The 101,970-nt window shown below is 41.2% G+C and overlaps 2 protein-coding genes and 2 long non-coding RNA genes across 8 annotated transcripts; 1 reads left to right on the forward strand and 3 right to left on the reverse strand.

The window, feature by feature from the left end:
- Positions 1-974: 974 nt before the first annotated feature.
- LOC122996581 lies at positions 975-54,828 on the reverse strand. Its single transcript, XR_006407033.1, has 3 exons — positions 54,746-54,828; positions 43,209-43,693; positions 975-1,991 (listed from the first exon to the last, which is right to left on the reverse strand). It is a non-coding gene; the product is annotated as an uncharacterized LOC122996581 (long non-coding RNA).
- Positions 54,829-55,096: 268 nt separating this feature from the next.
- LOC122996584 lies at positions 55,097-85,135 on the forward strand. The gene is made up of 3 exons (XR_006407034.1): positions 55,097-55,182; positions 58,067-58,142; positions 84,889-85,135. It is a non-coding gene; the product is annotated as an uncharacterized LOC122996584 (long non-coding RNA).
- On the reverse strand, positions 58,148-87,442 carry ebf2 (EBF transcription factor 2). 2 transcript variants are annotated; one of them, XM_044372060.1, is made up of 16 exons: positions 86,848-87,442; positions 84,839-84,995; positions 83,163-83,220; positions 81,488-81,543; positions 81,289-81,362; positions 79,865-79,933; positions 64,685-64,766; positions 63,041-63,182; positions 61,791-61,921; positions 61,445-61,571; positions 61,234-61,322; positions 61,056-61,121; positions 60,457-60,631; positions 60,184-60,366; positions 59,904-60,074; positions 58,148-59,719 (listed from the first exon to the last, which is right to left on the reverse strand). In XM_044372060.1, exons 1-16 carry the CDS (start codon positions 86,979-86,981, stop codon positions 59,688-59,690), a joined length of 1,746 nt encoding a protein of 581 aa, XP_044227995.1. In that variant the 5' UTR covers positions 86,982-87,442; the 3' UTR covers positions 58,148-59,687. The 2 variants fall into 2 exon arrangements, with proteins under 2 accessions (XP_044227995.1, XP_044227987.1); XM_044372052.1 differs by having other exon boundaries at positions 58,148-60,074.
- Positions 87,443-91,931: 4,489 nt separating this feature from the next.
- On the reverse strand, positions 91,932-97,723 carry LOC122996586 (eosinophil peroxidase-like). Of its 4 annotated transcripts, none has more exons than XM_044372138.1 (15): positions 97,642-97,723; positions 97,340-97,408; positions 96,928-97,015; positions 96,584-96,759; positions 96,358-96,490; positions 95,812-95,941; positions 95,459-95,665; positions 95,007-95,361; positions 94,753-94,913; positions 94,388-94,646; positions 94,127-94,297; positions 93,777-94,014; positions 93,475-93,674; positions 93,336-93,365; positions 91,932-93,203 (listed from the first exon to the last, which is right to left on the reverse strand). In XM_044372138.1, exons 2-15 carry the CDS (start codon positions 97,404-97,406, stop codon positions 92,773-92,775), a joined length of 2,646 nt encoding a protein of 881 aa, XP_044228073.1. In that variant the 5' UTR covers positions 97,407-97,408; positions 97,642-97,723; the 3' UTR covers positions 91,932-92,772. The 4 variants fall into 4 exon arrangements, with proteins under 4 accessions (XP_044228073.1, XP_044228053.1, XP_044228063.1 ...); XM_044372118.1 differs by having other exon boundaries at positions 91,932-93,212; XM_044372128.1 differs by having other exon boundaries at positions 93,336-93,368.
- Positions 97,724-101,970: the final 4,247 nt, after the last annotated feature.

The raw sequence follows: 101,970 nt of genomic DNA on the forward strand, positions 1-101,970 counted from the left end.
CCTATTTCCTCTCCAAAATGACAAGAGGGTCAGCTAATTCTCTATATTCTACTGTTATTTTATTGTATATATATACACACAGACACACACATATATATGTATGTATGTTTATATGTATATATGTATTTTTAAACCTTGGAACCTGTAGAATATTAGACTGGGTATTTAGTCCCAGCTGAATAAGGACTAAATGAACAGGATGATGTATATAGTCCTAACTGGCAGATAGACAAACAAATAAAAATATCCTCTTTCACTCACTCACGCAAAAGGCAAAAGAAAATGTAAAAAAAAAAAAAGGAAAAATACAATTGCCCATTACACACGCATTCATGAGCACCACCGAGGGAAAGACAACACTCCATATTGTTGTGTGTTGGGCCAAGAGCCAGGAAACTGTCACTGATGATGGTTTATATACATATCCACTTGGCATCTATGTGCTTATTTCATACTGAGATAAAGTGTGTTCACCTTATCTTTCTTTTTAGCGGGATGTTTTTATGTCTCTGCACTTCCAAATGGTTTGCTTTTCCAGCTGAAGATGGTTTTAGTAAAGGCAACCTCAATGATGCTCCAAAGTCTATGGGAGCAATATGGAGATAGGAAGAGTAGGTTTAGGAATTTGACATGAGAGCAAGGGGGAGCTAGGATTTGAGGGGAAATCATCCGGGGAAAAGAGTCGTCTGGAGCAAGTTTGCCAGCAGCCTTATTGCACTTAGATGATCTCTCCTCCACAGAGTGGAAATGGAATCAAGATCATCTATTAGATAGGTGCAATAAAACCTTTGGCAAACGTATCCCAGACTATTTAAAAAGATAAAACCAGACAAAACACAGGCACAGCACATGACAAACAGTGACATAGGAAATACACAACAGCCACAATACACAAGCACAAAACTGACACTTCAAAGGCACGGGCAAAGGACAGACAAAACCACAACATCTACAGCACTCCGCAGAAACACCACTATAGAAAATACACAAACACAGACTGAGGCACAGACAGTGACACGGACGGACATTCAAATCAAATTCAATGCACAGACTGGAGACATGCAAGGAAATGGAAACAAAACATGCACACAACATGCTGATAAGAATAAAGAGGTCGACCCCCAAAACACACACACACACACACACTCACACACATTCTTCACACACTTTGTGTTTCTTTCTGTCTTTCTCCCTCACAGCCACATACACACATCTTGATTTAACCCTAAACACGAACACAGTGGTACAAATGACAAGCATATTTTATAAACCAGAAGAACCCACAGGAAAAATACTTGGACTGTTGTCTATTATCACTACTTAGAAGCTCTGTTGCGTGAAGTACTTTGTGTAGAAGGATACGCAGACGTACTGAAACTTGTATCAAGTCTATGGAAAATATATCAAAGTTATATTTTGCCCGTGGACTCTTGCCATGTAATATGCTGCTTGAGAACATTAACTTCAAAGATATCACAAACACCGATATAGATGTTAATATAGATACAGATACACACTCATGTCATATATAAATACAGAATATATATAAAAACAAAAAAAAAACAAAAAAAATCAGCAAGTTAGTACAATACGTCAAGCAAGGACAGGAACAAAGAAAAAGCTCCAGCCTGATCCCACGACACCTGACTGAATCAGCTCACAGCACAACAGCAACACTAGAAAGTCAAAGGAACCAGAACTACAATACCATAAGCAACACACAACAAAAAATTAGATAAAGAGAGATAAAGATAAAAAACAACAACAACAGCAGAGCAACAACAGTGACACAAACTTTAAGTGACAGATACAGGATGGTCATAAATACAGAATATATATACATATATATAGATATATAAAAATAGGAAAAGCCAGATATACGTGTTGCAGATATTTACTTCATCATCATAGTGCCATACTCCTTGGCCATCCGGCATCTCAGAGCTCACACTACTGTCCTGATCGATTAGCCAGCGATGCACGGCGTGGGCCTAAAAGGACATACGACATAAAGACAGAGCCCAGTTAATCGCAACAGTGAGAAGCAGAGAGATGGAGAGACAAGAAAAGAAGGGGGGGAGGCTGAGGGGGCACAAGAGGAGAGCAGCAGAGCGGACAGAAAACAATGGCAAGGAAATGAGAAAGATTCAAAGAGGAACAGGTAAACATCATATTGAAACACAGGTAGAAAACAAGGTGGAGGAGGGAGGGAGAGGAGGAGGAGAGCAGGAAGAGCAACCACCCCACCCCACCCTATCCCACCCTGCTTGTCCAAACCTCTGCCACCCCCCCCCCCCCCCCCAAAAATACTCTCCCTGCGGGAAACAGGTCAGGTTAGGATGAGAAGTATGGGTGTGAGAAGTACGATGTGGCACGACACGAGGACATCACACATACAGTGGTGAGCGCTGGGCAGCGGGCCACTGATGGTGGTGGATGAGGATCTGGTGTTGATGGTTTGTGGCTCACGGATGGATGTCGAAAAGTTGCGAAAACCTACGTTCAAGTGAGTCGGGATTCCTTCATACCTCGCTTGTGCAAGTGGCATAAAGACACAAGTGTACTTACCCAGAATTCACATATAGAAATGTACAACCATGTATGTGCAGAAGGAAAATGCTACACAAAAAAAAACATTTATGACATAAAAATATCTTTAACATAGAAAAAAACATACAGTGAGGCCGCACAGCTGGCCTGTGACTGAGAAACAGAGAGAAACAGTGCACATATACTATATATATTTCAACATTATTTAATAGCAAAGAAACACACCAGTTTTCTTTATAATGTATGCATAATGTCAGCAGATGATCAGCAATAAATATATTTTCTAATAGGATGGCAGGAAGAGTCATACCAACAGTTATTCATGAAAAACTACTCAACTCCAGAGAGAAGTACCAAGACTCCACAAAACTGCACTGCTCTCAGGGAATCAGACAGACAAAAAGACAAACTCCCTAACCTCTTCCTCCAGACAGACAGAGGGACAGACAGGGGGACAGATCAGGTCTCAGATAGACAGACAGAGGGACAGATCAGGTCTGCTCCCTCTGTTAAGATTCAGATCAAACACCAGCAGTAGCCAGCTCTAGTCCCGGTCACCCTGAAACACGCACGCGCACACACACACACACACATGTATACAACAAACCCCATCTGTTACTCTTGAGTGTTGTCGTGTCAGCACCAAAAACAACTGAACGCAGCTCCTTTTGTGATACCCGGTGCTCCTTTGCAGCAGAAATACTTGTCAAGATTTGTACTGGGGTGAAATTGCAGAATCGAGGGATTAATTACCCTGTCATGGCTGCTATGGCACATTTACTATTTACTTTACACCAGCAATTTTATGGTTCTTGTGTTTTTAAGATGCAGTGATGCGGTCTGTCATACCTCGACAATGCAAAATAACATTTATTTTGCACTTAAAGACTGTTGATTTCAGGAGAAAACTGTAGATTGGCTGCTTAAACAGAACATGATATGAGAGAGTGAGGCTATTATGTGTGCACGTGTACAGGCACACACACACTTTTATGTATTGCTGTACTTGTAAGAACCACTGACTATTAACCTTAAACTTTATCCTAATGTGAACTAACCCAAACTTAAATTTCAACTCCAAACCAAAGTCCTAATGTTTAACTAACATTTACTGAAACCTGAAGTTGACCATGACCTGAAAATATCCTTTTAAAAGGGAAAGGAACAGACAAAATGTCCTTTTCTCTGAGGATTTTTCTCATCTTTCTAGGCTTGTGAGGACATTTGATCTCCTAATGACAGAGATACACCAACACACACACACACAAAGAAGGAGCAGGACCTTCTGTGTCAGGTGGAGTGTCTGTGAAGATAGATGCATTAGCTGGTAAACACATAGCAGGGAAGCGGAGGACAACACAGAGACAGACGGAGCCACCTCAAGAGTTCAGTGAATCAAAGGGAGACAGCAAAGGCCAAAACCTCTGTTAGGACACCGTAAAACAGACAAAACAAGCAGAAAGCACTATAGTGCACGTGCTACATTCAATCCTTTTTAAAAAATTCTCTAAGCATGAATTTGCACTTTGCATGACCTTCATTTGTGAGAAATATTTGCAGTAACATTGCTTATTATGCTGTCTGTGCATGTGGCTGTGCCGTGTTGTTGTTATACGCATTTGTATGTGTGCGAGGATGTGTGTACGTGATGCACAGCGGCATCATCCGTAGAGTTTGTGGTGAGTTACAGAGCGTGTCAGCTTAAAAGAATAATTGGATTAAGTAGCAGACGGCTAGTGATGACAGGGAGAGAGGGGCGAAGGGGCGGAGGATGAAGAGGAGAAGGAGGAGGGGGGAGACAGAGTGAGGCAGAGGGGGAGAGAGGTGCTGATAAGAGTAACAGGCCATTTGCTGTGGAGCTTCTGGGAGCCTCAGGGCAGCGAACAGACACACAGAGGGAACTTAAACCGTTACGCTGTAGATGAGAGGGATAAAGGGATAACACTCATAGTCTCTGGACAACTAACTAGCAGTTCCTTGGCATTTAGGTATACTTTACACCATCTCCAAGACAAGCATAAGACAACCAATGAGTCATGTACAGCAGAAAAGAAAAAAGACACAACATTTTGTCTCTGTCTGCTTTATGGGCTTTAAAATACTTGGCCTCATGATGGCCTTTGGAGTAGGGCCACTCTGGAGGCTGATACCTCTCCACATTTGCAGCTTATCCTTCACAGTGTCAGCTGCAGAGGCAGCACGTCAAAAGAGAGAAGAGTGCGAGTCCAAGGGAGGCACATATTAAAAGAAAGAGGAGTGTGGGATTGAGAAGTGGAAGAATGATTAGAGAGTAATCCACTGAGAGTGGGGCACTGATGAAATAGGACATAACAAGGCCTCCTTGGTGTTTCATTTGTCACACATGAGTTCAATTTGTTGGTATGTTCACACAGACGACCTCAGGTAGAAGAGAGAATTGGACCAGAGTCTGAGAAACACTTTAAATCATGAAAGTACAGAGAAGAAAATGTTTCATAACTGGACAAAACCGCAGAAAATGTCAAGATGCAAAATGTTTTATTTACCCAGCTGTGCCACCTCATTTTTTGTAAGTGACAGTCAAATTTATGTTTTGTTCGGTGTGGGGCTTGAATCCAACATACAATATGTTACTGCTATTTAACAACAGAATGTCTGTGGCCAATTCACAGCTGCCAATCTGAAATCCACACATAATAACTATGCACAGATACAATACAAAATCAATCCATAACAATAGATAAAAACACATCACACATGTCCAGACCTATTAGCCATCCTTCAGTCAGTTTAATTTACAATGTGTTTGTTACAGTGCCTCCATCTGGCAGATTGAGAAAGATTTGACAAAAATAAATCTAAAAGTGTGCATATTAAATGTAAAGTAAATATCTGATGTTGGTTAAAATTAGACATCTGCAAGGGTGCAGGGAGAATGAGAGCTAATCTACAATGTCGCCTGAAACGTTTTAAATCATTGCAACTACTGTAATGAGCCGCAATAAAAAACTGCACGTATCCAAAGGGTGAAATTTGCATAATATAGAGAGAGGATACTTTTAGTGTCTTAGCAGAGTTGAAGGAAAAATTGTAAGTCAGCGAATCCAGAAGTAGCCGTAAACTCCTGAATTTCTGCAATATCAGAAAAAAAATCTACTGGTATAACATATTTTACTTTTGTTTGTTTTTACTTTGAAAAAAGGACTTCAGAAAATACAGCTAACATATATATACAGATAAATTGCCTGAAATTAACACTTAGAGAATTTGTTGTTTCTGAACATTAAATTGACCTATAGGTTGCCTTGACTGTTGGCAGATAAAATCTGTTTTTATAATAAATAAAAGTGTTTTTTTCATGACAAATTTAGAAAAAACCCATTAACAAAACCAGTATGAAGATATCATTAAAAACCGAGGCAGGATTGATTATTAGTATATATATAACTGTTTGAGCTGCTGTGTTTCAGTAGACTGAGAAGCAGTGTGCATGAAGCTTTCATTAGAATAAGGACTCCGCAGGGACAGAGAAGCTCTCTGCTGCTCAATGGACCTGCACTGCCTCAATAACTCACACTCCCTTTGTGAGAACAGTGATAACAATAAGGTCCAGAGGAGCTGCAATATTCAAATGACTGTAGTATTAAGAACCAAGCACCTTACTCAAAACACCTAAAGCTCATCAGTCCTGTTTGTTTCAGTCGTGCTGTGCATCAGCTTCTCTCTTGATCGTCCACCTTCCCGTCCATTATACTCAAGTGCAGGATGAACATCAAGTGCTAATGCTCTGGGTCAGACTTGGCCAATCCACGCCAGTTCTTCATGAAAGGCTGACACAGTATCTAAACTAAATGGACCCTTACTAAATTATTCAACTCTAGAAAAAAAAGTTATAACAAGACAGCATCATTACTAAGCAGTTGGACTGTAAAGAGCCCTTCTCAGAATCCCATAAGGCACCTGATTTATCAGATCTCCAGTTCTTATTTCAACAGGACGTGAACACATCACAGGGGACATGCCCTGAATGAGATAAACTACAAGGGTGATTAAAGAAGAGAAACCTCCTCAGAGAGTAAATTTATGCTCCATGAAGGCGCCACTAAACTAGCTAAACTGGAATTTAGAAAAGTGCATTAATTAATAAAGATTAAGCAGGTATACAATCTGCACTATCTACATATATTAAATTTTAAGCACTAGTGTTAATGCAATTCCTGATTTTCAGTATCCATACCAGACCAATACTTTTTTTAATAACTTGAGTTGAGAAATAAATTTTAACAAGACCTCTTTTTTCATTGCAAATGTTAATTGTTATTCAATGACAAGCAGCCTCACAAGAACGTTAACTAAGTAAAACAGTCCAACAATGATTGTACTTAAATCAAGTACAAGCTGATAGAAGTGCCAGCTTTGGATACTTAACAACTTTCAATACTAAGTCCTTCAGACACAATTTGCTCAGTTCCAAAAGAATAGCAGTTTGATACCTAGTATAGCACTTTACAGTACTTCACTTACAAATGTATGTAAATAATTCTCAAACCTAAGGCAGAGCAATAAGAAGAATCAAATAATGATGATGTGATCATATTATTATATACTTTTGCAAAATTCTATTGTCCAAATGAAAGATTTATAGCAAGTTGCGATTGAAAACAAACAAACTAGAACGTAAATGAGGATTTTGCTTCACATGAGTGAAAAGTAGATGTATGCATAACAGTAGAACAAGGTTCATTGCATTGAACATCAATTTGACTGTTTTATATGTGACTTTGTATTCATTTGCCATAGCACGATAATCATATTATACAGTACAATGTATTAATACTGGAAAAATATTCCTATCAGTATTGTGAGACTGATTTTAGTCCTCCTCAAGACTCAATTTTTGTATAAAGTACAAAAATGTTGGCACCTTTCTTTAAGTATCAAAACAGCAATCCCCCTGATATAAGGAATTATGTAATTAGTGATACGGCAGTTGTAAATTTGGCAGGATTGTTCCATTTGGAATGAAAAGACGATGGTAGTCATCCAGAGAAAATATTGATTTCAAACTCACTGAGGCTCCGAGGACATAAAATAGCTCACCAATGATTTGACTTCTCTCAGCACTGTAGATGCATCTAGTGTCAGTATCAGGATTAGCTTTCTATGCTCTTACCAGGAAAGGCACGTGATAATGCGTCATGTAGAATAAGAGACAACAAATATGGACTTGAGCTACAAAAATTCCTGGCATGTTATGATATTGCTACGAAACAACTTAATTTCCATGCCCGTTGCATGGAAATGTATTCAGCTAAATTAATAAAAAAAACACTTTGCTGCATTATAAGAAAAAAAAACATGTAAATCCCCCCGAAAAACAAATTAATAAAACATCACTGCTTCAAACGTTTGAAATGGGTGAGAGGTTTTACATGTAAGCAGGTGTAAATGAGTGCAGATATAGAAGAAGAGACTTCTAAAGTGAGAGAGAGAGTTAAGGGGCTGCAGAGTAAGAATGGGCATGAGAGCTCTGCAGATCCCAGCCTGATAAATAATGCATAGCAGAGAGCTGCCAGCTCTGTGCCCAGCAGCAACCCGCCTGAGCTCCATGAGCAGAGGAGAGGTGGTTTCTGAAGGGGCACAGGTGGAAGCACCAGGTGGGATGAAAGAGAAAGATGGTGCAGTCACCTCTACCATGTTTTTTTTCTTCTACTCCCTGTCTAACTCTCCATCTGGGCTCACATTCACTCTCTACCAGTTTCTCTCTGGTACACACTTCTGTTCAGAGTCACCCTCTTTGCACCTTCTTTATCCTTTACTGTCCACAGGTGTGCACTAGCAGTAAGGATGCCTAGGAGGCACATACAGGGAGTGCAAAAAATAACAAACAGCTTGCCTTTAAATTACCTTTAAATTCCTTTAAAACCTCCGAACACTTGTGAAGATGATGACTGTCTGGTCTCTTTTAAAAGTGACACATACAGCTCCCTAGTTTTTTGTAAGAAAGAACACACATTAGTCAAATAAATGTCTCTAATGTCACAAAAAGCATGATGCCATTGACAAAGTAAAACTGCATTAGAAAAGAGGAACAGTAGTCACACGAAGAACCTAAATAATGCTGACTGAAATACACTTAAAGGATATTTTTCAAATCTGTCTTAAAACAATACTTGGCCCATATGTATGTGGAAAGTGTTATTGGTCACAGGAATTGTCTGTACTGGCCTTGAGGAGATTCCCTCCTACCAAAATTTCAATTTTAGAGATGGGTGACAAAATCCAGAGTCCTCATTATATGTAAAAATTAACTTCACATCAGCTAAAGCTATTATGAGGCTTCAGCAGTCTGAGTTGGTCAAATTAACTGGGATTTTTTTTGGTGCAAAATTCACTCTTGCGTTTCCACTGACATTGTTTCGTTGCTGAGTGGTGCTGGAGGGACTATAACTTTGGAGGACAGCCACTTGATTTGTCCAACTCAGTCTGCTGAAGCCTCAAATTACCTACAGCTGAACTTTGAGATGTTTTTTTTACACAGAGCAAGGAATGTGGATTTTCCCCCCCCATCTCTTGCATTAGTGTCGCATTAGGAAGGGATCTCTTAGTGGCCAGTATGCACAGGAGGAATGATTACAGCAAACAATAACTCTTTTGATGTACATATGGGCATGTCAGTATTGTTTTAAAGTGGACTTGAAAAAGTGTGAAATTTTCCTTAAACAGGATATTTGATTAAAGGTGGAGTGCGGGATTTTTGTCGCCCCCCTCTGATAGTGAGAGTAATTACAGAAACACTGTCAACACGTGCTTACGTCATAGGCTCCACCATAGCCTACACCATCGCTACTGTTGTGGCTGTAAAACGGTGGATAAATTGTTTTCAGCATCACACAACCCCTGTGAAATGACTCGTTTCACTATCAGAATTTGATCCATTCGGTCCAATAACATTTGGAAAGTCTAGCAGATCCGGCTAGCGAGGGAATGTCAAACCTGACACCAGAGTTAAAAACTCTGTATAATGTGAAATACAGAGATTTATCTGGCGGTGATAGGTTTATTGTGTGAACTCTTTTGGTAAGGGCTTGAACGTAACGGGCATTATTTATATGTGAAAGTTCCGCACTGCAGGTTTAACAAAACTACGAACTACAGCCTGAAAATCACAATAACAGACTTCACAACAGATTATGTCAGGAGTGGACTCCATTATGCAAAAGTGTATAAAAAGGGGTCCCTTTTATTTTGTCCACCCCTTCTTGATGTCTCCTGGCCCCACCCTTTGTTCTGAGCCTGTGGAGGTCAGAGGTCATTAAAGCAGGATGGTTAACTTCACAGCACACACAGGACAGACCACTTTGATGTTCTCCGCAGCAGAGACAAAGTACAACCTCTTCTGATCTTCAGCTCTGTTTGTACATTTTTTTTAGTCTTCCTCAGAGAATACTTACCGGAGGATTGTCGAGGCAGTGAGTGGAGGAGTGTTTTAACAGGAGAGCCTACTGACACCAGTGCATGTACTGTAAGGTAAACACGTACAGGGCTGCGGCAAAGCTTGTTAATGTGAGTAATCTGGAGTAATCTTTTGTTACTATTATTTAGTAGTGGAAGATTCTGATCTGATCTACATCTTTGTAAAAAGGACAACCAGATAAAAGAGAACAAGCTCAGACAAACCAACAAAGGAATATTTGATTCCATTGAGCTTCAAAGAAATTGCAGTGATGTGCCATGTTTACTGTAGTTGGTGCACTCTGATGTTGAACTATGACATGACACTTTAGAGGAACACTATTTTCATGTTCTCCAGCGTGAACCCCCGGGACTTGTGATGTTTGGACTGAAGCTTTGTTAAAAGAAAGAAGAGATAAAAAGAAAGAGAAGACACAGAAATGGAGTGTATAAAGGAGAGGGAAGCCAGTTTGAATTTCTTTATATTTTATCAATGACATTTAGCTGTACCCCCTGCCCCTCCCTCCTGTTTTTCTCCTCTTTCCATTGAAAACCGTTGCTCTTCCATCCCAGACTATTTTTATCCACCATTGCATTACCATAATAAAACACATGCATGAAAAAAAAGATAAACTCAAAGAGACAGCGCAGCCAAAAACCTGGATTTGAGAGGCTTATTTTCATCTTTCTTTCTTGTCTTATATTCTTTTATGTTGCTCTTTTCTTTTCGCTCAGAGAAATGGAAAGAGACATGCCTTTTCTTTCAGCCTGTGCCTCATTATGGTGCTTTTCAGGTCTGGTCTTTTGTATGGGGCCAGCCCGGAGCCTTGCACAAGCATAGTGGAGCAGCCGGTGGATTACCCAGACTCACGTCAACACTTCTACGGTACCACCAACCACTCCAGCAAACGCCCCTGCCAAACTGTAGCATGAACGTTACATGCTTTAATAAGTGTAGCCAAAGAGCCATGCCAAGACTAAACCAACAGCAACAGCTGCCGTACCACAGACATCAGTGTGGACAATACATCTAGGTCTTTAAACCAGGGCATGGTTATCATAATCCTGGACAAAATGTATTACTGTCCACTGATAATCAGCATGCAGCGTGTAGTCTAGCCACACAGAGCATCATGTCTCAAACTAAACGCCAATAAGATTAGAGGTTCAGAAGTGACACGAGTAATTTTTTTGGCACTGAAAAGCTTGAGGTCATCACCTCCTTTTCAAACAGAAACACAACATACAGCTTCTCTTTGCTTGACATTAGGCTTTTGTTGACACAAAAAGCCCCAATGCATTATCAAGTATTAGATATGAACCTAATAAATACCGAATGAATATATCTGGAAAGGTTAAAAAACTGCTCATTACAGGAAGAAACAAATAATTGTTAATTATTCCATCACTTTGATAATTAGAAATGTATGTCTATGGTATTTATTGAATTACAATAATTTAATAAAAAGATTACAATACAAATGATTTTGATACCCATAATGTGGATTTGTTTAAGACAAAGACTGCTTTTCATACATGAACAACTCCGCTATGTGCTACTCTAATTGATACTTTTGTAGTTACAATGGGTACAATGACTTTGTGTAAGGTAAAAGGTGCTGACTTTATAGTGTCCCTCAGCTCCACGGAGCCTTTTAGCCTCTGTTAGCTGCTTGTTTTGGTTTCTACCACCAACAACTTTTAGGTTTTGATTCAGTCTCTCTTGTCAACAGCTGTTTCGGTGAAACAGCTCTGACAAACCCACTGCCTCGCACCATAGCAGACAAGGTTGGCAACTAGCTGTTGAACACAGTGGAGCATTTAGTAGCTGATATTTCCCCAAGAAATGAGGGAGACCAGAGCACAGCTAAAAGAAGAATGAATACTGGACCCTCATTTGCCAGATGGACACAAATACGACTCCAAATGAATGCTAATGTTGCTCTGAATCTGCTGGATGTGACATATCTGCTTTAACAACTCTGAAAGGTCATAATATGTCACTGTTGGATTTAGCTTGTTTCCACTGCCCCCAAGTGGCCAAAAAAACACAAAAAACAGTTAATGCAGGTTTAATATACATAATAGCACATACATTTACAGGGCTCGACATTAAGGCTTGTCCGGAGAAAGGAGAAAGTAAAGAACTGATTCAAGATTTATAGAGAAAGTTTAAGGAGGAAAGAGAAACGCATAGAGGCAGCCCAGGCATCAAGTGATGGAGAGACATGAACAAATTCAAAGCAGGAGGCAGAAAAAACTGGTAAGGTCTGACTTACACCTGTATCTAGATGAATCACTGTTCTGGTAAATATTTTTAAAAGCAGGATCTGTTATCCGAAAATCTGCTATAACAGGACTTCCAGATCTTTTAATACAGGCACAAACACTACACAAAAACTCTATCAACATGATGTTTCTTTAAGGTTGTTGACCTTAGTAACTGTTGTAAACGCAGCATTAAAATTGACAGATAGTTTCAGTTATTAGGACACACAAAATGCCGATTCATCATTCATCTGACTGATTCATCTATAAGTCAAACTGTTGAACTTGATTTAGCTTTAAGTTTGAGCAAATGAATCCCCAGTTCAGTTTTGTTAATTTGTTATATTCAGTGTAGCTCACTGTAGAGAAATATACCGATACTGACGACTGCTTTACTGCATATGTCTATGACAACAGTGTCGACACCATGTATCTGTATCTGTGACATGCCCGCCCTACGACAAAACTAGCAGTTTCAGGGGGTCTACCACCCCCCTGAAAAAAATCCTTAGGGAAACACTGTCAATCATAATTATTAAACGTCAGAAGGATGATCAGTGATTAATCTATAGAGCTTTATTGAAACAGACTTTACAAAGTGATTCACAATTCAGGAAAGGAAAAGATAATCAACAGGGAAGTAATGGCTTTAATAAAATTCACAAATTGAATCATTTATATATTGACACTGTTTGGATGCTTTTGACTGTTTGTTTGTCTGAATTCTGCAATCACAAACAAAATGAAAAAAGTAAATTATTGTCATTTTTACCTGGACAAGTGACTTTTATGCCTGAAAGAGAAAGGTAAATTTACTTGTCTGAAGGACAAGTCCCTCAAAAAGTTAATCCAGCTCTGCATTTGGTCTCACTTACACATGCTAGAAGATGCCCTTCAGAAGGATGCATATTTATCTGCATGTGTTTGCAGTTGCCTGTTCATGTGTGAAAATATATGTGTGTATGTCTGTGCTCAGCAGTTGGCAAAACAGAGCTGGAGGTTCTGGTGGTCATCGATCAGAGCTGTTCTCTCACCTTCTCCTGTTCCCTCCGGGGACTAAAAGACAGATGCCCCCTCTATCACTGCTACATGTAGCTCTCATTAAGCCCCTTTGCTGTTGTAAGTCACTATATCTCCCACTTGCATCTATATGCAATACATGTACTATGCAGGCACACACACATATGTGAACATGAGAACCCATATAAATGCATCATACAGTCAAATAAAACTGTCAGAAAATAAGTTTTCAACACTCACCCACAGGGCCAGGATACAGCCAACGCCTCAGGAATTTTCAAGAAGCAATCCTGAGACTGTTCACACTGCAGTGCCATTATGTGGATAGGCAATAAAATCCCATAGATGACAGCTGCATAGCTCTGGAGATGAAACTTTATTGCAAGCACCCTTGATTAATATATCAACAGATCAATATATCTCAGATCTTTTATCCCTGTGTGACCCTGCTCGCATTTTGAGATCCTTGTGCAGGGGCCTTCTCTCTGTTTCAGATCCTCGGCTGAAGACTAAGGGGGACAGAGCTTTTGAAATAAGTCAGAGTCTCTGATACACCCTGACTGAGGAAATAAGACAGGTTGAGTCAGTGGCTTCTTTTAAATCTATGCTCAAAACATGCTCTTATTGCACCACCTTCCCTTTTTATTCTGTTCTATGAGTTTTACCATTTTAATTTTTAGTACTTTATGTACTATTAGCACTATATCTACGTGCTCTTTTAGTACTTTTATTCTGTTAATGCTTTGTTTTTGGTTGTCTTTGTTTATTGCTATGTATTTATGTTTTTTTATGTGAAGCACTTTGTTTTGATAAGTTCTATATAATTAAAGATATTATATTATTAGATTCACAGTGGGGAAATTGAATCTGAAGGGCAATATTGTCAAGAGAGAAAGGGAGAAAACAGCAGCCAGCGAGCTGTGAGAGTGAGAGACAAAGCCTTAAGCCTGTCGAATCCCAGAGAAAAATGGATGTCTTCCTAACCTTTAAAAAGAGAAAGCCCCCCAAAAAGCCTACAGAGTGGGCTCTTGTGAAAACTGTGATGAGGAGGGGAAATTACATTTGAAGAGCTTGAATGTAACACCTACAAACTTGGTGTGAAGGTTTGCACCATTTACACTGTTGCTTTCTTCTGTTTGATTCATTCACAAGGTAATTAAATCTATTTATCTGGTGATACTGCACCCTCACAAATACACCCGCTAGCAGCATTAGCTCATCAACACTTCCACTCATACAAAATACATTGGATTCAAAGAAAGTTGATGGCTGTTAGCAGCATGTTTTTAAAAAAGCAGGAAAAACATGGTACCAAGCTGTCTTTAGCCACCATTTTAAAAAATGTAATAAAAGACACACATAGGGTCAAGGTAAGTAGTATTACTGGCTGATATGTGTTATTTTGCTGGATCTGAAAGAAGGAAAACCTGGTTTAGTTTATGTTACATTAGGAGCTTGAGATAAAATCCCTCTCTCTCTTTCTTTCTCTTCCTCCTTGTGTTGCTGACTCAGCCCTCAAGGAGAGTCCTCCATGAGGCCCTGGCTTGGTTTCAGTGGGGCCATGTGTACCACTGCTGATGGTAAAGCTTTGTGTGTGTGTGTGCGCGTGTGTGTGTGTGTGCGTGTGTAAATGTACTGCAGCACGGCAAAATTACTCAATAAAATTTACACACATATTTACAAAGGATGCTTTATCGTGCTGGAAAACGCTGAAGCCTGAGAGGAGTGACAGAGGGAGAACATCAATATGGGCGCTGCAGATTGCATCAACGTCTTAACTGAGCAATGAGAAATGCCTTTCCAGACACTCAAACACATACCATCTATTTCTACTGCGCAGTGACGCAGGACGGTGCAACTGAGACTGGCTTTGCAGCGAGTTAGAGCATCAAAAGCCCAAAAAAAACTACCACCGCATTTAGAATTGCTATATGCTGTTTTACCTAGATTCTTCTGTAGCTGTAGTTAGCCAGTATTCATGTCTCTGTTTTAAACATGTGGCTTTAGTGTTTGCACTGATTACAAGACAGTATGCTGTTACAATGCCTACACATAACTGATGGAGGATAATAAAACATCACAACATGTTAATGGAGCTATAGGTAACAGATGGAAAGACAGAGGAATAACATGTACAGCACATTACTGCTGCAATTAATGAGTATTTTATTATTTTTCTGTTATAATATAAGGATATTTTCCTGATTAATTGATTAACTGTTTAGTCTAAAAAATGCCCATCACACTTTCCCAAACCCTAAGGTGACATGTTACTTATTGCATATCATTCTGCTCAGAACAAAAAAAAGATGTTAAATTTACACTGAAATTTGACTGATATAAAATGATTAACTACAAATACATTTAAAAAGCTGAAACTATGCTGTTTGTTTTTGCAATTCTGGTTTATTAACTACTTAAACAATCAATCGAGTATTGAAATGATACATTTTCAGCTGATTGGTTGATAGTCATAGTCACTGTTTAAGCACCACATACATCAAGTTACTTTTATTTTTCACTCTCACTTCACGTACGTCAGTATCACTGTATAGTCATATTGTCACGTGTGCAATTTTCCATTTGTCTTAAAACATGAGACATTTTCTCTGCATCTCTCTGCTTTCTTTCGCACGCACACGGTCCTGCAGTCCATTTATCTGCAGTATCGATACACACAGCAGCGCCTTGTCACTGACATACACACACACGCACACACAGCTGTTGAAAAGCCATTTTCTGTGTGTTCATGAAGAGGGCACGTTGAGTTCCTCACTGCAGCTCTCCTCTGATTCTGTAGTCAGCACTAACGGCACGTGGCTTAAACCTACACCCATGTGCACACTAGCACAGGAGCTAAGATACACACACACACACACACACACACACACACACACACACACACACACACACACACACTCTCACACCCTCGGTCATACCTTTACATATACCCTTGGATTAATACAGCTCTGCACATGCCTGCACATATGACCTGCACATACATAAAAGAGGTCCATGTAAAAAGACATTCACTCGCTCATATTCACATACACATTATCATACACAGCAGGCAAGCTGAATGCATCTAAAAATAGCACCCCATTGGCACCCCCATTGTCATCATTATTCCTTTCATCGTCCTTATCAGCAGTGTGGGACTCATTCAGTTGGTGGACAGTCAAGCCGCTTTCATGGAGCTTTCCTTGCTTCCCCATCGACACTGACATCACCATACCCTCCTCATACCCTCTTTTCAACTCTCGTCCTCGTCTCTCTTCTCTGATATTTCCATCTTGTGTCCCTAGGTCCCTTTCCCTCTCTTCTTCCTCCTCTTTTTCTCTTTCTCTGCCTGCTTAGCGGGAATCACTGACGAGTGACACCCACCGCAGTGTGGAGAAAAGAGATGGAGGAGGACAGGAGGGCACATCACAGATTAGAACCTTCATCTTGGCAGAGTAGGCCCACTGATACAGGAGATATAATGTCATGAATAAAAACTAAAAACACATAGAACAAAGCAAGAAATGAAAAACACGGAGATGAGAAAATGAAATAAAAAGCAGACAGGAACAAAAGAGGTGAATAAGTAAAAGGTGAAACAGAGGAGAATCTCCTCTTTTACACTTTGATTTCAAAGCCTCTGCAATAGATATTAAACATAGTTTTAATTCCTTCACCTCCTCCAAGGAAAAAATCTGCTTAATCAGATAATGTCTGCATCATTACTTCATCTATGCATCTCAGTATTAACAACAGCCTAGGAATAAAGCACTAAGCGGTAACAACAAACAAACTGGCATGCTCATGCAGCCGTGCTTTCAGCTTAATGTCAGCATGTCAACATGCTCATAATGACAATGCTAACATGCTGATTTTTAGCAGGTATAATATTTAAGTTGAGTAATTTCCAAAGTCAATATGATTCATCCTCTGGACACCATGCATGTCTGTACCAAATCTCATGGCAATCCATTCATTGGTTGTAAAGACATGTCACTAAAAATTAAAAATATCAACCCTTGTGGTGGCGCATGAGAATAAGTCAGGGGATCACCAAAGTCAGTAGGAGTTATCCTCAGGGAGCCATGAATGTTTACACAAAATTTCATGGGACTCCATATGATAGTTGTTGAGATATTTCAGTCTGGATAACAGTGGTGGACTGATCAACCGCTGCCAGTGTGGCTAAAAAACAAACTGAATATGAAAGCAGCACAGTGGATTAAAACTCCACCACTCCACTATGAAATCGACTATGGGACGACTTTACATTGTGATACATTGCTTGCCATCAAAATTATTATAAATAAGATTTATTTAAGTGTTACTTATTAAATAGGATCTATAGTTTGTTAAATATTGGTTATAACAATGATGTATACACCAAACCAAGTAGTAATGTAAAAAAGAAAAGAAAAAAGAAGCTTTAGTCACTTTGCGATATTCAGAAATGATGCATGGTGTTGGCTCTAGATGTGAATGGGCTCTAAAAGTAGGTTAATAAACCCATTATTGAAAAATGATGTGACAAAAAACTAATTGGCTGACAGTGCCCTTTTGGAGAAGTTTACTTCCACAAAAATGAAGAGCATCCATTTTATGTTGTCAAAGCAACAGTCTGGAAGGTTTGAGGATAGTCGGGGTGGATGAAGCATTCTGGCAAACTGTGTGTTGCACAATTTATAAACACTTTACTGCTCTGACCTCTTGATTCTTCAATGTAGTTCTTCTAGTGTTTGTTCTTCTATTTTTGAACATGTTGTCTACACGCCTGCAGTAACATATCCTTAGGATGGAAGAATGGGGAAAAAACATGCCAGTACAAACATTTTCATACAACCAGAAAGGGAATGCGAGAGAAATATCCAGGTTCAGGCGAACTGAGCTTAAAATAAATCTGTAACACCTTCAACAAACCCTTGAGATCCCCATTTTCTGGTGCTCACACAGTTAATCTGTACAAAGATCGCATTTTCTGCCCTACATTATTCAAGCAAGAGGAGACCCATACAATAAGAACTCCCCACTGCAGCACACCTGTGGCCTGTGAAAAACACACTTCTGTGATTACACATACCAACTGCAGAGGAGTCCCCAACCCTCTGAAACAGGAAGAGAGCACTTGAGTCGGGATTTCATGGGTGAGAGAGGCTCAAGAGGGTTGTCAAAGCTGAGAACATATAAAGAAGCACACAAGAAGAGGCTAGGGTCAGTTCAAGGACTAAAAAGAAAGAAAAGCAGAAGAGAGTAAAAAAATGTGAGCGTCTTGAAAACTAGAGAGCTGGATGGAAATAGAGAAAAGAGGAACAAAAGAGAACGGAGAGAAGAGAGCGGAAAGGTTTGGATGTGATGAGAGCGAACATTGTGACTGAAGCTGTACACGATGAGAGGGGTCAAGAGGGGGAAAAAAGAGGAAAGTGAAAAGGTGATACACTGTTGGCCCTTCTGAAGGAACATGTTTGTACTGGGAGAAACAGTACAATGTGTGGGAAAAAAAATTGAGAATAAATTATCATCACAGAGAGGTGGGGGGTGTAAATATTTTGTATCAAAGTAAGAAGGACAGACAAATCAACAATCTGTTCTGTGATTTGAAGCAAGAGAGATACACACACTCTGAATAAAGCACAAGCTAGACAAAACAAACATCACCTCTGTGTGATAATCAAAGCAGGAGTGTCCCATTCAATGAAAAAACTGAATGAGAATGAAGTTAGAGTACTCCAGCGGCGGCACCTCAGTCTCAATGTATTAAAATGTACTGAAAATGAGGAATATGAAATATTAAAATGAAACTCTAACAGTTTTCCACTAGCGTAGTGGCATGAAGGACTCCCTATTGTGTGGTATGCTGCCCTTTTCTCACCAGAAAGGACATGTGGACACACACTGCTTGAAGAGTGCTGAATGTATACAACAGCCCCCCCGAAAATGGCCTTATCAGCATGAAAAAAAAGACTATAAACAGAAGCAATTCCTCAAAATAGTTCCAACCTTAGACAGCACTTTGACACACACACAAACCTTTCCCCCTCCCTCTCTCGTTGTGTTTATTTTTTTCTCATATTCAAATGCCGACTCTGTCATGCTCACTGCTATTAATCTCTGTCAAACTCGTCCTTCTGCCAGTAATACTGGACACATGTTCTCACACAGGTACTCTTCAGCACTGACAAGAGTGTGTCCTTCATGTTTCAATAGCCCTGTTGCCTGTGTGCCGTATCAGAGGGCACTTACACAAAAAAAGATCTACATATGTTACTGAGTGCCATCCAAGCTCCATCATCTGTAACATTATATACAAATATACACATTAAATGCATATATTTTTTAGATTTTCCTTGTTGCCAACAAATCCCTTGAAAAGACCAAAAGCAACAATGTATTGATCCCAACTGTGTATCCAAAGTCTGATATAGCTTATTCCTCTGCACTACAGACCTCTACTATTGCCACATCATTGCACTGGGTGACATGTTACATCCTACATCACCATGAACATGGCTACTGTGGTTTGAGTCAATCCCACATACACCATCCTTAAATATTCATCTATTCCTATTTGAATAACATTTGCTATGGGGCCCAGCTGTTTATGTAATTATTTAGCCCTTTTTGACAAATGAAACTATATTTGTAACCGTTTTTTCTTAGATTTACAAATGGACTTGGGGCGGAGAGCCAAAAACAGGCTGGGGAAGTCAGAGTATTTATATGAGAGAGAATAATTCATTGTTGGTTATGGTCTTTTCATGAGATTTGTTGAAAATAACGAAAATAGTGAATATCACCAGCCTTATCCTCTAACTTATTTTCAAATTCCACTGATATGCACTCGACTGAATGAAACTTTAAACAGAGACTGTTAAGAAGCATAAAAATCTGAAATTTGATTCACTCTCCATGTGGATATGAGAGCACAGTACATACAGTAAGTGCATCAAATATATATAAAATGTAATAATCACCAAACAGTGTCCAGAGACATGGCCTTGGTGATTCAGATTCCATCTACAATCATTCTAGTTGAACGGTAATGATGCGGTGAGAGGATGATTCTATTTGGAGTTTGTTGCCATTTGGATTTGCATTTAATTGTGCATGGATTTGCACATTTAACTGTTTCTATGACCTTTCAAACGCATATCACTGACAAGCTGTACTGTTAGGAGCGGGATGAGGAAAGAAAAAAAATGCCAGGCATGAAAAGCATTGGATGATGAAAATGAAGCAAATGAAGCGAATGAAGAGGAAAAAGAGGTGAAAGGGTATTTTAACCTCTGGATCTTCAGTAAGACGACAAACGAGAATTAACATAATCTTTCAGTAAGTGGAAGGAGATTGAATAGAATTGATCTCACACACGTGTGTGACCTTTCACATGAATAAAGTCGTGTTCATGAATGTATATGACCAGGCTCACTGGCTACAGTCCAACAGTAGCCTGAGTATAATGTGGCAGCACGATATAACCTTACCAGCTCTGAAATATGACACTATTCTCACATAACCATCATTTAGAAGCCATGCAGTATGTGTGGTTTTGTACTGTGAGGAAATATTGATATATAACGAGTATTTCTGTAACATACTACTCAAGAAAGTGGGCCCACAGATCCTTCTCCTCCTCTGTTTTTCAAACTTATGTAAGTCTACACTGAAAATGTGCAAGGATAGCATCGACACAGCAACGGGTCGAATCAATGTAGGAGTGAACTCTCTCTCTTTCTCTTTGATAAACTGCAGCAAAACGCAGCAGCAGTACCACTTGTGGTGCTACAACACACATCATCATAAATATAACCGAAAGAAATCCAATTTATTCAAAATATCGATACAACAGTTGGTACGGTCATGAAAATGAATCACTTCTTTTGGGTGTGCATCTTGAGAGCTGGAGGACGGAGTTCACCTCTCATGCCGTTAAATCATTCATGACCCTGCAGTGCTGTGGACCACACAGTGCCAGACCTGCCTCCACCAATATGTCTCCACTTTGACAGTAAGCACACGCCACCAGACTTACAGTTTAAAGCTCTGTGCTAAAATCAGCCTCTGCAGACAGCAATTACAAACGCTCATCTAAGCACGCACACACATTCACAAACACTCAGTATTTATTTGTCTCCATGTTCCTGCTACATACTCCTGTCCCCTCCTCTAACCTCAGCAACAGCATCCATAGCATCCATAATATATGTCTAAATCTCCCCCTGACTCTGGGAGTCTCTTTCTCTGCGTGGCACTCCCCGCACCATCGATCAGCCTCATTTTCATATTCATGAGCGCTGCAGAGGGTCAGGATACCAATCACTGGCCGAGAGGGATCCCTGAGACATCATCCTCCTGCTCCTGTCAGGTTGTTCTCCCCCGACAGAATTATTGAGGGCAAGTGAACCTCCAAATCCCTGCATGTCCTAAAATATCTGCTTGATGACTTTATTGAATTTTACCCTTATACAAGCAGCAGCCGGCTTCGGGAATCAGGGGACTTTTGCTGTAACTTTTACTTAATAAAACCCCCACTGCCAAGTTCTACATAATACACTGTGGTGATGTGGTTATTTATAGGAGCCACCCAAGTTAACTATGCAGAGAGGATAGAGCCATGTGTTGGGTTTATGAGGCAGGCACAGAAAGATGGTGATGCTTTATTGGCAGATGTTTCCCACATGACAAATTAATCAGCTGGTCTGGATCGTAATTTACACCATCATCTATCTAAACACAATAATCTAATGCTAGGAATAGGGCTGCAATGATTATCAATCAATTAATCAGCAGAAAATTAATCTGCACCTATTTTCATAAGCGAATAATGTTTTAGTTATTCTGTTAAGCAAAAAAAGGATTTGCAGTATTTGCTGGTTGCAGCTCCCTAAATGTGCGGATTTGAAGCTTTTCTGTGTCATATATGATAGTAAACTGAATTTCTTTGGATTTTTAGACTGCTGATCGGCCAAACAAGACATTTGAAGACATCACCATGGGATCTTTGAAACTATAACTGGTATTTCTCTCTATTTTCTGACATTTTATAAACAAAACGATTGCTCTATCAAAAAGGAAATAATCGGTAGATGAATCAATAATGAAAATAATCCTTAGTTGCAGCCCTAGTTAGGAATAATAGATTCTCTGGGATGATATTAGTACAATCAATAACATTGGGTTTAACTGTTTTTATAGAGTGCTTGACTAAATATACTGTTTCATTGAGGTTTTTTGAAAAATGATATCAATTTTTAACCTCTTCACCCTTGAATTCCATCTCTCTGTCTATCAAGCCCATGACTGAACAAGTGCAGATATCCTTAATGAATAATTGATGACTCTGCGTAACAGTATTGCAGAACAGCATTGAATTGCTGCACTGGATCAGAGGGAGAGGCGGGTGTGAACACAGCTTGTGTGTGTACTGCACGCTCGGTTGGTATCTGGGGCAATGTGTGATGGTGTGTGTTGGATAAAGACAGAGTCCTCAAGGCGACTCACGCAACAAAACACAACACAACACAACACAACACAAACGATTCCTCCATTTCAGTGCCAGCTCCTTCACACTTCCTGTCCTCTCTCCTCTGACTCTCTTCAGGACATGTCCGTATCTCGTGGATGATCTTTGAACCAACTGTCAGCCTACTGACTACATCATGCTGTGCTGTCAACCTGCTCAGTTGCTGACCAAGTAACAGACAAGCTGAATATAAATGAGATCTGACCCCACTACGACCAGCAGAGGGAGCCAAGACCAGCTCATCCTTCATCTGTCCTCAGTTATCAATCCATCTATGCGGAATAAAGAAAGTAGTAAACTGCATCTAAATACAGTTTTTGTTTTTCATGAGGAAATGTCTGGCTGGCTTGCCTTTCTCTCATAGGACACCTCTATTGTGACACCACATTCATTTCTATAGACTTCTTCCAACCTCTATTGTTCTCACATTCATCCCTGCTGTAATATCTGGCTATGCAGCTTTTTTGTATTTCTCATTCATCTTGCTATTGAGGTAAACAGATGTCTGGGTGACTGTGCTGCACCATACATTGGATATACTGTATGCATGCTTACTCATAGCCACACTGCATAAATTGAGCTTCAAATATATTTTTCACACCCAGTTTAATTTTGCAACCTCATTAGCTCCAGTTTGCATATTTTGGTGATCAGAGCAGAAAGGTCAAATCTGGGGGAGAAAAGAGGTCTTATAATGAGGATATAGTACCAGCTTCAGTTGAATCTTGTAACTAAAAAACATTGACAAAGTTTAGAGAAATGATGTGTAAAAAGCAGAGAGATAGAAGAGTGATGGATCCGTATCTATGATGTGTTAACAGACAAATAAAAAGTAGGACTAACCTAGTAGTTATTTTGGATTAAAACCTTTAAAGCCAAATCAAAAGGATTTGCATTAAGTAGAATGCTCCGCTGGGCACACGAACCAGATTTTCACACTCACACATACACCTCTGCGCAATATCAGGGTATTCTGAGAACATTACATAACAACTGAGGCTGAAGTTCAAGGATACTACAAGTGTGTAAAAACAGACATGTAGTAAAAAATAACCCTAATAAACAGATTAAAGTACTCTGTGTTGGAAAAACTGAACCTAACTAGAACAATAACTACATCTAAATGAAATAAAATACATTTTAGACTTACAGAAATAGACTAAATGTAGATAATAACTTTGAACAACATGAGAAAGAAAAAGATAGAATAAATTCTCCATGCCCTGTAACGCTGGCTTTATGTTTGTACTCCCCAAGTCAAGCTTACTTAGGTGATGTCATTGAATCATTTTCTTAGACTTGACAAAGTCTTTAAGAGCCACAGTGTCATGGTTCTGTCCCAGTCTGGCTCTATGTCCCTCCGCCAGTCCACCAGATGCCCTCGGATTTTTGCCCTGTTTGTTGAACTGGACTGAGTGGCAGTAGGCCCTTAAAGTTGAAACTGAAGTTTGCTTTCACACTAGTTGTGAAATGTGACTGAAGAGTTTGACACACATAATTAGACATCATAGATGCAGTAATTTATATATCAGGTGGTTCATTCTACATGTCTTCTGTGTTTACATTTAGGTAATTTAGCAGCTTATCCAGACACTGACAGGTGTTTGTTCAATGGCTAGACTCTTTTTTTTACTCATCCTCAACACATTATGAAACAACGAGTTTGTTAACATTTGTTTCTGTAGATTTGAATGATTTGCATTTACAGCCTCTGTGTGCCATTTGAGAAGAACTGCGTCATTATGAAACTGTAAATAAAAGTTTGCAGGTTATAGTGCACTTGTGTATTTAAGTTTATTCATGTATATTCTTAGACGGTTTACGTATTTCGGTTAATTATGAAGAGGACTGTGTTTTCTGATTTCTTGGTTTCTGGATTTTTCTTGCGTCTGTTCTGCTTTTCCCTTCACACCTGCCCTGCATTATCCTTGTTAGCCCTGCCCTGCTCCCTGTGTCTTCCCCAGCCAATCAGCTCCCGGCCTGCCCTTGTGTCTTACCACCTGTTCCTTGTTGTTTCATTAGTTCAGTTTGTATTTAAGTCCTGGTTTTCAGTTCAGTCTTATTGGATCCTTTGTTGTTCTGTACTGCTCTGCTCTGCTCTGCTCAGTCTGGTTTTATTTTGCTGTGCCTGCATGCCTGAATTTCTATTTAAGAGATGTTCTTCAGTTCATTCTGGCTGTTTTGTCCTGCATTTGGGTCCATCTCCTGCTACACACAGAAGACATTATACAACTGTTTTCACAGGCTGAGTAGTACTCCTTGTGACTAAAGGGGATATATTGTAGAAAGGGAGATTTCCATTTCTTTTTAATTATAAAGCTGGTCTAGGTGCTTTATAAATATTGTGAAAGTATCAAAACGCTCAGTCCACGGAGAGAGTCCACAGGCTGAGTGAGATAGAGGGGCAGCATCCATGGCTTGTGCAGCTGCAACTAGGTGCTTTTTGAGCACAAAAATATGCAAATGTTTGTAAATAGACCACAATGATGAAAATATTAAACTGTGAAAGGGGCATTTATTACATTTAACATCATATTTGAATCCAAATCATTCCTCAGATGAACAACATGTCAAAATATGAATCCTGCTAAATAGGATCAGATTATATAAGATGAAGATGACTTTAAGACTTCAAGATAGGCAAAGTGGGCGGGAATAAAAAAAAAAAAAAAGGTGATGAAGTGGATTCAGTTTCGTCGACTCAGCAGGAAGCAAGAATGCAAAAGTGACTAGAACGGAGTGACGGCAAGGGATGTGGGGGAAGAAAACTGATGAATGATGGGAAAGCGGCAAGTCTTTTAAGGGAGTTGCTCTCCGACGACCTTCAGCGCCCTGACTGAAGAGAGAGATGAGAGAAGATGGAGCGGACAAGAAGGGAACATGAGGGAAGGTGTGATTACATTTTAAGTTGTGTGTATGTTTATTTCCACTGGAGGAAAATAACATTGTTGAGCTGAGACACAGACCATTAAAAAGACAACAGCAGTTCTTTTTTGATACACACTGACAAATTATATGTGTGTGTTTATACAATATAGCATATGCACTGGATAGCTCACAGCTGAAACATCAAATACCAAAGTTTAAAAAGTTATGTTATGTCAAGTCATGTTCAAGAGATTCTGACTTGAGCTTCAAAATCTTTTAAACATTTAGCTGCAGGAATCACAGCATCACTGTAAATCTGTCAGAGATTTCTTTTAAATGAAGAGGGCAGGGATACAGGCTAAATATTGATCTAGGAGTTATTTTAGTCACACAGAACAACCCAGAGGCTGCAATATGGTCATACAAAGAGGAAGCCACACCGAACATGCATATCCCTCTCTGTCACACGTACACACGCACGCATTTGCGTCAGATGCAGAAGCATTCCACCAGTGTGTAGGCAATTAAAGGCCTGTGCCTAAGGGGGTGCGGAGGCCAAAGTCACAGTGCTCTATGCTCTGACAAACATTTTCCCCATTACCAGCAGACTAACTGTCCTGCACCGCCCTAAGGTCCGCTATATATTCTACTTCACTTAGACTCTGCAGGGAGGCAGCGGGTGAAATGGGTGGAAAGAAGAGTGAACAGGGAAGGGGTGGAGGAAGTGTTATTGTATGAGTCGGCTAGAAAAGGAGCAGAAAGACAGATGAGGCCATGATGAATATAGCCAAATGCAGAGTAGTCAGGATCTAACTGCAGCCATCAATAAAAATTAATAATTTACCAAATCATCTCTGTTGGATGTTTGCAGAAATAAGACAACTAGTGTAACTTCAAACCTGGTTTATTGACCATGACATGGAGGATGCAATGTAACAGACACAGCAGCCGTCACACACTAACCTGCACAGACGGGACAGTAACACCCATGTGCAGGATTACTTCTTCTAAGTACAGTGTCTGCAAGCTCAACATAGCTCAACAAAAACTAAAGTGAACACGGTGACTGATCTACATCCCCTTTCCTTAGCTCATGCTCCATATAATGACAAAATATCACAAAATGACCAATATTCAGCAGCTATATTCAGTAACTCATATGACAACCATATGAGGTGAGAAATATAAGAGAACACCCTGATTAATATGTAAACAATATGAATATCAGCTGCTATAGCCAAACAAATATACACACTGTGAAACACAAAATTGAGGTCCCAACATAGTAATCATACTTGAAATATTGACTTTAACACCTGATTGTCAGCTCTTACCACACTTGACCTAGACAATGTGTCTATGTAAATTTAACTGACAAGTGAATTCAGTCTATGTATTTGGGATTTGGCTTGCTAACTTGCTTTTCAGACTTTCAGTTGTGTTTGTGGATATGTTTGCTAGAGGCACCTCTACAGGAGCTGCTCACTGTCCATCATTTCCCGCTTTTCTCTTGTAAGAGTGTTACAGTCTTTTGACCCAAGTCCAGTAAGTATCCTGGTGGTCAGTATCACTTACATCGAGCTGTGCTGGGGCAGGCTCAATTGCGGGCAAAAGGTGTTGGCAATTCCTCCTGTACAGCTTTCCTTGTGAGTGAATTAGGTAAAATCTGGGCTCCTTGCAAGTCTCCTTTACCATGCTGGTTGTAATCTTGTGGTGTCTGCAACGTGACAACCTGTCCTTTCATCAAAGGGTGAAGTGGTCAGCTTGATGTGTCATAGCGCAACTTTTGTGAGTCTGGGCTGGGCTTTTACCCCCTGTGGCTTTCACATATGTGGTTCAAGTGGCTTTCTTCAGACCGGGAGAGTAGTGCGCTTGTTTGCCTTGACATTAGCCTCTGTGCAAGAGATCCTAGCTTTGTGTCATGTGGCACTTTTCTAAGATTTAAGAGGTTGAGGAAAAACATCAGTTCCGTCTATGTGAGATTTCTCCACAAATTGCAGCTCTTTCAGCTAACCCATTAGATTGGGGATACTCTGGGCAGCTTGTAACATGAGTGAAGTCCCACTGGCAAAGTGTGGCAAAGTCTTTAAAGCGCTGGCATGCAAACTGTCTGACATTGTCTGATATGAGGGTGTGTGGTGCACCATGAACTGAAAAGTCTCTCTTGAGTTTTGCGATGACTGTTGCTGAGGTAGCGTCACGAAGCAGGTCAGTCTCATACCAGCTTGAATATGAGCCCACTAGCACTAAATACTGCTGCGCCATTCAAAGATGTCTGTTGCCACAGTCAACCAAGGCATGTCTGGAACTGGATACAGCAGGAGTGGTTCTTTCTGCTGGTATGATTTTGTGCTGTTACACATAGAGCATGACCGTATCTCCTTGTTGATGTCATCTGTTATTGCAGGCCAGAAAACTATGCCTCTTTCTCTCAGTTTAGTAGCATCTGCACCAGGATGCCCTCTGTGCATGATGCTGATGTACTCCTTTTGCAGTGACCAAGGAATGGCTGCTTTGTGACCTTTCATGATGACCCCATCCTCAATAGTTAGTTCATCTCTGAAAAGACAAACAGCATGTGGAAGATTGAGCTGTTTGCTGGGCCATTAATGTCTGATGATTTGATGTGCTGAGTATCTGCTGGGTTGTGTCATCTGCTGTGTCTCTCTTTAACTACTCAAAACGAGCAGAGGATATGTTGTTGACTGTCATCACATCAAGTTGTCCTCCTCATCAGCTTACTGAACTGTGGAACTCCTGGGAGCTTGAGACAGAGTGTCAGCCAGGTGCATTTGTTTTCCGCTTTTGTACATGAGGGTGATGTTGTACTTTTGAAGTCTTAACATCATCCTTTGTAGTCTTTGTAGACTAGTGGGCAGGACAGACATGTGCTTCTGCTTCAAAAGCATTTTGCGAGTTGTTGCAGTGGAGCAATTAGCTGACTGTAGTTTGGAATGAATTTTCCAAGGTAGTTGACCATCCCTAGAAATCTTTGCAGAGCTGGGACATCTGCTGGCATTTCACTGTCTTTTGTTTTGGGGGTCAGCTTTGAGGCCTTCACTTGTGAAAACATGGCCGAAACATAGCGACCAAAAAAAGTGAGTGCTAAAAGTGGTTAGTATTGAAGATGTGTGGTCGAGTGAAATCTGTTTCTGTTCTTTATATCTAAGGATGAAAAGTGTGCAGCCACTTTTTCCACAGTATGCATATGGTAATGTGGTCTTTTCAAAGCAGTGTCCAGGTCTCTTGGATTGATGCATATTCTGATTTCTTTGCCCTTTTTGTTGGTGGCAACCATAGATGACACCCAATCAGTTGGCTCAGACACAGGAGTGATGACACCCAATTCCTGCATCCTGTCTATGTAGCTCAGCTTTCTGTCTTTTATAGCCATAGGAATGCAATGCACAGGACGAACAGTGGGTCTCACTTCCAGGTCAAGTGTCATGGAATAGGTTACAGGTAGCTTTCCAAGCTCATCAGTGAAGAGATCGCTGTATTCTGTTTGAATTTGATGGGACAGATCATCATCAATGGGGCTTAACTGTTGAACATCTTTACTGAATGTGACGACACCCATTTGCCTGCATACACATAGCCCTAGCAGTGGCAGAACATCCTCTTAAACAATGTAGAATGGCAATGTGTATGGCTGTCTCTCTAGGTGGCACCACAACTTAGTCATACCAACAGTTTTGATTTTGCTGCCCCTGTATGCAACAAGGTTTGTAGATTTAATGCATGCTTATATTTGTACTGCACTCTTAACTTGCTGAAATGCCTTTTTTGACAAAACATTACACTTGGCACCTGTGTTAACTTTCTTTCAACTGGAGTGCAATTAACATACACAAAAGCTTCATCATTTTTTTCTATCTGTGCATCAGTTTAATCAACACTCATTTGCAGTGTTATGCCATCAACACAGAATGTTTCATCTGTACTGCTATCAGCTTGGTCAGATTCTAGCTGGTGAGCAGTCCTCCTGCTGTAGGTGTCTGCCTTTTGTACATCTGTTGTTTGGACTTGCAGTATTTTGAAAATGATTCCATTTTTTGCAGGCATGGCACTGTTGACCAAAAGCTGGGCATTTGTCTCTCTTAGCTGCATGACTACCTCCACAGTTTTTGCAGTTGGCAATACACTGTATCTAATTTTTTCTGACTGGTTTTACATTTTTATCTCGTGCTTTTGTTTGCCCTTGAACTTAGCATGGACTACATCAACATTTGTGGCGGAGTGCTGTGGAGAATCCAGTGTTTTGTTGTGCTCTTCAGTCATCTCATGAATTTGACAGATGGAGATACCCTTAGTTAATGTCAAATCACTATCACGCAGTAGCACCTTTCTCATATTATCATTAATAATTCCACAGACCAGTCTATCTCCAATAAGCTCCTCATAGAGATCTCCAAAATTGCAGCTTTCGCTTTGATCCTTAAATCACTGGCATACGATTCAATTGTCTCACCAGCCTTCTGATTTTGTGTGTTAAACACAAATGCATGTAACTGGTTTCACAGTTATCTTAATGGCAGAACTCAAGCAATAGTTGCAGATGGTCATCAATCTGACTTCCTTGAAGTTACAAAAGGGGTGCCACAGGGCTCAATACTAGGTCCTATTCTGTTCACATTGAACATAGATGACATTTTTTAGTAACAGCGCTATTCATTATTATGCTGACCACACAGTAATTTACTCATTGGCGCCCTCTATTGACAAAGCATTGTCTAATTTAAAGGCCGATTTTTTGGCTATTCAAGGGGCCCTGATTAAACTTAAGCTTTTGCTAAATCTTCATAAGACTAATTACATGCTCTTCACCAAATCTCAAATGAAAAATCCACTATGTATTACTAATAGTACAATATCTGGGTCTCTAATTTAAAAAGTCCCATGTTATAAGTACCTGGGTATCTGGTTAGATGAAAAATTATCATTTAAAACTCATGTTGAGGAACTGACTAAAAAGCTCAAGTTTGAATTAGGTTTCTTTTATAGGAATAAGCAGTGCCTCTCTTTTAGCAGTAGGTTACAGATTGTACAGGCAACATTTTTATCAGTGCTTGACTAAGCAGATATAATTTACATGCATGCCACTGCCCACACCCTCAAACCCCTTGATGCTGTGTATCACAGTTATCTCAGATTTATTACATGTGATAGTAGAACCCATCATTGTATCTTCTATGAGAAGGTAGGGTGGACATCACCTACTACTCAAAGGGAACAACACTGTCCTGTTTTTATTTTTAAAGCCATCCTAAACAAACTACCATTATATTTATCATCACTTTTAAGACTTAGAAATATGGGACACCTATGGGATATTGGGAAAAACTGCATTCACCTATTATGCTCCTCATAGGTGGAACAAGCTTCAGGACTCCCTTAAATTAGACAAATTTTTTATCCCTAGAACATTTTAGGACTCTGTTGGATGTTCTATATAATAAATGCTCCTGTTTTTCCTTAATGTGTCTGTTTTATCCCTGTGTAATATATTTATATTACTGTCATTTTCTCTTCTGTTCTTTTGTATTTTATAAGTAATTTGCCTTGTGTTTGTGTTGTATTTATGTTTGGTATAAGATTGTTGGTTTTACACTTTTAACACCTTTTGTTATATGACTTGTTTGGTTGTGTATTTACAGGGCACCATTGTAAATAAGAGCATTGCTCTCAAATGGTTTCCCCTAAGTAAATAAAGGTGTCTATCTATCTATCTATCTATCTATCTTTTGACGATGATATTGAGGATGCAACACAACAGACACGGCAGCAGTCACACACAAACCAGTACCAACAGGACACCACAAAGTAACACCCATGTGCAGGATTACTTCCACTAAGTATTGTGTCTGCAATAGCTCAGCATAGATGTGAACACAGTAATCTACTCTCTGAAACGATCAGTCTCTCCATGTCTCTTTGACCAAATTGGACTGAAAAATACAAAATCAAAGAAGGCACAATGTTCGACTGGAGTGACCTGATCCATATGGTTAAGATGGATTTTCGGAGCAGTATGTGGTTGAACAGGAAATGAAATATGGATGTGTGTGTAAGAACATATACTGTTAGCATGTAGGCTATATTTAACGGACAATGTTGCTGAGGGAGATCATTAGAGTCGTCACTGGGCCAGCTGTTGGTGCTCAGCAGGGTCAGGTTAGAGCACACACACACACACACGCACACACACACACACACACACCACGCTGCCCCAGAGGGATCAAGGGCAGAAGGATCACAGTATTGCACTGCTTTCCTCTAACTCATTTACAGTGGAAGCTGAACTTTTCTGTCCTTAAGATAAAGATCTTTTACAAAATGGAGCACAACAAAGATTCCAAAGTGTTTGCATTTAAAAAAAATCAAGATATATTAAGACCATTACTACAGACGACATGGAGAGAGGGATTATGTACCGTAGGAGTCCAGAAAGTATTTGACTAGAGGAGAGGAATGAGGACACAGAAGCGAGTAAATGAGATGATGTCAGTGTTTACATCATGATTAGAAACAGTCCTCTGTGATAACACTAGGTGGCGACATCCAACTCTCTCACAGAGCAGCGAACACTGTGCTGACTAAGGGCTGGCTGACACTGGATGTGCTTGTGCCAAGTCTACATACATGTGTGCTTACATGTGATAGTGTGCGAGGTGTGGTTGACCTTGTAAAGCTGCTGCATTCACACAGATTCTCCTTCATCCTGAGCCGATACCGCTACAGTCCCTGAGGACCGACCCCCTCCTCTGTCTCCCCTTCTCCATCAGTTTGCGATCTGATTTAATACTGAGCAGGGAATTTGCAGCTAAAACATCATCTGAGCAAATGTCTGTTTAGTATATCAAAGGTTTTTATAAATGTGTGCGGTGGAAGTTGATTATTCCATATCTACCTACACAGCACTCCCATTTTCTTTTCTTTTTTTGCCTATGAAAACATTAGGCTGCTGTAACAGTAAAAATGACTGATGCTCCATCCCCCCCTCCTGCTTCCCTCTGTTGCTCACTTAATCTCTCTCGCTTCTCTCTCTAAATGTGGATCTATCGTGCAAACTCGGAGGCTGGGAGAAGAGAGGGAGGTGTTTAGAATCGAAAGCATGATCTTGCAGCGTTGCAATGTGCCGTAAGTAACTGCGGCAGAGAGAGGGAAGGAGGGAAGGAGTTGTGGTCCATATTGAAGCAGGAGAATTGATTATGGGAGGGATGGAGGAATGTACTCCAGTAGGGAAGGAGGAAAGGAAAGGGGGTGGGCACCTGGCTCTGCATCTGCTCGAGAAAAATCTCTGGGGTCAGCCAATTAGAGAGAGGGTGACACCACTATCCCCCCAGCTAGCTAGTAAATCCTGCGCCACAAGACAACCTACGTGCCTCTGTTCAATGAACGTGTGAGCTCATACACATACACACACACACACAGATAAAAATCTGCTTTACACAGACTTTAGACACAGACACACTTTAAGTACTATACATAGTCAGATTGGAGGTAGTTAAACACAGAAACAGTATTTGAGTCTCCAGGAAGGGTCACTTTTAGAGAAAAATGCTGATTGCATTCCAGAGAAAACCTGTAAGTTTTTGTGTGATAAATTCATGTAATTCAACCATCATTTGAATTACTGATATACATCATGAGCAGAGAGGCCTCAAATCCTCCCAAACCTGCCTGACCACCTTTGGATTAATTCTACAGAGTTCCATAGCATCCAAATCCTTTTGATTACCTCATCACAGAACAATTTAGGCTGGGTTTTAAACAATCTTAAGTAATAAATACCTATATAAATACCTAAGGGAGTTCAACCAAATTCTAAAAAAGTAGTCCTCACTTTACTCTAGTAGTATTTAGTCCTGTAGATGGATTTTGTTTTATTTGCCAAGATTTTGAGATATCGGTCTCAAATTTTCTGTCTCCACAGTACGATGGAAGTAAATTACATTTGGTTTGTGGTTTTGTGTTTCTTTCCATTAACACTCTCCATTAATATGGGTAATCCACAAATATTGCTATGAACAGGATCCCAATGAATGAAATACCACTAGGATTAAATTAAAAAATAATTGCTGGGTTTTTCTGTTTTGGGTGAACCAACACTTTAATATGTACAGTATATATCATTTATCTGGCAAAGTTTTGCCAGCAGACTACATGATATTTAGCTAAACGACTAGCTGAATGTTTTGTAAATTGCTCTTTCCTGATAAAGACAAATAGTGAGGTGATAAAAGACTTATTAAATTTGTTAGATTGAGGGCTCAGTAATTTTTGCCAACTTTACAACCATATCCAAAATTAAGCCAGCTATCAGAACACAAAGCTAACTTCATGTGTGTGGGTAATGCCGCATGGTTTCATTAAGGTTCATTTTTATAAAGGTGCTACTGTGCTTGGAGCATTTTAACATCAACAAATTTCCACAGTTTGAGACTTGAGTGTAATTAGTGAAAACAAATGTCCCTCTATAGTACATTTTGCTGCGTGGAAAAAAAGTCACCAGAGCATTTTTGTTAAGATTTGTTAGTAACAGACTGACATGACAGAGAAGCAACATATCATATAAGCCATGGTAATTACATATAGCCAAGTACATATATGAATGTTTAAACATGCTACTTTCACATAGGAATCGATAAATAAATGAAGGCCCTCTTTCCTTCTCTGTCATGCTTTATCCTCTAACTGATCTATGCTTTATTGGCCATCCTCCTGGAGAGCAGAGCATCACTGTACATGCAGGGTGGGATGAGAAGTGAAGAGGATCAAATCAAAGTGGCATCACCTCTCCCTCCGGGGATTCAGATGAAGGGGTTTACAAACGGCTAAGCTTTTAATAACAGGTCCATGATGCTACGAAACTGTGATGACACTTGCCACGAGGATTAGATAACTCAAGAAATCTGCACTCCACTAAGTAAGATTTGTCATCAGGGAGCACAGAGTGATACTCCAAAGCACCAGCCAAGGCCAAACCCCTGGCCTTGTAATGTCATCATATGTTACCCAAAAGGATTGTTGTGGACAACAACATCTGCATCCCATCCTAAAAAGCCCTCCTTAGCTGTTGTAACATATACACTGTGTTTCAGCATGCCACTTCGGACTATGCAGGTTTAATTCAGTCAGGAAAGTCAGACTCCAATCATAATCTCAATCTTCTCTTGCCCATTGCAGTAAATGAATCAGACGTTCTCTATTGTCCGCACTCAGAGAACTGGAACTGAGAATTACAGCTGGGAAACTGTGCTGCTGTAATGACCTACTGAACTGTACTGCTGGGTTTCGAATTGAATTATTCCTCTTCCCTCTGGTAGACAGAAGAAAGGAATCATCATATCAATCAGGTAAATAAGACACCCGTCATCCAATACAGAGGAAAAGGGTGCAGAGTCACCCCGGGGTCACCCACACTCCTCTGATATTTCACTCCTTTTTGCTTTCACTCTCCTTCCCTCTGCTATGGCCTTACCCCTGGGCTATATTCCTTCAGTCTGAGAGCTCATCTTCACACAATCACTAACACATAAGGTGCATCCCACACACATACAAATGTAGTCCCACGCTGGCATGCTCACCTTGCACACACAAACACACAAAAACCTATAAAAGACATGCTCTAAAAAGCAAATATCCCTGCAAACTCAAAGCCATCACTCACACTGATTTATTCTCATTTTATGCGCTCAAGCATGAATGAATAAGGGCGACAGTGGCAAAATCATAGGATCAGTAAAAAGTGGATGGAGATGCATGAAATTACAAAGTTATGAGCCCAGTCTTTTAAAGCAAGGCAAATACAACGCAGAGCAGATCAATACAGTGGATGGTAGGCTGCACATTGCAGAGGCTCCGAGCTATCGTACATATCAGTCCAAGAAATGCTGCAGAGTCTGAGGATATCAGGGCAGGACTCGGAATACCTGGACAACAAACCACACTAAGCTCCCTATCCCACCTCCTGTCCTTTCCTCTCTCATCAGCCAGAAGGAGCTTAAAGGGAAAGAGCTCAGTTTGGGTAACAGCTTGGGTAAAAGCTTTCCTTTCTGACAACAAGCTGTCCAGCAATGACCTATCAAATTCCTCTAAGAAGATATCACCTCATTCTTTCTCCTTTCTCTCTCTCTCTTTCCTCATTTATTTGGGCATGATGACGATCCATTTCAATAACCCTGATGTCTCAATTCTTGGTTCAGGGAGTTACGTAACAGCTGCACTATCAGAATAACAATTGGGAGGAGAGATTAGCGCAATCGGCCAAGTAGAGAGATAGAGAGGAAGATGAAGGGAGGGAGGTAGGGAGGCACTGGAAGGAAAATCTGAGGAAGCCCCTCTCAATATGACACATCATTTCACGTGCTGTCTCTCAAATGGATAGATTAAGCCATGCAGTGGGAGGACGAGCAAAGAGACGCTGCAGCTGTTAATATATTTTGGAGGTTTACACAACCCAGTGTTGGAGGCTGATGCTGTGCTGAAAGCACTGCAGTCCTATGTGTCAGTTCAGCATCATTTGCCATCGTCAGCCAGGAAATACACCAATAAATGGTTTGTGTCTCACAGGCTTACTAGGATTATCAAAATCATGCATTCTTTTATTGCACAGATAACAACACACAATAAGCAGATGCTGATACTTGTGGCTTCAGCCTTAAAAGAAACGAATGAATCACTGCAGTGAGGATGAAATTGAAAACACCGCGAGACATCTTCATCACTGATCAAAAATTTTTAAAAATCCTCAGGGTTTAGAGCTTTGGTGGAAGACAAACCCCTGCAGAGAGGGAGTGCCTGCTGGATGCTTGATGTTATTTCGCTCTTGTTTATTTCATTCTTTTTTCTATTTTAACAAATAAAGGAGAACATCTTTTGAGCAGGGGAATCTTCTTCTCCAATCAAATGAACCTGAATGGGTGTGGTGGGGTATCAGCTTTGAAATCACTCAATCTCCACAAGCTCATAAATACCCGCTATCGTCCCGGTGTGGGAGGAGGGAGGAGGGGGGAGGGGGTTGGTGAATTGGCCTCACGTGCTGTGCGCCTTCCATTCCAGCTTTAATTAAAGGAGAGTATGCTGCAGCTTCTGGCCAAACTGCCCCAGCAAGCACTTAGAGCCAGGAGCTGAACTCACTGAGACTCATTCTCAGGCTCCATCAACGTGAGTGAGTGCCTCGGCCGGCCCAGCTGAGTCATCTGTCTGAGGGGTTCCACAGGGCCACCTGGGCCGCAGCCACACACACAAACCCACATCGGATGTAGGTTTCATTAACACACACAGATACGTGTTGAGTTTGTGACAAGAGAGGTGAGATGGATAGACTGCTGGTTGATTGACCTGGTGATATCTCATGATGTTGTATGATGCAAAACGCTTTTTCTCTAAGAATAGAAAAGTAAATAAAATTTTCACACAAGTTTAAAAGAATACTCTGACATTATGGGTGACATGCTTATTCACTGTCTTGCATAAAATTAGATGGGGAGATCAATACCACTCTTTTGTCTGTATGGTAAATATGAAGCTACTACTAGCAGCTCGTTAGCTTAGATTAGCATAAAAGCCTAGCTTGGCCTTGTCCAAAGGTAACAAAATCTACTTACCAGAACCTTTAAAGCTAACTAATTACCAGTTAACATGTTTGTTCTATTTGTACAAAAGTCAAACTGTAAAAACAACACGTTGTGGTTTTACGGGGTGTTCTGTGCCGGACTATTTCTTGGCTTGGCACAGAAACTTCCTGGAGTCTACTCTGGTTGCCTGGCAACCTTTCGAAGAAGACAAGACTCCAGGAAGTTACTGCGCACTTCCAAGACATATAGCCCTGCGCATAATCCCTGAAAAACCATAATCTTTTTTAAACCTCAGTTTTTGTACGAACTAAACAAACAAGATTTTTTGAAGTTTGAGTGATATCGATCTTCTCATCTAACTCTCAACAAGAAAGCGAGTACACAAATTTCTTGAAATGTCAAATTTAAAGGTCTCAATGGCTCATTCTATTTCTCATGCACTACTTGGTGGTGAAGAAGGCTTAAAGAGAAGTATGTCTGGAGCGTTTGGGGCGCCTTGATTGACAGGTGTCGCAGGCTATCACACTCACATAGTCATGTTGTTTCGGTTAGAACAATCCAGTCTCCTCGCTGTTGTTCAAACTGGGATTTTCTGGGTTTAATCTGAGTCTGACAGTCTGAGAAGACAGCAATGAGTCGTCTACTTCAACATCTTCACTTCAGAAACCTGCACTGTAGCTGATATCACAAATGTTATGTTTGCTTAGTCTTCTTAGTCTCTACTCAGCTGCTTGAAGATGTAGTAGTGCTGAAAAGAGTAATAAATTCATGCTCAGCCAATCAAAAGACAATTTATTAACAACACTTTTATAATGTATTTATCATTTAAGTCACTTATAAAGCAAAAATACCACATATTTGTTGCTTCTAGCTTTAATAATATGAGGAGAATTTGCTGCTTTCCTCTGCTTTATATCATTGTAAATTGGGTTTGTAAACTGTTGTTTAGACAAAACAAGCTATTTCACCATTCACCCAAACAATTAATCAGAAAAAAAATCAACAGAATAATCTGTAATTAAAAGAATTGTTAGTTGCAGTCCTAATAGGAAGGACCAGTCAATATCCAACTAATGACACAGAAAGGTGAAGTAAGAGGCCAATCTTTATTTGTCCTGAGCCTGAGACAAATATTGACTGTAGCCAAGTTCAGGATGAGCACAAAGATCCACACTCATAAAAAGTATTTACATGTTGTAGCATCCAATTCATCATCATTTGGCAAATGAAGAATGATTAATAGGAAGTTATTCCCTTTGATCACAGGCGACTACGATGCAGGTAAGCAGGCAGGCACGGCTGATCAGCAGACAGGTGCTCGAGTTGGCTCTGATGGGCTTAGTCACTGCTGCAGCACCCCTAATCCACTGCACCAAATCAGCACACACACTCAAACACACACAGCCATACATGCACATAAACACGGCATCAACACCTAGACAGCACTACGGTACCAATCTGTCTCCGACATCGACACATTAACCTCTCTGCCTCCCGTTCAAGCGGGGAGGGTAAGAGATTTTGGAGGGCAGAGGGAGAAGCAGACAGAGACGAGACTGGAATGCTGATCCACTGCTGCTACCTCTGCTTTATATTAAGATGGAGATAGCATTTAGATAGTACTTTCACCATTGCAATGTTCACTGGCAGCCATATTAGCGGCGCAGTCCTTCATGACGGTTGTTGTTTAGGAACCTGAGAGTCTATGCAGAGGATTTGTACCTTTAAGATGCCTGATGGGCTGCGATATACATCGGCAGCCAACACCTCTGAGTGCTAGACAATGTACAGCAACAAAGTAGCCATAGTGCATCCTGACCAGACTTATTGTATTGATGAGTCTGAGTACCAGCACCACTAATGGGACTCTTTCTCTGCACTTCACTGCCTTACAAGTAACAGACAAGCTTTACTAGACAGAAACTGTATGTACACAATAATGATGGACTTTTAGCCATATCAAACACTGACTTTACATATCATTCTAATGATTTTCCATCAGTAGAGTATTACATAGTATAAGTCACTGAGGAGTATCAACTTTTTTTGTGTTGGCAGAAAAGAAACTGCATATTTTCTTTCAGATATTGAAAGACTAGAAGATCGCATTTTGTGTTGCTACCATCTAAGACATTTGAACGGTTTGTCCAAAATCACACCTAAAGCTGAAACAATAAGTCAATTCATTGATTGGTGGATTATCAAAACATTAATCTGCAACAATTTTGATAAACAATTAATTGTTTAGGTCATTTTGTAAGCAAAAATGCCTAAAAGTTTACTGGTTCCAGCTTCTCAAATGTAAATGTTTTCTGGTTTTCTTAGTATTCTGTTATATTAAAGTAAATAAACTGTTTTTAGAGAACATAGGCAATTTTTAAAAAAAATGTTAGTTTCATTTACATGTAAAGAGATTTATCTACACATTCTTATGTCATTCCCAGATTAATACTCACTGAAACATGAAACGCACACACTCTGCGGTTGAGCAAAAGGGAAATGACACCAGGGAGAAATCCATATTATTGCACACAAAAATACTGCGCTCAACATACATCCTGAATGGGACTATTGGATTTGTTAATCACCCTGGGGCTCACTAAATAATGATCACATACTGTAGCAACAAAACAATTAGTAATGACAAGAAGCACATCTCTAAATGGTTATGAAGATCCAACTAGAATTACTTTTTGGCTTTTACTACCAGCTCATGAGACAAATTTAGTTTATTGTTTTGTTAAGAATTTGTTATTAGATGTAAAAATGTAACTTTTTGCACTATTTTTCTCTTTTAATAAGAAATCTGGTGCACCACTGGTGAAAATGCTGTGATTTTTCATCATAATTAATAACAAGACCTTGATTCTACTGTTGAAGTCTTAATACTGTTTTGTGGTCACAATTCCTCTAGTCTTTCTACATTTGTGTTTAAAGCAGATCTTCATCATGGAGGGTGATAAAAATAGTTGCAATGACAGAAAATTCATTAATGCAGCCAATATGTCAAGAATGCAAGAGCCAAAACAACACTAAAAAGACAGAGCAAACAATGCTGTGGCCCTGGACTGTTAATATATCTTGAATAAGAAAATAGTCTGTTTGAAAATAAAACCCAGGTGTACATCCCCCATGATCTTGGAAAAGTCCTGAATCTTCAAAAAATAAACAGCCTATGAAAATTGCATTGGATACACCCAGTTTGAGACAAACAATACACACACAGTAAAGCGCTACTGTCGCCATTGTCGCCCTGGTAAACCACTTCTGCCTAAAGGTTTCAGATGTAGATGCAAACACACATACAGAATGAGGTAAAAATAGGTGCTGACTGGGACAATAGGGCTTTGTCCACATCCTGACAATGCTCATTTTTCAAGAGAAGCAAACTCATCAATAAAAGTAATTTGAGGACAACATAATCCACTGCTCAGCAACTGACCTGTGCTGTATAATACCACTACACCATGAAGCCAATTAAAATGGCACTTTCACCTTTTGATGATGAATTGTTAGCTTTATGACTCTGGACATTCATCAGTGGACACAGACTCATGTCCCCACAGGGATGGAAATAATGATATAAAACACCAATGTACATTAGCCAAAAACAGTAGATTAGAGGGATTAAAACAAAGAGGATAAAGAAATGGGTGTGCAAATCAAATAATGTCTATTAAAGATCCTAAATTAAAATGTACTACTAGAGAGTCAAGCAGCCTCTAGAGGCCATAATACTCATTAGACTCAACTGGACCAAAGAAGACTGAATCAAGTGACGGTCTAAATAACCAGCTGACCAACTGAAACTGCTTTCCTGTTACAATAAATCATCCACTATAAATTGGAACAATTCATTGCAGAAGGCATGAAGAGATCAATAAAAAAGAAAAGGCTATGAGTGATTCCTCATATAAAAACTCAAAACACATCAATTGTGCAGGATAAATGATTGAAATGCCTCCAGTGGAGGAGGAAACAGAAGCTTATATAACAAGACACTGCTTTGCTGAGAACAGAATGAAAACAAGTGAGGGTGCATGTGTGTTAATATGTGTGTGTGTGTGTGTGTGTGTGTGTGTGAGCAAATTTGGAAGGGTGGTTAAATAAAAGATGTGTCACAGAGAAAGTGTCGACCTTGCGTGCACCACGAGGATAGGGACACTCCCGAGGTACAGGTCGATACACAAGACAGCTGATGGAACAACTACAAAAAACAGGTGTCGAGTGGCAAACAAAGAAAACTGCCAAGTGCGACGGTGGTTTTCTTAACCGCCGTGCATGAACATACAAGGAAACGCAATCAGTCAACTTTTGAATCATAGACGGCAGAATTTGCTTCTGTTGCTGCAGGCTTCAAAGAGGAAACAAAGAGGGCACTGGAGAGAAAGAGAGATAAAGAGAGAGAATTCCCCCAGTGTTAACATCTGCTCCAGAAACCAGGAATGACTGTAAGCCGGTGTTAAAAAAAGGAAGAGAGGTTGGGAGGGAGAGCTGGTGGGGAGTCAGGAAGCTTATTTAAAAGACTTAAGCTGCATGGTTACGTAAGTGATATGGGATCCTCTGAAACAATACACTTTCAGTCAAAGTTGCGCTGCATTAGTACTGTCCCTTCTTGATCTCATCTTGCAAGACATGCACATATTGCATTTACACACAAGCTTAACACACACACACACACACACAGGCATCTCTGCACTGGCATTCACACTCCTGGCCCTTTTATCAAAAAGCAAATGTTAGAGTTGAAGAAAATCCAGCCCAGGAGTCACTGGCTCATGTCAGTCATTGCATACAGAGCGGTGGCATGTGTGTGTCTGCAATGAAAGGACTGTGTCTGACTCTCCAACAAAAAGAGCTGAGGAGCTATCCCCTACTGAGAGACATCTACCCCAGGTGTATCTGAGTCATACTGCCTTTCCCTCTCTTCTTTCTTCTTGCTCTCTCTCTTTTCTTGCCTTGATTTTTCTTAAATACACCTTCAAACCCCTTGCCACCCGACTTTGTACAAGCACAACAGAAAGAAAAATCTAATCCCAACCCCAGCCTTCCAGCCTCCCCTCTCTGGGAAAGTGGAAGAGCTATACTGTGTTCCTGTCCATAACACTGTCTCTACTGCATCAGCATCAGATTGGTTTACAGCCAGCCTGGCACAGTGCAGGCTCATAAGGCTGCTGGACTCACACTTGGTTGCTGAGGACCAATTTCCCACCAATACACAACAGCACAATCTGCGGATGACTCATTTTCATTAATGAGTTTGAGTGAAATGCAACGAGTGGCCAGAGGAATAAAATAGACTCGGCAGCTTTATGATATGTCCCTGCAGTCGGTGACTGGAGGATCAGAGATTTATTGTTTACAATGAGCCAGGCTTTGCCTGGACTTCTCAGCAAGACAGAAGCCTGCAGGTATTGCTCTGCGGTCATTACAATGCCACATAGAGGAAAAGCAGAGAGCAAAAGAGAACGGACTGTTGCGGACACAGGCAAGCTCACTGTCCTCGTGGATGATTAGTGCTGTAGTGAAATTTCACCTCACCGCAGTGTGAAAACAAAGAAAGAGAAGTGACAGAGAGAGGGGACAAGACAGAGATGTGAAGAGGGACAGAGACACAGTGAGAGAAGAGTACTACACTGCCTTATCAGACGGCTTAGACAGGACAGTCAATAAAGCAGGTATAAAGCAGTCGAGAGGAGTAGGAAAGCATGCAGTGTGTTGTACCGTTTCCCTGTGTCTGTATGCACACAACATACATGTGTACCAGGGAGACTGTGTGTACACACAGTAGAAACACAACATGACTGGGTTTCCATGTGTGCCCCGGCACCCCTGACCGCAGTTTAGCATGACATAGAAAGAAGGGGGGGCGTCTCAACCTTCCTGCCCCCCTCTCCAGCCACCCCTCCCTCCCAACCTTAACCCATCACCCCACCCCTGACTACCCCACCTGTGAATAGTCCCAGTACCTTGCGCTTTTTATCCCGCGAGCGGCTCCTCTTCTTGACCCTCTCCTCCTCCTTCTCTTTGCGCTCCTGCTCTGCCTGGGCTTCTAAATCCTTGTTCTTGCGGAGGTGTTTGGCCGCTTGTGCCATGGCGTTGGTGGGGGTCTGGGTGGTGTTGGCGTGTCCAGATCCTACGGCGGTGGCCTGCTGGGCGACGGTGCGGGGACTTCTACCTGATGCAGGCCAACGCTAGCGCTGCCGCTGCTGCTGTGTGTTCCTCTATGGCCCTACAGAGTCTGAGAGCGTGCTCACCCTCTGCCTCCTCCTCCTCTTCCTCTTCAGCAGTGCAGTCACACACACACACCGGCAGTCCTCAGCCGTCTGCTGTGGGATGCTACTGCAGCGCAGCTCTTTCTCTCTCTCTCTTTCTCTCTCTCTCGCTCAATCGTTCATGTTCACTTCCCTCATTCAATTTTTCTGCTGCCTTCCTCTCTGGTCTCCCTCATTCTCTATACAGCAGAAAAAGGGTAAATAATTGTGAATAAACAGATTTTCCTTCTTTTTTCACTTGTTTTCTTCTCTGCAGTCTTTACATCTCTCTTCCCTTTATTGCTTTGACATTCTGTGAAACTGCTTCAACCCCTCCACCCACCCCATCAACAAAGATTAAAAAGGGATGAACTGACAGTCAGTTGAGGAATAGACTGAGCAGCTTTAAATCAAAGTCAGCTCTCCCTCCTCACATTGCATTGATTTTGTTTCCTTTTCCTGTATTTAATTTCTCAGTATCTAATAGTCCTGCTGTGTGTCCATCTGTGGAGGATCGCTAGGCTGTGCAGGGAACCCACCATCACCACAGCCAATCACACCATCACTCACACACACCAGGAGACCAGAGGAAATAAAAAAATCTAAAACATGCATGAGGGAAAAAAAAATTGCCTCTTATTCGTTAACTCTCCCCCTCTTTCTGCTCCCTCCTCCCTCTCTACTGTTCAGGCGCTGCAGCAGACAGGATTGGTACCCGTGCAAGGATGTTGGTGCAGTGTGCCTGTGTATATAAGAGTGGGGCTGTGAGCAATGAAAACCTACTCCATATCACTCCCTGAACATCTATTGTAAAGTGTGATACAGTCTCTACAGTAAAAGCACCAGAGGATTTGCTTAATTGGCTTTTTTTCCTGGTTTCTTGCCTCCCTGTCCTCTCTCCACGATCCCTATTATTACTTTTACAATAAAAGACAAGGAGTAGTATAAATATAGTTTATTATAGTATAATGGTTTTCTGTCTTATGCTCATGCCCAATGTATGTGTGGATATGTGAATAGAGAGAAAGAGGTGCATAGGGAGAGAGGTGCTGATGGAGCCGGCACCTGTTTACTGGTATTGCTCTGCCTCTCTCTGTCTCTCCTCCCGTTCCCTTCTCTCCCTCTCCCTCTCCCTCTCCCCTCCTCTCCTCTCCTCTCCTCTCCCCTCCCCTCCCCTCCCCTCCTCTCCTCCCTGCGATGCTGCTGACGCAGGCAAAAAAGATCCTTTAACATCTCTCTTTGCCTGGCTCACTATACATCACACATACAGTCCACAATGATACTGTAGACACACAAACACACACATAGTCCACACACATGCCAATACACGTGCTTCAGTGCATACAAACACACACACACACACACACACACACACACACACACACACACACACACACACACACACACACACACACACACAAAAGTACAGCTGGGGAATGGCTGTTGTTATATTTTATAACAGTATAGTATAGTATTCTGCAGCCACATCTTGATGTTTGGCTCACTTTTATTCTCCTCCATTAGTTATTTTAAATGGCTGCATATGAAGATGTACGCAAACAGGAAGGGTATTATGACTCCCAATCCATTCGTCCCAATCTTTGATTTTTTTCCCCCTGTTCTTAATTATCAGGTCTTTTTTGACAGTCATCATCTACAGTCAAATCACTGGTGATATTGAGCCCAATTTGAATCAAATGTGCTCTTCAGGGAATTAAATTTGAGGATTTCTAGGCTCACTGTTCTATATCATTTAACAGAAAAATTATGTTACAAAATGAGGACTGTTACCATCTTTTTATGAGCTATTCCTTCTACATTACACTCATTATCTTGAATTGCTGTCTGTCCATATCCCTGCACTTATGTCTTGCTCTCTTTTTGTGTTTTTCCTCTGCTCTCTAGCCAAGGCTTCCCCTGATCTGATAGCAGCTCTCTATACTGCAGCATACTAATGAATTGGACTGGTGATATTGCCTTCTGTCTGCAATGCTACTACACAAATCACTCCCTCATATCCCAACACAAATACAGACGGGCTGACAGCTCTGTGGCCAGAGATCCATCACAATATCGAACTCCTGGGGAATGTGCCTAAATGAATTACCACTGGGACTGACTGCAAAATAAGGTGGTTTTTGCTTAGCCAACTAGATTGGTCTTGTTAAGCTATACTCTTGCTGAGCTAATAGAGGTACAGTTTTACAGTGGATTTTAACACAGCAAGTGGGACCACTTATAGTAGGTGGATCATGTGCGGATAAACCTGGAACAAACCTGTGAGGCAGAGGATGTCCCACACCCATCACATACTGACATACATACAGTCAAAAAGACGCTTTACTGGAAAACTCTGAGGCATCAGAGGTGTCAGAGTTTCCTTCAGCGCAGTGCACCAACAAGAAAGTGATCTATAACTAGTACCAATCCAACATTAGTTCTATCTCAAATATATAATCTGTATACCTCGCTGTGATCGTGATCATTTTATGTAAGGTTACATGAGGCTAGGGATTGGAGTGGCATTACAAAATTGAGTCAGCAGCCAGTTAGTCACTGAATGAATGTAACTGATAGCAGAAACAGTCAACTCAAATAGGTGCATCCCTAAATGTAACTTGAGTTATTTGTGATGCAAGTTGATTTTCTTTTTGCACTGAAATTAACGGAAACTAATGGCTGCCTGTAAGGAAGTGAATCAATCTAAATGTGAATGGCTTGTTTTGAGAAAAGGATGGCAGTAATGGGCTGGAAAATTCACCAAATTTATTGAATTATGAATCTCTAACCAACCTAAACATACTCTAACAAATTGTAAATAAATATCTGCAAAATGACAACAGCTGCAACAACCCGTGATATCTAACCTGAGAAGCAACTAACCAATCAGCCAACGGTCCATTATCTTTACCATGTCATACTGTAATTAAACAGGAAAAAAAAGAAATACATTAACTGCTCTGAGGCTCAGAGTTCATTCTTGACCTTGGAAACAGCAGTTGAGAAAACAATCCCTCATCCCCCAATCCCCATGAGATCAATCCCTCTCCTGTTATTTCTGACACGTTTCACCAATCGAAGCAAATGCCATACTTTCAAACCATCCATAAGGATGCAAGAACCCTGAAGGACTAACATATTTATCTACAATGTTTGAAATGTGACGTTTCTACTATTAGAGATCTGCAAGCACTTAAGAAATCACTTTTGTGAAACAGCCGTCTAAAGCTTTTGATCGTGTCACATGATCTTCATTAGCAGTTGTCATGGAACTGTAGATGTATGTAGATTCACATTTTAAGGACTTTTCATCCATGTAGGCTTTAAACTTGCATTTCCAATGTTAAGAACTTACAATAAATTCATTTTTGTTCATGATTTATCATTGGTACATCTAATGTGACCTGATTTTCAGGTCATATTGTCCTGCCTTAATATAAAGCATACAATTTGTTTTGTTAGAACATAGTAGGCTAAAACATACAAAACAACTGAAATGGACCTTAAAAACCAAACATAAGCCTGTTTTAGTGTTTCACTGTGCACCCAGTATATAGACTGTCCCTGGGGTGGTCCTCCCTGGGACACAAAGGGACAGGTTGTGTGGACCTGGGGGGAGAAAGAAACACACAGCTACTGCCCAAGCTCTCTTCAGTGTGACGGCCAGCACCCGCCAGCACATTAGCCGCTCCAGTGCTCCTCTAAAAACAGTGGACGGGACATGACAGAGCCACATACACACACACACACGCACACGCACACTCTCTCTCTCTGTCAAGCACCCACACATAAACTCAACACAGTGAAAAGAGACAGGAGTGACAGCTTTTTCAACACATGGAATCATACTGTATGAAACCTCAGGATAACAACCTATGATAACAACGCAGACAGTCATATAACTGTTCAAGTGTAACCAGATTCAGTAACATGTCTCAGCCTGAAAGTGAGACAGAAAAGGTTTCCTAGAAGCATGTGACTAGTTTCCCTCATCTTAAGATGCCACATTCTGCAGGTCAAGTGCGTGTTAACGTGCGAAACACACATTTGACCGGACTTTCTTGCCAGTCATTGCTGAAAGTAAATGTCAGTTTTGCACTCATTTACACCCACGCCACAGGTGTAGCTCTTGGGATAATATTCTCATTTCCTTGTCTAATTTAGTCATCCTCCTCATCAGGGACAGGTCACATGGGTGCACAGGTCTAGAGAATATTTCTCCAACAAACACTGCATTTAATCAGAGTTGGTCATAATGACAGGAAAGCTAATAATGAATCTTATTGCTTTGCATTAGTCAGATTCACACATCAGCAGCAGGCAGGTACAGATACAGCCAAGTGTTTACTATGCTGCTCATGCCGAATCCACCTCAACATTTGTAATAGCAAAAAGTCTCCAGTGTGTTAGCTGGCAGAAGTCCACAGCCTACAGTGAGATACAGTATTCTGTGGTACAGGCCTGTGCCATCCTCTGCACTATCAACTGTGGCTTACAGCAGAGTTATTTTAGCAGTGGTGTTAGTCACTAGTATCAGCCAAAATGAGATGATGGGATGAACAAAAACCCTTGCTATATTTGCGCTACAGTGGACCATTTTGTAATTTCAAGTGGATCAAAGGATAATAATACTGCCCTTTTAACCACGTGAAACAGATTATGGTTGGTCGTCACAGACTATCAATCGGAAAGGCAAGAAACGTCAAGCAGTGAAGAATAGAGGTTAGACAGCACCCTCTATTGATGAACAGGGGGTACTGCAAAGGGAATAGGAATACACAATACTTAGTTCCACCATCAAACATGAAGGGTTTTGGTAATTATCTGCTGTTTAAATTTGTTCATTTATGAGTCTTTTATCAAACAACAAACAGTACAATTACACCATTACAACAACCAATGCCACTAAAATTTTACAGGGCAAGAAAATGGTATGACATGATAACTCAGAGACAACAAGTGTGGTAGAATCAGGAGTAATCCATAATACTGATTACACCATGGATCATAGCGCCCCCCATAGGCAACTCTTATAGTATCACGTATCTCAACACTGCACTGCAGCACACAGCCAACTCAGAGCAACACCACAGGACCGCACAGCTCAGTGCTGCTCTGATAGGACAACACACTGCTCAGATATAATCAGGGATCCAAACAAACAGGATACATGCAAATTAATACTAAAAAATAGGTAATTTTGTTAAAGAAATTTGCATTGTCAAGTACAGTCTGTCTCAATATGTGGGTCCACATCTCTACAGGAGGTGGACATGATAACAAGGAACTTTTGAAATTGTCAGTCAATTGATTAGTAAATTGACAGAAATGTATCACTGGTTTCAGCTTTTCAAATGTAAGGATTTGATGCTATTATTTGTAGTCCTATATTTACTCAGCATATACACTAAGTAGGCGATTCTGTTTAAACTGTATCTAATCTGTCTCAATAAACAGGTCCACATCTTTACAAGAAGTGAGCATGACGATAAGGAACACATCACAATAACATAATGAAACTTTGATATTAACACTAAAAAACTACAGTCTTTGAAATTACTGTACAGTTGAATCAACACATCTCTGACAAAGACTCAACTTGTTTTTTAATATAATAAGTAGGAGTGCAACTAACATGTATTTTCATTATTGGTTAATCTGCAGATTATTTTCTTGGTCTAAAATGTCAAAAAAACAGTGAAAAATGTCGATCACAATTTCTCAGAGCCAAATTGCACATTCGATCGACAGACTAAAACCCAAATATATTGCTTTTACTATCACAGAAAACTAAGAAAACCAGTAAATCTTCACATTTGATCAGCTGAAACCAGAGAATGTATGGCAGTGCTTAAAATTATTTTAACAAATAATCAGTTATCAAAATTGTAGCAGATCATTTTCTGCTGATCGATTAATCAACTAATCATTTCAGCTCTAGTAATACAAAGATAATATTTGTTGCAGGTCTACTGTGTTCAATCAAACTATAGTTTCAAGTGTTCTTGTTATTTTGTACACCGCCAGTAAATGTAATTTCTGGTGGACATTTTGCTGTCATCCCTCCCCTCCTGACATTTGGCAAATAAAGCATGGAGGGAGGAAAGAGCAGGATCGCTCGGAGACCTGAAATGCTCCTTTAGAAAGATCTATTTCCTTCTCTCCCTCTCTCTCTGTCTTTCTTTCTCTGCCTCTCTCTCTCTCTCTCTCTCTCTCTCTCTCTCTCTCTCTCTCTCTCTCTCTCTCTCTCTCTCTCTCTCTCTCTCTCTCTCTCTCTCTCTCTCTCTCTCTCTCTCTCTCTCTCTGCTGGCACTGCACCAGCAGAGAGAGCACTGATTGAGAAAGCCATATGGCAGGTAACAAACCAAGGGCAGGCATCATGTGCACACTGTGCCGCGGCTCAGGCATGTTGCCACCTCATCTAAAGGGCTCATCTGATTCTAGGGAAGTATGTAGACCAGAGCTCAGTGTAAATATGCTATGAGTGTTACTGATGCTACACCATCACCAGCTCTGTGTTGTAAACAGCAGTTCAGAATATACTCATAGCTGCAGAGTCAGCAGTGAATATCGCCGTCACACCAACAGGGAATGACAATGGCCTTAGGCAGATTGACAATCACTTCTGTTGTGTACAGTGACTCTTTCAAAGCACAGCACAGCAGTGTGTAGGCAAAGCAATACTTTGTTCTCAATTGATTGTTTAAAGGGGGCTTGTCTAGTGATTAAAACAATTACATTACTGCCACTATCTTTTTTACTACACTGAAGAGATGTGATGAGCCCAATCAAATCTGCAGCATCTCTTGATCAGACTCACAAAAATACCTCATAATGAATACGCTCATCTTTGTAAACCGTTTAGGTGAGTCTCTAACCACGAATAATAACAGAAACTCCCATCTGTGAGGTGTAAAGTACAACAACTGCAGGATCTGAAATGCAGGCAAACTGTCATTAGAGAACACAGTCAAAGCTTTCTCAGTGCTGTCAGATGGGAGAACAGTGGCACTGATTTGTCTCTCATACTGGCTTATCAACAAACTACAATCAGCGATTAAAAACCTCTGGAGACCAGTTCTACAAAGACAAAAAAACTCTCTATGAAGACACAAAATAACTGATTTAATATCTGGTTTCTGAAGCATTTTTTCACATAGCACCTGACCAATGAATAAACACTGAGAAGATTAGGAGATGGTTTAGTAGATGAAAGGTAAACTGTGTGCATGATGGACAAATGGAGCTTCATCAGCTGAGGGACACTTCTGCCATCTAGTGGCCCCTCAGTGCACATGACTCAAAAAACAACATCTGTGTTTCATCGATCAGATTGAAGTGCTGAGTAACACTGTCTGAGCCTCTCTGATTGATAGTCAACTCATGGTTGTAATTATTACAAAATGTGATTAATTCCATGTAAAGCATTTTTCTTTATATCTTTTGTCTTTCCTTGTCAGTGGTTGTCTATCTACTGTATGTCAGAGTAAATCCCCCTGCTGCTCTTTGGCTGTACTCTAAACTCAGGAACTCCAGGGTTATGAAAGCGTTGACTGAAAAGATGTAAAAAAAATAAATAAATGCAGCAGTTAAACGTTCTCATTGTGAGAAACATACTATTTTTGGTGAGATGATATTTTTTGATGTTGTAACTTCTTTACTAATCAAGTAAAATAACCAGAGATGTTGAAATTTAAAATCAATAATGCAGAGTCCCTGGAAGGCATGTGCCATCTAAGTGCTTAGATGGCACATGCAAGAAAAGATGATGTAAACTTGAAATTTGTCTGATCAGGGAACAAAATCCCTGCAGGTACAAATGAACAGTTACATATGTGTTGGAGGGCCAGTGTTAAAGCTAAATCACTGACCTTAGAGGACTTGGTGAATGGTTTAATCCAAACTACTAAAAATTATATTTACTTTACATTATATTTGTGTGGCATTTCTCCAAAGCATACCAGTTTTAGACTGATTTATTGCCTTCCTGACAGCTTTTAGCTCATGCTCATATGGTGTGAAAATCAACTTGCAAACACTTAAAACCAATTTGTGACAGAAATCTTCTGTTTCTTGTGTTTAAAAGAACTTTCAAGTGCTGAATCTTGGACTTTTCCACAACCACTTAAATTGTCCAACAAGGGACATGTTTTTGAAACTGTCTCTGCCTATAACTGCAATTCTCTGTGACAATAATGTAACTGTGAAATAAAATGTGATTAAACTATTAGGTTTATGTCTCTGCAATTCTATTTTTATAAAACAATGGTTCCATAGAAGATGGGAAATACATATTAAAGCTTACTATGAGCTCCAGCAATGGTCAACTGAAATTAAAAGTGTTTGTAAGCTATAAATAAGATTTGTAGTTTGTGAGCTGAAACAGAAAAAACCACCAAGGATTATATATGATCATAATAATGAGTTTCTCTTTCTCAATTTGTTTTTTCTCGTAACATTTCAAATTAACAGAGGGGAAAGCAATGGGCCCTGGTGTGGACATGTAGGTGTGGGGTTGACCTTAAGCAGGAAAAAAGCTAAGATGTCAGGGAGAGTGAAAGACAAAAGAAGGAGAAATGAGAAGGAAATGGAACAGGAAGTGCAGGGGAGGAGGCCACAAACATTTGAGACTCATCCCCCAGAGTCCCATTCCCTTCCCCTCACTCCTCCCTCCTCTCATTCCTCTTCTCTTTTCCTCTGTATGTTTCTTTTCCATAGATTCCTTACACATGGTTTCCTCTGACCCCTTCATTTAAAGAATTATTCCATCCTCCTCTCAGCTCCATCCATCTTTTCCCCACAGGTGGCCAACCTACCCCACAAAACACTCCCTCCTTACATCCTCACTCCACAGTCAGGGCCACCATGCCTCACCTTGGCAGAAAAATAACTGCTTGAAACTTGTCAGTGCCGCTCTGTCACTGCAGCAAGTTTCAGAAATATCCCTTAAGCTTGATTCTGTTTAATTACATTAAAGCCAAATACAAGAACATCTGGCGATATTGTTTCAAATCCTGAAAAGCTCAGAATACTGAATACACTCTGTGGGCCGTTATAGTAATTACTGGTTATCTTTTACAAGGTGTAACCGGAGCCAAAACAGACAGTGACTCCCCTCGTGACACCCAGCGAGTCCTCACTTTGTCCCAATCTGTTCCTTTGGATGTACAGCCCGCCTCCTTCCACCTGTCTCCTATTCTTCCTTTCTAATCAGGCGTCCCTGCCAATCAATTTGATCGCCATGACAACATTTCTCAGGACGCCCACCTCCAAAACACCGCCACCACCCACCCACCCCTATAAACAAAAACAATACAAAACAAAAAAAAAAGCTGAATTCCGACAGCTCAGGATTGATGAGGGAGAGTCCTGTCAAAGGCCAGAGATTAGATTAGGACTGAAGCACACACACACGCACACAAACACACAAACCACAACACAGCTCCGAGGCAGCAGGTGCTTTTGGTTAAACCTTAATTACATGATCTCTGATTTCTCTAATTGATATGGTAATGACTATGTAATTAATGCAAAAGCAAAAATACCAGCAGCTCTCCTAATGAATGGATTTATTTGATTAGATATCCTCCTGCATATTTATGCATGCTGGTATACAGAGGACAGAAAGACATATAAAACAGTTGTTTGTGCTTGTTGTCACAGTGTTGCTACCACCAGCATGCCACAACTACACTGCTGGATAGGACAGAATTCAACATACAGATTCACATATGAATACAAATTAAGCTACTTGAGACGAATCTTGGTGAGAAAAATACTGTCTCTGGAAAAAAAACAGTACATTTGCTGCTTCTTTTAGTGCAGATGATTGTAGTGTGAACACTTCAGATTAAGGGGAAAGAAAAATGAAGCCTGTTCTCTTTCACAGGTAGGTGGCGCTATGGGGCTGCCTCACACACACACACAGTTTGCATGATTGAGGATGAACATTAACAGCACTGGTGCACCCTTTAAAATTAGCAAATCACTAAAAAAAAGTTGTCATTTTAAGTCTGAAGATATATTGTATATATTTTAGTTTGAAGACAACTCACATCTGTTAACCCCCCCCCCCCCCACACACACACACACACACACACAGCTATAACTTCATCACTGGCAAAGGGTCAACTGTGACAACTAGATGTGACCCAGGTGCAATTACTCTCCGTAACACTCGCAGGGGGGAAAAAAGGGCAGATATTTGGGGAGAGACTCCAGTATGACAAGTCACCTTCTGGGGATGAGAAATCATTTCTTCTGCTCGCTGACTCTAACATATGTCTCCATATATCTCCAGATATCTGGAGGAATGGTTCGAGGAGAAAGCGAGTGAAAGCACATGTGGGCCCTGACCAGGTGTGAAGAGCAGAGACCCGAGGCTAAACCGCACCACCCAGACTCTGTTCTGACAGCTGATCTGGACACTGCCTGTCTCTCCTATTCAATCTGGGTTCGCAAAAGAGAGGAAAGAAATCTAAAACAGACAAGACTGACAGTTAACACACAGGCTGATGTGCAGTAACGGTTTTAATGACAGGGTGAGAAGAAAATTTTTATGGTTACATCAATGAAGGAATAGAAATCCCTCTAAAAAAAAATTGCTAATTTCCACATTGGTAGGGTCAGCTTTTTTACTATAATTATGTTTTTGATGGGGCTTTGACTAAAAGATCAGTATAGCAAATCAGCTTCATCTCATGTTAAGAGTACTTGGGTTTCTCTCTTCAGAGAAAATCCATCAAAAGACAAACTCCTCCACTTTAAGGAGGAAAGAAGCATTTCCTTGCTTTCCAAACAATTGCATAAAAAGTTAATCAAATTAGTGCTGAAAATTTTATTTTCTCTGGAAGCAGTTGAAAATCTGTCAAAGACATGACTTTTTTAAGACTTTAATTAATTGTTTCTGTAATAAAAAAAACATACTAACGCACTGAGATCAAGACAGGCTGATGTCACACAAAAACTGGTTTGATGTTCCAAAAAACATGAGAAAAGACTTCAGATGGGCGTGTTTTCTGTTTACTCTGGGCCTGGCTGCCTTGGCTGTACCTCAAGGCCACGCGGGTTATAAATCATGGAAACATCAATCAAGACATAATACTTTCCACAAGCTTGATACTGGATGTGTTGCCTATTAATTCCATTTGGTGAACAGTACATTTCCACGAAAGGCTCGCTTGCAGAGACCGACAGAAGAGAAGCTAATACCATTAATGAATGGTGGAGCGCTAGTTGGTTAACTAACTTACCTCTGAATAATGTGTTTCTTACGGGGCCACTCGGGCCACGGTTGATGGATGGCCTTACAGAAGCCGGGTCAATTAGCCAGGCTGGATTTCCCTCCATGTCGGCTGCAGACAGCACTGGGAGAGCTCCTACCTCTGTCACGCGGCCTGGCTGTAATTAATCACCAGCGCGAAGCCTTCTCACCTCACACCGCCGCGCGCACAAACAGCCAATACGTGCGTTCGGCCCAAATTACATCTAATCTGGCTAATTGTCAATATTAGACCCAGAGTAGGAGAAAGATCGTGACATAAAAAGTCTTTTCTAACGACAAAAGATCTATCCTACTGTACATTCTGCATAGTGCGTATTTTATAATGAGAAACCTGATGTTTTGTAAATTAACAAGACAGAACCGAGAAATATGAAAGGAAAGTGATACCACAGAAGAAACTCACAGGTAAATACAATTAATGTTCATTATAACATAATGACTATAAGTAAAAATGTACTGAAACATCAAGAATACAGTTATTTAATCTTAAGGGTAGGTCTCCTGTTGGCATATTTGTTCAACAGGCCACAAAAAGGTAAAATATGTGATCCAAATGTAAACATAAGAGTCACCACCATCATAAAACTCAAAACACAAGTTTGGAAACTGCTACCACTCCCACATTCAAAGACAGGTCTTTAATAAGCCAAACTGTAGACTAACTTAAAGTGTATGTTTTTTTTTAAATGCTGTTAATGTCCCATCTGTTTCGTCACATTGTTAATTCAACTGAATTGTGTGCATTAGTATAAGTAAACAAAGAACTAAAAGGTGTGCTCTATTATCAGATGGGAAACACAAAAATGTAGAATTTCTAACATCCTCTTTTATGTATGTGAATATACATCAAATTACTGACTACTGGGGCCTTCAAATTTACCTAATTAAAATGAATTTAATGTATCTCATATTATAAAACTTAAGCATAGTTTTAAGTGGACATAATTAATGGCTTCTAGATTGTATTGGGTGCTCAGTTTACTTACACCTTACCCCATGATTACTGTGCATCTCTCTCTCTGCGTCTCTCTTTCTCTGTCTCACACACACACACACACACACACACACACACACACACAAACACACAGGTACACACAGCACAGATTGAGAGGCAGGGACAGAGACGTCACTCTGTGTTCACAGAACATACTCTGTGCTCTGGACAAAAGCAGCAGGCTGACAGATGAGGTTTGTGTCTGGGGGCAGGGGAGCTATGTGTTGCTGCTGCTGCTGCTATGTGTGTGTATGTGTGTGTGAGTGTGGATCAGGTATTCCTCACGTTGTGGGGACGTAAATCTCATTAATTTTAGGGTAAAGACTTGGTTTAAAGTTAAGGTAAGTTTAGGGTTATGTTTTGGTTAGGGTAAGGGTTAGGCATGTGGTAGTTATGGTTAAGTCTCCAGGAAAATAAATGTCAGTCAGTGTGTAAGGTCCTCTGAAGTGATGAAAACATGACTGTGTGTGTGTGTGTGTGTGTTGTGCTTATGCATATGTGCATGCATGCATGTCTGAGCGTGTGTGCACCTATATGTCTATGTGCCTGTGTGTGTTTACATGTGTGTGTAATTTTGTTGGGGGGTTGGTCTCATGGGGCAGCTCTGTGTCTGTCCCATCTGCCACCCCACTCTACTGACACCCAAGGGAATGGCAGAAGGGGTGGGGGATTCATTTTGTAAAAAGGAATCGGGGTCCAGTGGTCTAATGGGCAACAATGCAGGTTTACTGACGGGCCAAAGGCAAAGGACACTGGCTGGGTGTGTGGAAGCCAATCTACCAATCTATTTGACAAAACATTGGGCCACCCCTGTCAAGCTCTGCCTCAGACTGCCTAATAAGCGACGCACACCCCTGAAATTATGCCTCAAATGAGAAAGGGGTGCATTGTATTTTACATACACACACACAGACACTACATACACCCGGGGCTAATACATGGCCATGCTGTGGCCAGAGGGCTAATTGGGTATATAAACACAAACATATCCCTTGAGAGAGAAGAGGGGAAGGGTGTATTTTGTGCTATATGCTCCCTCTATTTAAGGAAGACAATACTGTAACTTAAATATGGAAGCTCATCAGTCCTTTAGCAGTATCAATAATGAAAGATGACATGGTTTTTGCTCTCGTACGCCCAGGAGTTCTTTTGAAGCTGTGCATATAGTGTGATGTGGAACGACTTGGTGGCAGGTGGCATCTCATGCTGTCTTTATCCAAACTGTGATCAGAAGACAGTAAATGGCACCAATGCCGCCACAAAAACAAAACAGTCATGTGGAAGAGGAGCATATGGCTCCTGCACCACTGGGCAGAAGGAGCACTCAACAAGATGAATGCTGAGGTGCTGGCAACAAAGCTGACTTTAACTTGTCAAATTAACAGCATATCAAAAGAGAGAGAGAGAGAGAGAGAGAGAGAGAGAGAGAGAGAGCGAGAAGGAGAGATGAGGAGGAAGCAGCAGCAGCCTGAGCTTTTTTTGACAAGTGCCACTTGATGGTGACAAAGACAGCACAGAGAGAAACAGTGACTTGCTGGTGGGGTCAGATCACAAACAGAGTTAGCAGCCGTTTGAAGTCCACATGTCTCTCACTGTCAGAGTTGTTGGTACACTGTTTGTCCATACATGAATCATAGAAACACACACACAGACACGCATCCACCGGGTGCTACCCTGCCCCCTCACTGCTTTGAGCGCTATGTTAATGAAACAGTTGCTGTTTCCTGGCATAACATTAATTACCCGATCAAAATAGAGTGGGTAATTAACTGCCCTTCTTTACCAGTGCTAATTACATTAGCAGAGAAGGGCCATTTCAGGGGAGCAAAAGAGAGGAGAGAAAGAAAGACGGGATGAAGCTGTACCAAACAAAGACTGAAAAAACAAGGGAACAGTGAGGCACATGCCAATGCGTGTATGGGTTTTAAGAGAGAGAAAGAGACAGAGAGGAGGAGGCCATGCTGGAGGGAGACTCATGTGGTTCTCACTCGGGCCCCCAGAGGCTTGGTCCTCAGAGAAAAGCAGGTTTATTGGAGAGGAGAGAGATGGGGGGAGTGTTGTTGTTTATCTTGACATGCTCTACTCAGTCTTTAATGCTCGCATCACAATTAAGATGCTGCGGCTCATCAGCTATGTATACAAAACAGTGTAGCAAGCTGCGCAAGCATACAGGTGATGGGCGCAGTCAAAAATAGATTCAGCACAACCTCGAGATGTGCAGCCTGGTAATGTCCAAGAAATTTGAAAGATAACAGTGTGCGTGAAAATACTAACAATGTAACTCTGTTTCTGCAGGTTAACAACATACATGTAAAAAAGAAACCACTGCAGATTTATGCTTGATGTAAGAACCAACACAAGTAAAACCAAGGTTAGTGACTTTTTGCTTATTTGTTTTATTTGGAGCACAAAATATAATTACACCTTGAGATATACAAATCACATTTGCACCATGTTTTGTACCGTTTCAAAGAAAGATGGCTTCAAAAACATAGTATTAAATTGCTAATAATTTTTAAATAAATAAAGTTAACCAAACTCTAAAAACAAATGTTCAAATGTCATCTACTCTTTGTGTTCTTTGTTTTCACATCCTGAGAATGAAGTTTGTTTTGTGGTGGCAAAAAAATCAATGAATAAGAACAGCATGATATGGGTTGATGAACATTTAGTACGCCCTGTTCTCTTCTATTGAGCAGTTTGTGCTTTCATTTACTGTACTGCATAGTGACTAGGAACCTGTACTCTGTTTAACCATTTAAAATGAAACTTAAAATCTTTATGTTATAATAATATCGTTTCAAATTTGCAATGTGGAATGAAATAACAGGGCATTGGTGTGACAAAGCATGCATTACACGTGAAATTAAAAAGGATAAGGCTAACTAACATTTTTCCTTTACACAAGGACAATAACCTTCTTTAACTGTGAGCATAACATTAAGATTTTGTTATGCAAGAAACTGCAAACTGGGGATGTTTTATTCCAAACAGCTGTAGTTTATCTTCTCCACAGCGAAATCCATCACTTTTAATCAATTATCAATTATAATGGCATTGTTGAGATAACTTAATTTCATCAACAGTTGGAAAAAGGACCACTTTATAAAAACACGTTTATATTATTCCCTAAACTAACTATAATAAGTTAAATTGCTTGTTCTTAAATAAATCAATATATGAATTCCTTTAGTAATAACCCTTGAGACAAAGAATTCTCCCTTGTAAAACCGTAGAGATCAGAACAAAAAATAAAGGGTCTATTTTTCTGGAATGTAAATCGTCTTCAAAAAGTCTACTACAAAAAAACCTCTCGCTAACTCACAGACAGTGTACACACATGCCGTTTAAGGTGTCCATACACAGACAAATAGCACCCTGCTTTTTAGAACTGCAACATAATATCAGAGTTGTCCATCATCCAACAACGTTCAGTGCTCTCACAACGCGTCCCGTACGTCTCTGGCCAAGGTTTGGGCAGGTGTTGGAAGAATCGAATACTGCATGTGACAGTAGGCCAGAGGTAAATACAGATGCTTTCGAAGGTTGAGGTGATTTTAGGAGCAGCTCTTCCTCTGTTTCCTTTAAAAAACGCTTCATGACACACACAGCGGTATAGGGTCCAGTCTGGTGCTGTTAGCTAAGTAGCATTGTCTGTCTGTGGGTGAAGTAATCTCCTCTGCCTCTGGAGTAGATGGCTGGTCTTTGGGACATTTTCATAGCCAATCCTGTTCATCCACCTGGATGAAAAGGAGACTAAGAAATGGCGGGGGGAAAGTGGGGGGGTGGGGGGTGCTCAGGGAGTGAAGTTACACATGGTCACTATTGATCAATTTTCCATTCTCCCTGCCCTCTGAGTGCCAAAAGAGGGGCTAAGTGAAGCAGTGGTCTGGGGCAGATTGGGGTGGGTGCTTTGCTACATCGGGGGAACAACCAGGCCCGTCATCGCTGGAGAGAAAAAAATATGCAAAATCTATGATTCTAATCAATCAGGTCTTGCATTAATGTACAGTACATCCAGCAACTTTTTTTTCTGTCTTGTTCAGTCAAAGCTTTCGTGTGGTTAGTACAAGGGGTTAGACTGCATTCGTAAGTTCAGAGAGGGGGGTCAGATAGTGAGTTGGATGGCTACCTCTGAAGCTGTTCCCCCCTGAGGCGGGGCAGGCAGGGGAGGGAGAACCCTGGGGCCTGAGGACGGGAGCAAAAGCACTCTTCTGTTTAGCAGCAGACGGGAAGGAGGAGAAAGGCAAGAGAGACGATGAAGAGCTGGAGCTTCCTGGTATGGTAGGGCTGGAGGGCATTACTGCGGAATAGAGAGCAACAATCAGTCTCACATCTGAATATCACAACAGACTCAGCCATGCTAAGTTAGCGCACAAATATGCACATTTAGAAAGCACATAAGTTCTTACTGTAGGGAGAGCCTGTGGGGGAGGTACTGCTGAAACCGGGAGAGCCAGGAACTCCTAGACTGGTCATGGGAACTGTCCCATAACCTCCAGTCATCCCCCCACTGCCCCCGTAGCTTGATTGCTGAGGAGTGGAGGCTGAGGGGTAACCCCTTGGAGACAAGCTGCTGGAGTTTCTAATGTAACCTGGAGGAGAAACGAGAATGTTCAGTCAGATCTGAGCTTAATTAGTAGCAAAACTGAAGTAGTGCACAATTTATGACTCATTCTGCTCACCTTGGCTGCTCTGCCCTGGCTCTCCGATGCTGACGCCTAACTGGGAAGGATAGGAGCCCAGACCCATGACACTGCCGTGAGCTGGTGAGCTGGGCAGCGCCTGCAGCTGACTGTGAGGACGGGGAACGCTGTAGAGTGCCTCAGCAATGTCAGCTGCACGTTTCAGCAACATGTCCTACAGGAGATAAAACAATGCAACAGTTAAGTTACAAATACAGAGAGAGGCCAGTTAATAATTCAGTTTTGTTAGGCTGTTAAGATGATATCTCCGTGATTATACCTGTGGCCTGACTGTTTACTGGTCAACATTTGTCAATCTCAAAAGCTGAATGTGTGACCTAATCTTGTATATTTTAGTCCATTGACTGCCAATAATTTCAACAACAAACTCCTCAATGCCGGTGCATTCTTCTAGGGTCTTCTAGGTCTTCTAAGAAACTCCAAAATGCAAAAACAATATTTTGACAAATAACAACTAAATATTGGTCAACTAAATATTCACAGCATTGGATGACCTATCTTTAGCAGGTTTCAAATCCCCGCAACTTAATTTTCATACCTTACTGAAGTGAAATGAACAGCTGCCTGCAGCTGCTTACCTGATTACTGTGTGGATTTCCGTACAGGGCCTCCACAAGATCTGCTGCTCTCTTCAAGAGGATTTCCTGCAAATGAAAATTTATTACATTAAAATTTTAGACTGTAGCTTGCACAGTTCCTGAAAAAATCAGAGTGCGGTCAGTACAAAGTGTGGTCTTTCATTTAGGAGTCTCTCACCTTGGCTAGTTTCTCTGGGTCACCAGGATGTCGGGGAATGACCTTCTGAAGACGCTGGAAACCATAGTCTATAGTTGGCTCATTCAGAGCTAAAATAAAATAAAAAACAAACATATAACACATCAATCCTCAGTCGCAGGTCATCAAAAGCTCATATTTAAAAAGCTTCATTGTTAAGTGTAAAAAACTATATGATGTATTTTCTACTCACCTGTGTAGATGAAGCGTCCGGGTGCTCCCTTGCAAAACTGTTTAGATTTATAAGACAGTGTGACCTCCACGACCCCAGGAATGTGGCGAGGGGGTGTCTGGACACGGATGGCGTGCGGCGTGATCAGCTGAAGGAACAGCACAGAAATCGTGTCATACAATAGCAATAAATGATTCCCCCCGCGCCTTGTAAATATTTAGGCTAACATATTACTGTGGAAAGATTAATTTGTGTAGACTCTCCATAAATCATCTAAATAATGAGACAAGCCATATGCTATATATATCATTTCAAAATATTCTAAGAAACGGTATCATTAGTGAGATGTCTTGAAGACAATGCCTACCTCACTCCACACCAGCATGCTGCCAAACACCACCTGCAGCCCATCAAAGAAGTTCTCCCCAATAACAATGACCATGGCCCCGCCAGTGGTCCAGCCCTCGCTGGGGCTGATGGCTTTGATACACGGGGTCGCTAGACAGGAGAGCAAAGCAAGAGTTACTCCGAGGGATTCAGTGCAGGATCTACAACTATTGAAAAAAAGAGAGGATAGAGTGTGCATCTGTCTCTGGAGGAATGCTTGGAAGGTTCATGAAAAACAACTTCCAAGGCACTGTTCAGGCCGTGATATATCCATGATTTGGCTTTTGTCCATGAATAACACCACAAAGAACAGGATGTTAGATAGGAAAAAATCCATATCAAATACAGGTCAAGAAGTCACATGACCTGAAAGCGATGAAATATGAATAAAAATTTCAGGTACAGATGTGGAAGAAATATTCAAATCTTTTACTTCAGCAAAAGCAGCAATACATCAGTGTTAAAATACTCCACTACAAGTAAAAGTCTTGTATTTAAATCTTAACACAGAAATATTACAGCAAAATGTGCTTAAAGGATCAAAAGTAAAAGTACTAACACGCAAAAAATAGCCCTGTGAGTGTTGTGTTATTATAAATATTACATTAATGTATTATTAGTAGTACATAAGCTATATTGTTATTATTTTGTAGAGCTGTTCTGATCTACTGATATACTACTGGGTAGTTAATTCTACAACAGTGTCTCATATTTTATAAGTCCAACATATGTTTTGTATTGAAAATATTCATCAGAAAAGTTTAAAAGCACATAACCTTAAAGCTGTACTTGAGACAAGAGTACTTGAGTAAATGTACTACGTTTAGTTACTTTCCACCACTGCACAGGGAAATGTAATGTGTGTTTCTTGGTTCAGAGATAAATGTGACTACTGATGGAAATGTTCTTGCCTATATTAAATTGTGCTCTTCATGCTTAAACATATGGATATAAGATAAGATATTATCTATGTTGTATGTGAAGACAAGTATTTAAATAATGCATTAATTTGCTCAGTTAATGACCTCAATAGCATCACCGGTTATGTTTGATATATCATGGTGATTATGAATGGACATTAGGCAACTCAAGTACCTGCTGCTGAAGAGTTCCTTGGATCAGTATGTTCTATGACTGTGACTATGAGTGTGAATGATGAAGCAGACATGTAGTGAAATAGAAAAGATAAATGAGGTGTGACATTGTAGTGTTGTAGTGTCAATGTCTCACCATATTCCATGGTATTCTCAGCTGACTCTCCTGGCTCCAGTCTGCGAGCTCTCCGACCGTGTTTTGAGTTGTTGTGGACGAACATGTTGTCAGACACTGCTAGGACGTGGCCGTCCACACTTACAGTGCTGGACAAGACCACCTGAAAGGAGAGGAAAAAAGCCAAGAGAAAGATACATGAGTGTATGTGCACGACTTGGACAGCACGCTGCGAGTCACAATCTCCGGTTACAACAGCAAAATCCCTGAGCAACAATTTGTTTCGGCATACAGGTGATAGTAATATTTCTCAATAGGTATGTGACATCAATGGGATCTTCATAATGTGTCTGCATTCTGGTGATGACACCGCTCATACACCCCTCCACTCCTCCATCAGGCCTCCATATGGCCTCTCCACTGCCTCTTGCCTAACTTTTTGATTCATACAGCATGGAGCAGGCTCATCGTTGTCTCCTCCTGATCCTTCAATGACACCAAACATATGGACCAAATCTCCCATTTTAGCCGGCCGTTAAAGTAGTGGATGATATATAGTGGCCCTAATTTGATTTTCTGGCCACAGCATGTGTGTGTTCCTTCCCACATCTGCCCCGCATGGATGACACATATATAATTAATGAGAGGACATGTAGTTTTTTTCTCTTTGGATATTAAGGAGTGTTGATGTGATACTATTTCTTAAAGTGATAATAATTGTGTGTTTATGAACATGTTTATGAGAGTTAGAGGGAATGGGTCAGTGAGAAAAAGGTATTTTATTTTTTTTACCATAAATATTTCAAAATTCATAGAAAATCAGACAGCAAAGATAAAACCATACGCTCACTTTGAAATAAACACATGGCAGTAATTTTGCAGGTGAAGGAACATAGGAGAGAAAAGGAGAAAAAAGCATATGTGCTATAGGTGCTGGAGAGGGAGGGGAACCTAAAGAAAAATAACTGTAAATTATCGATCAAGCAGCCGACTCCTGTCCAGCTCTGATCACCTTTTAACCCAGAGATGAGAGTCTTGGAGCGCCTGTGTGCTCATAACTTCTCAGCATGTGTCACATCGTAGGAGCTAAAGCAAACATGGTGGAAGACAGGGGGAGCTCAGAGAAGGGAAAGGGACAGGGTTAGCTAGGAGAAGGAGAATGCCAGACAGGGGCCGCTGGTGCTGAAAGACGGCAGAGGAAGTGAGGCGGGAGTGTCCCCTGTGACCACTTCCTGGGTCACGGAGCATGACCTCCCCCATCTGGAGCCAATCACTCAATTCTTGACAACTTCCTGAAACACCTCAACCTATTTCCTGCACCCCACCACCAAGTCTCCCACATATCTAACTCCTTTCGTTTGTCTTTCCGTCTCTCTGACTTATTGATTTTAAACTTTAACTACTTCTTCTATGTCTCTTGATATTGGGCAATTCATTGAAAATTGGTGTAAACTCCATGTATACAGATTGGATAAGAAAATAATTGTAAAATAATTAATTCAAATGGGAGGGCGTGAAGGTGGTGTGTTTTTACTTGACCGTGAAATCTTTGTTTTCTTATATTTTTTTTCACATTCAGTGCCACATGTTATCACGTTACCTCTTTCTACTCACACACAAGCACACATTCACAGGCACGCATTTTTTCTCTCCATCTATTCGTACCTGAAATCTCCTCATATCCCTCGGGTTTCCTGCTGTCTTCAGACAATTCTGGTTGCATTTCAGGAAAAACTTCAAGAAGAACCTGCAAAGGTAAATAAAGGGACATATGTTTGTACGTCAGCAACTAAGAAATCACATGAAAGAATCATGTATATGATTATTTGCTACCCAGAATGACACTAACAGTCAAAGGAGATGTTAATTATTTTTCAGAGACAGGTTTTGTGGATGATGTGTGCGGGTATGTGCGTGCACATCTATAGGATTACAACTCTGACATCAATCCCGGCTGTTTAGTTTAGTATTAAAGTCAATGCTATTGCACTTTAAATCAAGTGATGAGAATTTGAAGCACAGTCCAGTGAAAAGCACTACTGTGTTTCAAAGTAAACTGGAGACAGTGATGTATGCCAGCGGACTCAGGGGACTCGTGGTATCCCGCAATGCCGTATTTGAACCCCCACATGGGAACGGAGAGGGAAATGAAGTAGAGACGACTACAGAGAAAGTAAAATGAGGAGGTGGAAAGAGGAAGGTAGTGATAGAGGCGTAGGCACTGGTATGGACATGAAATTTGTTTTCAAGTATATGTGTCTCATTATGTATGTGAGTTTACTTTTGAGAGTGATAGACTGTGGAGACGAAGATAAAGACAGAGAGAGAGAGGGGTGCTGATAGCCTCTGTTACACCAAAGAAAACCTGAGAGAAAGGTGGAATAAATAGGAGAGAGGGAGACTACGGAGAGAGACTCCAAATCCCAGGTGTACACAGTTCGGCAACACAGCCCGCTGCCATGGCAACGCAGCTCTGCCGCAATCCCAAAGTCCCCATGCTGAGAGGCAAAGACAGCGATGGGAAAGAGAAAGCAACAACAAGAACACATTCCATCACTGAAATACAGAGAGGAGGGAGGAGAGAGACTTGGCAAGGTGAGATGCAGGAAAATATATGAAGGGGGCAGGTGCAGTGGAGGATGAGAAGATCCACACAAATCTCACGGAGAAGAGAAATTAGGCAGAAGAAGCATGTTAAAACAAAAGAGAAGAGAAATGAGCTTGGAAATGATGTGGGGTTATGATATAATTATGGCAATTGGCAAATATATAGCTATCAAACCAGATGCCCACTTCACAGAGAACACAGCTCTGTCTTTCCTATGAAAAACACATCCACTAATGTTCCAATTAAACAAACAACAACAGTGCAGAAGAAAAATGCTGCAGAGGGAGGCAGTGGTTTTTGGGCTACATGGGTAGCTCCAATCCCACCCACACTGCACTCTCTGCAAATATAAGTCATCTTAATGGAGAGATGTTGTTTGGAGAGGAACTTCATATTGGCCCCACAGCCCTGAACCCTCCCATCGAATACTAATCTCTCCCTCATTCTGTCAGCTTTTACTCACAATTCTTCCATCACTCTCTCCAGCTTCCTCCCTTGTGAACGGGACCTGGCTTGCAACTAGCTCTCAGTTCCAACAGTGTGTCCAATATTTCTTGATTTGAGCTATTTCGTCGGAGGACAATCAATATTGTTGTTGGCAGAGATCAGTGATAGTTCGGACCTCCAACTTTTAAGTTGAACTCGCCCTCATTTTACAGTGGAAACATGTAAAAGGGCACATCTGCGTTTCTCCCTGCTTCCTTCTTCCATTTCTTTCCTCATTGATGACTGACTTTGTCATCCTTTCTTATATTTGCCTTCTAGACATTATGACTTTGTTAGTTTAACGTGATTTAAAATCACTACGTATACAGTGTAAAAGGAAATATACAGTATACAGTTATAGTTTCCTGACCATGACGAGGGCTATAATCATGTTCTGTTTTATTTTACTGCCTCCTTTGAGGGTCATAGAGAATGTACATTTTATCCTGGGCAATGATTCTTACATTATGGCTTATTTTTAAAGGCTATAAGGGTATATATAAGGAGGTAATTCATAATAGCACATGGACCATAGTTTTGGTTTAAAGTCTAACCAGCAGTCATCACTCATTTGACTGACAGCCATGATAAAACTCTGCAATGATGCCTCAGATAGTGAAATCATTAATTGAGAGGTTGCTTACATCCATCTCAGGCTTTGTGCACTTTCTGAGGGTTCTTGACCTTGTTTGTTGACTTCTTCTCATCATTCCTTGTTTGTATGACACCAGATGCCTCACACACATACGCAGAAACACACATTCACATGCATGCATGCACACTCTAATACACTGACACCCCCACCTTTGCCCCCCTCCCAAAAACCCATTGAGTCAACTTTTCACCCCCCCTCAGTTCGGACGCACACAGCTGCAAATGCTGAAATTAAAGCGAGACATTGACGCATATATTAGCATGCATTAGCCGCTTCCCCCTGCCCACTTAACATGCAAATCTCCCAGCCCCGTCGCCTCGCACCTTCTGCCACACATTCATTTGCTGAATTATAATTAGACTAATCTTGCATAATTAATAAGAAGTCGAGGACCCTCTGTTTTTTATCCCCTCCTCTATTGTGGTTGCAAAAGTTTAATATTGCTGTTGTTTGTTTTTGTTTTGGTAATGTAATACACCCACACACCTCCCCATCCACAGGGAAGAGATGAGGAGAACATGCAAAGAATTGGAGGTGATCTTCGTGTCACAGGGAAATCGCAGAGAAAGGCTATTTTCAAAGAGCTCTGCTAGCTTTAGTGTGTTTATATTTAATGTGTGCTTTGTTCTGCACATTTACAGAATATTCTATTCCATAAGCATTGTGTACAGTAGAGGATCTGTTTGATTAACACAAGTGAGTAACATAGTACAAATAAAGATAACGCAGAGCCTGTTTCAAAGTTGAAACTGTCATACATGTCCTTAATAATGTATCTTTTTTTCTTCAAGTGAAAAAAGTAGCAAGTCAATTTGGAAAAGATTGACAGAAAGACTGTGACTGTGACTGTGTACTGACTGTGACCAAACCTTGATACAAAAAAAAAAAAAGCTTCCGTTGGCATAACATTACCAACAAATATGACACAAAAATTATTTTTGATGTCTGAGATTGATATCAAATTTAAAAAGTGATTGAATTTCACACAGTTTGCAATGGTCAGCAATTGAAAACAAGTTACATCTTCCACAACATCTAACCTCCACAGACACACTTAACCAGGAAACACAAACAAAACATAGACCCGAGTCCTAAACCTTGGGATCATTTTCCACACTGGAACCGCAGGGAGTCTGTTTTTTCTTTTCTGTCTTCACTTCTGCATCTCTGTCAAGGCCTCCGATCCCTTTTGTCTGCATCTGCTTCAGTTCCCAAGACTAAACACAGGCCTCGCAGCATGCGGCGACTATCCCAATGGTGACAACTTGCTTAACTAAAACTAGTTCAACAATCAACCAGTATGTCGTGACACAAAAAACAATAGAAAAGATCTTGTTTTTTTGTAAATTTTTCACTCCTCAGTGTGGTCCCTCAGTTTCACGTTTCTGTCCATTGCGGCATCTGTTACACATGAGTGTTACACTCTACACTTTACATATGGCCTTAATCATGAAGGGAGCACCTAAGCAGCACAGGACCTCTAACAAAAATGTTCGTAGGCATTCATCAGCACTAATCATTGTTGACATAAACTGCCTTTTCACATAGACATAAAACACATCACCCTCTGTGCTCATTGTAAATGAAGGTTTACTAGCAGTGGCTCTTGAAGCATGTGATGCAAAAGGCTTTAACGCAGAGTTCAAGTTAGTTAGCAGCACAAATATAAAACTTTCTCCACTCCAGTCATCTCCTTTTTTTGGCTTTAGCCTTCCAATTGGGTTACTGCACCAAAGATGACAAATGTGTGCTGCAATACAAAAATATGGAAAGAAAAACTTACTGAAAAGAATGAAGAGGAGGAGATTGTCATAATTTTTTTTTAAGCAAACATCTAGATGCCCTGCTGCAAACACAAGCAACGATGCAGAGAGGAATAAGGACAGAGGGGCAGACTGAAAAAGCTACTCCTCTTCATCCTCTTCATATATGTAACTACTCATATAAATTGTAGGAAATAAGAAGAGATCGAACAACAGAAAGATGAAGAAGAGAAGAGGCAAAGACAGAGGAAGAGAGAGGGAGACTGTTGACGTCCTGTATTCAGGGCCATCACTCATCAGACATCCCCTCCACCACCACCACCCCCCCCACATCACCCAGAAAAAACAAAACAGTGTCCTGACATCGTGGTGGAGGGGAGCTGAGGGGAGGGCCGGGAGGGAGGGAGGAAAATTAGGAAACCAGATGTGAAGCATTAAAACATACTGACATGCTGAGGGCCTTCCTCTGCCACACTCACACACTGAGAGCACTAACTCATACAGCAGGCCCATATACGTGCACATATGCATGCATATGTCACGCGTGCGCACGGGCAGCGCAAACCACACACACATGCATGAGTTCACAGAAAAATACGTAAAGACAAATACTGACTTGCAAGCAAACCATGTGTGCACAATCAATCATTCAAAATGATACAAATTAGCAAAACTGATGCCTTAAAAACAAATGTCTAAAAGTCATATGCATGTATGTGCTTGCTGATTTTTAATAAAACATGTAGTAAAGGGCCAAAAACATGCTGCAGCTCACGCCCATGGGCTAGGATTTGGATAAACCAGTGTTGACCTAAGAATATTTCACGCCAAGGCACAAATCTACAGATGGGTCGTCATGCATCAGTGTATGGATATGCATCCAATTAGTACATGTACCCAGGCCGAGGAAAGGCTGAGGGGGAGGGATAGAGGTGTTTTGTTTTCCTCCGTGGGGAGAGCTATGTTTGGGGGAGGTGAGGAGGGGGGTAGTAATAAATACCCCTGGACCCAGGTCCCCTGGCAGACTGGAAGCTAGACTGGTCACCAGGGTTAACACCCGGGGCACATGACCTTTGACACTGCTAATGGGGCACAGAAAACCCTCCACGAACTGATACCCCCTCTGTCGCATACCACCACAGGACCTTTCACACCAGCCTCCTAGTCCACACAACCCCCCCACCTCCCTCCTAAAACATACAGGGATATCTCTGGCATCAGCTTCACTCGTCTTTCACCAGCAAATGTCATTCAGCCAAAGTGACTCCATGTTAGTCTTTTGTAATACAATGCAGATCCAGTCATGGATTAAACCATTAAAGACATGTCACTTTTCTTGATGTGACACCAATACCAGTGCAGTATCAAGGTTGAGTTGGGAAAGTTTAAACTTACACTTACTTACACCCACATACAGACACACACCTCAAAACAGCCCAGTGAAATATCTGTTTTTTTATCAGTATGGCTGGGTTTCAAACTACTTTCAAAATACTTTTTTGGTGCTGCCACAAATGTGTCCAGAGCACTGAGTGCTGAAAAAGCTGGCATTAAATGCCTGATCAGATTGGTGGTCTTATTTAATAAGTACTGATTTAAATCTTACTTTTGCCAATTTTGGCTTCTAGGGTTTGTAGAAAAATGTAAGCAAGGTATCAAAAAGAGCATTTTGGTGTTGGTGCTGAAAATATTAAATGATACCAAGCCCTACCAGCAAGCAGAATGACTCCAGGTAGACAACAAGCACATGGGGGAGCTCAGCTCTTTATAAATTTGCCTGGTGGATTGGCTGTGCCCCTCTGGCCTCTCCTCCGTTGCCTCCCAGGCTGGCTTCACCCCTGCAACCTCAGACCTGGCCCACCCCGCCTCTAAACTTGAGAACTGTGACAAAGCCAAACATTTAAACCACTAGCGCTGATTTATAGAGCTTGGTAGTGCTGTAAAACCTTCAGGCTTGCCACCGCAAAAGTGACTGAGGCACGGTGGAACTGAGAGGAAAAGAGGGATGAGAGGAGGAAGGTGGAATGATGGGAAGGGTACACAAGAGCTACTCGAGTGTTTCAACGAGGTTTCCCCTGGGTGCTAAAGTGTTATACTGCATAGCTTCTCGCTAGCTGCTAAATGTGCATTTTAACAATTTAAAATGAATTAATGTTTCAGTCTCCCAAGCTTGGCCAAAAGCATAGATTGCATACAAAGCTTGGCCACATGGGACTGCGGTCAGTCTGCCAAATAGAAGGATATGGATAGATATTCAGAGTCAGGAGAACATGAATTCACAACCAGGACAGGGAATAGAAGTCCCATCAGTGGCCTGACCTCTCCCAGCATGCTTGGTGTGTCCTGAGGGACAAGGATTCAAAATATACTCTCATAACTGTCAAATGGAGACACGGAGCACACTCTGCAGCTGAATAGATTTCAAACATACCAGAAGGTCATCTGCAATACACTAACACTAATCTTGCTTTTTCAATCAATCAGCCACTAATCAGATTTACCAATAACATGTGTATATCAAAGCTCGACCCGAACCTTTCTCAGAGAAGAACAATGAATCTGGGATGGATGCCACCGCGAGGGAGAGGAGAGGAAAGAGAAGCAACAACAGAAGGAGAAGAGATGTCTTCTTAATTAGCCAGTAATGATAAGATCTGACAAACAACATCTGTTTCCAGAAAGAGAGAGGGGGGGGGGAGCAAAGCGGGAGAGGGAAGGAGAGGGCGGGAGAGAGGGATAGGAAGGAGGACAAGAGAGAGAGAGAGAGAAGCGGCTGAGAAACCTGTGAAGCCTAGACAACAGGGACCTGCTTGTAAGAAAGTAAAGGGGGAGCGAAGGGGATGTGTAAGGGAGGGAACGCTGTGTAGCGTGACACAATAGAAGAACGGAGGATGAGAAGTATAACAGAAGTGAGAGAAAGACAGACAGGGGGAGAGAAATCTGACAGGGTTGAGGGAGTCTAAGAGCCAGGACGAATATGACAGACAGTGGAAAGAAAACAGATCAAAATGAGAGAAAGGAGGAAGATAGACAGACGCAGAGAAGGTGAGCTGGATAATGGTGCTGTAGGGAGGGAGAGAGAGGAGGAACGTGTGAAGAGATGGGAATGGAATTGCTCAGAGGTCCAGGGTGCTGTAATTTACTGTCCGTGGCTAATACACAGCAAATGTGTGGAGTCGAGGACTGGGAGAGGAAAAGGGGAGCCGGGTGGTAGGGGGACTGGAGGGAGGGCACGCAGACTGTTGGGGCTCTCAGCATGCCTGCTGGGAGCCTGTCAGCAGTCACAACACCCCCTGCCCTCAGCCCTGACAGATTCATCAGGACTATTACACACACACACATATAGACACATCAAAAAGATTAAAGTGGCATTACAAATGTTAAATAGCTGTTTCTGTTTTCCTTTAACTTATATTTTCCCTCCATGATGAGGAAAACACGTCGGTTGCATAAATGATTCAGCCACCATGAGAGCAGATGAGCCAGTCATGATTCCCGCTTTGCTTTAACTTTATATGCTGCAATTCAGTGGAGAAGTCTATCCCACGCTCTGTCTATACCATATCATCTTGCTTATATCAACATTGTGTAATTAAAATGCCTGTAGAAGTGTTTCAAAATGTAGATCTGTTGTACGAAAACTGAATCTGCACAATTCTTTTTTCCATGGACTACAGGAAGAATAGCTATTGCCTCAGGCATTAGCCGATAGGGATACTTAATCAAATGTTATTTAAGAAATCCTGCAGATGTATAAATATTAGTGTTAGGAAATGTTTTTGAAAAGTGAAAGGTGGGGGAATTTCAGCGAAATCGGACTCCTGAGAGGTATAGTCTGTCCTGGTTCCAGATAAACAGACAAACAAACAAACAAGGTGGCTTGCGGGGCCGGCCAGAGCACCAGGGGGCATTGTTAAGTCATTAGTGAAATTTAAGACCTTCACAGAGGAGGATGACCGGACATATACAAACACACACACACACACACACACACACACACACACACACACATCCTCACAGCTCCACCCACAGCAGCAGCATCAAGCTAAAGAAAACAGCCCTTGTTCCTAAATACCACTGCTAACTGGCCTCTGACTCCACACACACAAACACACACACACACATACACACGCACACACACACACACACACACACACACACACACACACACACACACACATATAATCACACAGTCATGTTTCCATCACTTCAGAGGACATTACACTGATATTCATTTCCTGGAGACTTATCCTATAACCACCACATACCTAACCCTAACCTTAACACAACCTTAAACTAACCTTAACTTTAAACCAAGTCTTCACCCTAAAATTGATGATTTACTTAAAGAGGACTTGCTTTTTGTCCCCATAAGGGAGACGAGCACCCACAAAATGACATAGACAGATTTACATCCCCACGTGTGTGTGTGTGTGTGTGTGTGTGTGTGTGTGTGTGTGTGTGTGTGTGACCAGGAATACCTGGTCCACACACATACACAAACACACACACACACACACAAACACATGAGATCCTGATTACACTGACCACAAGATCCCCTTGCAAAATAAATGGCAACTGCAGGAATTTCACATGAAAAATAAACCCACACACAGGCAAATCTAAAGTCATACACAGGCATAACCACACACTCGCTCACTTGCTTGCGATCTGAAGTACCCTTTAAATCATTCTAATCTGCCCCCTTCTGATCCTCTGAGTGCCCCTACTTAATCTCTACACTGCTCAACCAAAGGTGAACCCTATTAGTGGCCAGACAAATGGGAGGGTTTGCCCCAGCTACTCTGAGAGCGCGAGGCCTTTCAGAGTGCCACTGAGCTGCAACTCAAAACTTCTAATTTCCCCCCTCTGTCCCCTCTGCATCCCACCCACTCCAAGTTCCCCCACTGTTCCTCCACATTAGGCCATTGGTAGTCTCCCATTTCCTGTCAAAACATTTCTGTGCTGCTCTCTGTTTCCGACTGCCCCCTCTGTAGGCTCTCAAAGAAAACAAACCGGGCCTACTCCTCGTGTCAGGGTTCAAGCCACGACAGCCAACACTGGCCGAAGCAGAGCAAAGGTGACAAAACACAAACTCAGCTCATAACCTACGACTCATTATACACTTCCTGTGCACACTGGAGTCCAGGATCGTCCCAGTTCACGTGAGACCACATTGCAAAAAGCTTGAGCCTCACAAAAGGTCCCTGAACTAATTTTCACCCATCTAACTCTGAGTGAGGCTCTCACTGTTTCAGGCAGTACCTGTCAGTGAATTTGATATTCTAGACATTGTATCGTCTCTCCCTGTCTGTCTTTGTGTCATTCTCCCCCTTGTATTGCCCCAAGGGAGGAGCCATCCCCATGGTCCTGTGCCAGCTGCTCAGTGGTCCAGCCTGTGTGCCGCTCCACTGTGTGAGGCGGTGTGCACTGGAGCCTCAGGGCCCTGTCGCCACGCTGCCTGGCCCCCTGCCTGAGGGGCTCACTGACAGGGGGTCTGGAGGGACTGTCCAGTACTAGCCCACCAGGGAGAGACCTGTGACAGCGGACTGAAGGGACTGGTGTGTCCGACTTTGTCTCTGTGCATGTATGCGTGTGTGTGTATGTGTGTGTGTGTGTGTATGTGACAGACAGGTAATTTATGCATACATATTAATGTCTGAATCAATTTGATGTGTATGATCGTGAGCGCAGTCCAACAACTCTTGCTTTCCAGAGAGACTTCAAGTAACTGTAAATCTGAGTTTGCTTATACCAAGGCTAGTATGCTGTACTGTATGTAACATCAATATAAAATGGCAATACAAAATACTAGTTTCTGATTGGCTGAAAGGTATTCATTATGGACTTAAACATAGTGCGTAATGTATTTTAAACTCCAGGCTACCATAGCAACATATTTCACGCTACAGTAATGTTTAATTACAATTGGTGAAATGTATACTACACACCAGGAAGTAAACTAACAAATGTAAAAAAATAATAATAATAATAATAATGACGACTCAGTAAGGGGTCATGATATTATAAGTGTAACGATTCAGTCTGAGGGGTGCAGAAAAACACCATAACACCGAACTAAGTGAATTTCCCTGCCTCCACCTCATCCATTATTTTCTTCAGGGCAGCTCATCATTCATTATTGCTCACATGAGAGAAGTACACAGTATATCTCTGTATTGCCCTGGTTCATCTTTAAGTGTCCATTTGCAACAACTTTGCCAGCTGCCCTTTCTACGGCCAAAGGCTGGAATGGAGAGGGAAAAAAAATGCACATCCAAAAAAATGCAGTTGGATGATGGATGAGGGAAATGATCCTCAATGGTTATTGTCAGAGCCCACTTTGCAGTCGGCCTCTCTCAGCTACTTCTGAGGTCTCACATTAACATCCTGTTTCGATATATTTCATCCCGAAACAGGAAAATTATTAGCTCAAATATATTTCTCTGGATTGTCATTATTTCTTGGCAAGGCGATAAGTAGGATGCTTTATTATGGAAATGATTTCTGTAATTTAGGAATCGCCCCAATCATAGCAGTGATCCTTTGAATTTTCACCTCTTGGCCAACCTTCAGAAAAGCCATCTTTAAACAGTGTGATAGAAAAGGTAGTACAGTCACAGCATGCCAGTATCAGCAGAGAGAGAATCACTTTTACAGCTAAAGGAGAATCTTAAACTGGGAGTATGAGAAACAATCTACTAAAATGACATTGTTGTCTCACACATAAAACTCTCATGTGCATATATGATGACCTAACAGGGCGACTTGGCGGCAGTACTTAAGTATGCATCTGGGAAAGGGGAAGAATTCGACCCCTGACACAGTCCAAAAAATGTTGCTGCATTTATTCTTTGGCTGATAGTTTAATGTTCCTTTCCCAAAGACTTGCAGCTTGTATTTTCTTTTTGGCTACAGCTGAAGAATGACGAGGCCAGTGTTCTCCACCATTACAAGTACATGGAGAAACTATATGGCCTGCTGAGAAAACAGGTAGATGGCAAGAAAAAATGCCATTCAGAAGCACAAAGGGAAATGGCCTGCTTCATTGCATAGAGTTCCTTTTTAAAAAAAATTAGTTTAAGACAGGCAGGCACAAGCAGGTGGACAGACTAACATTGAAACAGATGGTCAGACTAGACTGCCTCTCTGAGACACCACAGTGGCTGAGACTAGACATTTACATACAGCAACAAATGATATCTGAATAGTTTATTGTCAAACTGTCCAGACAGTTTTAATCCGTAAAGAACTATAAAGACGGGTACAGTTTTACTGCACTGCCGAACTGAGACTCTGTGTTTAAGATACTTTAAGATGTCTTTTTGCAGGAAAAATATGCTTCGATATAACTATGTGGAATTAACAAATAATAACTGCAATATTAAACATTCAACTAGGGAATTTTCTAATTAAGTTGAAACTAAAGCTAAACATTGATTAGGACTGTGGGGAAAAAAGGCCGCACTGACTAGTTGAAAACAAACCTGTGGTACATGCACATAACTAGAACCAAGACTACAAACGGATCAATACAACCCACAACCTAAGATTAAGAGTAATGGATTCCTCTTGGAGCCAAGCGTCTGAAGTCAAGCCATCGCCTACGACAACTAATGATTGTTAGTAAAATTAAAAAGTCAGGGAGCAAAATTAGCCCTTTAAAAGTCAGAGATAACAGAAAAATGCTAAATGAAGGTTTTGTTTTTAAATTTGGTTTTCAAAAATCAAATGAATATGAGTCTTTGTGAGCTCATTTTGAGTCTGGGGGAGGGAGGAGCCATATTGACAACATTGGAAAATTCCTATTGATTATTCTTCTTTTCTCTGAGCGCTGGCTTGTTAAAAAAGACCCCTCTTAGAAACACGATCAATTAGTGAGATAGTGCTTGCCATTGATCACCTCCACCCCCCTCCATCCCCACCCCACAAGGCTCTTGCCTTACGATGGATCCCTCCACACACTCCTTATGACCAACTATTGATCTCTGCTTTTTAGCCAAATATAAAAGCACGCACACCCGCTGAGCACTGACCCCTCCCATCCATACCGCACAGTCCTTTCTTACTAATACTAATACTGACATCTGCTTGTCTCCATTGTAAACCCATGGTTCACTCATAAATACAGAGGCCAGCTTTGGCCCAGAACCAATATAGTTTCTCAGAGGTCAAAGGTCAGCATGGCAATAATACCGCCATTTACTGATCTGGATGGAGAACTTCCCAGAGTAGTGGAGCTTTTCACAGTAAACGAATCATAGATGAGTGAAAAATACCAGTATTGTACGTAGGGATGATTATACTTTTCATTTTATCGATATGATTATTATAGATAGGGTTAATAAATTAAAATTCAAAGGTATAAAATTGAGAAAAGCAACAGATTTTTATTTTGGAGCAAATCACTTTTTTGCTTGATAAGCGACCTTTTTCAATCAATTGATTATCAAAATCTTGGTCAATCGACCAACCCATTGATCCACTAATTGTTTTAGCACTAACTGTACAACAGTTCCCATACAATATAAAATATATATAGTGTATAAAGGCCAAATATACATGTGACTCAAAATAAACTCAAAGTAGCCAGAACATTCATTTTTAGGAAGACATGAGTTTGAAGAGTTAGTGAAGATTTATGGTGATAAGCCCAGAGGAATCAATCTATCTATCTGTCTATTGATCAATCATCCAACCAATCAGTGGGCAAACCAGTCCATCAATCAAAGATAAGTGACATTCTCCAAATAGAGAAGTCAAATCAGGCCTGTGAGTATAACAGTTCACCAGTGCTAATATTAGACAATTGTAAAACTATTAGACACAGCAGGCAGTGGGGTATTAGATAATTCACTCCCATAGGCAACTTAAGAGTCATCTCTTTGTCAACGACTGCCCTTGCCCTCTTCATCCCTCGGTCCCTCCACCCTCAATCCCTTCACCCCTCCTTATGGATCAGCTGTGATCTCCTCTCTCTCCTTTCACTCAAATCGGGATTAGGGAGAATGGGAGGGGGGGTTGCAGCAACAGCAGCAGCAGGAGAAGGGGGAGAGAAAACTGAAACAATATGGAAAGGAGATTAGAAAAGAGGGGGTTTGGGCCGTTTGGGGAATTGCAAACTCCCTTGTGCTTGGGTAGGTGTCCTAATGACACCGCCTAATTATGGCAAAATTAGACAGGCTAAAGGAAAGGGAGGCAGGGGGTGGGGGGTGGTGCGTGGAGGAGATGGTAACGTAAAGGAAAAAGAAGAGGAGCGGGTGAATTAAGCAATAGGGAGTGAAGTAGCAAGTGCACAGTAGGAGCATGTGAGGCAGCAAGAGACAAGAAGAGCGAGAGGGGTGTGCAGAAGCACCGATACGAGCTAAGGCGGGCACCAAGGGAGCGAGGGGCTGAGACTGAGAGAAAAAAGAGAAAAGGGGGAAGAAAAAGAGTAGAAAGCAGTGGCTGGGCAATAGGAGTGAGTGGGCCCCAGCACGCTGCATGTTAATTGGAGAACAGGTGTTGGGGCTGGGAGCAGGAGGCTGATTACTGGAGCCACAGAAACAGACTGCCTCCTCCACACACACACACACACACACACACACAACTGCACACACATGCACGTAGGCTGCACACACACAGACACACACATGAATAATTTAAGACCCAAGCAGTGACTGAGGAAAAGGTCAGAGTAGGGGTCACAGAGACACATAGACAATCGCACATACATTCATACACATACATAAATAAACGTGCAAGGATCCACACGCGCTTGAAAATATACATCCGTTTGTGTGCACACAAACAGCGTTAACATGCTCAGAACATGCACACACATCTTACCCTGTCAATCTTTTGACTTTCTCACTTTTTCAGCGTGTGGTGTACATACACAGAGCAAAATGAGAAAGTGCACATGAGGTGGAATAAAAGGGCACGCAAAATTCCATTGGCTTATCAGAAATTAACTGCCTGCTAATAGTCCGCTCCCTGAGGAGAGGATTTCGCGGGCCAGTCAAGAGGGAGAAGCCCCCATCAGGATGGGATATGCCCAGTGTGATTAGAGAGTACAGTAGGTCAATGATTCCATTTAAATCAATCCTCGCAGCCTCACACCAGCCTGCACGCACACACACACAAGGAGTCACAAAGAGATATAGATTGCTCTTTCCTCACCAGCACTACGCCAAGCTACTTACAAACAAATTTCGAAGAGGTTTAGCCATGTTAGAAGGAAGTATAAAGGGGTGTGGAGGGGGTTATTGGAAGAGTAATGCGCTATGGCAAATGAGAAAAGCAGCTGCTCCAAGGTATTCTGGGAAAATTCAAAAGACAACAGCCCAATTTTTCCGTTATATGAAAACTATCTTCAGCAGAGATCCTTTGAGACATACTGTCAACAGCCAGCCAGCTTGAACTGAGGAGGGGAAAGAAAAGGGTCCTTGACATATATGAAGTGAATGTTTTCTAGACAGACAATTGTAGGGGGAGAAGGATAGAAGGGGAGAAGGAAGGAGAGAAGAGGAGAGGAGAGGAGAGGAGATGAGAGGAGAGGAGAGGAGAGGAGAGGAGAGGAGAGGAGAGGAGAAGAGAGGAGGGAGGTGATGAGAGTTGTGTCTATGACATCACAGAGAAAGTATTTCACATGCGGTCTGCTTATGAGCATTCATCACACTGGTTAATGCCAGGCAGACAGTGTGAGACCTCTGAAATCCCTCAGACGTGAAGGTCCTCACACACGCTGATTACAGCAGTGGGTCATCTACCTTTAAGCCTGATAACTGGCTGTCAGGGTGAACATTCACTACATATGTGAGCCTGAAAGATCCACATGCTTCTGATAAAAGGATATCTATGCTTTTGGCGGTTTCAGGTGCTACGCTGGCTGGTAATGAGTGACCAAACTGAAACAGATCCCAGAAGGCTGGAGACAGATCAACAGATAAACAGAAAACTGAACGCAGACAGAAACACATGGGAGACAGACATGGACACAGATACTATGTACTGTATATTACTGCTTCCTTGCATTGATGCAGTGTAAACGGACATGGTAGAAACTACTATGAACACATATCAGACATTAACATATACTGTAGATATACATCTATGCATGTATACATTGTAGCTGAAGCATCTACTCCTCTCACTACAGACTCTATTTTTACTGGCTGATTGGTGAGATCTCAGCTCAGGATCTTGGTCTTTACACCAAGTCAACTCTGTCACTGTGTGTGAGTGTGTATGTGCGCAGACACAAAGAAAGGGCAATCTGAACACATAAAGGGATGAAGAGGTGTTTGTTTGAGGTGGTGGACACTGTGTGGAACATGGTTTGATCTCATTACCTGTCAATGATGACTGGGTCAGAGGGCGTCTCATTTCGGTTGCCGCAACTTTTCTTCTCACAACAGCGGCTGAGTGGGCAGAAAATACAACAAGAGGAAAAAGTCAGTGGAGGAGGGAGGGGGGAAACAACAAATTAAACAGGAGGAGCCATCATTTGTCTGGCCCATCCACATCCACGGGCCCAGACTATTCTGCCCCGCAGTCGGCCAAGATCCAGGAGCACACAAAGGAGGCATGAGAGGGGAGGGGAAGAATAGACAAAAGAATAGAAGAGGAAGAAAAGGTACAACAACACACCCTACAAACAGTGAGAGACCATTCAAAAGTGAAAAGCCAGCCAGGCAATCTGTCACATTGATTTCGAAATCAAACTCAACCCCCATGCAGCTTCATTGCGCACGCACACACACACACCGTCCCATAACATCCTACCATTCGTCAGCAGTCCTGTCCGAGGAGCCTGCTGGCCACCCAGCCCCCCCCCACCTCCCCACCAAAATCCCCTTCACTGCATAACAAAAGTGCCCCCACCCCTAACCATCTGCCACCCCTACACCTCGCCTCACCCCTCTCGTGTCCCAGCTTGGCCCTGCCCTGCCCCCCTCCGCCCCCCTGTCAGACGGCCTCACTCCCCAGCTGTGACGCTTGCCCTCTGCCTCTTCGGCTCTGTTATTAGCCAGCTGTGAGTCACATTCGGGCATCTGCTGGCTACACAATGGCAAAGCCCACTCCGTCTTAGCCCCTCTCCCCATGTCCCAGCCCCCTATCCTTCCCCCTGCTGCCCTCAAATCCTGGGTCACTGCCCCACTTCCAGACCGCTCTCTTCTCCATCCACAACCCTGTGGTTACCTTTTTTCTTAAAACTCTTTGGTCAACAGTACTGGACCATAAGGATAGATTTTTCAAATTGACTGGGCTTTTTCAACAACTCTCTGACTGTAACACCGCACATACACCACAACATTTATCATCACATGTTGACAAAGTTCAAACATGCTGTCTCAGCTAAACAGAAGAGCTGGAGTTACATTTTGTTGAGCGAAAGGCAAGTTTTTTCCTCTTAAGTGTGTCTGGTGATGTCAGCTGAGGTCTGGCTGCAATACTCCAGGCCGGAGAACATGGAGCTCCAAGAAGAAACAGGAGCTGGCCAGGGACATGCTGCGTTACAGCAGAAAGCAGTGGGGGGCTACCACTGTAACAAGGATGCTGACAGACAGGCTAGACTTACAGTTCAACCACAGACTCATTTTCAAAAAGTAGAGCCCCAAGCGACATCCAAAAAACCACATTTCAAGCTGACTGAGACAAAGCATAGTGAAGGAGAGTAATGGATATTTGGATTTCGTCCCTCTGGATCAAGATTTGAATGTGTGTGTGTGTGTGTGTGTGTGTATGTGTGTGTGTGTGTGTGTGTAAGACTCACCTGCACATAACCTCATGTGTGAGCAGAACTCTGCACATTTCAGGATTCTTGTTTTGTCCTTCATACGATATGGGCTGTGAGGAGGAAATAAGGTGCAATGGGACAGATTCAGTTCCATGTAAAATCAATTACACTTCATTGTAAACATGCTTACATAGTTGAAGACTGAATCCCCTCAAGAAGACTTGAGTTTACCAACCTGTTTAGTGACAGAGTCGATAAGTCGTGCGTAAAGATCCTGCTCTGTACGAACTCCTGCACAAAGAAAAGCATAAAAAGCTTTTTTGAAACAATGTTTCATTTTCATTTTGATGTTTATTTGGTAGAGACAGATACAATATACATAGAGAATTGCATAGCAATTATCCAATGCAATGCATCACAGCATTTATAGCTGCTGCTAATTTCCAGTGGCCCGTTTCCAATGGAACCTTAGATAAATGGAAACTGAGAATAGAGGAAAGATCAAGCTGGAAAAAGACTGTATTGATTTTGTGCAGATAACTTCTGCATCACTAGACAACAGTAAATTAAGGCTGATTCACTTGCACCTATTTGCGAAATACTAAATAAATCAATTCTTAGCAACTGAAACTGCACTTCAGTCTACTCTAACCAGCTGATAAAGAGTACATAGCGCGGAGGATTCTCAAAATAAAATGGAAAGATTTATGACATAAATCTTTTTTTTTTTCCCCTCAAACTCTGGACAATCTCTCAGAAAAAAAGCATTGAACTCTGTCCAGCCAACATGGAGGAATAAGATTGGCATGCAGCTCATATTTTCTCTCTGATGGTTTCTGAGGGGATTGAGAGTTATTTGATGTTTGATGATTATTAGTCATGTTCTGCTTTGAGGCCAGAATTTACAACCATATTCTCACGACTTGTCAAAGTCTTCCTTTTGTGGTTATTTCTATGTTAAATCTTGACTTATTCCCAAAGTTTAATTGAGTGGCCAGAGATTACAGTCACACGTCAACAGGTAAAATAGCAACCGATCAGCATGAGAAACAAAGTTTGACGTGGTTAATTGAAAAGCAAGTGTGGTCTTTGCGTAGCTTCTTGCCTCTATTGTAATCAAGTGTTAGACTTCCAGAAACACCTGAACCTCCAGATGCGTCGAAGCCTCTACTGTAAATCACTCAAGAGAGGGAAACAACATGTAATGAATTGAGACTTGAGAAAAGAGTGCATTACACCAGGATTTTTTTATTTTTTTTTTAGAGAGACTTTGGAGAGTATCGCTTTTAAAATGTGTTCCTCTCATCAAAGTCTCGATTGAGATGCCTTTGATATCGCTTGGGGGAAGGGGGATGAGAGGAGGGGATGTAGAGGAAGTGCTTTTGGTGTGCTTGCATGTTCATGTGTGTGAATGTGTGTATGAGGGGGTTGCTCTGGAACATGTCTTTTATCTTCTCTCCCATGGGTGCCACTGCGATGGCAGAGTAGGGGCAGCGGTGGCTCATGGGAACCAAATTTCTCTGTGTATCCCCGATCTGATGTGGAAGCACCATGGGGGGTTGGAGGATTGGGGGGGGGCGGGAGGGGGGGGGGGTTGATGGAGGAGGGGGTTTGGGGTGGCAACATGTACCTCATTTCCCCATACAAGAGCCCAGAAGTGACTTTTCGAAGAGCTGAACGCTGAGTTGTACAAACCCAGTGATTAGACGACGAGTGGGAGGTAATTTATAAGCTCAGAGAGGAGAGGCGAGGTAAGGCAGGGGAGAATGATTACTTAAGTGGAAAGGTGCATGTCGTGTTAGAGCACTGGTGTCACTGGTAACCTTTCTCAACTCCTGTTATACACAGGGCTCAGCGTCGTCGTCTGAATGATCAAATTAGACACCTCTAAGGTTGAGGGGTCTACTCACCATTGCTGTAGAGGAGCTGCAGCTTGTAGTGAGTGCCGTTGTTGGTCTTTTCTCCCGTCTGCTCCTTGGAAAGAGAGGACAGACAGACAGACAAATGCAGTTAAGCATGTTGGGGGCACAGATAAGTCCAGCTGGGCATCTCGTCGCAATGTTAAGCACAGTGAGTCTCTCTTAATCCTGCAGCTTGCCCTTCCCTGGGAGCAGCGTTGAGATCAGAGGGTTATAGGCTCAAAACCCATGTGGGACCCCATGTTTCGTTCATAAGCCTAGCGCTTAACCTTGAGTCGGATGTTCTTTGTAGAGGTTGAACTATAATGTCTGATATGAACTACTAAAACGTTGAGATCAAATTCAATGGTCCTCGCTGCAACAAGGTAGTATAGGCACGGTTATATGTTCATGTGTGTGTGTGTGTTTCAGGGAGTGGAAAGTACTGTATGTGAGACTGAGCAGCAGTCGACCTTGACAGAAAAACTTCCTTTCCGTTATCCCTCCTTCCCCCAGGCTCTCCACTACCCTCTCACTTCTTCCTTCTCTCCCCCTCTCTGTCTCTCGTTTCCCCCCTTTTCTTTCTCTTCCTCTACCTCTACTGGTCTTTCTAAGTGGTCTCAAAGGAATGCTCTCTGGTCCAATAACCCAGGAGGCTGGCATCACAGAGACGAGAGCAAGAAAGGAGGAGAGAGAATGAGGAGGTTGGGGGGGATTTAGAGAAACTGGGAAAAGGGAAACAGTTGTAAGGAGGGAAAGAAGAAGAAGAAGAAATTAAGATGCATGAAGATAAGTTGGGAGTTAACACAACTCAGAACTCAATATCAGGAGATAGATTGATGCCTGGCTTCATAAGTTTTGTAAATATACACAGAGGAACATTTATTTTTGCCGTGCCATCGCTCTACCTCTGCATAATTACAAAGCAAAAACAGATGCCAGGGTAACCATGCAGAAAATGAACTCAGTGGAACACACTGACAGCTTTCAGCCCTGGCATTAGCACTGCCGCCCGCCCTCTCCCTCCCTCCCTGACATTCAGAGTAAAACTATGTTTGAACTTCAGTTGACAGGATGTAGTCGTCTTGTCTTTCTCACAGAGGAGAGTTGTTGCCAGTTTAGGAGACTCATGCTACCCTCACCACAAGGCAAAAGCATCTCTCAACACTGGGCATAAGGCTCCCTCTCAGTCTCTTTCTAATTTTGGTCTTGTCCAACCTGAGGAATTCAACCCCCCCCCTACAGCAGTGTTTAGAGTAGGGGGGGGGGCATGAAGGAAAAGAGACTTTGATGATTAGTTCACTGTATAACTTAACAGGAGCAAGCATAATTTGCATTTTAAAAAGTAGTGATGTCCTCCTAATGAGGCAAGCTGCTAATTAGTCATTAGATATTCTTTTTCAATCCCACATCATCAGCTCATTGAGGGTAAAGCTTGTGTAAACATGTAGCTGTCAGCTGTTCAATATGCTTGGCTTTACTGAGGATGTGGGAGATCAAGTTGAGCACCTGGTTACATCTGAAATACTGTAGATTACTAATATGTTGTTGTTTCAGCAAATATTGCTTTAGGTGACTGGTGTAAGGCTTTAGAAATTTCACTGTAAAGATGGATAAGCTACGCAGTGATTTGGTGACACATAGACTCAAATATACATCATTAAAAAGATTCAGATGCACCCGCACACCTTGTCATGCTCAACAAAGTCCACAAACGCAGTCCTCTCCACCTCCACAGGTTGGCCGTGTCTGTCATAGAGCGCCAGGACAAAGTGGAAGAAGTTGGACTTGCGGAGATTGGAGGGCGGCTGCTTCTCAAAATGAGCTCTTGAAAGAGCAACTCCACTGAGGACACAACAGGAAGAGACAGTCAGCTCTCAGCTTTGCGTTCATGATGTTAAGAGACATTTATATTGTGTTTGATAAACCATATGGAGTTTTGTACTGCTAAATATAAGGTTTGTTTATAACTACATGACCTTCTAACAAGTGTATAATCCATTATTGGTTGAAAATATTTTTCAAAGAAATAGAAATAAAACAAATAAAAACTAAAGACCAGGCATTTTCTCTGTTTGCAGATGAATCATAAAAAATAAATTAATATGCACTTCAGATATATTAGATTTACTGGAATATTAAAGGTATTTATAGTTGTAAATATATATATGTAAATATATTTTTGCTTACAAAGTTTTTTTTTTTTAATTAAGAGATAAGGCCTCCAGTTTATTCATAGATCAATGCATTGCTACATTTCCCAAAAATACAGATAATTTATAAATTGTCTATTTCCCAAAACCTGAGAGGCTTTTTCACCTTCCAAGAAGACCCTAAATGTTGAAAATAAAAGAAAATAAAAGGAAAAGCAAAACTTGTTGAAAGTATAACTTGAATACTGAGAAGTGGACAGACAATTGAATCAGCACTTTTGATTAGACTGCTGGTGGAGCTTCTTGTATAGAAAATAAAAAACTGTTTAATTCAAATAAACCAAATATTTAGTCCCATCAAAAGAGACTCCGGGTAGATTATCTCAAGTCAAACAAAGATGATCAAACGTGCAGGATTATAAAAACTACACAGTGAGTGTGTGCAGTACATTTCTGTGAATTTAACTTCGATCTAAAATAGGCCGTTTCATATCTTTTCAGAAAACTCTAACTTGTGTACATTATAGATTTTTTCATGACAGCCGTAAATATTTTACCCAAAACCAACAGAGCCGAAAGACAAATCACTCCAGTGCAGATATTCCAAATTACATTTTAACGTCCATAAAATACGTCTTTTATGTCAAATATCATAAAAACAATTACGCGATTGTTTTATATTAATAGCGCGTTCATTTTATTACATTTTAATGTCTATTAATTTGTGAATTATGCTAATTAACTTGTTGCCTGCTTTAAAAGGTTTTTTTTTCTTTTATGTAAAACACTACCGGGCGTTTCTGATCAGGTAAATAATGTTTCCTCAACTTTAGAAACAACCAGTTTGACACGTGAACACATAGATGTGTGTGTCCTGGTGAAGAAATTAAAAATGAGAAGAGGATGATTGCACATCCAGGGGAATGTGGAGAACAGTGTGGGAAAAGATGTAGTCTGATTGATCGTGAAAAGCGTTATATCTGTTCATACAACATTATAAAAGTCAAACTTATGGTCGGTGAGTTTTTCAGCTACATGAAAATCATCAGCTGGGGCAGTTTTTCCTGCAAAAATGTATTTGATGTTTGTAAAATAGAGACGTTATCTACAATTTAATGTAAACTGAATTAATGAATTGGTCTTTTACACAAAAGAAATTCCCCTGATCTAATGCTTCTTGTGACTTTAGTAGTTTGTTTGTTCTCCTTTTGTGCACAAAGTCGGAATTTCCCTTTTATTTCTTTAAAAAATAATGTCAAATGTTATTCTTTCTTTATTTTTAAAATACGTTCTCAAAGTTTGGGGTCACTGACCTTTAAAGGGGACTCGTGTTATCTTTTGCAACAAGTAGTTTGCAGCCCTTTTGTGATTAGATGTCTGTTCTTTGGTTAAATGTTCGCTCAGGATAAAGTGCTCATACTGAACATGACAATAAATCTTACCAGGCCTCTGACAAGCCTTAACACAGCTGATTATAAAAACACATGAATAAGTAGAACTGGTGTAAAGGTGATGTCAAGAGATCAGCTGGGTTTATACTGTACCTTTGCGCCGCAACGTTCGCATCCACAACCCCGACATTACGCACCCACGACCGGACTGGATCCATCTCCTCTCCAAGACTTCTCTCTTTTAATCCGCTCGCTTCTCGTATCAGATGCTCCTGGATCCCGAACATTTAAGCCCTGTCCTGATCGGCGGGTGCACTTTTTTAAACTAATGAAGAAACTGAAGCACTAAAGCACTTTGGCAAACAACAGAAGGTCCAGCCCAAGGCGCTGCGCTCCTGCAGAGCGCCGCAAGAAATATGAGCTTTGAAAAATAAGTGACCGGTGCTGTGTGATGTTTTAAAAGGTGTCTCGGTAAAAGATCCACTCGGACTTTGTTTTAAGGCTGAAACGATGTTAATAAATATATTCCCCCACTGATTGCAAGCATCGTCCAAGTGCAAATCTCCAGCGTTAGTTCGAGCGCAAACGATCACCTGCTCGGTGGGCTCAACTCCTCGGACAGTTCAGAGCGCGTCTGCCTCAAAATTCTTCTTAGAATGTATGTGCAGAAAGTCTTCCTTTGACAAAAGACCAGATCTGATCAAAACAGTTGATCTGAGAGGCAGGAAGCTTGCAGTGAACCGCTGTCTTGAAGCATGAATGAGACTCTCTGCCGGGATAGAGAGTGGAGGAGGGGTCTTAGTGCCATATGGGGGACCGATTGTTGAAATGGATGCTCTCATTGGTGTAAAGTGCATCCGTTGTTTGGACTTCTGCCAGATTCAGCATCCAACCAGTGACGCTCCCAGCAAACTTTTCACACATAAAGTTCGACCAGGGAGATAATATCAGGAAATCACACAATTTAGGTCTTTTACAGCAGGAACTCGCTCATGTCGTGCAAAAATCTTACTTTTTATTCCCACATTTTTATATACAGGCCCATTGTTTATCTCTGTGTGTTATATAAAAGCCACCTGTCAAAATGTGGGTTTAAACGTTTCTGTATAGTCTGGGCTACTACTGCCCTGAATAGTCTGTACAGCAAATCCTGTTTGGTCTATTCATTCAAGTCAAAATTTAACACAAGTGCGCTCTCGACAGGCGCGTATTCAGCAGCTCGACCGTCTGCTCCTTTGAACGCAGTGATTCCGCTGAGGAGGCATCGCATCAGTGTCAGCCTCAACAATGGCCGTCTGGTTGGTCCATCAATCTCCGCCAACAGCGGACAGCGCTGCGCTCTGATTGGCGTTTGGAGCGCAGCCTGACAGTGACCAAAATTAGTTCTTAATCAGTACAACAAACTGTCTCTATCATGACATAATAACATCAAAGATGAAAAAAACACATGCTTCCTCAAAGATTAGTTGACAAGCGGTTTATGCGTAATGTGTTGAAATAAAACAGAGTTGTGCATTTGGTCTTCAAAAGTTTATTTAGCTGCTGATTTTGATATTTTTTACAAGTTATTGTAAAACCATTTGAGCTCGGTGCTGTAAGGAAAACTGCACAAGAACAGTTTTCTACTAACCTCTTGTTTTTGTCCACAATGTAAATCCTACTCTAAAATTTTTATATTAGCTTTAATGATATGATATTTTTGTCTTAATATTTTCTAAGTGAAAATGGGCCCGTTTTCTGTGTTTAGACACATCCAAACAAAACTATATCACGCTTTGGAGCATTTTTTTTTTTAAACTAAAAATTAATTTCCGCTCCTTTTCGTCTGGCGTTGAAAAGGAAAGTTTTTTTTTCAAGCCTGGTTCCTTGCCCCTTACCGAGACTATTGTCTCTGTGTGGAGTTTGTGCGCCCGGACAATGAATGTAAATCTCCCCCCTTGGATCCCGCCTCAACCCACCATCTGCCAGCGCGGGACAAAGTCAGATGTTCCCCCAATTATGAGAGCAGTCTTGGGGAATCCTGCTGCCGAGTCTCCGCCCTGTCGCTGTGTCCCCTCACACACTTCTCCTAACATGACTGACAGCTCCACTTAGCCCAAAACCATGAAAAATCTATAAGGGATGACACACACACACACACACACACATGCGCGCTTTCATTAAATTCCTGCACTCGTTACAACTTCCAGGTGGACATTATGAAACGCAGGGAGATGCTTTCGTTAAATGGATTTATTGGCTCTCTGACTGTCCTATGCAGAAGCACATGAACAGACAGAGGATTGTTTTCAGTGTCTTGCTCTAAAACTCAGATAATCGATCCAGAGTGGTTGAATATATATGAAGGAAACTAAAGCTTCTGCAGTTACCTCTGCAAACAAAAAGTGACCAAATGAGAGAATATTCATTTAAAACTTTGGATTTGACTCACTGCACTCAGATATATCCTAAGTGGGATGTTCAACCCTTAAGCATTTAAGTTGAGCAATAATTGCCTCAGCCTGACGTCAGAAATCATCTGAGTCATCAAACATACTTTTAGTAGACACGTTGAGTCCAACTGGCTTACATCTCATCACCTAGTTTCATTAAGAAGCAAAGCAGTTCATATGTGCACCTTTATTAAATTTCATAACATATTTATTTACTATTTCATAGGAAAGGACGGTGCTATAACCTTATATCTTTTGCAAAAGAGACACTTTTAATCACAATTATTAAGCCTTTAATGGAGTTTGTCGTTTAATTCCAGTTTAAATCACCCATTTTCATCTAATATCGCTATTAAGTTATATTATCTGTTTATATATAATTGAAAATTGTATCCCAATGATGTGACTGTTTTCTATTGTCAAACGCAGCTCGAATCTGTTTAATGTAAAACATAAAAAGAGAAAATACTCCCATCATATTTATTTTTTTTCGGTTGATGTTTTGCAGCAGTTGATTTACCCACTGCGGACCAACTTGTGTCTTCACTTCAGCCCCACAGGTGCGAGGGGCTCGGCCGTGATTAGCCTATCACAACCCGCAAGACTCGCAGCCTAAAATGTGTGTGGCTTTTCTAATTTGGTGAAGCGGAGAGCCGGGGCGAAAATGGAAGATTAGTCAAATCACAGACGTCTTTCTAATCAATTTAACCCGCTGAGAGGCTCAGTCCGTGTGTTTTAGGGAGGAGGGCGGGGGTGGGAGGGAGTTTGGGATTGGGGGGGGGGGGGGGGGGTTGAAGGGGGGGAATCAGTGACTGCTAAACCAAACAATGGGGTATCGTGTGCCGCTCGTCCTCTCCAGCATTCCCCTGCTCCCATGGGACACCCGGAGCCACTCTGTGTGGATGGCACTGTGTCCACGGAGGTCAGGAGGTGTGTGTGTGTGTGTGTGTGTGTGTGTGTGTAGGGGGGTGCTGGAGACGCAGCAGCTGGTTCCCGTCCCTCCTCTCCACTGTGGAGAAAACAACAGAGCTAATGCGACCCATCACGTCTCCTATCGATCGCCATATATTGCGCTCGTTTCTTTCTTTTTTTTTTTTTTTTGTTTGTTTGTTTACTTATTTAGGCAAAGATGCAGAACCCCAGGGGAGTGTCGGCATTCCGCAATTAAAGCGGAGCGACCGCCTTTAGCCTCATTTCTTAATATCAAAAACCATCATCTGCTAAACTTATTACAAACATGTGGATGCATCTCTGCACAAAGCCAGTTGAGATTTGGAGATGGAGTAAACCATTTTCCTAAAGAAAAAAACTCAAGTATGATAATCGTTTTTAAAAGAATGAATTGCAAATACACAAGAGACTTTAAAATATCTTATACATGGTCAAACGATGATTGTTTGATATATTGATGGAGTAAAACAGTCACAGAAGCGCAAAAGCCAGTTCTGATTTTACAATATTTCTATAAACCTCTATATATTACTTTATCATTTTCATCAAATGAAATAAAAGATAATGAATTGAGTCTATAACACTGATATTAAACAGGCCTGACATCTGCTCAGCACATTACTTCAAACTTGGAATTACTCTCAACAGTTACATTTTCATTTTCACTGCAGATATTTTTACCACAACAGGAAAAGCTGAAACTGTCCAAAACCTAAATTCAATGAAACAATCTATAATTAATGTTACTAATTACATCTGAGGGTTTCCTGCCATGTCAAAAAAAAGTCCTCCTGTGAAAAAGATCTGTTTGGTGAGTCCACATTAAAACAGTCCTGCTGGGATAAACCTTACAGCACTTTTCCAGATATCACAGTGAAGCCCATTCTGGCTTTCATTACAGTGACGGAGTCCATATTTTGCATTTGAAACTTGTGATTCACTGGGAGGTTGACAAAACAGTTGTTCCTCTATGGAAAATGTTTTATAAGATGATGTCTCGTCTAATATCTCATGTTGTATCCTGGCTCACAGTAACAAGGATGTAGTGCACAATAAAACCATCTAAACTCAGTTCATTATTTTCATTTACCTGCTTTCAAGCCAACTTCTGCATCACTGTAAATAGTGACCACATATTATAGAAAGTTGTGTGTCTGACTGAGGTTATGATGCTTTTAAGAAAAAAAAATCTTTTCTTAAAACACCACAGATTTTTAACAAACTTGTGATACTTCATTTTTGATTTGCAGGTTTTTGATTTGATTTTTTTTTTGATTTGCAGGATTTGGTTCTAAGAGAAACTATGTTTCAGAGAAAGGGCTTTTCCTCACACTCCTGCAGAGGAAAAATAACTCAACAACTACAGCAAAGAGTTTCTGCCAACTGGATCTTTCCAATTAGGGGAGGGGGAACAAGGTTCTTTAATTAAGATATTGTAAACACCATGAATAAATATGCTCTGCTCTGAATTTAGCTCCAAGCACTTATCAGTGAATCAACTATTTTGATTCTTTGCTTTAACTGAAACAATCACAAACTTTCAGAGTGTATGTGTTCAGTACAAGCATTAAACTTAATATATGAGATATTTAGATTTTAAATCGCTGGAGCAAATTGAGAACCAAATTTACATCATATATGCAGTACTGTATCTGAGATTCATCCAAAACCACAGGTTGTGCTTGTGCCTGCTTCCCTGTCCTTATAAGATTGTATGTCAGTGCCACCTGCTGGTTGGGTCTGCACACAGATGTTTTCTTCTGAAAATGTTGCTCTGTGTCATCATATTTTACAACTGATTATTGAAAATTAACTGTGATGATCATTATGAATGTGAAACAATGAGGCAGAGGGTTCATTTGTGTAACAATAATTTATTGATGTTTATTGAAAGTGACACAAGGTCTTACACTTATACTTTGGACAAACAAAAATGTGTTCCAAACAAATCATTTCTCAAATGCAGCTTTTGCAATTTTAGCTTATTGAAAGATTACCTGATTTTTCGCTTTCATTTGCCAAACATAGGCTGTAAAAAGGTACAGATCTCTAAAGAAAAGAGGTAAAGACAATTTTATGAGACAAAATGATGATTAAATCGCAAGAAGATCAACATCACACGGTCGTAAGTAGTACTCAGAGGTATCACATTGATTTTCAGTAGTTAATTTTAAAAAAGAATATGTAAGCTTGGCTCCTTCCTTTGCATTACAAATGCAGGTACTTCTACTTCATTCAGTGCAAAGCTTTGATACAGTCAAATCATGCCACAGGGTTTTGAACATTGTGCTTTTCTGTCAACAAGGTTCACTGCAAAAAATATCCATTCTAATAGTTATTATCATGTTATATTATTTTGTCTTTCATTGCAACCATGACTCTCTGTGTTAGTTCATTGCAGCCTTTAAGGCACAACAACTCCCCCATTTATAATTCTCAATAGAGATTGGTGACTTCAGGTAACTCTAAGCATAGCTCTGCTTAGATGAAGAGGAAGTCTGTGTAACTGTGAATACCTGCGTGGTCTCCAGGACCTTTAATACTGGTGCATTGCAGGAAATTGCACTGGAAACAAGTGGAATTATTTCACCTTCTCAGCAAACGTTAAGGGTGTCATAGAAATGTTTAAGGTTGCATTTTACACTAAATAACTTGCAAATACAGATGTTTTTTGCAGTGTGTTGACACTGTTCTCCTACTCAGTGAACAGCAGATGCCCTGAGAAGAAGCTGTCTTTGGTCAGACCATTACCGCCATGATTAGCCACCAGCCAGACCTTGTCTCCCTTCTCTAGCTTTATGTATGTGCTGCCACTGGCTGTGATGTAACCTTTCTGCCGGGTGGTGAATGAGTGAAGGACCCGATCTCCGTTTCGCATCAGATCCACACTGGCAGCGTTCTGAAAGATCGTGCAGTGGAACTGAAATTCATAGATGCCTGGATGCACACAGGTGAAAATCCCGGTCTTAATGTCATAGTCGTTCTGTCCGTTATAGATGACATCACGGAAGATGATGGGAACTCCAGCTTTGGGGAAGTTGTTGCCCAGTCGTACAGTGAAGGCCACTTTCTCCACAGTGCCAGGAGGTCCAGGGGGGCCTCTCAGACCTCGGGGTCCTCGGGGTCCTCTTGGTCCTGCGTGTAAAAAGACATGAATACAATTATACCAACAGAAATTTCCCACTGCAGTATTTTCAATCACAATTTTATAATGATTTCACTATTTATAGATAATAGTACAAGAAGTGCTGGATTTACCTGCTGGTCCCTGGGTTTCACCTGAGCTTTCTTCTAAAGCAAATGAAAAGGGAAAAGCAGTCATTCAAAAATACTCAAATTTTAGCATTGAATGTTTTCATTTGTAAATGTCAGCAAAAATTTCAGAGCATCAATTCACCATCCTCTCTCCATGGACTGAGGTCAAAGGCAGGGATGTCACTGCACTGGGTGTAACCAGACCCTCTGGGCCGGTATTGGAAAGGTGTTCTTGGTACTTCAGTGATACCAGTGTTGTCACAGATGATGCGGGCAAGTGATGTGTCCCTCAGAGACTCTCTCTGGGCTTCAGTGAAGACTCTCTCGTTCTCCCACCAAAGTCTGAAATGGACAGTTCGTTAATGTCTGAATGTAAAAGTGCAGCTAGTACAAATATCTCCACATCTTTAGCAATGTCAGCTTTGAAATTTCCTGTCTGATTACCGGTCTCCCTCTCGGATCTTCTGGAACTGAGTGGCAATCAGGCAGGCGAACAGGGGTCCCACTCTTCCTCCACGAACAAAAGGCTCTGCGACTCCTGCCAGCCACACGTCAATGTTGTCAGGGTGGCCATAGAGATCCAGCAGGTTCCTGGCCAGCTCAGTGTTGTTCATCACCTTAGCCAGCTCTTCCTCATTTTGTGGTTCTGACAGCCCGCAGAACTTGCGCCATTTGTTGTAGCCTAAGAATATTGCAATGTTTAAAATAATGTGTTATGCCCGCAAAAGCTTAAATATATTAGCATATTCATTCTTGACATAAAGAATGTATAGATATAAAGACTAAATGAATACCAGGGAGTCCATGGTCCCTGCCTCTCTGCAGATTCAGAGCAGCCAGATCCAGTGCCAAATGAGCAGAGAATTGAAACAGCCTTTCCCTCAGTTCATCAGGCATCATTTGATCCTGAGTGTTCAGTTTGGCCTGGCGACCCACCAGCCCTCTCAGGATTGGGTCCAAACCACCTGAGGAGCACAAGATATAAATTTTTTTGGATCAGTTTTGTTGATTTTCCATAGAGAGCAGAACAAACAAGTAAGACACCTCGACCATACCCTCAAAAAGGATCCTCCATGGTGTGAAGAAGGCTCTGTGCAGCAATGGGCTGGGGAATTCACGGTGCTCCTTGTACTGCTCATCAAGACGGAATATGAAGGGCTGAATCATCAGGTGAGCGAATCGATAGGCAGCTGTGGCGAACACATTGGAGATGGTGGGGTCCACGGTTTCATTATAACCAGGGTAGGTGGACAGCTGCCTGGAAATGAAGTCTGGACCAACAATGTGGAGCAAGTAATCTCTGAAAGTGATAACCTGAAAGACAAAAAAGAATGGATGACGGATGAATGAGTTGTGAGGACATACCGTCACCAATTGACACAAGATCTCTTCAGTTCATTCAGCTAAGCTCCTCTCTAACCTGGAAGTATCCTCCCATGATCTTGCGCGCCTCCTGGTAGAGTCTCTCTCCGCTCCAATGAGGATTGAGTTTGGCCAGAGCACGTGCCAGACGATTGTGCTCTCGCATCAACAGTGTGTGTAAAGAGGTCAGAGCAATGTTCTCATTGGTGCGCTCGTCACCTTAAAAGTTACATACAATTAAAATGAGCTTTGCACTGCTTGGGATGAGTATTGGGATAATGATTATACATCAGTTTGCTTGCTGCCACTTACCAGCTAGAAAGCACTGCACCTCCTCGGCATTACTGTCATTAGTAATGCTGCGTCGAGTTGCACACATATTGGCTCCCATGCTGGTGAAGGGCAGGAGCTCACGGCTGTTGTCAGTATACTCTGTGTTGACCCTCAACAGGCCCTCATCTGTAGTGAGGTTCCGGAGCAAGCGAGCTTTGGCATCGTCTGAGCCGTACACCTGACTCGCATCAATGAAAGCTGTGAGAGTGTTCATCTGCTCACGGACATTGCTTGCACCAAAGATGTGGCCCGTGTTGCCAGATCCGCAACCCGCTGCTGAGCGAAAGAAGGGCATGCACTCTTCTGAGTTTGGGTGGGAATCTCTCTTGGGAAACTGTTCAGAGGACAAGAAGTGGTAACTAAGCATCCAGTATGTCGGTGTTTGCGTGGATGTATTAATATGTTTTCTTGTGTGATGCAGTGAGACTGACCTCGATGGGGAAGCAGGGCTCTGTGCGCTCACAGCTCTCGTCACAGTTGATACCATTACTGAATGAGCGGATGACAGGAGAGTGAGGAGTGAAGGTCAGATCGTGGTCAGTCCATTGGCCGAAGATTGTCACCAGGTGAGTGTATAGTGGGTCGTTCTCCACGTCAGTGTTGGCTGTGCTCAAAATGCGGTTGGACACTTCCCTCACCTATAGGGAGATGATCACCTTGGTGAAAATGATGTATACAACTACAAATGTCATCTTTATTCCATGATTATTTAGATGAGGCTGTTATATTAGCTGGTCAATGAAGTGGTGTAGCCATTAAAGATGAATATCCCGAAGTATAGTACCAAAGGAAGAATATGATTGTTGATTTTGAGGTCACGATCCCAGCCTTTAGGCAGCGAGATTTTATCTTGGTACTCAGCAGGCAGCCAGCGGGTGAACGGTGTGTTGGAAGATCCCCAGCGGGTGTTTGCCCTAGGTGAGAGGGGGGGAAAGTCCATGATTGCACTCTTATTTTCTCTGTTTTGAGATTCCTTTTGTAGCATTTTGCATTTATTAAATTGTTTTTGCCAACAAAAAGCAAATGCAGGAAAAAGGAGAAGGTGACAACATGCAACAAAAGTCCCAAGCCAATCTCAAATCAGGGACATCACAATTAGTACCAAGCTTCGCTCATAACCACAGAGGTTTTACTTTTATATTGTTCAAAATGAAAGTTAGCTGTGTAGTTGTCCACACCTGTTTTCAGTTTATTTGTTTATAAAATGATAGGAAGAAAGCGACATTGAATTTATTTGGCTCCAGGGTCAGAATAAATTAAGCAGTCAGTGAAGATGTTTGTCACTTGTTCAACCATTAATGTTAAAGTGGCTGCTTAATTGATGCCTCACCTGTTGTTGCAGACGCTGCTCGCAGTGCGAAACCTGTTTAAATTGGGAGTCGTCTTGCAAGAGGGGACGCGATGTCGGGGAGAGCAGCCTGTCAGATCAGCAATGACCTGCAGATCTTCCTCAGTGATCAGATCTGATCAACAAAGCAAAGAATAAGCAACCCAGCTCAACAACAATTGGCACATACCCGTATGGAAATTTCGAAGAACCTATTTTGGGTACATACCTGTGGCATTGATGGAGCGCTTTTGGCGTTTTTCCAGAGACCTCTTGATCAGTTTCACAGCATTATCCATATAGTCAGCAGCACGCACAGCGTCACGACTGGGTCCAACAGGTTGCTTCAACAGCCGCAGGATGTCTGAAGGATTCGCTACACTCCTCCTCAGACGGTCAATGCTCCTGTATTGTGTGGAGAGTTCAGATTTATGAGCTCACTGCTTCTGAAGGTATATTAACTGCACTGTTTTCTTTTATGGCATTGCAGAATAATATCAATTTTATAAATCTATGTTGTTGTTTTTTTTCCAGTCAATGCAAAACTTAAGTTCAGCAGGTTTGTACACTCACTCTCTCCGAGAGTATTCATAGGCTGAGTCCACATTGGCCTTGGCCGCCATCACAGCCCTTTCAATGACACTCCGGCTCAAACGAGAATCTGAAAGAAAAAAACAATGAACTTTGATTTACTTTCTGGCTCACTCTTAACATTGATGTTTTTGATCAGTGCATAACTGACATGATCAGTTTTAAGTTTCAGTCATGTGACACAATTACAGCATTTATGTTGATTGTAGTCTATTCAAGAACAAAACATAAATTCACGTATTTCTTTATGAGCTGATCATGCAGTTCATTACACAAAATAAGATAAATTACATTGTAGTAAGATGAGATTATTTTAAATTTATATAAAAAAAAATGTAATGCATTTAAATCTTTTTGTAGGTATTCTAAGTAAGATGAGAAAGGTAACACTCACCAGCGTTCACTTGGCATTGCAAACACAGGTAAAGACCTGCAGCCAGCAGGCACAGAAACCGATTCATCTCTGCAAAAAAGAAATTTATTGTCTCATCATATAGGCACTGGTCAAATAATTCAAACTAATAACCCTATAAATCTAACTTATTCCCAATTTTCTTTTGAACAAATTCCTGAAAATATGATGCAAAAAAGTAATTTAATAGCCTACATTATTGTTGATTATAGAATAGAGTAGAATAGAAAACCGTAAATTGTGTAAAAAAAAAAAAAAAAAAAAGTAATATAATGGAAAGTTACCTGTGATAAAGTAGAGCTCGTGTCCTTGTAGCTCTGGTGTCGCATCCAACTTGAACTTCCAGCTTCAGTCAGCTATCGATGCTCAGTCAATTCTCAGGTCTTTATAGGCATGATGACGCATCATTTGACGCGGCATGTAGTTAGCATGAAGTTAGAAGGAAATGTTTTCTCAGACAATGAATTCATTTTCTTCTTCCTAGTTCCTGATCCCTGTTTAGTAACTTGACACCAGTGTGATACTCATGCCAGTGTCGGGAGAGCCAACTTTGATTTTTTTTAGAGAAGAAGAGCTTTTTCAAAAAAAAAAAAAAAAATGTTCTCATTAATTGTTTATTTATGTAGTTATAAATAGGCATTAAAGGTCATGTAGAGGAACAACCCGGAATAACTGAACAGTATTTTGGTTAACCAAAGACACGGTTTATTTTTAATAGTAAAACATTTTTGTGTTGTGATTTTCGTTCTTTCATTTTTCGTTATTAGGTTATTTTAGTGTTGTTGTTTTTTTTATTTTATTGACTTTTGAGAAAAGCAACAAAATAAACGGCAGACATGTTCATGCACGTTATAAACAAACGTAATCCGGAGTAAATAGGCCACCCGTCAAAATGTAATTAAGAATGCAGTTTAGTTGTAGGCCTACATGAACGTGATTTTGGGAAAAAGGTTGTTACTGTCTGTTATTTCGCTATCTCTAGCTATACTTTTTTTCTTTGCGTTTTTATAAACTACACACTATTTTTTTAACTCTGTCACGTAATTTCTTCGACTGAGAATTTAACTGTATTTTTAATATTTTTGAAAGTGCAATATGAATATTGTTTGGGCTACTTCTACAAACATCAGTAATAATGTAAGTAAATATGGTGAAATATCAGGCGTTTCCGAAGAAAGTGTCCTCCACCTTAACGAAGGATGAACCTACTAGCAAATGTAGCTGACTTCCTCTAACACATACCTAACGCATATCATCTATGAAACTCATCACCTCATCAATGGCATGATAAAGTTCGTCGGTAGTGTCGTGAGGATGTTAAACAATAAATAGCTCAGCAGTGTCTGACATTTCGGGTTCACATAACTTCCTGGAGAGGAATCATTCACCAGGTTTGATGACAATCCACCCAATGCTTTAAAACCCCGCATTGCGTGACCAAAGAAAAGAAAACAACTTCCTCCACCGATGAAGGAAACACAACAGACAGTGACTGTCATGTTCTCCTACACACATGTAATTATATACAATAACTGTATGTACGCTGTTAAACATGATGAATAAGGTCATTGTCATCATTTCAAAAATGCAGTGAGCTATTAGACATATTGATGAAAAATAATATGATGATATATATATAATGATTCCAGCACCAACGAAAAAAAGTCTGCTTTGTTTATTGGAATCCAAACAAATAGTCTATACATAAATACCCCATTTAAATAATAAAATACAGTTAAATATACGGGAATTATATCCAAATAATTATAAAACCAAATTTACTAATCTATGTAACCACACTTCTTGCTCCACAATTTCCAAACAAGAATGTAACACAAAATGTTTTTCTTTTTTGTGCCAAAAACTAAATAATATCATTTAATTTACACACATATTACACGCGAGTTTCTTGGATTTCGGTGCAGTGTATGTTCATAAATGTAGGCTGTATGTTCAACCCTGTCATTGTTGTATAATGATCTTAGATATATTTGTATGAAGTCAACCATTTTTGTAAAAGTTGTCCAGCTAAGACAAATGTTTGCTGTGAGGGCTGAGAGCATAAAAGCAGCCACAGCTGAGTTTTTCTTGATTCAAGTTGGAAGATATAGCCTAGGCCTATTCAGATTCGAACTTCACGGATCAATAACTCGTAAACGAAACGTTGTTAAAACACAAGCGACGCCTCTCCTACAGCTGTAGGGTAGGCAACGACCTACAACCTAATTTTCACCCAAACGAGACTCCTCAGAGCTGGACTAATAACATCGGTCTCTATGAACAGCCGACTGTGAGATAAGTAAGTAGGGACCGTCTAAAAAGTGCAACACCAAAAAGAGATACTACAAAAATATTCAATAACTTCACTCTTATACAGTGAGGTGTCCCCTCACTTCACACGTCAGTGGTCTCCTGTTTGTTATAGTACAACACTTACTTTGGAAAAATGTGCTTTTGCATAATTTGGGGTCATTTTTATTGGGAAAAATATTCAATAACTTCACTCTTATACAGTGTAGTCTCCCCGCAATGACTTCACACATCAATGGTCTCCTGTTGGTTACGCTGCAATTTCACCCTTTCCGGGTCCTTTGTGAATTATATGGTTTCTTTTTGTCTCAGAAGCCGCAAAAAAAACGCAAAAGCCTTGCAATCCTTTTGTGAATCACCCCTTAGTTTGGAAAATGTCTTTGTTTTTAATGGTCTTGATGTTTTTTAAGCTAAACTGTAGTAGCACCAAATTCACGTCAAACACCAGGAGACCCCTGATGGTTCTACAAAACCACTTAGCTTTTAAAGATTTTTTGCCTAATTATGATGAATTTTGAGAAGAATCTCTTTAGCTTTTAAACCAGGTAACGAGGTCTCCTATTTGCTTTCCACAAATCAGAACATTGTTTTAGGCTACTTTCATCAATTAACATATAGACTCAAACACACAGTCCATCTTATATTTACTAAACTGTTTCTTCTGAGAAGGATGTAAGTTTGGTTTTGGAGGCCTTCCCAGTGGTCAGTAGTTGAAAATTGGGGTTCACTCTGAATAGGTTATTGGTGCATTACAGTCCCAAAATAATAATAATTTTTAGGACTTTATTTGTGGACCTCCATTTGTTTTTATGACCAACTGTTGACAGGTGTTTTTCTCTTTGTAGTGACGATTCCAAGTTACACTGGTAGCATGTAATGTAGTCCAACTGGTGTAACTGTGGACTGATGACGTTTTGTATGGTCTACTTGTCTTGTATGACATACATCAAGAGAAGTCATCAAAACTAGTCCACTCATTTAATCTTCAAGAAACCACACATACATACATACATACATACATACATACACACATACACATATATATATATATATATGGCCTGCAAGACCAGGCAGACCAACCTGTGCCACACATATACACTGTGGAAAACAACTCTGGAGGCCAACTCAAAGCCAATTGCACAAGTTACCATCAAGTGCGGCATATACTAAGGTGATGCACTATCCCCGCTGCTGTTCTGCATAGGCCTGAACCCCCTCAGCCAGATCATCTCGAAGAGTGGCTACGGGTACCATTTCCGAAGTGGAACAACCATCAGTCACCTCTTCTACATGGATGACATCAAGCTGTATGCCAGGAATGAGCAAGACATCGACTCACTGATCCACCTCACCAGGATCTACAGCAACGACATCAGAATGTCATTTGGACAAGATAAGTGTGGTCGGATGGTATCGAAGAGAGGGAAGATGATCAGAACCGAGGGGGTTGAACTACAGGAAGGCCACATTGCAGATGTTCATGACAGCTACAGCTACAAATACCTTGGGATCCCGCAGGCAAATGGGAACCTTGAGGAGGCCGCAAGGAAGTCAGCCACAGCCAAATACCTACACAGAGTAAGGCATGTCCTGAAAAGTCGGCTGAATGGGAAGAACAAGATACAAGCCATCAACACGTACATCCTGCCAGTCATCAGATACCCCGCTGGCATAGTAAGCCGGCCAAAGGAGGAGATAGAGGCCACTGACATCAAGACAAGGAAGCTCCTCACAATGCATGGAGGGTTTCATCCCAAGTCCAGCACCCTGAGACTGTACACTACGCGGAACGAGGGAGGCCGAGGACTGGTGAGCATCAGAGCCACTGACCAGGACGAAACAACCATGATCCAGGAATACATCAGGAAGATGGCCCCCAAAGATGAACAGCTAAGTGAATACCTCAGGCAGCAGAAACATGATGCAGAGGAGGAGGAGGTACCATCATGGAGGGACAAGCCCCTATATGGCATGTACCACCGACAGATAGAAGAAGTGGCTGATATCAAGAAATCCTACCAGTGGCTGGAAAAGGCTGGACTGAAGGACAGCACAGAAGCACTGATCATGGCAGCACAAGAACAGGCACTTAGTACAAGATCAATAGAGGCGGGGATCTACCACACCAGACAGGACCCCAGGTGCAGGCTGTGCAAAGATGCTCCTGAGACAGTTCAGCACATAATAGCAGATGCAGGCAGGAACAGCGTACATGGAACGCCATAACCAAGTGGCTGGCATAGTGTACAGGAACATCTGCACTGAGTATGGGTTGGAGGTCCCAAGGTCACAATGGAAGACAC

The sequence above is a fragment of the Thunnus albacares genome, chromosome 2, assembly GCF_914725855.1.
Source record: "Thunnus albacares chromosome 2, fThuAlb1.1, whole genome shotgun sequence".
NCBI classification, from domain to species: Eukaryota; Metazoa; Chordata; class Actinopteri; order Scombriformes; family Scombridae; genus Thunnus; species Thunnus albacares.

Excerpts from the sequence above, each read along its gene's own strand:
- ebf2 (XM_044372052.1), bottom strand. The coding sequence starts at position 86,981 with ATGTTCGGGATCCAGGAGCATCTGATACGAGAAGCGAGCGGATTAAAA. Across the intron at positions 81,544-83,162 it reads GCAGCTCCTCTACAGCAATG|GAGTTCGTACAGAGCAGGAT; the intron begins GTGAGTAGACCC and ends TTCTTTGTGCAG. Across the intron at positions 61,572-61,790 it reads GCATGCTGGTGTGGAGTGAG|CTGATCACGCCGCACGCCAT; the intron begins GTAGGCATTGTC and ends CTGTTCCTTCAG.
- LOC122996586 (XM_044372109.1), bottom strand. The coding sequence starts at position 97,406 with ATGAATCGGTTTCTGTGCCTGCTGGCTGCAGGTCTTTACCTGTGTTTG. Across the intron at positions 97,016-97,339 it reads GCAATGCCAAGTGAACGCTG|ATTCTCGTTTGAGCCGGAGT; the intron begins GTGAGTGTTACC and ends TTTTTCTTTCAG. Across the intron at positions 94,298-94,387 it reads ATGGAGGATCCTTTTTGAGG|GTGGTTTGGACCCAATCCTG; the intron begins GTATGGTCGAGG and ends TGTGCTCCTCAG.